The following is a 144,179-nucleotide window of genomic DNA, read 5'->3' on the forward strand; positions in this document are numbered from 1 at the left end:
CAATGCATCCCACTCTGTGGTGCCATGGCAGAGCTTTGTTTCCAGATACCAAGTCATGGGAATTGTATCCAATGTATGGAAAAATATGTGTACCCACACTGGCTATGGCCAAGTTGTTAAAAGATGGGTAAGGTGATCCCCACTTCATAATTTACATGGGAACTTAACCTTCTTCTTAGATTCCTTTTTTCCCTCACTAATGTTATCACTGGATTTATTGGAATTTCCCTTCCCTTCCTTATCTTTCTTCTTTCCACATTCTTTCTTCTTCCCATCAGATTGTTGATTTCCTTTAGGATTTGAAGATTGGACAACGGTAATTGCTAAAGGTTGAGAATGATCAGACATAGACAACATAGTTTGTGTTGCAGAAGTAGATTATAGAGACAACTATTATAATTAATTCAACAAACTAGAGGCATTGGAATCGATTGACTTTATAACACCATTGGCATGGGGTCTCACTTTTGGTTTGGCAAGGTAGATTTTTTACTTAGGAGTATTAGGCAAAATCTTATAAAGAACCCCTGACTGGGAGTAAATGATTTTTAATTATTGGGCTTTGAAGATATCCTGCTCTTCATTGAACACCCCAGAAAGTGACAGATTCATAGAGATCTTAGGTTTCAATTATTTCAAAAACCATTCAAGAAGAAATTCATTAGTGATGTCAGCCTCGATCATTCTCTTCATTATGCACGACTCCTAGATGTGGTCAGAAATGTGTGTAGGCTTATCCTAGTCAAAATTGGCCAGAAACTGAGTTTCGATGTCATAATGGATAGGAAACTAAAAATGGTTTAGAAACATTGTGGCTAAATCACCAAGCATGGAAATTGTGCCCCCGCTTAATCAGGGAGTTAGAGAAGCACCATAGATGGAAGGTGGTTATATGGTCAGCCAGATCTTGACCAAACTTCCCTTCAAATTTAGGAATATGAGACGGATTAGAGGCCAATCTGAGTTATAATGGATCAGATCATTTGTTAATTTCGAAAGATCTAAACAATTAAGGGTTTCTAGGAATGGTAAGCGAGGAGGAACATGAGAATTATAAGTGGAAATTCCAACGTTCGAAAAAGAGTAACTTGGATTTGGAGTGGTACAACGTTTCCAAAGATTACTCATAGAAATACCTAAACTATAAGGAAAACCTTGTATTCCAAGAGTATACGAAAGGTATCCTCCCCCTACTACAGGGTTTCTTTCCATATGAAGACTTCCTCCTAGTGGAACATTATATGAAGGGGAAAGCCCCTAATAAGGATTCCATGCACTAGATAGAGGAGGAAATATTTGAGAAGAGTGATCATTAGGGAAGGGCATACTCCCCTATTGACCAAATAAATGGGAAAAGTTCCCTGCGTGAAAACCACTCACAGAAGGATTTACCAAGCCCTGGTTCCCTTGAAAGGGATTAAAGTTTTGAGTATGACTAGGGAAAGGCATTGATCCTATGTTCAACGATGGATAGGAAGGAGGAACATGTCCACTTCCAAATTGAAAAGGTACATAACTAGTTGCCATCTAAGTCATAGATTTAGAAGCATCAGAGGGTAAAGTAGAAGATACATAGGTAATGCCACTAGATGGAATCCTGAAATAATAAGCTCTTGTTTCAGGAGCTAAAGGTTGGGTGCCCCTACCTGAAATCAAGATGGAGGTAGTGCCAACAACTACCATACTAGGTGTAATAGTAGATATTGGAATAGATTCTCCTCCTACAACCAAGGGAGGAGTATGTACAACAATAGTATCGAAAAATCCACTAAGATTGGCCATTAAGAAGAAAGAAGGAGAGTGAATAGTGTTATCCAACTTATGATTCAGAGTAACTACGTATGAAACAATGTAAGGAAGATGAGAAGGAAGAGATTCCATAGGAGTCACATGTGGCTCTAAAGCATCTTCGATTTCCACTTCTTCTTCCGACTAAAAGAGTACTCTAGCAAGCACTGAAGCGTTACTGTATGGACTATGGAGTATAGTAGGTTCATCTTGAGAAATGAGAGCCCTCAAAGAAGGATATATCTTCATTGTGTTCACTAACACTGGTTGAAAAGCACCAACATAATTAATCCTACGCCTCCAAGGTGGAGTCTCAGCACACGCAGGTGAAAGTCCACAAAGCCTTCTAGATCGACGAACTAATCGGTCAACCAATTTTATATATTAAAATAAATTTAAGACTCAAAATTCCTATGGCAAGGAAGTATCTCAAAGCACTAACTAAAAACATCCTAAAGATACAACCAAAGAAACACCTTTCAGGTATTTCTGCTTTGGCTGATTAGGACCAGACACCAAAATAAAATAAAGTGAAGATAAGGATCTCTTGAAGGTAGTTTTGGATGATGAGGACCCAAGCCTACCAATAAACATATCAGAAATAGTTACATTCGCCTCAAAACAATAGCCTTTGTTGGTGCAAATACTGAAGATTCACAAGGGCACCCTCTAGAAGTACTATGAAATTGATGCAACATCTGTCTCAGGTACCACAGGAATTCCCCCCCACAGTCACTTGTGTGGTCCCTAGGAAAGGCAACTAAGGTCACTTGTTTGTAATAGTAAGTCAGACAGAATAGTGGTGGGTGCATGATCCAACAAGTAGGAGAGGGGACATCTCTCTTTCCTTATCTTCACACGTTCGTGTTAACTCATGCTATATAATAACTTTCCTGGACAACTTAACAAGACTAGATTTCCACTGTTTAGTAAACTTCTATACTTTCAGTTCAAGTGGCCTTAGAGAGTTTACTCTCCGCACACTTATTCCAAGGACCTAATGTCCTAGACTAGTTGATGTATCTATGACAAAAATAAAAGTCTATTTTATTTTAATTAAGCACTTATTTTAAGTGGTTTCTATTTAGTTCAAAAGGTAATGGAAGTGCAACTGATGGTGTTATGATGCAAAACAAATCAATATAAAACTAGGCTACATGCAAGTGCAACTTATTTTTCTTCAATGAAAGTGATTTCTACATAGCTTCTACGGGAAAACTAAGAAATCAAAACTCGATTGATTTTCTTTTTATGCACTAACACATTCAATCATCTAATAAAAAACTAAATGATGTCTACAATGCAACTTACCCTAATGCACACTAAATGTAAATACAAGATTCAAGTAAATCTCACAAAAAAAGTAAAAGGTGAATTCAAAAGGAAATGTCCATTAATCAAGCAACAAGAAGAAAATCCCAAGAAAGAAACACTTCTAATGAAAAAAGAAAAAATTAGCCCTAAAACAAGAATTCACACCTTCGTAAAAGATTCAAAGTAAAAAAATCAAAGAAAAGAAACTCAAAACAAATGTTTTTCTTTTTCTTCAAAGCACTTAAGGACTACAAGTTTTATAAAGCGAATGTGAGTATTAGATTCAAAACCAACAACAAGAAAGAGACTCAAATCTCACTAGTCATCAATAATCCCAAAAATTGAAAGACTGATGTGAATAAGAGACAAAAAGAACTCAAGTGATTTGGTCAAGAAGATACAGGAAATTCTAGAAATGAGAAATATTTCAGAGAACTAAATCCTCTCATTAACTCAAGAATTGCAAATAGCTTTCTAAGACAACTAATGAAAAGAAAAAACAAACCAAATTCAAGAATGTAAAAGAATTAATCAAGAAAATTGGATTATAAGCAAGCTACAAGAGAAACCAACTATCCTAATAGCATAGAATAGTCAAACACTTCCTAAAGGAAGTCTAAAACCCAATTCTAATTATAAAAAGCTTCAAAAACAACAAACCCTAGGTTGACATAGGGTGTTCACCAAAGAGATGGAAAGAATCGACAACAGATGCTAAGAAATGATTTCAAGCCTTATTCAAACATGAAAAGCACAAGTAAACATGGCCAAACCCTTAGAAAGAAACAAAAATGAAAAAAATTCAATTTTTTCAATTTGTACTCGACTTTGTAGTTCCCAAAACACGTATATATGTCACTCTTTCTAAAGAAACTAGCGTATATGCGAGTTTATTTGGAATAAAAAGTGTATGTATGCCTCGGTATATAAAAAGAGTTTGTATAAATGGAAAACTAGGGAAAAAATAAAATATAGTCCTTATCCAAAAGATCAAGCTAATTGACCACACTGCCTAGAAGTCAACAAGGCTAGAAACAACAAGAAACGGTAAACCAAAAGCCCATATAAAATAATTACAACCCTTCTTGTAAATTCTTGATGGTATTCCCCAACGGAGTCACCAATTCCGTTGGCGAGAAAAGTTCCCTAGGGTAAGGGTTGACAACCTCAACAATGTACAACAAGAAAATCAACAAGAGGTAGTCAAGCAAGAATGCTAAACATTTGAATTATTAAATGTGGACATGGAGACTTACCTAGAGGTCCTACGTATGAAAAGGTTCTCGGAGGGTCTAAACCCTTTGCTTCTTCCAGAATTAAGTAGGCCTGCAAATCAACTCAGAGAAGCATATACATGATATATAATTCAATGTGCATACATATAATATATGTTAGATCATCATATATAAACATAGAAATTTTTATTCATATGACAATAACATATCAGGAACAAGACACAAGCTTTTTTATTGATAATCAACAATAGATAAAGGAAACGTACAACCTAATCTAAGCCAAAGCACTGACGAAGCTTTCCTCTGGACCCGTCTAGCCCGAGTCATGAAGACAACATCTCTAATAAGTGTAAGGAGATACTACAAGGGCGATCAATATCTCTGCAAAGGAAACAAGGGTTTCGATAGGGATTGTGTTGGGTTGTGTTATATTCTTTCCACGACTAGCCCATATATTAGGTGGGCATACCTACTTATGGTTTTGTGCATGTATTTCACACATGGTTTTGGGTGCGATGGTTTTCAATCCATGGTCTTTTGTAGATCTGGTCAAGGGAACTACGGTTATGTTCTAATCTAGGGTTAATGGATTGGGGTTTATGGATGCTTCGGCATGTATATATATGTATTGTAACATTGAAAGGAACATAATGAAAAATCAATATGGTAGTCTCGATTTTGGGATCCAGAGGAAAAGCTTTGTGTATATTTGTTTTATGTGTTATGCTCTCACCATTATGTATTTTCTATTTTTAGAATTCGTATGCAGGTAATTTCTGTACAAGGTTAAAACCTACAAACTGGCAATGCAGGAGGCACAAGAAAATCAGGCCTAATCTTGGAGAAAAATGGGTATAATGTCAATATCCCTTTTCTTATATGTTTTAAGCCTACCCAAGGTGCGTATATATACTGCCTGAAATCAGTTAATTCAGTTGTGCTACGGGCTCCTATAGGTGGGCTCTCGGTAAAACCTGTGAACACCGACTGAAACATAGGATAATATTTTATTTTTTTCATACTTAAAAATGTATACATGGGTATGCAGATATAGAACACACATATGTACGCACTTTTGAATGGGCAGAGTCGCATATGGAATTTGAAATATTATTTTTTAATAAAGGATCAAGTATGCATGGAAAAATGTTGCCTAAGGCTATACAAGAGTGTCAAAATCTACAGGAGTGCTAAATGATGTTATAACATCAAGATGATGAAGTATACAAGAGAACTTCCAATAAGATCTTCTCTAGTGTAATAACCCTCCTTGTAGGTTAATAGGTCTTATTTTTCTTCCCTTGTGTTCTTCTACAAATGATTACCCTAGATAAGCAAACCCTTCTTTATGTCCTTCTAGTTGCCTTCTCTTGTTCACCTTAGCTCTGACACCCTGTTGGAGAATGCGATAGTGCAACTATTAATTCAATTTCTCCTTATTCCTTAATGCATTTTAATTATGTTGACAGATTCTCTATAGTCTATGAGGAGGGAGATATTATATAAAGTTATATTTAAAAATGATAAAATAATACTCATACCAACAATTAAAAAAATTATAATAAAAAAATAGATGTTTACCATAAATAAAATACTTCAATTTCCACCATAATATAAAGTAATTGAAAATAAAGAAAGAAAATAATATATTTTTTAATATTGAAAATATTAGTAGTTCCTTCACTACTTAATATGGACTTGACAAGCCCACGGGGCTTTGGATTGACGGTGAATGAGTGCGCTGTTAAGGCACTCCTTGCGATAGGTCACCGGTTCAAATCCCCTGTGGGTACTTAGGTTAGTCTTAACTAGAAAAAAAAAAAAAATATGGACTTGACAAGTGTCATGGAAAAATAATATAATTGATATTACATAATATGTACTATATTTTATTTTAGTTGGTATGTGATACTTAAAAATAAAATTATATTAATAAGAAAAAAATAGTTTAGTGTTAGTCATAAATAAAATATTTCCATGTTGATATTAAATAACATAATTTTATATCAAATTTATATAAAGAAAAACAAAGTAATTTAAATTAAAAAAATTATTATATTTTCACTTTCATGGTAAGAAATATGTATAGTTTATTGCATTCTTAACATAGAGTTGATATATAACATTTTAAAAATATTAATAACAAAAAAAAAAATATTGTTTATAGAGAAGATTTTCAGTGAAAATCACATCGTAATTCATTTGTTGATGCGTTTCGAACCAACCAGTGTGGTTCATCGTTAGGACAAGTTGAAGAACCAGATTATGGCTATAGGTTAAATAGAGAGCAGATCATTCAACAACTATATTTGACAAGGAAACGACTATATTTGACCGCCAATGTGGTTCATCGTGAGGACAAGTTGAAGAACCAGATTATGTTGAAGAACCAGATTATGACTACAGGTTAAATAGGGAGCAGATCGTTCAACGGCTATATTTGACCAAGAAACCACTATATTGGACTGGGTAACTGCACTGGGCTAGGGGATGGGAAAATAATTAGTTAAATATAAGTTATTTTTATTATATTTATTTCCATTTGTGATTCTTTGTATAAATCAATAGACCTTTTTATTATTATTAAAACTATGTAAACTACTATATTGGACTTGGACTCGATGAGGGGATGGGAAAATAATTAGTTAAATAATTAATAAGTTATTTTTGTTATATTTATTTCCATTTGTAATTGTTTGTATAAATCAATAGACATTTTTTATTATTATTAAAACTATGTAAACTAAGTGATTTATACAAATGATTACAAATAAAATTAAATATAACAAAAGTAACTTATTAATTATTTAACTAATTAGTTTAAATTTATATAAATTATAAATTTAATGATATAAATTGTAAAAAAACACTGTAGTAAAAGCTCTGTTTGTTATCTAGTTTTCCCTGTTTTAAATCAGATTAATGTCACCACTACTTGGGCTAAGAGCACTGAGAATCACCTTTCAACAATGGCAAGCAAGAGGAGCAGCCATTCGGAGATTCTCAATATCATTGCACAGTAATGTGCTGATCATTAATCGAGAGAACAATGAGAATGGACGCATATTCTTCAAAGACTATTGGCAGGAGACCCAGGTTTTGTCCCTCCTGTAACAGAGGGTTTGTAGATAATGCAAACAATGGCGTTTCCACGCTCAAACAACCCCATCTGAGGGATTTGAACTGGCTGTTTGAGAGAGGCTCAGCCCAAAATTATTTAAAAGTACCTTACAAACCCAACCTTAATTACTTCCAGCGGAGGACCAAACCATTCCAAACCCATTACGGACTTGTAATATCTCTGTCACGTAAGTATCCGGAGTTGGAACTGAAGAGAAACCTAGTAAGCCATTTGGCTGAGGAGCCTCAAGGGTTTTGCCTCAGTTTGATTTTTTAAATTATTTATTAGATTTTAAAAATATTTTAGAATTAGTTTAATTATGTAAATTAAATTAAGTGATGTGTAAATGTCATAAGTATCAATTCATAAATTACATCAAAATATTTAATAATAAAAATTATAAAAACAAATTATTATTATTAAGGAAGGAGGTAAAGGACTGTATACTAATAAAAACTGGCTTAGAGTGAAGAAAGTCTAAACAAGTTTGATTTTTGATAATATTAAATCTCTCAAAAAAAAAAGTTATTAGTTGATCTAGGTTGTAAATCATTCTAAAACTAAAATAAAAAGTAAAAACATAACATTTTAATCTCTACAAAATGACCCAAGCATATAGAAAAATTTACATAATAACATATGATAATAAGGCTACAACTTGAACCTCAGTGCAGTAGCCCCCACGAAGCTAAGGCTTCTTTTTCCTTCCATAGAGGAACTAGTACTAGTGCTTCCTGGAACTTGCTACACATTTCTTAGTCTTGGAGACCTCCAATACAAACACACTAGTAAAAAGTGAATGAACCTCGTCAGGCATACTTTCCCACAATTGCTCCATATCCATGTGATGCCTTAGAAATTTTGCCGCCAGAAAAAGCTGAAAGAAACAGCTCTTCCTTTCAGCCATATCCTTCACTTTCTGGATAGATGCCAAAAGAGGCAGAGCAACATCTAGAAGCCTATAGAGCACCATGTTGCTCTTCCTATAGAGCACCATGATGTTGTTAACGTCCTCCTAAGGTAATAAAAAATCTGCCATCTCTATCTAGAGACCCAACATCCAACGAAATAACATGCTGATAAGAGTTCTCCCTGCTTCTGACCACGATGGATTGAAGACACTTGAATAAAATTCAAAATGAGGGGAGAGATTTAATATATAGACGGATTGAAGACACTTGAATAAACGGGGGGAGAGATTTTATATATAGAAAGGATTGGAACCTTCCCATTAGCAAGACTACAATAAAAATTCAAGATCCATTGCCAAAGTCTCAATAGGACATAGACATTTGGCGATTATCAAATAACATTTAAATTAATTTTATTTATGTGTATAGATTTACTATACATCTTATATGGGGTTTCATTTAATGAACCTTTCACATAGCACCGTGTGTTTTTGATCTATTAAATAATACTCTTAATTTGACTATATATTGAAATATATTTTTAAAAATTGTTTTATTTAACAACCGAATAATACGAACCTAATACACCTTCCCAATTTAAAAAAGCCAACTCTTATTTTCACTAGATATTGTAGGTGTCCATTTTTTTATTGACATTATTTATACTCCTGTATATTTTTTTAATTAACTTTGACCTCCATCCTTTATACACAAAATATAAAAAATATTTACCCCTTATTATATGTTCAATATATTACATTATATTTTTCTCAACGTATATCCCATAATATCAACTCATGTATTACTTCCCTAGTGAAATCCCATGATATCCCAGTATCCAACCACGAACAAATTAAATAGACAAAACAGCCAATATTTAAAATAGTTAAAATACCATTCCACTTGTAGATCGAATTAAGAAAACAAGAACGAGCCTTGAGGATCCATGGCCAAGAAAAACAAGTAGTCTGATCCCTAGGCCCTCCTGTTTGTGGAGGGGAGCCAAGGAACAAGAATTGTGGAGAGGAGCCAAAGAACAAGAATTACTAAAGGAAGTTGACCACGTATTAGTTCGATAAACTTTTCCTTTGACGACCGAATTAATTAAAGAATGATTGCTTCTTGGCATTCTAAACATCACTAAGGAGGGGAAAAATGAGGATCACTCCCCAATTATCGTGATTGTATCTTAAGAAAAGAAGCATCGCTAGGATATTGGGAAAATGCTAACTCTATCCATTTCGAGGCTGCCTTGTCTCATGGTGGAGCCATTTTTAGCCAAAACATCAACCACTGAGTTCCAATTGTTCAAACCTAAAGGCGGAGACGAGGACCCTCTGATTCAAGTGAAGAGAATGAGAGCATATCACCTTTTTGGTCTTGGTTGTTAAGAATGATTAGTATTGAATTTTTAAAAATTAATAGGATAGAAATTTTCTTTTCAATAGCTATTTTCAAGTCTTTCAATAATGTGAGATACTCAGCTTGGTTGTTGGTAGTTAAGTCAAGTCCCCATGCATATTGCTATACAATTTCAATAGTAGTTCCGCTTGTCTTTTTCTTTTTTCAAACATCTGACAATGTTAATCCCTTTTAAATGAATCAAAGGTCAAACAAATCATACTCTATTACCCGCAACTTTCGAAATCTGGTCAGAAAAGCGATAACCATCGTTATCCGATTTTAGAAAAATAAAACTTTGAATCGATGTAGAATTGACTCTGCTATTCATATTTGGAAACTCTATTCCGAAAGTTTTCTTTTTTCTGCATTTCTTGGGACTCGAGCTGTCACATTCCGCAGGGTGAAGAGTCCAGAAACGTAACTGCTTTCCAATTTCCATGGAAGATTTTGTGAAACATCTAGGTCTAGAAATTTTTATTTAATAAGAAATTTTATCGTTCACATTAAAGGTTGATTGAGATGGAGCGTGAGAATAGCTATTTGCCATTCTGAATTCAAATGAATAGCTCAAATATAATAAATAATTTATTTAAACAAAAGATTTCCAAATGCAACAGAATGGTAGGTAAGAAAAGTTGTTGTGTATGGGATGGATTATGTTTTATTTTTTTTTCAACATTAAAGGTATTTGGCCGCAGTGAAAGTTTTTGGTCTTACAAATACTAATAAGTAATTCAAGCTAGTGTAATTTTTCTTGAATAACAATGATAAATCAAGATATATTCGTGGATAGCATCAAGTGATGATTGTTCCACTATTAATTTGATAGCTAAATTATGATTGATTTTCTCACTATTAAAACAAATAATAATTGTCCAACAACTAAGTTGACAACTCATTTATAATATATTTTTTACTATTAAAAATTATGTATATATACTCTATACAAATCCACCCTACAAGTTTCAAGTAGCTTAGATTAGATGTATACTTTCAAAGGTTCAATTATTCAATATTCGAAAGTCAAGAGTTGGGTGTATACTTCCGCTGATAAATTATTCAATAGGTTAGGGTTAGATGTATATGTTCAAAGGGTCAATTATTCAATATTCGAAAGTCAAGAGTTGGGTGTATACCTTCCAATTATAAATTATTCAATATGCTAGGGTTAGGTGTATACGTTCAAAGGGTCAATTATTCAATATTCGATAGTCAAGCGTTGGGTGTATACCATCAACTAATAAATTATTCCAAAGTCAACCGTTGGGTGTATACCTTCAACAAATAAATTATTCAATATGCTAGGGTCAAGGGTCAATATAGGACAATTCGGTTGGCTGTACTTATATATATAAAAGAGTTAGTTATTTTTTTTTTTGAATTTTATAACTTATGTGATAGGGTCATAACATCATTATGAATAATTTGTGATAGGGTCATAACATCATTATGAATAATTTGTGATAGGTTCATAACATCATTATGAATAAATAATTTTTTTTGAAATTTTGAAAATTTTATTTATTTTATATAAAATTTAATTACATTTTTTTAATATTATATTATTACAATTTTATTGAAAATAATATTATTAAATCATTTTTTTCGGGGTGTGAGCAGGATAAAGTAGGTTCCGCTTTAGTTTGCTTGGTATTTAAGTTCGGCTAATCAAATAAGTATCTCAACTCACTATGATCACTTATCAATACAAACCCCCTACCAAGAAGTTATTGCCTCTACATTTTCAATGCATGAATGATCGTTTCCAGCTGAAGATTATGTGTTGGATAATTCTACTCGTGCTCATTCAGTTTTCGTGATTCATAGCATACCACGTATCCTTCTTGCATAAGAACTCCACCAAGTCTTCTGTTGCAGGCATCTGTACATACCACAAACTCCTTGTCTGTATCTGTTATCTTTAACACTAGAGCATTTGTCAACCACTGCCTCAACTCCTCAAAACTTGTTGCACATTCCTCCATCCATTCAAATTTATTATCTAACTTAGATTAGATGTATACTTTCAAAGGGTCAATTATGCAATATTTGAAATTCAAGAGTTGAGTGTATACCTTCAACTCATAAATTATTCAATATGTTAGGGTCAAGGATCAAGATTTACAGTTGATTTTTTTAAGTTTGTAAAGATTTTTTTATCTTATTTTAAAGTCCACAAGATATGACAATTGGGTTGGTTGTACTTTCATATTTAAATATATAAGTTAGGTAATTGTACTTTGAATTTTGAATTTATAACTTATGTGATAGGTCATAACATAATTATGAATAAATAAATTATTTTGAAAAATTCAAAATTTTATTTATTTTATTTTATTTTTAATAACAATTTGTTTTTAATGTTATATTATCACAATTTTATTAAAAATATTATTACTAAAAAAAAATCCTGATCGGGGTGTGAGCGGGAAAAAATAGACCCTGCCCTAGTTTGGCATTCAAGTTCGGTTGATCGAATATGTATCTCAACCCATTGTGACACTCATCAATACAAACCTTTTGCAAAGAAGTTAATGCCTCCACATTTTCAACGCATGAATGATCGTTGCCACCTCAAGATCATGTGTTGGATGATTCTACTCGTGCTCATTCAATTTTCGTGATTCATAGCATACCACCTGTCCTTCTTGCATAAGAACTCCACCAAGTGCTCTCTTGCAGACATCTATACATACCACAAACTCCTTGTATGTATCTATTATCTTTAACACTAGAGCATTTGTCAACCACTGCCTTAACAGCTCAAAAATTGTTACACAGTCCTCTGTCCATTCAAATTTATTACCTTGCCTTTGCAATGATGTAATAGGATATGCAATCTAAGATAATTTCCTTATGAACCTCCTATAGTAACCTATTAGCCCCATAAATGATCTTACCTCTTCCACATTTCTAGGAGCTACCCACTCCATGATAGCCCTTATCTTCTCCAGATCCACCGTTATACCTTCCTTGTAGACCACATGCCGCAAGTAATGTACCTTTGTGTGAAAGAAGTTGTGTTTGTTAAGCTTAGCATACGACTGATGCTCTTTCAGCAATCTCAAAATTGTTGCTAAAAGTTTGACATGCTCTTCCTCATTTTTAAAATATAGTAAGATGTCATCAATGAACACAATAACAAACTTGTCTAGGTAAGGATGCAACGCATTATTCATCAAGCACATAAAGGTAGTTGGAGCATTATTCAAACAAAATGGATGTAAAACAAACTCATAATACTCGTACCTGGTCCGACAAGTTGTCCTATATATTCCATCTTCCTTAATGTGTACCTGATGATATCCAGATCTCAAATCAATCCTTGAGAACATTGCTTCTCCCTTTATCTGGTTGAACAAGTCATCAATCCTCAGCAATGGATATCTGTTCTCTATGGTCACCTTTTTCAACTGCCTGTAATCAATGCATATCCTAAGAGTATCATCATTCTTCTTGATAAACAATACCGGTGCACCCCAAGGTGATACACTTGGCTTAATGTATCCCTTTTCAAGCATCTCCTTCAACTACAACTTCAAATCCACCAACTGTGGAGTGTTCATCCTATAGGGTGCCTTTGATGCTAGTGCTGCCCTTGGTACCAACTCAACAGAAAAGTCTACTTCCCCGTGGGACCGAAATTCTAAAATATCTACTGGAAACACATCCTGAAACTGTTGCAAGATCGGGTACCTGCTCAATACCTTTGCATCCTCAAAATCCTTACCTTTTTCACTAGAAATTTGCACTGCAAATAACACACACCATTTTATGTGAATGCGCTTTGCCTGCATAGTTGTAACCATTCTAAGTGATGTTGCCTTCTTCTTACCCTATAAGATTCTCTGTTCTCCATTATCATCCAAGCACTCAATGGATTTGTCATAACAATCCACTTTGGTCCTATGAAGATATAGCCAATCCATACCCAATAACATACTATATGACCCCAACGGAAATACATTCAAATGTGTTGATGTAGGCATACCATTCAAGTCGAATGCACAAGCTCTTACCCAGTGATATACTCTCTTATTTGTACTTGTAGCCAACTGCACTAACCAGGATTCTACATGGACTTATTTATTCAAACCACACTTATCCACCAGGTTAGGACTAACATAACTATAATTAGATCCAGGGTCAATCAAAATGGAGACAACTCGATCACAAAGTTACTACCCATCTCGATAACAATTGCCTAGTGCTCTACCTACTTGTTATCCAATGCTACATAGATATGAGGAATTCTTAGCCCAACATCTCCAAGAGTCTTCACCTCTTGTGCACTATATATCTTACGCCTACCACCTTGATTCTGTGGACAATATCTCTTAATATGTTCCTTACCACACGTCCAACACTTCAACCATCCTGTACCATCAAGTCTATTTTGATGTTGTGACCCATGCCTCTGTCTAGCTATGTTGAACTTCTTGTATGCTGCAACATTTTCTTTCTCTTCTGCATTCTGAGGCCTTGTTCTTTTCTGCTATCATTTACCTTTACCTTTATCTTTCCCTTTGCATGCTTGCTGAGATTTGTTCTTACTCTTTGATTGCTCATAGAAATGCTTCAATTTCCCAATAAATTCCTCAGGTGATCGACGCTCATTATACTCAATTAGATCTCTAAAAGCTAATGGAAATCCACTAACAAATCTCTGAACTTTAGCCATTTCATCCTTAAGATACAGTAAATACCTCAATATCTTTAGGAACTTAGTCATATACTCCTCATTTGCCATCGATCCCATCTTTATCTCGTAAAATTCTTTGGCCTTACCGTTGTGGTACCTTTTTGACAAGTACTTCTTCCTAAAAAGTATTTTGAATTCATGTCAACTCAACTCCTCTATCATAATGTCTCTAACGTGACTTACATCTTCCCACGAGATATTTTCTTTACCTTTAAGACTAAATTTCGCTATTTTAGCCTTCATGTTCTCTAAGTAATCATGTAGTTGAAAAAAATTCTTCACTCTAAGTAACCAAGCCTCTACATCCTCCAGCTTTTTCAAATGTCCATCAAAATTATGTGACTTAGCTTTCTTAAACTCAACCGATAAATATCCCCTGCCACTCCTCCTGTAAGGATGATAATGATGATGATTATAGTGCATGTTGGAACCGGAACTACAATAGTACCTATGTCCATCACTTCTTAGATCTGCAGCCTCCAAGAACCTATCATCTCTAATCGTGTCATCCCTATCCAACCTGTTCCCACCATCAGATCCACTGCCATATGCCCCATTCGTTATGTCCTCTTCTCCATGGCTATTTTGAAGTGGTCCATGTTGCTGCAATTCTAACAAACTCTAAAGGATTATTGCATTGACTTATGCTTGTTTCTCCTATGCCTGCATGATTCTGTCATTATCTACCTTGCAACTTTGTAATTCTTCCTTCAATCTTCTCAATGTGTCTGCTAAGTCGTAAGAGTGCCCAACACTACACTGTTCATATGGTCCATAGGCAGAGTCTCATGAATTATAGTCTACCATCTTACTAGTCTTCTTGGTCTCTTTCCTACCAAACATACCATGCCATCTAAACAAAAATATAAACATAACCAACATATCTCAGTGTGGCTTAGGGAGGATATCTCGTCCACAAGATTAACCATATTAGAAAATACATGTATAAACATAATCATCACATCATATAGAGATCACCCTAACCATAGTACAATCATCAATGCATGAGGCTATCAACCACACATCATGACCTCATGCATGACAACTACAACCATGTCAATGTATGCATAATCAACATGCATGCACACACGATACATACAAACACTGACATGCATAACCAGTGCATAACCAACCTATACTCATGATAAGCACATCCAACAACAAACCATCAGCTTCCACATGGTGACACAAATGCAACCATGACCAACACCATGCATACACAACAAGTAGATAGACCACAAGTATAAGGAACACATATGAAACCAAAAATGAATGTGTGATCAACACACTGCTTGTCTAGTCCAAGGGGTGAACCATGCTCTGATTCCACTCTATATCATCCTCCTCCCACATTTACAAAAAGTTAACCAGTTCATTAGGGTAAACAAGTGACGAGAGGCTACTACAATTTGATTCAAATCCCCATGTACAGTTAAGGAAGTGGAACCAACACAACACAACCAGTCTAACATTTTTCACATGTCACAAAACCTACAAGATCCAACCAACCCTTCCAGGTGATCAAGCCTTGAGACAACTTGAAACTTCACTACCCTAGAGCCTTAGTCTCTCCCATGACATGGGCATTCAAGCGACTGGGATCTTTCTCAACTAGCTTTGACCTGTAGCCTTGAATTATGTGTCACCTTTTTAGGGCCAAGACTTGGGCCAATGCCCAAAATTCCATGAAACCTTTAGGAATGAAAAGTAAAATCAAGGCAATGATGCAAATGCAAATATTTGAAAAAATACTTGAGTAGATCCCTACTAGACATGACAGGCATTTCATCAAACATGTCACGAATATGCAATCTACAGGTCATAACAACATCTTAGCATAGGGGTATCATACTTATCTGAGAATCTCCAAGAAGAATAGATGCCTTATCACATGAGTTGTATTATCATCTATTAGGTCATATATTCATCCTTCATTCATTTACAAATCAAAACATGATGAAATCCATACATCATTACTATCATAAAACGTATAAACAACAGAAATAATAAGGAGACATTAGCCATAAATTTCACATATGAATTAATACATTTTCTCATAAAATACCATGGAAAAGGAACTCTTGTTAATGAATGAAAAATCCAACCGGGTATGGAAATTCCATGAACCAACTGACCATATTTTGGTTGAACCAAACGTTTCTTCAGCCAATCACCCTCGTGCCATATTTCAAGCATGAATGTGGGACTCATAACCAAACCTCAACCAGGGATTCCCGAAACTACACCACCTCACCCTCATCAACAGAACCAGTCTTTACCACAATCCTCACCAAATCACTAGGGCAGAACAAGCATGGATGCTACTATAGTTTCTCCACCTACACCGTGAGGAATTTTCTTATTTCCCACCTCGAGATTCCTAGTCGTGATGGAGAGCACCCACCTCTAGGATTTACCATATATCCTACCATTCATCGATCGAGGATTCTTAGGCTCACTGGGGTAACACAAAATCTGGATTTACCACAACCCACAGTCTAGTTTAGTGGTCGTTATGCCATTTGTTAGTTATTTCAAAGATCCACCTCACTCAGTTTTGAATCCATCCAGCAGTCCATGTCAACCAAAAATATGAGAACCCATCACACCATGGCTATATGAAAATAGAAAGGCAAGGCTGAAGAGCACTATCAAACCTGGCAAAACCTATGACCATGATAATATGAGAACCAAGAACACAAATGAATAATCATGCATGCCAAAATTAGAAAGGAAATCACACATGCAAATCGATACATGCAAATAATCTTGTTGTAGTTGCTTGATCCTACTCTTCCTTACTTGATCTTTGATTCCTCTTACCTTCTTTGCTTTCCTTGATCCAATGATGAAGTGCTACAATAAAACACTAAGTGTCCAAGAGTGTGAGAGGGAGAGCTCCAAAACTGAACTAACAAAAGGTACCAACTCATTCTCATAAGCCTTTTTATTAATGAGGCCTCAATTTTCTTCAATTTCCCATTATTTTTGTTCATTTTCCTCCTCACATGTAACCTATGACATTTCACTTTCTTTTTCTCCTCATTTCCTTTATTTTCATATATAAAATGCCAATTAATGCCTCATGCATTTCCAAAGCCTTTGTCATTTCCTTTGTTATTTTCCTTAGCCATAATAAACCAAATCAACACGCACACTAGGATGTTTTTTCCGAACATTCAACTTGGAATAAGTGTCCCAAAATCATGGCTATTATTTTTTCTTTATTAACTTTTATTACATGGAATTTTCACCAAGGTTGTTACAAAGTCAATTTCTCCTTATTCCCTAATATTTACTTGTGAAATTTATTTATATTCTTGGGTTCCTTTACTAGATCTTTTCATCAGGAAAATGTCAAGAGTAAAACAATAAAGACATAAAAGTTGGGCTCCAAGCCAGAGAAAAACCCCTTTTTTATCACAATAAACTTCATTTTTTTTAATTTTCAGGAAATGTTGACAATTTTAATGTTAGCATTTTAGTTGTAATTAAGAAGGAAACTATTGATAGTGGGGCCATCAGCGTTTTAGTGATCTGATATGGTTTGTCGAAGAAATTTGCTGATAGTGGGCTTATCAGCAATTTCAATTTGACTGGCAGTCCAACTATCAGTACCAAACTAGATTTTAAATTTAAAAATTGATGACTATACTGACCACCTCAGCATCAATGATATCATTGAAACATATATCTATCTATTTTGAAGGGGTAAAAAGTATTAGTTAATGATTTTTTCTTCGTTGCTATGAGTGAATGTCATTTAAAATTATTTTGCCAAATGATACTAACTCCATTCGTAATCATAAACTAAATCTCTGTTATTATTCACTTGCCAACTGTAATGTCCCATTTGCATGCCAAATTGTTTTACCATGTTTTGTCAATAGTTTGTTTTTGTTGGTTCGGAGTCAGTTAAATTTGGCATTGAAAATCATTTTTCTCACAAGGATTCATGATCGAATCTCGGGAATACCACACAACATGATGGAGAAAGGAGGCAAAGTGAATTGGTCTAAGCACAAAGCACCGGATTTTCTGGACATATACCGCGAAATTCATCAGTTGTTTCAGCAAGTCGATTGGATTTGATTCTTTCCATCGCTTTAATGACTACCATGATGCAGTGGCTCAGTATTTTTCTCAAGGGTTTGATGGAAATTGCGTGGAGATTGGAGGCCTATATTTTTTCGTTACAGAGCAGTCCATTGTTGAGGCCACGATGTTACCAACAGATGGAGAGAAGATTTTCCATAGTCACGTGTTGGCAGCTATCGATGTCCCTTTATTTTTCAAAGAATAATTCAAGGAGAAAAAATGGAGGATTGTAGTTTGAAATGAGTGGTTGCAAGAGAAATGGCATGTCCCTTTATTCCTTTATCAGTGATATTTCATCTGTGAAGAAAGGTTTAATCGGGTAGCCTCTACCACTTCTATTTCTTCGCACATCTTTCTTGTCAAATTAGAACTAATAAATGTTTTTATTTACTATAAAGCCTTAAAAATATGGTAGCTAGATTTAGGGCCCACACAAATCCCTCCTCCCATTTCATATACCACAAAGGCCTGATAAAATTGTTAATCAAAAACTAGCTAGCCAGGGCAGAAAGGACTTGGAGCCTTTTCAATTTTTGGGAAGGTTTTCAGCCTCAACCCCTTATAATACGAAGAGGTAGACTGAAGACTTCCAAAAAGGAGAAGAAAACTAAAGTTCAAGCCTCTAGTGAGCCACCTCTTAGCAAAGAAAACATAAAAATTCCATCCACATCCTCTAGCCCTAAGATTTTGAAAGTCTACTAGAGGAAAAATGTCAGACTCCATATATCAGACCCTGTATCGCCTATAAACCTACCTACTGATATCAGCTCTTCCCACGTTGTGACTCCACCTTTCGGACCCTCCCCTGCAAACACATATAAAACAGAGGTTTCTAAAGGAAAAGAAGCAGAGGTTGAGACCCAAGAGGAGGAGACACTGTTTGAAGTTTTCAAGAGTGGAAAGAGGCCCCATACAAGGCCAACAAACAAATTAGATACAAAATCAAAGTCATAAATAACCAAGAGTTGGCAAAAGAAGTGATTGATGTTGACAATATTCCACTAAAGGAACTTATCATCAATAGGAAGAAGGCTACATGCTTTAAGAAGAGCAGAGACAAAGGAACTGTGAAGAGAGATCTTATGGAGACAAGGAAAAGAAAAAAATAAAGACTAGAGAAGGTGGATGTACTTCTGAGGGTAGCTAGTACCCTCAGCTAAGAGGCTTGGGGGATTAAACTTGGAATTTTTCCTATCTATTTCATGAAGGTGTTTTCATTTTATTGCTGACAGTCGGCCTTATATTTTTTGCATTCAACAGAACAGTCAGGAAAGATGACATTCCCATCGTCAGTGTTTTCGATAAAACAGATAGACCCACTGTCAGCTATTTTGGGACAAAACTGTGTGCCCGTTTATAGAAAACGATACTGGGACAAAAGATGACAGTCAGTCTCTCAACAATTTGGGAGTGAACACGGAGCATTGACATCTCCGTTGTCAGTGAAATTCAGACTGGTGAAAATGTTGACCTTCCTATTGTCAGCGATTTTGAAATAGGCAAAAAAGAAAATGTTGACAGTCAACTTGTTAGCAAAAGCTACAAAACAGAAAACTAGTGAAATTGACGACAATAGTATCAACGTTCTTTCACCAGAAGGTCCGAATGAAAGAAAGGATGAACATAAAAGCAGTTTCATCGAAAGATACAAAATAGAAAACCAGTGAAGTTGATAGCAACATTATCAACATTTTTTCACGAGGAGGTCCCAATGAAAGAAAAGGTGAACATAAAAGCAGTTTTAGAGGAAAGTTGGACCTGTTTTCCAAAGGGACCTATTTAGCCAACTAGGATGTTGTGCTATCAGTTAGGGACCTGTTTTTATTTCCAAGGAAGAAATTTTGAGGAAATATTTCACTTGACCTATATATCAGCATATATTCCTGTAACTATTTTAGGAAAAACTGAATGTATTTAAGTTTTTATTTATATGCATTTATTTGAGATGTATGTTGTGATTATTTAGATTTTGTAATTAAATCTTTTCTAGAAACTGGTTTTCCAATTAGTTTGTCTTTTCTATAAATACGAAGACTGAAGAATGAGAAAGTGTTGGGGATTTTTAATCAAAACTTTAGTGTGCCCTGTGTATTTTCTCAAGGTTTAATAAAGGAAGACTAATTTTGTAGCAGTGATTCTTGTGTTGAGAGAGTTTGGATATGTGTTTTCCTATTTCTGTTTTCCTTCTATGTTGTCATATATGTATTCTTCTATGACTGATAAGAGTAAATAAATTGAAATCATGTTTACTATGATTTATTTATATGATTAGTCTATCACAAATTTCAGACTTATGGTTTAAAATATTTCATCCTTGTGGTGCTCTTATAAGCATACAATTGTCTTCTTATTCAACATTCCATCTCAACAAGTTTAAATTTCAGAGTATCTCAGTTACCCTACCTCTGTGAAGGTTTTATTTTTCCTCCTTGATAAGCCAATTATTTGACTCCATGCCCAATGGAAATCTATCAAACCCTACCACATTTTTGAACCCTATTACAACATATCTAGTCATTGTGTTACTTACCTAACTAGTCATTTTCACTAAGTTATAGAAGGGTTCCCCCTTCGAATTGAAAGGGCTATCTTTCAATTCAAGAGATTGGTTAGATGTTACCTCATTTATTTCCTTCCACAACTGAACACCCTCCAAGGGGAAAACATAGAAAAAATATTCTCTTCTTATATTAACTACTTCGAATGAGACAACCAAGACCCAAATGATAAAGACCAAAGCCTCCTCCTTGCACCAAGTCAACCCTCCAAAAATACCCTCCAATTAGGTCAAAGTTAAACGAAATCAAAAAGAGGCAAATCCTTCCAACATTGCACCAAACTTAGAATTTAGGCTCCCAACAACAAGATTTCGAACATGCAGTTGTTCTGCAACTTCATTCTCCTGTAGCAACACAACTATGTTGCAAGTGTGAGAGAAAACTAGGGAAAAACTTTGACTTTCCTCCTTTCCATCTCTTGCTTCCTTCTTCCTTGCTTTTCTTGACTTTCATCTCGATCTTCACACTTCAGATCAAGCTCCTTGATTGCAAATCGAATTGGTGAGAAAATTAGGTTGCTTCTATTTACACTCTTCTAAGTGGGTTGAATACCCCTCTTTGGGATGACTTGTCTGTACCTGGGATGACCTATGCTAGGAGGCTTATTTTGACTTCTTTGACTCAAAAAAAAATATTTTACAAGGTACAACTTGCCTATATGTGTCTTATAATGATGATGTTGACACTCTAAACCCATGACAATAAATTCCATGACTTAATGAACCCTAGAAGCATGAAGAACGTGATTTTACCTAGAAGACCATCAATAAGAAGCATGGAACCCATGCTCTAAAATAATATGTTTTCTTTCTTCTTTTGTTTATTACACAAGACATACATATTGACATGAGTACAATAACAATTATGGAGACAGAAACTAGTTATGTTTTCCAACACGGAGGGCCTTTGATGAATTCAAGGAGAAGACCAGTCAAGCACCAGTTATGGTTATCAACAAACTTGCAACAACCCTTTGAAGTGGAGACATATGAAGGTGTTTATGCTATGGGAGTTGTCTTCGTGCAAGAAATTATCCTTATATGGTACCATTTTGAAGTCTTTCATGGGGTAGCTCTTAACTAACCTACCTTAATGGCAAGGAGCTTTATGCCCTACTATAAGTTATTAAGAAGTGGAAACACTATTTGATGGGAAAGGAGACAAAAATCCACATTGATCACCCACAAATACAATAAGTGCACAACAAAATTAAGATACAATAGACCAAACTTTAAAAGTCGATGGGGTTTATATAATAGCTCCATTTAGTGATCAAGTACAAGAAGGGAAACCCAAACAATTTAGTTGACATGATTTCAAAGCCACCGTCATCAAATATCACAACTTTGGGAACTCTGATGCACATATATCCTTCCACCCATGATGCATATAGAGTGGCATATGCAGAGCATGAGGACTTGAAGGAGTTGCTTTGGTAGTTGAAGAGTTAGAGTAATGTGTATGATGGTGACAACACAGTTGAATACCATCTCTAGAATGGGTTTCTCCACATGCTGGATAGTTAGGTTTTTCTTGAATATGAATGTCTATAGATGATTAGAGAGGCTCACATTTGTAAGGTTGCAAGGAACTCTGGTGAAGGGCTTAATGGCTGCCCTGCCATCATGGCCACTTGAATGACAACTACTAAATTATTTTACAAATACTTAAATCATTCCCAATGACAAATAACTTAAATTTGTTTTAGATAAAACACCAGATATGAAAATGATACATAAAAATTTACAGTGATGCAGAACTAAAGGTGCATGGTCCATCAAGAAAACCCAACCTCAAATCTTTAAAATTAGTTAAAAATAAAAAATAAAGACAATGAATAACCCAATAATCAAACTTCGGCTCTTATGATAAATCACAACTAAACCAAAAACGATATGAATTATTTAGTGTGAATTTCCATTATATGGAACTTAACTAAAGGTGGAGAGCATGAATCTAGTGATTGAGAACCAAAACAAATCCAATGGTTGAAAACGAACACCAATCCATCTAATGCAAAGAATATCAAATGAATTTTGTTGTGTTCATGGATTTTTAATTGTCTATTTATATGATTATTTTTTTTTTTGCTTAAACGTACATTATTTATATGTTTTGTGTGGTTATTTAGATTTTTATTTTGGCCAGCTTTAGCCAAAATTTCAAGTAGAGAGAAAAACTTACACATCTCCTCCATATTGGGTTGTATAATGCACCACTTGGTGCAAAAATTTCATACATCCCTATATCATAATATAAATCAAATATAAATTAATAATATAAATTTAGATATAAATCAATAATATATATTTCAATATGAATTCATATGTATTAAATATAGAGGAGATTACATTTTTTAAAATTTAATAATGATATATATTTTGTTAATATTTTATTTCTAATTAAAATATTTATTACATTTATATATTATAATTATGTTGAGGAGTGTTCTAAATTTTAATAGGAGGGAGATATTATATAAAGTTACGTTTAAAAATAATGAAATAATACTTATCGTAACAACAAAAAATTAGTAAAATAATAAAAATCAATGTTGCTCATAGATAAAATAATTCAATTTCCACCATAATATAAAGTAATTGAAAATAAAGAAACAAAATAATTTATTTTTTAATATTAAAAAGATTAGTAATTCCTTCACTACTTAATTACTAAGAGGTCACATGTTCAAAACCGGAGTTGGGTAGAGTGTGTATATCTTCGTAGACTTAGTAGTCAAATCATTACGCAGAGGTGGGTCTCTTGTCCCACAAACAAAGGGGTCTCATACACCAAGGTGGTGTTTGCTTTGGCCGTGACCTTAGAATTGGATAATAACAATAATAATATGAGTTGACAAATACAATGGAAAATAATATAATTCATATTAGATAATATGCAATTTATTTTATTTTCAGTTGGTATGGTATACTTTAAAATAAAAATATATTAATAAGAAAAAAATAGCTTACAGTTAGTCATAAATAAAATATTTCCATGTCCATATTAAATAACATAGTTTTATATCAAATTTATATAAAGAAAAATAAAGTAATTTAAATTAAAAAAATTCTTATATTTTCACTTTCATTGTAAGAAATATGTATAGTTTATTGGATTCTTAATATGAAGTTGTGCTATAAAATTTAAAAAATATTAATAAAAAAAAAAAATTTAATATTGATTATATATGCATAGTGAGAAAATTCGTATTCCTCAAATAAGGTATTTTTTGAGGAGATTTGTAATTCATTCATTTTTTTTACTATGAATTTGACCTGTAACTTCCCCCGATGGGGGTGGGAAAACAAGTGGCCAGTGACCCTCAGGGATTTCCCCTTAAAGGACATGACAAGCATGCTCCTTGATAAACCAAGATTAATGTGATGGCACCTCAATCGTCTCAACTCTCCAGCAGCGGGTGAAGGATATATAATGATGCGTAGGTGTAATGGAAAGGCTTATGAGATGCAGGCGATGAGTGTTGGGTGTAGGGTGGTAAGGGACATCATTGAAGGCCATGCGAGCTCACCTTGGTGTTGCTTTAGTCGGTGAAGCACAGAGGAAACCAACCTTGCAACTGTTTGTTTTAGTTTCGACTCTCAAGTCTTCATTTGGGACCCTAGAGAAAAAATTATAGTAGTTCCAATTTTCTGATGTGGAGCTCACTCGGAATTTGGGAGCACTGACTTTAGCTTGTGGTGCGGTGACCCAGGTAGCCTTGACCCTTGTTCAGAGCAAGTAATCTGTTGTCACTCACTGCATTATGAGTTTTTAGTTGTTCAAAGTGCCAAAGAGCAGTGAAGTTTGAATCCATTTTCTAGCCCACAGAAGAACTCAAAGCCAAATAGGACCATCTCCATTGCATAGTGCTCGAAACAAGCTTTCCAACGATATATGGAAGTCTGAAAATGGAGTTATGGATTAGAAGATATGACTTGTTGAAGTTCAGCGGCTTTGTTGCCTTTGAAATGAAGGAGAAGAACTTATCGAAGCATCGGGAGCATATCACAAATCGCAATCATAATTTCCTAGTAGCAGTAGTGGGGGAGGATGTAGAAAACCTGCGATGGAGAAATCGCCAATCTCGGTGATCCAAAAAGTCAAAGGTCCAAGGCTCGGCATATCAGTGATTGACAAGATTTCAAAATGCAATACAAAGGGGCACAGCTCCGATATCAGAAAATAGGTGATCGAAGGGTTCGACAGACCATTGTTAAGGAGTTGCGGGGAAATACACTGATAGTATTAAGGTAGTAGGGGAGGGTCGATCCCAATTTAGAAAGGAAATTAATTGAAAAACCAAAGGAAGGCAAGCCTTTTCTCTCTCCTCGAAGGGGGCCACATGGAAAAATACCATTGGTCCAAATGAATACACATGGTAGCTAACGTCAGCATGACATGGCAGTACAGAGGACATGTGGCATGAAGATTCAGAATTTTATGTTGTGTGTGGATCCTGATTATCTTCTGTATTCAAAAGTATCGCCGCATTGGACCCCGGTTCGAAATGGGGCGGCAACGTCGCCCGTAAAATATTCGCTACAGGGGGGGTCTAGGGGGGGTGGCTGCGACCTTTGGGGAGCCCCCCCCTGGCAGGGGGTTTTGGGGGCAGTGCCCCCGAAGCTATGAATCGATGTAAAATTTCCTTATCAAATGTTGTAATTTCGTAGTCAATCTTGGCCGTTCATTAGGCAGAGATATGATGGTAGAAGTTATGTTTAGTTTAGGGTTTTTTGCCCTAGAAGGAAACCCCTCGCTATATGTGAGGGATCTGTATTCTGAGTGAGGAAGAGAGAGGAGATTGTGAGCGAAGAGAGAGTTACAGTGGATCTGTTGTAGGTTGTATCTCTTTAGTTTGTTAGATAATATAATAAAAGAAGGACTGGCTATTTCTCCGTGGACGTAGCCCAAACTGGGTGAACCACATATATTTGTGTCTCTCTTATTTTATGCATTTTCTGTGTTTATATTTCTGCAATATTTTATGTGTTCCATTGCTCTGTAATATATCATTTTCTAAGATTTTAAGGGTTCCTATGGGGGCATATCCGGTTGACACATGTCACCACTAAGGAGGTGCCACATGGCACCGATGAGATCATCAATCTAAGGGTCCCTCCTTTGCCATAAAATAACACCCCCCATCTCCGAACAGCCCAGATTGACTTCACCAGATTAATGTCTCCTAGGCCTTTTTGGCATCCCCGCCATGTTTCCCTTTATCAGCGAGGGGGAGTCCAAAAAAGAGGTTTCCCCGTCGGACCTTACTGACACATGTTCCCCTAATATCATTTCGCAATCCCCCCCCCCACCCCCACTTACCACTTACCGCTCATGCCCCCTCCGAAAACCACTTATCCTCACACTCTCTCTCGTATTGTGATTGCGATACTCTGGGTGGGCACAATATTGCAGATTGACGATTGCAAATTTTAAGGGAAGATATAAAAGTAAATGCATTGTAAATCACTGACGTGCGGCATTCTATGTAACGAAGGAAGAAGACCCTCGTAGGGGAGTCCAAAGGCCCTAGCACCCAAAAGACTAAGCACTTGGTTATAGTCTCTGGTCACATAAAGAAAAAGGGGCTAGAGTGGATCTGGAGGCCCCCTCCTGTAAAATCTTTTCAGTGAGAAATCCTGATACGAGAACTCCTCAACGATGCAGTACATAACTTTAAAGGCATGGTGGGTTGGAAGATGTGGAATTTAACAAGGAATATGGGGCATTTAGACCTGGCATGCGTTGATCCAGGAATTCTCTCTGTGACATGAAACCAAGGTCGACATTGACGAAAGTAAACAAGGACTTGGTAGCTCAGGAAGACTTGATGATCCAGTATGGTGCCCCCATATAGAGGGAAGATGAAGTACCACCCAGGGATCCTCTGCTTCAGTACAACGACATGAAACTGATGGTGACCACTCCTAGCTTTGAAGTATGAATGGTTCAAGCAGTAAAGGCAAAAATGACGGGAGTTGAATGAGCAACTCAGGAGGCCATACGATGAACAAACTACAACCTGAAGAAAAAGTGATCACAGGGATGGGCATGAAGATATTTTGTTAACATTATTCATTTGATTAATTGACTAATTTGTTATCCTGTAATGTGCCGCCCTTAAATGAGGCACTTAATATTTTGTAATGTTTTTGGGCCACATAGCCATCCCTCATCGAGATAGCTAGTCAACCTGACAGCTAAGACTCGGGGGGGAGAAGCACTTCACAAAGGTTCATAAATTATAAAGAAAGCATTGCATGCTATTTTCATTCGGTATGAATCTATAATACAAATATTTCAGAATATCAAGTAAATGATGGTGGTTCCCCTTTGAGTATTACAGTATGTTATCCCAATATTAAAACCCATTTTGTTCACATTGCTTCTCTGAATTCATGCAATCATAGCCGCAAGAAATATTTCATACCTCCTCACATATTCATTTGTATTGACTTATTAATGCATGTTCCTTTATGGATTATTGAAATTATATCTTTAAGTTTGCGCTACATGAATCATAGCATTCAGTCCATCTTTTATCCATTATTTCTACCCGTAACTCAAATAAGTATAGAAATCCTTAATGCTTCAAGATCAATGTGTTAAAGGTAGAATTCTTGATGCTTTAAGCTCTATGTGATGAGTTCCTCTTTCTTCTTATCCTCTCTCATTCCTCTTAAAAGCTTATTAAACTATAAGTCCTTGAGCTACTCGGGCTCCATTGTTTTATGCATATATCTATGTGATTTGTACATATGAAGAAGTACTAGGAATTCATGTCTTACTCCTTTAGATGAATGAACCAACCCATTCCATTTTATATGTACATATAGAATATATGTGATGTCTCCATTTTAATGAGAATCATTTGTGACACATAAAATCTAGATGTGCCCAGGCACTGGTCTTGTAAGAAATCCAAGGTTGTCTCTAGGAGTGACAACATAATCCTTTGAATTCGCTCTATCTTTGGTTTTCTCATGTGTTTCTTGCTTGGGTGGTGGTTGAATTCTGGGAAAATCTTTTCTTTTGGTATGCTATATGGAATTGGGCTCAGGATGGTGACAATGGGATTGCGCCTATTGGAGATATTTTATCTGAGATTGAGGGTTTATGTTGATCCGGATTTGAAGAAGAAAGAAAAAAATTGTAGATATAACCAGAAATACAAAGATGTAGCATAAATAAAACTTCATTTCATTAATATTGACTACTGAAATATGCTTTCAAACATAATGGAATTAATACTAGCTCGGGTGATGGTAGCTTATATTTGAGAAGAGATGTGGCGGCTACATGCCTTCGAACTATGTTACAATGAGGCTCGAAGGCCTATTTATTATTGAAAAACAATGGAAAACCATAAACATTCAAAAACCTAGACCTAGGAGATGAAATGACAAACTATGTCCCTCGTTTGGGTAAATTGGTACATCAACTTCCGGAGGTCGTAATTTTGGCATACGATCTCTGTTTGACAAGGACAACACCTCGTTAGAAATATATGTTCCAGGACTACAACTTTTGAGAGGCCAACATTTATTAATATACCATTTTGGCCCTCGTTTTCCCAAAAAACATCGTTTAGGGCTTCAAAACGGCTCCAGAAGTCCAGGACCCGAAAAACTGCCAAAAATAGTAGATTGTGATACAAATAAGGAAACTAAAAAACTGAAAGAAACAATGGTGAGGGTCCAAATAGAATAGATAAGTGGCCACCCATATTCACCTGAATCACTCCTGCCCCCTTAGGAAGCAATGGTCTGCATTGCATTGAGTTCCTCAATGAGATGAGGAAACTTCTGCTGAACTTGGTCCCTTGTGAGCCACTTCCCCTGGTGATGGAGTTTGTCAGCTTTGACTACTCGATATAGTTGGATACTTTGATGTCAGGTGTTCTTGGTCTACGTTTCCATGATCCGATCAATTGTGGCTTGTTCCATGCAATCTGGATTTAACTCTGAAGGTATGAGTTGTTATGCAATTTTTGATGGGTCCAGCAATGGTGGGAAGTATGGTCGAAGGTGGTCCACATTGAACACTAGGTGCAGGCCAAGGAATGGGGGAATGTTGTGCTATAAATCATTGTCCCCCATAGCCTTGGTAATGGTGTAAAGACCATATCAAAGTGGTTAGAGCTTCTGATGGGCTCTGGTAAGGCACTCTTTTGGCAAATGCAACCAAACTTTGTTGTCCACCTGAAACTTGTGTGGCACCCGATGTTGATCATTTTGCTGCTTGTACTTGGAATTTTCCATGCTGGAGTAGTGATATATCGGCCTATTGGGTAGATGTGCTCCGGAAGCCAGATTGAATGAATGCTTAACATGACAGTGAAACAGTACCCATGTGGGTGAGGAGAAGATGTCCCTATATTCTTTCATGATTGTATCCACATACTTCTGCTGTGTGGAGGAACCCTTCCTGGGGGCCATTGATGTGGCTATGATCTTCTCCTTACTTTGAGAGTGAACTAGAAAGAAGATAAATTTCCTAGTTAGGGAGATGATCTTACTGCATTTCTTAGCAGAGATCAAAGATGTGGTGGTAGGTGGGGCTACCTCCGGTATCCTGTATAATGTATTACCCGAATAAATAAAATAGATCGAGGTCTAGACTTGATCTGGTATTCACCCTATCAGTGACATCAGTTAAAGATTTATTTGTTTAAAGGTATTACAGAGTCATGTGCTAGTGTGTGTTATGTGTTATTGAAGCAACGGATCGATCAGATTGCCAATGCACAGATAATAAAATGGAAAGATAGCATAGAAATACAGTAAGCAACACGAAGACACAAGAAATTTAATAAGGAGTTCACCATATTCTCTAGGGCTATGTCTCCGGTCTAGCTTTCAGTGGTGGCCTTGTTTTATTGTGCCTTTAAGCAAAGAAATTACAATACATGGACTTAATGTGAGTTCTCCTAAAGCAGGTTTTTCTTGGCGGGGTGGTTCTTAGATTCCCCAAGCCACTGGAGTGCACAGACTCTTCTTCTTCTTCCAACTCTATGACATTCTGGTCTACAATGGCAAGAGCCCAATGTGGTGCTCAACCTGGACAGATCCTCTATGGGATGGCTTGAGTCTTCCAGATCCCTGGTGCTTGATGCTACCGCTGGTCAGCGCGGCCCTCTGTCTCATCTGCTTTGCTTTACTATTCTCTGTGTTCAGTCCTCCTCTCTGGGTTCACTGTTCCACTTCTTCATCTCTCGACTTCGACTAACTGTCTAACTTTCTCTTTTATTCGACTGTCTCTGTTCATGGCTTTTAGCCATTCATTCCAATGCCTGTTTGGTTCCTCTTCTGCCTCTGTTGATTCACCTTCTTCAGTGACCCTTGGAGTTCCCTGTTCGGCGTCATCATTAGTGTTTAGGGAGTGGCCACATGTCCTCCTCTAAATGATGCCAGCATGCTTCATCAGTTCGTTTCTTCAGTTACGTCGTGGATGCGTTCTTTCCCCACTGTGGCGGTAAAATGGATTCCATATCCCCCTAAAATGTGGTGTATTCCTTTGTCGATTCCGCTTCCCCCATTGGGCGCGATCTCAGTTGTCCGATCTGGGGCCTGCAGATCCTATGCCATAAGCACGTTTCACGCGGTTGACTTGCTCGACCGATAGCACGTGATCAATGGTGGTTTTCTCTCACCTCCACTTGCCACACATTGATTGGTGTATGAAATTGCTCCGCTCTTGTCCAAAATCTCTTACTCTTTAAGGGCACCCCGATCAATACCACTGATTTTCTAGAGCACGAGTCTCGCCTTGTACTTCAGCGCTTTTTCCTTTTTCTCCAACATTTCTCCCGCTCCCCCACCCGACCGAGTGCTCGGGCTTTTCCTTCACGGCCCTAGTCACCCAGCGATGCACAATTAGAGCTAATCACGCATCAAAAACCACCTCTGTTTCTCGATCCGAGGCTCCCAGGGGCTACTTTTACCTCCTGCATAGTCTCCATGGGCCTCGGTCAACATGCTTTGACCGAGGTCCTCGTCGTTCCACACTGGCTGCCATTGCCACTGGTTCAGGGTGTTTTTGATCGCTGTTTGGAATTCTTTAGAGATTTGCTCTGACCTGATACAGTCATGTTTCTTTGACAGTCTTCTATGGATCCAATTCAGATCACGACCTTCCCACTGAAAAAGCTTTTGGACCACCAAAAGTTGGTTTTCAAGCATCGACTAAGTGAGGATACTATTTTCTCACTTGTCCAATCTCAACCTTGGTTTTGAACCTTTGAGCCCAATCCTGGGGTACTCAAAATCTCCCTTGCGCGTTGTCCTCACTTTCCTATCCAGCATTGTGTCTTCCTGCAACTCATGGAGGTATTCAAGTAGTAGGTCATCAATAGAAGGCAATTGACTTTGCTCTTCAGGGTCCTCAATCATTGAAGGTTCAAACAATCTCAAGCAATCTTCATTTACGACTAAGTAGATGTGCATGTAAGCTGGTAAATCAAGGCGAAAATCATTTTCACCAATCTTCTCAAGTATCCTAAAAGGTCCATACCTTATAGGATTTAGCTTTTTACCTTCACCTTGCATCATGTCCTTGTTGATTTACAGCCAGAATTGGTCCCCAACTTGAAACTATGCTCCATCCGATGCTTATCATGCCTATCCTTGTACTTGGCTTGGCTCTTTTCCAGCTGTTCCTGTACTGCCTGATGGATCTCCTGGATTTGTTCAATGAACCTAGTTGCCTTGTCCACATCACTGTGTCCATCAACCATGGTATCTTTACCAAAGACAAAATCCAAAGGAGACCTTGGTGTGAAACCAAAATAGGTCTCAAAAGGAGATCTCTGTGTAGAACAGAGTTTGGCTCTATTGTAAGCATGTTGCACATAACACAAGTGTCCATCCCAAAGCTTAGGATGTTTGCCGCAATAACCTATCAGTAATTGGATCACTGTCCTGTTTACTACTTCTGTTTGGCCATCTGTTTGTGGATGAAAAGTTGTGCTTTTCTTCAACTTGGTGTCCATCAGTTCCCATAGACTCGACCAAAACTTCCCCACAAATCGGGTGTCTCGATCAGATACAATGGAAGTGGGTAATCCAAAATGAACCCATACATGTTCAAAGAACAATTTTTCAGTCTATTCAGCTGTGATCTGTTTCCTAAAAGGTATCAAAATACACATCTTGTTGAACCTATCCACAACAACATATAGATAATCATGACCTTTCCTAGGTTTAGGCAGTCCTCCAACAAAATCCATGGAAACACTTTCCCAAGGGTGAGAAGGAACTGGCAACGGAGTGTACAAGCCTAGTTTTCTATTGTTGGGCTTGCTTTTAGCACACATGGCACACCATCTTACATATCTAGAAACTGTCTCATTCATTTTTGGCCAATAGTAGAATATTTGCAACTGTGCAACTATTTTACTTACCCAAAAGTGACCTGATATCAGAGAAGTGTGTGCTTCCCTAATTATCTCTATCCTCTCGTTTTGTGGAATACATAGTTTCCCACAATGATAGAAGAGTCGGTCCTTTATATGATAGTCCAATTCTTCTACTCTTTTTCCTTGACTCAAAGTTGCATATACATCTTTAAAGTCCATATCCCGAGCATATTGTTCTATGTAGCTTTCATGTAGCACAGAATTATGCTCAAGTATGGTAGATGCATTTATAATAGGTCTAGATAACATGTCTGCAACCTTGTTATGTATGCCCTTTTTATATCTGATGACTAAATGAAACTATTGTAGAAATCCCATCCATCTGTAATGTCTTGATTGGTGCAACTTAGTTTGGGAGTGTAGATATTGAAGTGGTTGATGATCAATATGTATTACTATCTCTTTTCCCATTAAGTAATGTTTCCACTTTTCACACTCTGAACTAATGCATACAATTCTTTATCATATGTAGGATAGTTAACCACTGCAGGATTAAAAGTCTTAGAATGATAACATATGGGTTTACCATGTTGTGCAACACTACTCCCATGGCATAGTCGCTAGCATCAGTTTGGATCTCAAATGGTCTTTGTAGATTTGGCAGTGCTAGTACAGGTGCTGTACTAATTTTCTCTTTCAAGGTGTCAAAGGCTTTTTGATGTTTACCTCCCCACTGAAACACCTTATTCAATCCTGTTAAGGCATGTAAGGGAGCTGCAATCGAGGAGAAGTTAGAAATGACCTTCCTCCAATATTGTGCTACTCCTAAGAAGCTTCTCACTTCTATAGCAGACCTGGGTTTAGGCCAGTTCACAATGACTACCACTTTAGAGGGATCTATTTTCAATTCACCTCCCCCTACTATATGACCCAAGTAGTTTAGAGATGTTTTGCCAAATTCACATTTTGAGAGTTTAACATAAATTTTTTCTCTTTTCAAAACATCTAATGTCTGCTTAACATGTTTTAAATGTTCTTCCCACATTTTACTAAAAATCAGAATTTCATCCAGATACACAATAACAAAATCATCAAGAAAACGTATGAGTACATCATTCATTAATCTCATGTGTAGCAGGAGCATTAGTTAAGCCAAAAACCATAACCAACCATTCATACAATCCATGCTTTGTTTTGAAAGCAGTCTTCCATGCATCTGGCTCTGCAACTCTGACCTGATGGTATCCACTGTGCAAATCCAGCTTGGTGAAATAAACAGACTCCTTCAATTGATCTAAGAGATCATCTATGCAAGGAAGGGGATAATGACTTTTGATTGTTATCTTATTCAGTGCTCAATAATCAATGCACATTCTCCACGAGCCATCTTTCTTTCTCACCAAAACGATTGGTGACCCACATGGTGATGTGCTAGGCCTGATGAAGCCCTTCTCGAGCAACTCCTGCACTTGCTTCTTGATTTCAACATTCTCTAAAGTAAACAACTTGTACATCCCAATGTTAGGCAATGGAACATCTTGCTGCAAAATAATATCATGTAATATCATGACCCAAAAGAAAACTTGAGTTTGCACTGTCTAGTCACTTGTAGTTGTGCTTTATCATTCAACCATCCTAATGGGTATGGTTTCTTGTGAGGTGTAGTTGCTAATCCCAATTTCTTTACAATTGCTTCAGAAATCAAATTTACTTGTGAGCCACTATCAAACAAAGTATCAATATTTTGATTTTTGGAAATAACTCGAATATGGAAAAGCTCATGTCTTTTTATCTCATTCTCTTCATCAATAATAGATTGAGAAGAATTACTAGTAGATACTTCAGAATTCTTACCTTTTATACCTGTGGCTACTATAGTTGTTTCATCTCCTGAGTCTAACCCCAAATCTTTCTGAATAGCTGCAGTTGTCTTCTTCTTCTTGCCGTTGGACTTCTTAGGTCTCAGCTCTAGATGCAGAATCCAACAATGCTCATCATCATGCTCCTCCTTTCTACATTGAGTGCATGAAGCTTTGGTTTTTTGTGTAGTGTTAGCCTTCCTTGCTTTCCACTTCTGTTTTCTTTTCTCCTTGCTCTTGCTTATAGTGAGTTGGGATGGTCCCCCAACTTCTGGATTGCCATTCTTTCATCTAGCTTCTAGATGAGTATCTTGTACAGATACCTCATCTATACTAGTGGGATTAAACATGAGGATGGTATGCCTCATGTAGTTGTGTAGACCACCAATGTACTTCAAAAGAGTCTCTAGTGAGTCTAATGAGATACCCAACATCAATGCTCTCTTTCTGAATTCTTGAGTATACCCTTGCACACTTTTCCCTTTCAACTGTCGAAGAGTTTGCCAACTCATCATGGCTTGTTGCATGTAGGCCAATGGATAGAACTGCTTTTTTATTGCAGCAACAAATTCACTCCAGACAGAGATGGTCTTGCCATGTCTTTTCATATCAGCTTGGGTTCTACCTTCCCACAAAACCAAGGCAATGCCTCCTAGGTGTAGGCTTGCCAGCTAAATCTTACTCTTGTTTGAGTCTATGTTCTGTACTCTGCAATACACATCAATTTGTCTAATCCAATTGTCCAACTTTTTAGCATTTAGTTCTCCATCATATATAGGCAAATCAAATTTAATATCTAGCTTAATCAAATATGATTTTTTATTATGCACAGGGCTATTAGGAGGTGTCAGAAAGCTTTCCTCTTTCCCCTTTCCTTTGGAGTGGTCATGGAAGTGAGACTCATCTTCTTCCTTATCTTGTTTAGAGCCTGATGAATCTTCAACCTTTTGCTTTCTAAAGTCTCTATACCTTTCTTCAACCATAGACTTTATAGCTAGGAAACTCTCTATGAATTGTGGGTCTGGCCCTACAGAACCTTCCTCTAACATTGTCTTCCGAGAATAGACTCTCCAAATTTCAGGATTAGTTTCCACCAACTCTCCTTCTCCTAATTTGTGCTTTGATCTAGTGAGCATTCACAGCTAAACCAACACAAGCTTGTCTGACCTTACAGCCTACAGCTCTGATACCACTTGATCTGATATTCACCCTATGAGTAACATTAGTTAAAGATTTATTTGTTTAAAGGTATTATAGACTCATGTGTTGGTGTGTGTTCTGTGTTATTGAAGCAACGAATCGATCAAATTGCCAATACACAGACAATAAAATGGAAAGACAGTAGAGAAATACAGTAAGCAACACAAAGACACAAGAAGTTTAATAAGGAGTTCACCCTATTCTCCACGGCTACGTCTCCGGTCCAGCTTTCAGTGGTGGCCTTGTTTTATTGTGCCTTTAAGTAGAGAAATTACAATATAAGAACTCAATGTGAGTTCTCCTAAAGCAGGTTTTTCTTGGTAGGGTGGTTCTTGGATTCCCCAAACCACTGGAGTGCACAGACTCTTGTTCTTTTGCTAGCTCTGTGACCTTCTGGTCTACAATGGCAAGAGCCCAATGTGGTGCTCAACCTCGATAGATCCTCTATGGGATGGCTTGAGTCTTCAAGCTCTCTGGTGCCTAATGCTACCGCTGGTCAGCTTGGCCCTCTGTCTCGTCTACTTTGCTTTACTATTCTCTGTATTTAGTCCTCCTCTCTCTGTTCACTGTTCCACTTCTTCGTCTCTCGACTTCGACGAACTGTCTAACTTTCTCTCTAATTTTACTGTCTTTGTTCATGGCTTTTAGCCATTCATTCCAATACCTGTTCGCTTCCTCTTCCGCCTCTGTTGATTCACCTTCTGCAGCTGCGCTTGGAGTTCCCTGTTAGGCGTCATCATCAGCACTTAGGGAGTGGCCACATGTCCTACTCTAAACGACGCTAGCATGCTTCGTCAGTTCGTTTCTTCAGTTACGTCGTGGATGAGTTCTTCCTCCACCATGGTGGTCAAACGGATTCCAAATCCTCCTAAAACGCGGCGTATTCCTTTGTCGATTCCGCTTCCCCCATCGGGCGCGATCTCAGCCGTCCGATCTAGTGCCTACAGATCCGACACCATACGCACATTTCACGCGGTTGACTTGCTTGACCAATAGCGTGCGATCAACGATGGTTTTCTCTCACCTCCACTTGCCACACATTGATTGGTGTATGGAATCACTCCGCTCTTGTTCAAAACCTCTTACCATTTAAGGGCGCCCCGATCAATATCGTCAGTTTTCCAGAGCGCGGGTCTCGCCTTGTACTTTAGCACTTTTTCCTTTTTCGTCCATGGTTCTCTGGCTCCCTCATGCGACCGAGTGTTCGGGCTTTTCCTTCACGGCCCGGTTCGCCCAGTGATGCGCGATTAGCACTAATCGCGCATCAAAAAACCACCTCTGTTTCCTGATCTGGGGCTCCCAGGAGCTACTTTGACCTCCTGCGTGGTCTCCATGGGCCTCGGTTAGCGCGCTTTGACCGAGGTCCTTGTCGTTCTATGCTGGCTTGCATTTCCATTGGTTCAGGATGTTTTTGACCACTGTTTGGAATTATTTAGAGATTTTCTCCGACCTGATACAGTCATGGTTCTTTGACAGTCTTCTATGGATCCAATTCGGATCAAGACTCATATATAACATGTCACTTCCACAAGTATGGTTTTCCTAATAATACATCACAAACATCAAGAGGAGCAACATCACATAGTACCTCATCCATGAAGGGCTTGATGCTATATGGAAGACAACACTGTTGGCTAACGCGAAGATCCCGTCCTTGGTGAAGCCACCTGATGGTGTACGGTTGTGGGTGTGTTGTGGTCAGTAATCCTAGTTGCTTCATGACCTCTACTAAAATGAGGTTCTTTTGGCTCTCGCTGTCGACAATGAACTATAGCGGGGAACCCTTTACCCACATCTAGGAGTGGAAGAGGCACTCCTCCTCCTCTGGATCTTCGGGTTCCTCCTTCTGGATCTTCACGGTGGCAACAGTGGTGTTGGGCTCCACATAGATAATTATCTTCCCTTTTTCATTCCCCTTGTCGTGTTTTGACTCAGAGTCAGAACATGCATATGATTCAGAAGCCTTTAGCTCGGTCACCAATGATTGCCTGGCTTGACACTCACTTGTGCTGTGAATGGAGATCTTATGGAACTCGCACCACTTTCCTGTGTCCTTCTTCGGCTTCAGAGTGTTGTTCTTTCATTGCATCTTTGGTGGGTTTTCCTGGGTCACCCCGCCTTCGCTTTGTCCTTTGTTCTCCGATTTGGGGGCACCTTTCCCTTTCTTTGGATTCATAGATCCAAAGTCTCACTTCTTTTGTTTAAGCTTATGTTTAATCTTGACAGCATATCGATACGTCGTGTCGAGTGATGAGATAACCAGGAACTCCATATCATCCTAGATGTACCTGTGTAGGTAGTCGCGGTACTTAGATACCAAATGTTTCTCAGAGTCATTGATACCAAAATTCGTGTGAAGGGTATTAAAATCCTTGGTAAACTCTCACACATCTTGGTCCCTTCCCTACCGTAGTATGGTCCACTTTATGTATTTATCCTCATAGCTCATGACAGGTAGTACTACTCCTTGACGGCGTCCCAAAATGAATTCCAAGTGGGTGTGGCTGAAATCAGTGAGGGCGTACTTTCATCCTTCTTCTTACAGTCGGTTTCCCACCAATAATTGACATGGGGGGCAGCTTTGAGAAAAGAAAAAGTAATATTTTCCCATCTAGAAAAATCATGAACAAAAAAATATCCTTCTACCATATTTAACCCTTTATCTATGGCATCTGCATCTATTTTTCCCTCAAGTATGGGAATGTCAAAGTTTACTTGTACCTTAAAAGGAGTGGTGCCTCCAGAGTGATTGTTGGAAGTGGATGGGCCACCGGTGGGCAACCATTGAAGGATCTGGGCAAAGTTATCCATCATCACGTTCCTTTGTTACTCGAGCGCCCCCTTGAGCAATATTTTGATAGGGTTGCTTGCCCCCTCGTCTTTCTTTTCTTCTCCCATGGGTGTTTATCGGGATTTGTGAGGTTGGCCTTGCAAAGGTTTGACCAGTTCAAGCCCTAACTCCTTATATCTCGACCTCGTTGGGGACATACAAAGAAAAATAGAGAAAGAGCAGACCACTCTGATAGCACTGATCCAGATTTAAATACGAATGCAACAAATTATAGATATAACAAGAAATACAAAGATGCATAAGAAATAAAACTTCATTTCATTAATATCAACTATTGAAATACGCTTACAAACATAATGGAAATAAGACTAGCCGAGGTGATGGTTTCTTATCTCTAAGAAGAGATGTGGCAACTACATGTCTCTGAACTGTGTTACAATGAGGCTCGAAGACCTATTTATTATTGGGAATAATGGAAAACCAAAAACATCTAAAACCCTAACCCTAGGAGATGAAGCACCAAACTATGGGCCCTGTTTGGGTAAATTGGTACATCAACATCCCAGGATCATAACTTTGGCATATGATCTCCATTTGACATGCAAAATACCTCATTAGAAAGATATGTCTAAGGAATACAACTTTCAAGTGGCCAACATTGATCTATCACCCATGATGGCCCCTGTTTTCCCAAACAACGTCGTTTGGGCCCTCAAAACGGCTCCGGAAGTTCATGACCCGAAAAACTACTAAAAATAGTAAATTGTGCTACAAACAAGGAAACTGAAAAAATGAAAGAAAATGATGGTGGGGGTCCAAGTGGAATAGGGGGGTGGCCACCAATATCCACCTGGATCATATTATGGTGAAACTCTTGGGTAGTGATTTCTATTAATGTTGGGAACTGATTATTTTTCGACCCTCTAAACCTCTTCATTCTCTTCTAGTTTATTTATCCTCAATCCTACTTAGTTCTAGGCTTTGTCCCAAGATTACATCTTTCCTTTTCTGGTCCTAGCTAGGCATTCATTGTTGGGTCTCTTGGCCAAGTGGCTAGAGTGTTTTCATGTCTTAGAGTCAGTTTCTTCCTTTGTCGGTGCTGTAATTGTCATGGTGTTAGTCTCAAGTGTTGTAACCCCTAATCAGTTTGGGTATTGTCTTATCATTGGGTTTGGTGCTCAAAGGAGGGGTTCTCAGTTTGGCCCCAGATATTTTATTTCGGTGAGATAGCCGGGGTTCTCTCTAAGTTCTTTTTCTATAATTATGTTGCAAAGATGGTTATGTCGCATAAGAGAGGGCAACCTCATCGCGGTGGAGGGCAACATAACCTTGCAGGGCACCAAGCCAATATTCACAGTTCATCTATGAAATATTCATCAAGTGTGGAATGAGAAGGCGAAGTGGCTTATGCTCAAGGCTGCTCCCTGGGACATGTGGATGCCCCTACATCTCTGGAATCCATCGTTGATCTACTACGAGGTATCCATGCCAACCTTGACATCCTCAGGGATCATAGACATGAGGAAATAAACAAACTAGTAACCTACATGAACGACATCGAGTGCAACCAAAGTGTAATTCTAAAACAGTTTGACAACTTTCACCTGAGCTAACATCATACCAATGATCGCCTTCGTGAGGTGGAAGCTCATGTAGAAAATATTGACTTTCACATGCATGAAAGATTTCGAATTCTTCTAGCACCTCCTTTGCTTCCTCCTCAACCACCTCCATGAAATGTTTCTTTCAGTTTCTATGTTCATTTTGCCTCATTTTTTGCTTGTATGGCTAAACAACCTGTTGGAAATAATGGTTAAATGGAAACATCTTTTGTACACTCTTGCTCCCCTCACCAACAAATCTGGCTAGAATGAGGCCAAGAGAACCATAAAGAACATTTTGTACTATCTATTTTTATAAGAAAAAAAATGACAAATAACTTTTCAAATATATATATATATATAATAATACTACATTAAAATAATTTTATATATAGAGAGTTTGATGATATAGGTTTCTTACTTCTAAATATGATTGGAGCATGTAGTATCATTTCAATGTGTAAATATTTCAATGCCAACTATATAGTATTTATTAGTTAAAAAAGTTTAATATATATAAATAAAAATTACATACACAATAATAATTAAAAAAATATTTATAATAAAAATAATTTTAAATATAGAAAGTCTTATGATCATAGGTTTTCTATTTCTGAATATAATTAAATATATATTAACACTTTTATACATAAAAAGTCTTTATATATATATATATATATATATATATATTGTTTTTATCTAAAATTAAAATAAATTTATACATATAAATATATGTGTATGTATTAGATCTTGCAATGTAATTTTCAGTTATTTAATATAATAAGATGAATTTATAATAGAATTAAATAATAATAAAAAATTACACTTCAAAATATTTATAAAATAATTTACACCAATTTAAATTAATAAACTATATCAAATTATATTTTTCTGGAGATATCTACTGGAATAATTCAAAGGGAGCAGAATCCTATATACTCACCCAACCAAAAAAAATGAATGCAAAAAGATTTGATAAAATAAATTGAATGCGAAAAGATTTGAATTTGTAAAATTTAGGGAGAAATTCACTTGATAGAAAGCCACTAGGTTAATTTTTGAACCATTCGCCACTTGGTTAGTTAATTTAAATATTCGTTTTTATGATGTAGATATTTTAAAATTTAGGTAGAAATTTACTTAATAGAAACGGCTAGGTTAATTTATTACCTATTCTTTGTTCAAAACCTAGATTTGGCGGCCACTTGGTTGATTTATTTAAATATGTGTCGTTGAAGATGTGTTTGTATATTATGATAACTAAGATATATTGGTATTCCGGATTCCAAAAGATTATTAATATTTTTATAGCTATAATTTTATTAATACATTTCTGCTATTATTAATTGCATTTAACCCAAAGCAAAAATCCAATAAGTCACATATACTGGACTGTGAATTAATAGAATTATAAATTTAAAAATATTAGTGGTCATTCCAAAATGGTAGTTAAAAGAAACTTTATACTTGCTTTAGACTTAATCGCAATGACAGTGACAGATATGGCGATTCTGAGGTTAGAGTGTACGTTTTCCTGATTGGTGATTAGTTTTAATGAAATTGTTTTTTTCTTTTATGGAAATTTGGTTGGATTTTGGTAAATTTAAATAGAAATAGTCAAATCTCATAATTTTAACTGCGCATAAGTTTTTAAAAGGAATAAATCTATTTCCATCATTAAAAATATCATTCAAACACTATACAAAAAATTTTGAATTTCTTTTACCTCCTTAAAATACTCTCCTCTATTTAATGTAATGTAGAGAGTTGTTTCGCAACTGTAAGGCGTTGCTATTTAGTCATGTCAATGCCAAACCGTACCCTAATTAGATCTATAGAATCTGCCATATAACTTCCACTTTACTGAATAATGACTTGTTCAAATTTGACTGGATTGACCGTAGTGAGAATATATTTTTGTTTAAATTTTTATTTTTATGGTTTAAAATGGACAATTGAACATTTGGATTTAGGCTGAAAAAGACTAAAAATCATTTGAATTGTAGTGAGTTCATAATTTGTGACTCCAGTATATTTTTGTTATATTATCAATAAGATAAATAGTAAAATAGGTTAAAAAATCTTCCAAAACTTATAACAAATAAATTATATAAATTATAAATTTAATGACCTAAATTGTAAATAAACACTGTAGTAAAAGCTCTGTTTGTTATCTATTTTTCTCTTTTTTAAATCACATTAATGTCACCACTACTTGCGCTAAGAGCACTGAGAATCACCTTTCAACAATGGCAAGCAAGAGGAGCAGCCATTCGGAGATTCTCAATATCATTGCACAGTAATGTGGAGATCATTAATCGAGAGAACAATGAGAATGGACGCATATTCTTCAGAGACTATTGGCAGGAGACACAGGATTTGTCCCACCTGTGACAGGGTTTGTAGATAATGCAAGCAATGGCGTTTCCATGCTCAAACAAACCCATTTGAGGGATTACTGGCTGACTGAGAGAGGCTAAGCTCAAAATTATTTAACAGTATCTCACAAACCCAACCTTAATTACTTCCAGCGGAGGAGCAAACCATTCCAAACCCATTACTGACTTGTAATATCTTTGTCACGTAAGTATCCGAAGTTGGAACTGAAGAGAAACCTAGTAAGCCATTTGGCTGAGGAGCCTCAAAGGTTTTGCCTCCCCGTTTTTATCTTCATTTTTTTAAAATCTGATGATTTTTTAAATTATTTATTAGATTTTAAAAATATTTTAGAATTAGTTTAACTATATAAATTAAATTAAATGATTTGTAAATGATATAAGTATTAGTTCATAGATTACATCAAAATACTCGATAATAAAAATGGTAAAAATTAAATAAATTATTATTATTATTATTATTATTATTAAAGAAAGGGTAAAAGATTTTATACTAATAAAAATTGGTAATGAGTGGAAAATGGTTAAACAAGTGTAATTTCTGATAACATCAATCTTTTCAAAAAGGTTGTTAGTTGATCTAGGGTTGTAAATCATATTTAAGGTAAAATAAAAGATAAAAACATGACCATTTTAAGTTCTACAAAATGACCCAAGTATATAGCAAAATTTACATAATAACATATGATAATAGGGCTACAATAGGCACCACCCAATAACTCAAACCTTGAACCTCAATACAATAGACCCCCTTAAGTGACGATTCTTTTCCTTTCCATAGAGGAACTAGTACTAGCTCCTACTCTTGGAGACCTCCAACACAAACACATGAGAAAAAATTGAATGAACCTCCTTATGCATACTTTCCAACAATTGCTCCATATCTGTGTGATGCCTTAGCAATTTTGCCTCCAGAAAGAGCTAAAAGGAACACTTCTTCCTTTCAACCATAAGCTTCACTTTCAGGATAGATGCCAAAAGAGTCAAAGAAGCATCTAGGAGCCTATCGAGCAAAGACAAATTTAATATATAGAGAGGATTAGAACCTTGCCATGAGCCAAACTACAACAAAAACTCTAGATTCATTACCAAAGCCTCAACACGACATAGAATCAATAGTTAACGAATATCATAGAACGTCTAAATTAATCTCATTCATCTGCACAATAAACTCGACTTTGCAACCGAGACTATCCACCACATATCCCACATGGGGGCTTCAATTAGTGAACCTCTCACATAGCACATGTGTTCTTGACATACTAAACAATACCCTTAATTTGACTATATATTGAAAAATACCTCTAAAAATCACTTTATTTAACTGCATAAGAACCTAATACACCTTCCCAATTTCAAAATGTCAACCCTTATTGTCAACTCTTATTTTCACTAGATATTGTAGGTATCCATTTTTTCATTAACATTTTTTACACCCCTTATATTTTTTCATTAACTTTAAGCACCATTTTTTATACACAACATATAAAAACTCTTTACCCCTTATTATATGTTCAATATATAATGTCATGTTTTCCTCAATATATATCCCACATTATGAACTCACCACCAGCGAATTAAATAGACAAGACACCCAACATTTAAAATGGTTGAAATACCATGCCAATTGTACATTGAATTAAGACAACATGAATGATCCTTGAGGATCCATGGCCAAAAAATGGAAGGTCGTCAGATCCCGAGGTCCTTCTACTTCTCGAGACGATCCAAAGAACGAAAATTACTAAGGAAATGGACCACGTACCATTTCGATAATTTTTTCCTTTGATGACCAAATTAATTAAAGAATTATTGCTTCCTCGGATGCAAAACATGACTAAGGAGGAGGAAATGATGATCTCTCCCAATCTGTCATGATTGCATCTTAGGAAAACAAGCATAAATAAGGAATTGGGCAAATTCTAACACTCTTATCCATCTTGCCCTAAGGTGGGGACTTTTTTTAGGTAAAATATCAACAACCAAGTTCAAATGGCTCTTTATATGATAGAGATCCAATTGTTCAAATCGAAAGGCAGAGATGAGGACCCTTTGATTCAAGCAAGAAGAATAAGAGCATATAGCCTTTTGGCTTTAGCCACTGGACAAATGACTAGCACTGAATCTCCAAAAACTAGTAGGGTAGAATTTTTCTTTTCAATAGCTATTTAGTTAGATGGGTGAGTGTTAGATGTGAGATAATTTTTAAATTCAATTGTTTTTATATTGTAACTTTGTTTTTTATTATGGTAGATGTGAGATGTGAAATAATTTTTAAATTCAATTTTTTTTATATTGTAACTTTGTTTTTTATTAATAAAATTACCAACAATTTTTTAGATAAAAGAAAGTATAATATTCATATCACATTAAAATATATAACATGTAAATAGTACTTATAAATTAACATCCATTTTACCATATAAATTAAAATAATGATTGCATAACCATTTTTAAATTTAATTAATAAGCTGCTAAAAATGTAATAGTGACAATATAACAATATGTTTAATCATGTATATTTACCATGGATATTATTAACTTCTAAATAGGCATTTTTAGAATACCATGGGTAAAGATAGAGAGAGGGAGAGAGAGGACGGAAGAAAATCATAATACCATGGTTTATCAATATCATGGGCCATCTATGCTTTTTATTATTATGTTATGGATCGAGGGTTGTAATTATTTTGTCACAATACCATGGCCTATTAATACCACATGCCCAAAAACCATAACTTATTTCAAAATCAAAATATTTTACAAATACTTTATTTTAATTTAATTTTATAACATTTTTTAATTAAATCTAAAAACAAAAAGGTTATAATTACTTTTGAGCTAGATGCATTTTAACCAAGGATCCAAGCAAATAAAGAAAACAAAGTCACTAACAATGATAGAGGAAAGATAGTGCATGATTCTTTTAAGTTTTTTATTATTGTATTTTCTTTGACATGATTGATCCAAAATATATGTTTAATATTTTACAACCAATTATATTTTTTTAATTTAGTTACTTTCTTAAATACAATAAAATGGGTTAATATTTAAGAGATAGAGTGTTATGGAGGGGGAATAGAGTCAGAGAGAGAGAGACATAGAGTTGGGAGGGACAGGGAGACAGAGGAAGGAAAATAGAGAGGAGGGGGAGAGAGGAGGAGAGAAGGAGGGAGAGAGAGATGGATTTGGAGGGGGGAAGAGAGGGAGGGAAGAACAAAGACATTGAAAGATAGAGGTGGAGAGAGAGATAGGGAGTGATAAGGGAGAGATGAATATGGAATGAGGGAGAGAGGATGAGGGAAGGGAGATAAAAGGATAGAATAGAGGTAGCGAAAGAAAGGGAAGAGAGAGATAGGGAGACATAGATATGGATGGGGAGAGAGGGGGAGAGAGATGGAGATACTAATAGAGTTGGAGGGTGGAGAGAGAGAGTGTGTGATGGGGGGATAGACAGAGAGAGGTGTGAGAGAAAGGGAGAGAGAGGGGACTTGAGCGAGAGGAGAGAGAAAGAGAGGGAGAGAGATGGAGTCTGAAGGGGTGAAGAGTGGGAGGGAAGAACAAAGACATTGAGAGATAGAGGTGGAGAGAGAGAGAGAGAGAGAGAGAGAGAGAGAGTATGCAAGCTGATATAGAGAGATAAAGAAAGAGAGACAGAGGGATGGGGCAAGGGGGAAGAACAAAGAGACAAATAAAAGGAGGGATATATATATATCGAGAGAGAGAGAGAGAGATGTGTTTATAGGGTTGAGATAGAGATACCAATAAGGAGAGATGGAGGGAGGTATAGATATAAATGGCAGGGGGGAGAGGGAAGAAGAGAAAGATTGAGAAAGGGAGGGAGAGGTGGAGAGAGAGAGGCGAGGAAGAGAGGGAGGGGGAGAGAGAAGGATAGAGGGAGGGAGATAGACACATAATGGAAGGTGGAGAGAGGGGGAAGAAGAAAGAGATACACATAGACAAATACAGACATATAAGTTAGATCTAAGAAGTCATGAATATTTTGTTTTCTCACTAAAACAGATTTATTGATTTTAATGTAGTTGTTAATTTCCAATCATATTTGATCGCTTGCACTAGATGCATTAATTTCAGTGTAGATGTCAATTTCTAATCGTATTTAATACCTTACACTAGATGCAAGGATTTCAAGGTAGATGTTGATTTCTACTCCTATTTGATTGCTTGCACTAGATGCATTCGTTTCAATGTAGACATTGATTTCTAATCGTATTTGATCTCTTGCACTAGATGCATTAGTTTTAGTGTATGTGTTGATTTATAATCCTATTTAATACCTCATACTAGATACATTGATTTCATTGTAGATGTTGATTTCTACTCCTATTTTATTGTTTGCACTATATGCATTGTTTTTAGTGTAGATATTGATTTATAATTCTATATGATCACTTCACTAGATGCATTGATTTCAGTGCAGATGTCGATTTCTAATCTTATTTGATTGTTTGCACTAGATGCATTGATTTCAGTGTAGATGTTGATTTCTACTCCTATTTGATTGCTTGCACTTGATGCATTGGTTTATGTATAGATATTGATTTCTAATGATTGCTTGCACTAGATGTATTGATTTTAGTGTAGATATTGATTTCTAATCCTATTTGATTGTTTGCAGTAGATGCATTGATTTCAGTGTAGATGTTGATTTCTGATTTCATGCAACTAGATGTATGATGTATATTAATTTCAAAATAATTAGATTAATAGTGTGCATTGTTTTCAGTGTAACCACAACTCTACCCCCTTCATATATATCTCTATCTCCCATTGTCTCTCCTTCTTTATCTCTCTTTCTAATCCCCCAAACATACACACTCTCTCTCCATATATATCTATCTATCTCTCTCTCTAATCCTTCTCTATCCATATCTATATCTCTTCCTCCTTCGATGTCTTTGCCTCTATCTTCTTCCCTCTCCCCCCTTCATCTATATATCTATCTCACCCCCAAAACATACAAACTCTCTCTTAGAGTGTGCACATACACATTATTCATGTTGTGAATTGACTTCTTTGTTAAATTAATTCAACCATAAATATAATACTTTAATTTTCATCATAAATAAAATGTTTACTTACCTGAAACGTTTCTTCTTAGAAATGTAAATTATTTGTAATTGGCTACATTTTTATTATTCCCATTTTCCATCATTCAACATTGTTAATCACTTTTTATTCACATGGCGTAACAGAAATTAACTAATAGGCGTGACAACAAGAATAGTAGAACCAAATAGTTTAGGATTGATCATAATGAAGAATGTTTGTAATTCACTATATTTTTATTATTCACATTTTCTATAGTTCAGCATTCTTGCATTGTCATTTTGCACAAATTTTTATTTCATTATTTGTCATCATTCAAGTTACTAAGAGTCTCTCATCTCAACAAACTGAGGTAACTAAGCAAAGTTAAAGTAAATTTGACCAAATTAATATTAGACATATTTAACATATTTAAAATGATCAAAATAACTATATGTTCAACAAATCTTATATAACTCCACAACACTGAAACCAAATCCATGTTAACCCCTAAGACGGATCAAACCAGCCTAGATCCATCTTAACCCCCGAGACGGATCAAATCTCTCGAGGTGCAAACCTTTCCTCAAATTTTAGGCTCGAAAAAAAATTTGCACATCCAGAAATTTGATCCCTCTCCACTTTTGACCCAGAGTTAAATTACAATGCTTACCATTAAACTCAAAATTAATAATAATACACAAATCTCAACTCATCAAATTCTACAAAATAATCACTTATTATTAAGGATGCACAAATCTCAACGCATCAAATTCTACAAAATAATCACTTATTATTGGCTACATGGTGCTCTAGTCTTCACATAGCCTCTCATTCGTACATGAAGTGAAAAGGATTAAAAATGGAAAGTGAAAAGGATTAAAAATGTTTTTGAGTTTCCACGAATAGTTTCGTGTAAATGATGTAAATAAATTAATGGGCAATTTCAATTTCTTTTGGATTTTCTCAGATCTCAGTCTCTGGATTTTTAAACAACTTAGATTGTTGTAAAATGTATCCAAGTTTTTCTCAGGTAATTTCTGTAAGATTTAAAGAGATTCTCCACTGACAAAAATGTAAGTTTGCCCGTTCTTTGCTCTCACAACCGTTTAAAAAAGCGAGGCTAGTGACGTTCAAACGAATTTACAGTAGAATTGTATTTCCGCTTGTTTTTATCTTTTTTCAAATATCTGACGATGTTAATCCTTTTTAAATGAATCAAGGGTCAAACAAATCATACTTTGTTACCCGCAACTTTCGAAATCTGGTCAGAAAAGCGACAGCCATCGTTCTCAGATTTTAGAAAAATAAAGCTTTGAAACGATGCAGAATTGACTCTGCTATTCATATTTGGAAACTCTATTCCGAAAGTTTTCGTTTTTAAGCATTTCTGGGAACTCGAGCTGTCACATTCCGCAGGGTGAAGAGTCCACAAACGTAACTGCTTTCCAATTTCCATGCAAGATTTTGTCGTTCACATTAAAGGTTGATTGAGATGGAGCGTGAGCATAGCTATTAGCAATTCTGAATTCAAATGAATAGGTCAAATATAATAAATAATTTATTTAAACAAAAGATTTCCAAATAACAGAATGGTAGGTAAGAGAAGTTGTTGTGTATGGGTTCGATTATGCTTTAAATTTTTTTTTTTTTTTTTTTTTTTTAACCGTTTCAGACTAAAGGTATTTGGTAGTAGTGAAAACTTTTTTGTTGTGTATGGGTTGGATTATACTTAAATTTTTATTTTTTTAAATCGCCTAAGACCAAAGGTATTTGGCAGCAGTGAAATCCTTCTAGCTTACTGATACTAATGAGTAATTCAATCTGGTGTGGTTTTTCTAAAATAACAATGATGAATCAGGTTACATTTATGAACAACAGCAAGTGATGATTGTCCCACTGCTAATTTGACAACTAAATTATGATTAATTTTCTCACTATTAAAACAAATGATAATTGTCCAACTGATAATTTGACAATTCATTTATGATAAACTTTTTTAATATATATAGATACAAATCTACCTTACAATAACTTCACTTAGAGATTAGATGTATACTTTCAAAGGGTCAATTATTCAGTATTCGAAAGTCAAGAGTTAGGTGTATACCTTCCACTCATAAATTATTCAATATGCTAGGGTAAGATGTATACGTTCAAAGGGTCAATTATTCAATATTCGAGAGTCAAGCGTTGGGTGTATACCTTCAACTGATAAATTATTCAATATGATAGGTCAAGGGCCAATATATGGCAATTGGGTTGGCTGTACTTTCATATTTATATATATAAGTTAGTTAATTGTTTTTTTGAATCTTATAGATTATGTGATAGGTCATAACATAATTATGAATTAATAAATTATTTTAAAAATTTGAAAATTTTATTTAAAAATTTAATTATATTTTTTTAATATTATATTATTATAATTTTATTAAAAATAATATTATTAAATTATTTTTTATCCGGGTGTGAGGAGGATAAAGTAGGCCTTGCTTTAGCTTGTCTCGTATTCAAGTTTAGCTGATCGAATAAATATTTCAACCTACTGTGATCACTCATCAATACAAACCTCCTAAGAAGAAGTTAATGCCTCTACATTTTCAATGCATGAATGATCGTCGCCACCTCAAGATCATGTGTTGGATAATTCTACTCGTGCTCATTCAGTTTCCGTGATTCATAGCATACCACCTATTCTTCCTGCATAAGAACTCCACCAAGTCCTTTCTTGTAGACATCTGTACATACCACAAGCTCCTTCTCTATATCTGTGATCTTTAACACTAGAGCATTTGTCATCAACTCCCTTAACTCCTAAAAAATTGATACACATTCCTCTGTCCATTCAAATTTATTATCTAGCTTAGATTACATGTATATTTTCAAAGGGTCAATTATTCAATATTCGAAAGTCAAGAGTTCGGTGTATAGCTTCAACTAATAAATTATTCCATATGCTAGGGTGAAGGGTCAAGATTTATAGTTTAAGAACTGATTTTTAAAATTTTTAAAGATTTTTAATCTTATTTTAAAGCCTTCGAAAATTGACGCAGTCAATAGATCGATTTCATAAAGCAAAAGGTTGTCAAATTCCAGTTAAAAGAGCTTCGAAATGGATGCCGATAAGGAAAAAATAGCTAAGTTTTCATAGTTTCGAGGTTCCCTTGCCGACCACAGTTTTACGGAGACCTCTCTTTAGTTTGCATGTGCAAGGCCTGAATTTTTAATGTATATGGCATTCTTTAGTTCCTTTACACGGAAGTCGTTGTTCGAGCAGTGTGGTCAGCAGTGAGAGCAACGAGCAGTGAACAATGAGCAGTGTGAGAGCAGGGAGCTTTTACGTAGCAGAAGTATCGAGCAGCGAGCAAGGAGCAGCAATAACCTGAACAACACAGAGCAGTGCAAAGTAATATTGGCATTTTATAGACCTACATATTTCTCAAAACAAATTGGACGATAAATGCATTCAAGCATGACAAAAGAACAAGAAATTTCAGAACATCTGGAGACAAACAATTTAGGATAAGTGAAAATTGCCTCATCCACCAAAGCTGGGAAGTGGGTTTGGGTCGATGACAAACAATATCGGGGCATTTTAAAACGAAGAATAGCCCATATAAAATGGGAGCAAACAAGGAAGAAAATGTCTAAAAAGAAAAGTACTCGAGCACTTCGCAAAAATAACTCAAACAAGTCTTCTCTACAAGCACGTGGCAACAAGAAGTCTAGAGGAAAATTCATTGATGATTCTACCTTATATAGTCCCACATCCACACCTGTAACCTAGTCATCTGATCTTTATGTGAAAGAATTGTTAAATGCAAAACAAAGGTTGGAGGTTTTAGAAGCTAAAGTGAAGAAAAGAGATCATAAAATTCATATAATAACAACTGAGAACAAGGCTTTAGCAAAAAGCAATAAATTTTTAAAAGAACAAGTGGCATTACTATAGGAAGCTCTCCTGATAGGGAACACAGAATGGCAATGCATGAAGGTGGATGTGAAAAACATTAAGAAATCTGTAGTGGAAAGTACAGAGGTGGTGAATGTGAAATCATCCTAGGATAAAGGGAAAATGATTGCCCAAATAAACAACCATTAAGAGAACGCAAGAGAAGAAACGAAAGGAGATTCCACCAAAGTTTCCAAAACTTGTGCTCAAGTTATTAACAATGCTACTAATAATTAAGGAGAAACAAATATTCAGGTTGAAAACATGCAAGATAGTGAAGGCAAGGAAAGACAAAATAGGGCAACAAACATAATTATTAAAGGGGTGAAATACTATGGTAAAAATGAATGTACTCTTGACCTTGCAAGAGACTTCTTGAAAGACAAGTTGTTATGGCAAGGACAAATATGCCAAGCATGGAGGGTGGGTAAGTTTAACGGGGAGAGAGTCGGGCCCATAAAAGTCATTATGCCTAGCTTGCATGATAAATATATCATTATAAGAAAGAAGCATCTCTTGAGGGGTTCTCGTTTTTTCCTAGAAGAAGGTTTAACTGTAAAACAACAAGAGGAAAGAAGGGAGGAAATTTTAAAGGTTAGGGAAGCAAGAGATGAAGGCAAGAGAGCATGAATTTATAAAGGCAAAGCTGTGATAGCACGATTTGGAACTCATTCCAAAACATAGCAGCAAGATGGTAATAAAGAAGAGGCAACAAAATCTTCAATAGGAAATGATAAAGCAAGGTCAGTATGGGAAAGTAGGGACAAAGTCTCAAATATGAGTCTTGCATGTCAAAATAAATAACAATCAAGTCATACCCAGGTTTCCTTAAGATTAGTTTGTTGGAACTGCAGAGGTTAACCCATGTAGATGAGGACTTGGGTTAGGGCCTATTGCGGAAGATAGAGACATAATTTGCCTCATAGAAACACACGAGCATGAAGGGTGCAAGACACCTCTGTTTGAAGGATACTGGAAGATGGAAGTGTGGAATAAGGCAACAGGGAATGGCAACGGGCACGGGGGTATCATGGTTTTAGTAAGGGAGAAAGAAGGTTGTCTCACTCAGTTAGAAAAAGAAGACTCAAATAAGAAATTCATTTGGTTTAAAATATCAGGAAATGGAAACCACATGAGAATTGTAGCATGCTATTTTGCACCGCAGGTTTTAGAAAGCTACAAATGTAGAGGGCTTGACCACAAAGATCCATTTGCATCCTTAAAAGAAGATATTGCAACATATTCGCAACTAGTTGAAGTCCTTATAGTGGGTGATTTCAATGCTAGGACTGCAAGTGAGCAAGCTAGCATTCTTTGTTGTAAAGATGATTGTGACCCTATTTGGCTTACAAAAGAAAGTAGTCATCAGTGGGAAAGAATTTTATAGGACAAGGGCTGAAATCTCTTTGGTGAACAATTTCTTACTCTATGTGGGGCCTTTGATTTAGTCATTTGTAATGGCTTGACTAGATGGGCAAAGTCCAATAATTTCACTTACAATACTTACACTGGAGCAAGTGTGGTAGATTATGTAATTCACTTGCATGGTTTGTGTGAGAAAATGGAGGAAGTTTTGATTGGAGATCAGTTGTGGGACTTGAAATTAGATCACATGCCAATTTATTTATGTTTCTCTCGGATTGGAAAGAGTAAAAATCGAGCATGTCCAACAAAATCTCCCTCACGGCATAAATCTTTTGACCCCAAGAAATTGTAATACCTTCAAAATGATGCTAAAGAGGCTCTTCAAGAAGGAGAAAATTACAATTCACATCCTTAATGGTCATGAATTAACACATTTAATTCAATGTGCACTTGCAAAGTGCAAAAGAGCAAAAATTAAGAAGTCTGAAACAAATTTCTTTCCGATTAATGCTTGGTTTGATGAGGAATGCAAAAAGACAAGGAGAATGTGGAAATAGTCAAACAAGAATAACATAAAGCGCAAAGATTACAAGAAATTATTACGAAAGAAAAAGGTTGATTTCATGGTTTAAAGGAGGGAAGAACTAATCTTCCTTGGGAAAATAATCCCAAATTATTTTGGAAGGAGCTCCAATCGAAAAAGATACAAATTGGAAATAATATTACAACTTCTAAATGGTTTGACTATGAAAGACAACTCTATGAGCACACTCCCAAGGTTGACCCTCCCCCTTGGTCAACACTGAGACTGAACTCTTCATGGTAAAAGAGGTAAAGATTGGTATCAAGAAGTTGGGTGTTGGAAAAGCAAAAGACTTAGTTGAACTCCAAGAAGAATATCTAAAGTGGGGCTTAAAGATTCTTACACCTCACATTACAAAACTCTTCAACAACATCATATAACAAGGGCTCCCCACAGATTGGAAAACTAGTCTCGGAATACCTCTTTTCAAGAGTGGTGCCGTTAATAATCCCTCCAATTATAAGACCATCATGATAAACCCTTTGTTTGCAAAGCTATTTGGAAGCATTCTAGAAAACAAAACTAGCAAGTGGGCAGAAGAAGGAGATAAGGGTGCTAAAGGGCAAGCAGGATTTAGACCTAAACATTCCAAAGTTGATCATTGTATAACTTTAAGGCACATCATTGAAAAATTTTGGGAGAAAAAGGAAGAAGTATTTTGTTGCTTTATTGATTTCAGAAAAGTGTTTGACTCGGTTCCTAGGGATAAACTTTGGCACAGAATGGAGGAACTTGGGGTTCCTAAACATTTGAGAACAGTTTGCATAGGCTATATGAAGAGGTGAAATTCAAAATTAGAACTTCAACAAGCATTTCTGAAAGTTTTAGAAATGATATGAGGGTCAAGCAAGGTTGCCCACTATCTCCTACCCCTTTTGGTTTATATATTGACAAGCTTGAGGAGTGGTTAAATTCGCAAGGGGGTGATGGTATCTATTTGGGCAAGTTTGTTATAAGGCTTCTTTTGTATGAAGATGACCTTATTCTGATTGCTAAATCGGCTCTTGGTTTGCAAGATCACTTACTATCCCTTGAGCATTTTTCCAGAAGTGTGGGGATGCAAGTCAATATCAACAAAATGAAAATAGCTGTCTTCTCTAAGAAAAGAAAACATAACCAACATAAGTTCTACTTTGAAGGAAACATTCTGGAAGATGTTGTGGATTACAAATACCTTAGAATTGACTTCAACAAAAATCTAAGCTAGAATGGTTGTAAAATAAAAGAACTTTGGGGGGTTGGAAAACATTTTATGCTTTTCAAAATCAGTGTAGAGAGGCAGAGTTATGGGACTCGAAAACCACTCAAACTTTTTTTGGGCTTCTAGTGATTCCGGTGATTCTCTATTGTTGTGAACTATGGGCCAGTAGTACATCCGACATGCAATGGAGACAATTTGAGAAAATTCAGAAGCGTTTGATTACAAGAAAATTTAAGATTAAAAGTGCAGTTCCTTATGATATCTTGTTAAGTGAAATAGGGATTGCTCCTATTGAAGCAATTTCTATGGTTCGAGTCATAAGGAATTTCAAAAAAATTGAGCAATGGAAGAGGGTAGATGGCCTAAGGTTGTCTTTAATGATAGATTGTGCAAGAGCAAAATGACTTGGATGTAGAAAAATAAAAAATGGTTCAGTAAATGGGGTATTTGCTTGAACGTGTGTCCCTTAAACAACAAAGAGATAAAAGCTTTTATTATGGAAAAGTTACACAAGCGTACTTGGGATAAGGAACTAGGAAGAAGAAAAATTACTATATTGAAGTGTTTAATCCCACTCATAGTCATCAACCAAAAGCATACTTAGAGGCCAATATCTCTTGGAGAGCCAAAATTCTTATTGCTCAGTTAAGGACTAATTCTCATCAACTCTATTGTGAAACAAGGTGCTAGAAAAGTTCAAAGGAAGTGTGGGAGAAAATATTATGCATTTTTTGTTCTTCCAGAAAAGTGGAAACACAAAAACATTTCATTTTAGAATGTGAGGCCTTCAATGACAATAGGGAAAGTTATGCAAATATGCTGGTAGCTAGCTCTTGGGATAATCTATTTAGCGAGGGGTTTTATGAGATGCCAAGAGCATTTATTTTGAAGCTTCACAGAAAAAGGGCCGAATACATCAAGCAGATGAAGAAGAAATCTATCCCATAGGCTATCTCTAGGCTCATGGTGTTAAAATAATTTATTTATTTCTTCTCTCTCTCTCTCTCTCTCTCTATATATATATATATATAACTTAGTTAATTTTACTTTGAATTTTTAATTTTATAACTTATTTGATAGGTCATAACATAATTATGAATAAATACATTATTTTAAAAAAATGAAAATTTTATTTAAAATTTAACAACAATTTGTATTATCACAATTTTATTAAAATTAATATTACTATAAAAAATTGTGATCGAGGTGTGAGCAAGATAAAGTAGGCCCTGCCCTATCTTGCTTGGCATTCAAGTTCAACTAATCGAATAAGTATCTCAACCCACTGTGATCACTCGTCAATACAAACCTTCTGCCAAGAAGTTAACGCCTCTACATTTTCAATGCATGAATGATCGTTTCCACCTCAAGATCATGTGTTGGATAATTCTACTCATTCTCATTCAGTTTCTGTGATTCAAGCATACCACCTATTCTTCCTACATAAGAACTCCACCAAGTCCTTTCTTGCAGACATCTGTACATACCACAAGCTCCTTCTCTATATCTGTGATCTCTAACACTAGAGTATTTGTCATCAACTCCCTTAACTCCTCAAAAAGTGTTGCACATTCCTCTGTCCATCCAAAAAAATAATCTAGCTTAGATTACATGTATATTTTCAAAGGGTCAATTATTCAATATTCAAAAGTCAAGAGTTCAGTGTATAGCTTCAACTGATAAATTATTCCATATGTTAGGGTGAAGGGTCAAGATTTATAGTTTAAGAACTGATTTTTTAAATTTTTAAAGATTTTTAATCTTATTTTAAAGCCCTCAAACATCAGCGCAGTCAATAGATCGATTTCATAAAGCAAAAGGTTGTCAAATTACAGTAAAAAGAGATTCGAAAGGGATGATGATAAGGAAAAAATAGCTAAGTTTTCACAGTTTGGAGGTTCCCTTGCCGGTCGCGGTTTTACAGAGACCTCGTTTTAGTTTGCATGTGCAAGGCCTAAATTTTTAATGCATATGGCATTCTTTAGTTCTTTTACAAGGAAGTCGTTGTTCGAGCAGTGTGGTTAGCAGTGAGAGCAACAAGCAGTGAACAATGAGCATTTTGAGAGTAGGGAGCTTTTATGCAGCAGAAGTATTGAGCAGCGAGCAAGGGGCAGCAATAACCTGAACAACACAGAGTAGTGCAAAGTAATCTTGGCATTTTATAGACCGACATATTTCTCGAAATAGGTTGGACGAAAAATGCATTCAAACATGACAAAGGAACAAGAAATTTCAGAACATCTGGAGACAAATGATTTAGGATAAGTAAAAATAGCCTCATCCACCAAAGCTAGAATGTGGGTTTGGGTCAATGCCAAACAATATCGGGGAATTTTAAAACGAAGAATAGCCCATCTAAAATGGGAGCAAACAAGGAAGAAACTGTCTAAAAAGAAAATTACTCGAGCCCTTCGCAAAAAGAACTCAAACAAGTCTTCTCTACAAGCACGTGGCAACAAGAAGTCTAGAGGAAAAGTCATTAATTATTCTGCCTTATGTAGTCCCACATCCACACCTATAACCTAGTCATCTGATTTTTATGTGAAAGAATTGTTAAATGCAAAACAAAAGGTTGGAGGTTTTAGAAGCTAAAGTGCAGAAAAGAGATCATAAAATTCATATAATAACAACTGAGAACAAGGCTTTAGTAAAAAGCAATAAATTTTTAAAAGAACAAGTGGCATTGCTACAGGAAGCTCTCCTGATAGGGAAGACAGAATGGCAACGCATGAAGGTGGATGTGAAAAACATAAAGAAATCTGTAGTGGAAAGTACAGAGGTGGTGAATGTGAAATCATCCCAGGATAAAGGAAAAATGATTGCCCAAATAAACAACCATGAAGAGAACGTAAGAGAAGAAACGAAAGGAGATTCCACCAAAGTTTCCAAAACTTGTGCTCAAGTTATTAACAATTCTACTAATAAGGAAGGAGAAACAAATATTCAGGTTGACAACATGCAAGATAGTGAAGGCAAGGAAAGACAAAATAGGGCATCAAACATAATTATTAAAGGGGTGAAATACTATGGGAAAAATGAATGTACTCTTGACCTTGCAAGAGACTTCTTGAAAGACAAGTTGTTATGGCAAGGACAAATATGCCAAGCATGGATGGTGGGTAAGTTTAACGGGGAGAGAGTCGGGCCCATAAAATTCATTATGCCTAGCTTGCATGATAAAAATATCATTATAAGAAAGAAGCATCTCTTGAGGGGTTATCATTTTTTCCTAGAAGAAGGTTTAATTGTAAAACAACAAGAGGAAAGAAGGGAGGAAATTCTAAAGGTTAGTGAAGCAAGAGATGAAGGCAAGAGAGCATGGATTTATAAAGGAAAAGCTGTGATAGCATGATTTGGACCTCCTTCCAACACATAGCAGCAAGATGGTAATAAAGAAGAGGCAACAAAATATTCAATAGGAAATGAGAAAGCATGGTCAGTATGGGAAAGTATGGACAAAGTCTCAAATATGAGTCTTGCATGTCAAAATAAATAAAAATCAAGTCATACCCAGGTTTCCTTAAGATTAGTTTGTTGGAACTATAGAGGTTAACCCATGTAGACAAGGACTTGGGTTAGGGCCTATTGCGGAAGATAGAGACATAATTTGCCTCATAGAAACACATGAGCATGAAGGGTGCAAGACACCTTTGTTTGAAGGATATTGGAAGATGGAAGTGTGGAATAAGGCAATAGGGAATGGCAACGGGCATGAGGGTATCATGGTTTTAGTAAGGGAGAAAGAAGGTTTTCTCACTCAGTTAGAAGATGAAGACTCAAATAAGAAATTCGTTTGGTTTAAAATATCAGGAAATGGAAACCACATGAGAATTGTAGCATGCTATTTTGCACTGTAGGTTTTAGAAAGCTACAAAGGTAGAGGGCTTGACCACAAAGATCCATTTACATCCTTAAAAGAAGATATTGCAACATATTCATAACTAGTTGAAATCCTTATAGTGGGTGATTTCAATGCTAGGACGGCAAGTGAGCAAGCTAGCATTCTTTGTTGTAAAGATGATTGTGACCCTATTTGGCTTACAAAAGAAAGTAATCATCAGTGGGAAAGAATTTCATAGGACAAGGGTTGTAATCTCTTTGGTGAACAATTGCTTACTTTATGTGGGGCCTTTGATTTAGTCATTTGTAATGGCTTGACTAGATGGGAAAAGTCCAATCATTTCACTTACAATACTTACACTGGAGCAAGTGTGGTAGATTATGTAATTTGCTCGAATGGTTTGTGTGAGAAAATGGAGGAAGTTTTGATTGGAGATCAGTTGTGGGACTTGAAATTAGATCACATACCAATTTATTTATGTTTCTCTTTGATTGGAAAGAGTAAAAATCGAGCATGTCCAACAAAATCTACCTCACGTCATAAATATTTTGACCCCAAAAGATTGTAATACCTTCAAAATGATGCTAAAGAGGCTCTTCAAGAAGGAGAAAATTACAATTCACATCCTTAATGGTCATGAATTAACACATTTAATTCAATGTGCACTTGCAAAGTGCAAAAGAGAAAAAAGTAAGAAGTCTGAAACAAATTGCTTTCCGATTAATGCTTGGTTTGACGAGGAATGCAAAAAGGCAAGGAGAATGTGGAAAGAGTCAAACAAGGATAACATAAAGCTCAAATATTACAAGAAGTTATTACAAAAGAAAAGGGTTCATTTCATGGTTTCAAGGAGGGAAGAACTAATCTTTGTTGGGAAAAATAATCCCAAATTATTTTGGAAGGAGCTCCAATAAAAAAAGATACAAATTGGAAATAATATTACAGCATCTAAATGGTTTGACTATGAAAGACAACTCTATGAGCATCTCCCAAGTTTGACCTTCCCCCTTGGTCAAAACTGAGACTGAACTCTTCATGGTACAAGAGCTAGAGATTGGTATCAAGAAGTTGGGTGTTGGAAAAGCAAAAGACTTAGCTGAACTCCAAGAAGAATATCTAAAGTGGGGCTCAAAGATTCTTGCACCTTAGATAACAAAACTCTTCAACAACATCATACAACAAGGGCTCCTCACAGATTGGAAAACTAGTATGGGAATACCTCTTTTCGAGTGTGGTGACGTCAATAATCCCTCCAATTATAGGACCATCATGATAAACCCTTTGTTTGCAAGGCTATTTGGAACCATTCTAGAAAACAAAACTAGCAAGTGGGAAGAAGAAAGAGACAAGAGTGCTAGAGGGCAAGCATGATTTAGGCCTAAACATTCCAATGTTGATCATTGTATAACTTTAAGGCACATCATTGAAAAATTTTGGGAGAAAAAGGAAGAAGTATTTTGTTTCTTTGTTGATTTCAGAAAAGCGTTTGACTCAATTTCTAGGGATAAACTTTGGCACAGAATGGAGGAACTTTGGGTTTTTAAACATTTGAGAACAGTTTGCATAGGCTGTATGAAGAGATGAAATTCAAAATTAGAACTTCAGCACGCATTTTTGAAAGTTTTAGATGCAATATCAGGGTCAACCAAGGTTGCCCACTATCTCCTACCCTTTGTGGTTTATATACTGACAAGCTTGAGGAGTGGTTAAATTCACAAGGGGGTAATGGTATCTATTTGGGAAAGTTTGTTATAAGGCTTCTTTTGTATGAAGATGACCTTATTTTGATTGCTAAATTGGCTCTTGGTTTGCAAGATCACTTACTATCCCTTGAGCATTTTTCTAGAACTGTGGGGATGCAAGTCAATATCAACAAAATGAAAGTAGCGGTCTTCTCTAAGAAAAGAAAACATAACCAACATAAGTTCTACTTTGAAGGCAACATTCTGGAAGAAGTTGCAGATTACAAATACCTCGGAATTGACTTCAACAAAAATCTAAGCTAGAATGGTTGTAGAAATAAAATAACTTTGGGGGGTTGGAAAACATTTTATGCTTTTCAAAATCGGTGTAGAGAGGCAAAGTTATGGGATTCGAAAACCACTCAAACTTTTTTTGGGCTTATAGTGATTCCGGTGATTCTCTATTGTTGTGAAATATGGGCCAGTAGTACATCCGACATGTAGTGGAGACAATTTAAGAAAATTCAGAAGCTTTTGATTACAAGAAAATTTAAGATTAAAAGTGCAGTTCCTTTTGATATCTTGTTAAGTGAAACAAGGATTGCTCCTATTGAAGCAATTTCTATGGTGCGAGTCATAAGGAATTTCAAAAAAATTGAGCAAATGGAAGAGGGTAGATGACCTAAGGTTGTCTTTAATGATAGATTGTGCAAGAGCGAAAAGACTCATATGAAGCAAAATAAAAAATGGTTTAGTAAATGGGGTATTTGCTTGAATGTGTGTCCCATAAACAACAAAGAGATAAAAGATTTTGTTATGGAAAAGTTACACAAGCGTACTTGGGATAAGGAGCTAGGAAGAAAGAAAAATTACTATATTGAAGTGTTTAATCCCACTCATAGTCATCAACCAAAAGCATACTTAGAGGCCAATATCTCTTGGGGAGCCAAAATTTTTGTTGCTCAATTAAGGACTATTTCTCAACAACTCTATTGTGAAACAAGGCATTGGAAAAGTTCAAAGGAAGTGTGGGAGGAAAGATTATGCATTTTTTGTTCTTTCAGAAATGTGGAAACACAAAAACATTTCATTTTAGAATGTGAGGCCTTCAATGACAACAGGGAAAGTTATGCAAATAAGCTGGCAGCTAGCTCTTGGGATAATCTATTTAGTGAGGGGTTTTTCGAGATGCCAGGAGCATTTATTTTGAAGCTTCATAGAAAAAGGGCCAAATACATCAAGCAGATGAAGAAGCAATTTGTCCCATAGGCTATCTTTAGGCTCGTGGACGTTAAAATAATTTATTTCTTTCTTCTCTCTCTCTCTCTCTCTCTCTCTCTCTCTCTCTCTCTCTCTCTCTCTCTCTCTCTCTATATATATATATATATATATATATATATATATATATATATATATATATATATATATATATATATATATATATAATTTAGTTAATTTTACTTTGAATTTTGAATTTTATAACTTATTTGATAGGTCATAACATAATTACGAATAAATAAATTATTTTAAAAATTTGAAAATTTTATTTATTTTATTTAAAATTTAACAACAATTTGTTTTTAATATTATATTATTACAATTTTATTAAAATTAATATTACTATAAAGAGTTGTGATCAAGGTGTGAACAAGATAAAGTAGGCCCTGCCCTAGCTTTCCTGGCATTCAAGTTCAACTAATCGAATAAGTATCTCAACCCACTATAATCACTCGTCAATACAAATCTTATACCAAGAAGTTAACGCCTCTACATCTTCAACCCATGAATGACTGTTTCCACCTCAAGATCATGTGTTGGATAATTCTACTCATGCTCATTCAATTTCCGTGATTCATATCATACCACCTGTCCTTCCTACATAAGAAATCCACCAAGTCCTCTCTTGCAGACATCTGTACATACCACAAACTCCTTGTCTGTATCTGTTATCTTTAACACTAGAGCATTTGTCAACAACTGCTCAAAAATTGTTGCACATTCCTCTGTCCATTCAAATTTATTATCTTGCCTTTGCAATGATGTAATAGGATATGAAATCCGAGATAATTTCCTTATGAACCTCCTATAGTAACCTATTAGCCCCATAAATGATCTTACCTCTTCCACATTTCTAGGATCTACCCACTCCATGATAGCCCTTATCTTCTCTGGATCCATCGTTATACCTTCCTTAGATACCACATGCCCCAAGTAATGTACCCTTTTCTGAAATAAATTGCATTTGTTAAGCTTAACATACAACTGATGCTCTTTCACCAATCTCAACATTGTTTCTAAATGCTCGACATACTATTCCTCAATTTTAGAATATAGTAAGATGTCATCAATGAACATAATAAAAAACTTGTCCAGATAAGGACACAACACATTATTCATCAAGCACATAAAGGTAGTTGGATCATTAGTCAAACCAAATGGAACTAAAACAAACTCATAATCCTCGTACCTGGTCCGACAAGTTGTCATGTATATGTTATATTCCTTAATGTGTACCTGATGATATCCAGATCTCAAATCAATCCTTGAGAACATTGCTTCTCCCTTTAACTGATCAAACAAGTCATCAATCCTCAACAATGGATACCTATTCTTTATGGTCACCTTGTTAAACTGCCTGTAATCAATACATAACCTAAGAGTATCATCATTCTTCTTCACAAACAATACTGGTGCACCCCAAGGTGATACACTTGGCCTAATGTATCCCTTTCAAGCATCTCCTTCAACTACAACTTCAACTCCACCAACTCTGGAGTGCTCATCCTATAGGGTGCCTTTGATGTTGGTGGTACCCTTGGTACCAAGTCAATAGAAAAGTATACTTCCCTATGAGGCATAAACTCTGAAATATTTGCTGGAAACACATCCTGAAACTATTGCAAGATCGGGTACCTGCTCAATACCTCCACATCCTCAACATCCTTACCTTTTTCACTAAAAATATGCACTGCAAATAACACACATAATTTTCTACGACTGAGCTTTTCCTGCATATTTCTAACCATTCTAAGTTATGTTGCCTTCTTCTTGTCCTATAAGATTCTCTATTCTCCATTATCATCTAAGAACTCAATGGCTTTGTCATAACAATCCACTTTGGTCCTATGAATATATAGTCATTCCATACCCAATAACATACTATATGACCCCAATGAAAATACATTCAAATGTGCTAATGTAGGCATACCATCCAACTCGAATGCACAAGCTCTTACCCAGAGATATACTCTTGTCTTTGCACTTGTAGCCAACTACACTAACCAGGATTCTACATGGACTTATTTATTCAAATCACACTACTATAGTTATATCCAAGTTCAATCAAAATGGAAACAACTTGATCACAAAACTTACTTCCCATCTCGATAACAGTTGTGTAGTGCTCTACCTATTGGCATTATGATGTATGTGTTGTACTTGATGGCAACCCACTTGTAGCAGAACAACTCACTTGTGTATGGTAACTAGATGAATCTATAGAAGAGATATAAGATGTGACAGAATGCATGACAATAATGTTTACAGATGTGATGAAATGTAGGGTAACTTCTAGGAATTAGGTAAACAACAAAGAATTATAGAATGAAGAAAAGAGAAGTATGCGCAGGTTCACCATTGACCAAACTGCGTATACACGCAGGTTCACTGTATACAAGTCACGTATATGTACACACGCACTTTCATGGAAGGAAAAGCACGTATACCTTGGAAAACTAAATTTTTGGTCCGAAGTATTTGGTCCATGGTATTTTGATCCATGGTGTTGGTCCAAGGTATCCGGTCTGAGGTATTAACCCCAGGTATTGGGTCCAAGGTATTGGTCCTAAATGGTTTTGTTCAATGGTATTAAGAAAGGCCTAAAACTATAAAAGGAGGAGAAGATCATTAGGCCAAGGTGTGAAAGTATTGAATATCTGATGAAGTGTGAGTCTATTATGCAGGTTATTGGCTTATGGTGCTATGCTGATCTGAACCAAGGATGAACCTTAGCATTTGATGAAGGATAAGATCTAATGATGTATCAGGATCTTAAGGCTTGAAGTGAACTATCTTTATGTGGTTTAATGATATATCTGAATAATTGGTGCATGTTGTAGTCTGTAAATATGATGATCTTGGTATGAATGAAGTCTGGAATAGTTGTAATGTTTAAATCATCATTTACAGATCTGCACGTAGGTTCACTTTATAAAAGAAGCATATACACACTGGTTCTGCATATCAAAGTAGCGTATACATCATAAATTTGATTTGCAGAGCTGTATGCTGGTTCTCTTTGAGGAAATCATGTATGCACAAAGGTTTGACACATGGAAGTAGTGTATACCTTATAAAATATGTTTTAGTTGCTTCTATTTTCTATTGCAGTGTTCTGGGTTCTAGCTTGGGTTCTGGTTACTGTATTCTGGTGACAGCATTCTGAATGATCTTATTGATGGGTTGTTAAAATGATTGATTGATTCAGTTGTGGTTGGTTCAAAAGGAGATTGGTTGATGTTATTTGATGATTGAATGATGTTGTTGATGGATCCAATCTAAAAATTTATGAAACTTGGTCCCTGGAAGAAAAGAGAAGGTTGTAGCCTTTTGTAGGTCGGCGCCTACGTACTAGTAAACATATCAGCTAGTACAAGAGTTAGGGGGTTGTAGCTCCCTTCCAGTAGAAGCTAGAGAATGAGAGAGGGTTGTAGCCTTCTGCAGATAGAAGCCTGCATACTGGTATAAGTCTGCACCAGTACAAAAATTGTAAACAAAATTTTCTTATTATTAAAAGAAGACAGAAACGAAAGCAACTGGTGGTTTTCACCCACATTGGGTTTCCACCTTATATCTCAGTGTTCATGTTTGTTGCTTATGTTTGATGCTTTATTCTGCTTCTACTGCATTGTTTAATGAATTCCTTATATACTAGTTAAAGTTCAATGCATGATAATTTGGGTAAATCAAAAGATCTCTGCATATACGCTGGTTTCATTAAATACAATTGCATATACACGCTAGCTCACTAAGCTAAAGTAGCGTATACAAATACGTTTTGAAAATTAAATTATTGATCTGATAATACTGATTCACCCCCCCTCTCAGTATTATTTCCAACAATTGGTACCAGAGCAGGTCCTTCAGAAGAAGCTTGATCGCTTGAAGGAAGATCTAGCATCATGAGTAATCAAGAAAGTGGGGGATCCTTCAGACCGACAATATTTGATGGGAGAAACTTTGTTTATTGGAAGGTAAGAACCACAACGTATCTTTAATCTATTGGAACAGATGTCTGGGAAATCGTGGAAGGAGGATATACATTTCCATCAACAATTCCTACAAATACAATAGGCAAAAAGTAATATGAAACCAATGCTAAGGTTGTCAATACATTATTGTGAAGTTTGTCACAATCAGAGTTTGTCAAAGTTATGCAACTCAAATCATCCAAAGAAATATGGGACAAAATCGTTCTAATCTACGAAGGAGACTCTCAGGTAAAACGTGCTAAACCGCAAACTCTCAGAATTCAATATGAAACTCTCAAGATGCACAATGATGAAAGTATAGCTAGTTACTTCTTACGTATAGATGAGATTGTTAATTACATGAAGAATCTGGGTGAAGAGATAAAGGAAGTTACCTTAGTTGAATTTTTTTTAAGATTCTTATCTTCTAAATTTGAATTAAAAGTATCTACCATAGAAGAAAAGTAGGATCTACAGACTATTACTATGACACAGATTCACAAAATCTTAATTGCCTTTGAGATGAGAAAAGGAGGTCCACCAGATATGAGAGAATCCTCATTTAAAGCTTCAGCAAAAGGAAAAGAAGAACTCAATGAATTAGGATATATTTCAGAAGAAGAAGAGGAAGTAAACTTTGTCAAGAAGCTTCAACGGGGTTCCGGAAGATTCAGAGGTAAACTACCTTTCAAATGTTTTGCTTATGGTAGAGTCGGTCATTATGCTGCCAAATGTCCTCATAAAGATAAATATGATAAAGGGAAGGAATCTGAAAAATGGAATAGAAAACAAAGTGTAAGTAAAAAGAGCTATTATACTCATGAATATAGCGATGGTTTATCAAATAGTGATGAAGATGAAAATAGTAATGACTATAGACTTCTGATGGCTTATGAAGATGATGATTTTTTGGATGATTTAGATGAAGATGACCTTTATGAAGAAATATCTAAACTCAAAATCTGTTTATAAGAAAAGAATATGATTATAGATACCTTGACATACCAACTTGTTGAAAGAGAAAAACACAATGAAAAACTAGAATGTGAAATTGTGGTTCTAAGAAAGGATCTTGAGAAAACAAAAGCTCTCAATATTAGATTTGCTAAAGGATCAGAAACCTTAAATGAAATTATCAAAGTGCAACGCTCTCCTCTGATAAAGACAGGTCTTGGATATACTGAAGAAGCATCTCAATCATAGAAGTCGTCAACCTCCACTAAAATCTATCTTGATGCAACAAAGAGCAGTGAACAGTTTGACAATCGTCAGCAAAGGCATAAAACAAATCACCAGGTAAATCACACTCAATTTACATCAAGGATGAAAAGAAGCCACAATCAACCTCAGGTAAATCGTACTTAGTTTTCTTTAAAGATGAATATCAATATAAACTACAATCACCAGGTCAGTGGATTCGATAATAGCAGGAACTTCTTTAATGGTCAATGTTTCTCATGTCATAATTTTGGACACAAAGCTGCTCAATGTGTTGCTTACAAAACCATCATGACTGGAGAAGCACGAAATCAAAGGAATGTGACAGGGAGCATGAAAAGTTCCTATAATAACTTTTCTCTTCCTGAAAATGAAATAAAATGCTCAATCTGTAACAACTTTGGCCATGACGAATCTGAATGCATGAGTAAATTTCGGCAAATATATCAAAAGGACCAAACTCCATCAAATCCAAAAATATGGAGAAAAAAAGAACTGCAAATAGAAAGATGTGGTATAGCCTTGTATGCAGAAGGACAAGAAAACCAGTGGTACATCGACAGTGGATGCTCAAAACACATGACAGGTGACAAAGAAAAACTACACTCATATAATGCCTTAGAAAAGGAAAATAGTGTCTCATTTGGAAACGACACTCCTGCTGTCATAAAAGGTAAAGGCTCTATTTTCTTGAAAGAAAAATTTAAAGCTGGGAATGTTCTGTATGTTGATGGCTTAAAGCATAACCTAATGAGTGTGAGTCAAATGTGTGATCAAGGAAATGAAGTAGTGTTTCGATCAAAAGGATGTGTTGTTCGTGAGCTTGATATAGAAGAAACTGTGATCAAAGGCACAAGAACTCCAAACAACCTATACATACTCAAGGGAGGACAAAAACAATGCTATCTAAGCAAAAATGATGAAAACTGGCTATGGCACAAAAGATTGGGACATCTAAGCTTTTCTCAAATAAGAAAAGCATGCAGATTCCAAGTTGTTCGTGATATTCCAGATATCAACATTCCTGAAAATAATATATGCAAATCATGTCAATTCGGTAAGCAAACCAGATCTCACTTCATCGAAAATGAAGGGTCAGCTAGTAAGCCTCTTGAGCTTGTTCATATTGATTTATGTGGAACATTAAGGAAAAAGTCACCTCGTGGAGAAGAATACTTTATATTGTTTACTGATGATTTTTCCAGAATGTGTTGGATAGGTCTTCTAAAGCATAAAGATGAAGCATTTGAAAAGTTCAAAGCCTTCAAAGCTTTGATTGAAAATGAATCAGATCGCAAAATCAAATGCCTCAGATCTGATCGAGGAGGGGAATTTACCTCAGATGAATTATTTGACTTTTGTGAACAATATGGAATAAAAAGGCAATTCTCCACTGCAAGGACTCCTCAACAAAATGGAGTGGTAGAAAGGATGAACAGAACTGTTCAACAAATGGCTCGTGCTATGCTAGATGAATCTGGAACTCCTGCAACCTTCTAGGGAGAAGCTGCATTCGTCGCCGTCACTATTCTCAACCAAGCAAATGTTTGGGTAAATAGCACTCAAACTCCACATGAACTTTGGTATGGTAAGACTCCTATTGTAAAATACTTCAAGGCTTTTGGAAGCAAATGTTACCTCAAAAGGAATGATGAATAACTTGGTAAGTTTGAACCCAGAGCAGATGAAGGTATTCGTCTTGGCTACTCTTCTCGAAATAAAGGATATAAATGTTATAATAAAAGACGGGAAAATTATTGAAAGTATTGATGTTGTGGTTGATGAAGCATTCAAAAATCCAAAACATATAAAAACCAAAGATTATGACAATGAAGAAGATGAGGATCATTTTCCCACATCAAATCACACTAATTTTGAAGAAGAAACCAATGAAGCACCAGAAGAAGAGATAACAATAGAAGAAAATACTTCGTCGAGGTATGTTCAGAAAAATCATCCAGAAGCTCCAATATTAGGGGGAAAAGGGGCAGGTGTGCAGACAACAAGAACCATTGTCAAAGCCTCAAGCTATCTAGCATTACTCTCTTCCACCGAACCTCAAAATGTAAATGAAGTATTCAGAGATGAATGTTGGGTCAAGGCCATGAATGAAGAACTTGAGAAAATTGAAAAGAATAATACTTGGGAATTAGTTCCTAGACCTCATGATAAGAATATCATAGGAACTAATTGGATATTCAAAAACAAGCTGAATGAAAATGGAGAAGTTATTAGAAACAAGGCCAGACTTGTTTGTAAAGGATATGCTTAACAAGAAGGTATAGATTTTGAAGAAACTTTTGCACCTATTGCTAGACTTGAAGCCATAAGAATGTTTCTTTCTCTTTCTAGTTTTCAGAAATTCAAAATATACCAAATGGATGTAAAATCTTCCTTTCTTAATGGAGACTTAGAAGAATAAGTCTATATCGAACAACCAAAAGGATTCATTCTTGGAAATGATGCAAAACTTGTATGCAAACTCAGAAAAGCTCTCTATGGTCTAAAACAGGCTCCAAGGGCATGGTATTACCATCTTGACAAATATCTCCACCAATAGGGTTTTTCAAAGGGGTCAGTAGATAACAATCTATATACAAAGATGGAAACTGATAAATTTCTAATAATTGTTGTGTATGTTGATGATATCATTTTTGGTAGCAATGAAGAATCCATGAGTCAGAGTTTCGCTTCAGTAATGCAGCAAGAATTTGAAATGTCCTTGCTTGGTGAGCTTACCTATTTTCTTGGTCTACAAGTTCAACAAAATAAAGATGGTATGTTTCTATCGCAAACCAAATATTTCAAACAGGTCCTGAAAAAGTACGGCATGGGATATTGTAAACCAGTATGTACCCCAATGGTAACAGGATGCAGTCTTAGCTCAAATGATGAATTAACAGCAGTACATCAACCAACTTATAGATCCATGATTGGTAGTCTACTTTGTCTAACAGGTACCTGATCGGACATCATGCATGCAATGGGAATAGTTGGAAGATTCCAGGCAAATCCAAAGGAATCACACCTTCAGGCAGTCAAAAGGATTTTCAAATACCTTTAAGGAACACATAACTTTGGTTTATGGTATCCTAGAGATATAGATCTTACACTTCATGCATATGCAGATGCAAATTGGGCGGGAAGTGTTGATGACAGAAAAAGCACTACTGGTGGTGCATTCTATATGGGTTCCAGGTTAGTGTCTTGGTTCAGCAAGAAACAAAGTTCAATTGCATTATCTACAACTGAAGCAAAATACGTGGCTACTACATCTTGCTACACAGAACTACTTTGGATGATGCAAACCTTGCAAGACATTCAGATCACATGTACTCCACCCATCTCCATTCTATGTGATAATACAAGTGCCATCAGTATTTCAAAGAATCCAGTCATGCACTCCAAGACCAAGCACATACCCATCAAATATCATTTCCTACGTGAACAAGTGCTTGAACAAAAGGTCAAATTGGAGTATGTTCCCTCCAAAGAACAGGGTGTCGATATATTCACTAAACCACTGCCCAGAGAGACATTTGAATATCTCAGACAAAATCTGGGAGTAGTTTATGCATCATCCTACTGTTAAATCTTATTTTTCAGAGAAATGTGGTTATACACGAGTTTCATGAAGTGTAGTCGCGTACATACGTGAGTTTCTGTGGGCACAGTCGCATATATGTTGGTTTGAAGAAAAGCAGTGGGCCAGACTCAGAAAAGGGGTCTACTATGGTTCCATCAATTATCTGCTCTATTTGATGATGATTTCAATCTGTTGATAACATGTGGAAATATATTGGTCCTCATAAAGTTGGTGATAACTTGATGTATATCTGATTAATGATGATGCTTTGATATCTCTTACTAACATATGCAATGATCAGATCTGACAATGAAAAGGTGGAATAGGTTCAGGGGGAGAACATGGTTGATGATATTTTGGGAACTAATGATGGACATATATGGGTTGTTGGTCTGGATCTTGTTGACAGATGTTGCTGATGGTGCAGATCATATGATAGTTTCTAATGACTTTCATGGTCTTGTTTAAGATATTTGGTCTCTGTTATATATATGTCATGTATATCTTTTAAAGTAAAGGTCATGAAAAGACCTAATTTGTAACCCCACTATGCATGGGATGGATGATGTAATATTTCTAGTTTTTGACATGTACAAACAATTAGTATATCCCCATTTGGTTGGGTGGATGAGTCACATTTGGTATATCCCTACTTGGTTGGGAGATGGATGTATGTATGAGTCATTGGTGATAGGAAGGTCATTTGTGATGTATGTATAGAGTCATGTTCTTATTTTAGAACATCTTTTTGCAGACTTTGCTTATGCTTAGGGGGAGCATGAACTTGATCATGGAAGCTCAATCAACACACTTCAACATATCAGAGAATTCAGCACACACTAAGGGGGAGCATGATCCTTTGCCCTTGATGTCAAAGGGGGAGAGTGACTTGGTGTGGTTGTTGTTTCCATCAAGTCCAAAGGGGGAGATTGTTGGCATTATGATGTATGTGTTGTACTTGATGGCAACCCACTTGTAGAAGAACAACTCACTTGTATATGGTAACTAGATGAATCTACAGAAGAGATATCAGATGTGATAGAATGCATGATAGTAGTGTTTACAGATGTGATGAAATGCAGGCAACTTCCACGAATAAGGTAAACAACAAAGAATTACAGAATGAAGACAAGAGAAGTATACATAGCTTCACCATTGACTAAACTGTGTATACATGCAGGTTCACTATATACAAGTCGCGTATACGAACACACGCACTTTCATGGAAGGAAAAGCATGTATACCTTCGAAAACTAAATTTTTGGTCCGAAGTATTTGGTCCATGGTATTTTTATCCATGGTATTGGTCCAAGGTATCTGGTCCGAGGTATTGATCCCAGGTATTGGGTCCAAGGTATTGGTCCTAAATGGTTTTGGTCCATGGTATTGAGAAAGGCCTAAAACTATAAAGGGAGGAGAAGATCATTAGGCCAAGGTGTGCAAGTATCGAATATTTCATGAAGTGTGAGATCTATTATGTAGGTTATTGGCTTATGGTGATGTGTTGATCTGAACCAAGGATGAACCTTAGTGTTTGTTGAAGGATAAGATCTAATGATGTATCAGGATCTTAAGGCTTGAAGTGAACTATCTTTATGTGGTTTGATCATATATCTGAATAACTGGCGCATGTTGTAGTCTATAAATATGATGATCTGGGTATGACTGAAGTCTAGAATTGTTGTAATGCTTAAAGCATCATTTACAGATCTGTACGCAGGTTCACTTTAGAAAAGAAGCGTATACACGCTGGTTCTGCATATCAAAGTAGCGTATACATCAAAAATTTGATTTGCAAATCTGTACGTTGGTTCACTTTGAGGAAACCGTGTATACACGCAAGTTCGACACATGGAAGTAGTGTACACCTTATAAAATATGCTTTAGTTGCTTCTATTTTTTGTTGTAGTTTTCTGGGTTCTGTTTACTCTATTCAGGTGACAGCATTCTGAATGATTTGATTGATGGGTTGTCAAAATGATTGATTGATTCGGTTGTGGTTGGTTCAAAAGGAGATTGGTTGATGCAGATATATTTGATGATTGAATGATGTTGTTGATGGATCCAGTCTGAAAATTTATGAAACATGGTCCCTGGAAGAAAAGAGAAGGTTGTAGCCTTTTGTAGGTCAGCGCCTACGTACTAGTAAACATATCAGCTAGTACAAGAGCTAGTGGGTTGTAGCTCCCTTCCAGTGGAAGTTTGAGAATGAGAGAAGGTTATAGCCTTCTGCAGGTAGAAGCCTGTGTACTGGTATAAGTCTACACCAGTTGTTACACAACAATTTGTCACCATTTGTCACCGTCCCTGTTACCCCTTACCCGCACACTAGAGGACTCATTCCGGGACTTGTGAGAAGTGACATGACCTGAAACCACTTGCACCATATTCCTCTAAGTATGAGCTTCATATGCCCTGAAGACATCTCCTGCAAAATATCCATGAAAATAGCTCTTTTTGCATTAGCGCGGGTCCACAGTTCATTGCCCACGCTAATGAGGGAAATCCTCTAAAAAGGGTGCGCCATTGGCACTCTGTCTCAGAGTCGCACTCGCGCCAACCAAATTGAGTAAAGTTTTTAACCAACAAACTCCCGAAGGTTCTCTTCAACCCATTCACCAACTGAATCTATGTTGAGATAGGATGGTTTGGCTTCGAATCTCCATATAAGGGAAACTGGTTTGCCACCTTTCATGGAAGTTTCCAAGTGATAAAGCCAATCCCATGAATAATGTGGTTGATCCTATCTCTTTCTTCTCTATCTATAAAAGCTTGCCTCTATGCCTTGAGCAAGCTAGTCACAATAGTCAGAGTTACAATAGTTCCAGTTCTAGTATAGTGATAGAGAGTTTGAAGCTGCAAGAGCCTTCTTTGCACCCATAAGGCCAAATCGAAGTAAGGAGATTCTTGTCACCCAAAGAGAGAGAGGCTTGTTCCTATCCCAACAAGCTTTGCAAGACTTGTGTAGCTGACTACCCAGCCAAAGGAGGATTTGACGTCAGAACAATGGTTGTATTCTTTTTTGTTGTTTATTAATAATAGATGACTATCATTATGGTTCCACTCACATTGTCCTATGTTTGATGTTGAGTTATATCTTTTCTGACTGATATATAATTGCATCTACTAGATTTTATGCTTGTTTGCGTGTTGTTCTTTACATGTGCAGGTGTCCAATCACGGAGATCGTGGGGATCGTGACTAGCCAAGGCAAAGGAACGAGGGTGACATCTCTTCGACGAACACTAGCGTTGGAATCCAAGTAGGTTCTCGCCATCTACTTTTTATTTGCAATTAGGAACTTGCGTGATAGCATTGTGTGATTGTTGCTAGACCCGGTCTGGGCTAGTAGGGATCGTCTCTGTCCGCAGAGAGGATTTACCTCCACAACAATTTGGCGACTCCGCTGGGGAGTTAACTTGTTGTTTGATTTGTAAACTTTAGACGGAGCCTGAAGTATGGCCAGATAGCCTTCGAAACGCTATTGCTTTGTGCTTTGCATTAGCGAAGTAGATCAACGCCACTTCAGTCAATCTCCGGTTTGGTTTACGGACTAAACAACTTGGAGTTTGTCTTGCCTCTTTGGTTTCTCTCGTTTGATCGTTTAGATAGCTTTCTGGGTTGGATTTCTTGCTGCTTCTTGCTTCCTGGTTTTCCTAGATACTGTTCTCAAGCCCTGAGTTGCTTGCTTTTGTTTTTGATTTAGCAAACTTGATTAGCGCGCTTTTTAGCCTTACAGTCGCGCTATTGGCGCAAGTTTCTCAAAGACAACCCGTGCCAATCCTATAAAAGCGCGAGTTGCAGCCTGACAGTCGCGCCAGGCCTGTCAACTTTTCCAGTTCGCTTGTCTTCAAGCCCTCTGAGCTTGGATTTCTATCTTGCTGTGTCTTTTTCAATTACTGGAGTGTGTTTGATCCTTGTTTGACTGGTTGTAGACCTTCATCCTTCGGGTGTTTGCCTCTTTCTATCGATTTCACATTTTAGCCCTAGGGCATCTAGTGGCTTTGTGCATCGAGCCTTCCGTAGGTGTTTTGGGTTCTTTGATCGTCCAGTCAACTTTGTGATTATTCTTTTGCATTGGCTCGGTAGTTGTCAAAGCTTTTTCTTGATATTCAAGTGATTTGCTTATTTTTCGCTTGGGTTTCGCTTGGCTTCGTTTGGGCTTAGATCACATAGCTCATAGAGGTCTTTGTGCTTTCTTCTTGGTTTGAAGGACTGTTTTGGTGTTTTGGGGATTCGATTGTGTGCTCATTGAGTGAAATTGGTCTTTTTGCTCAGTGTTACTATCTCTCAAAATTTGTTTAGTGCACTTTGCCATTGAAAAGAAAACGAACAATCTCTTTTGCGTTGCATTAGTTAATTGAAATTAGAAGCTTTTCATTGATTAAGCGATTTAAAACAAAGAAAAGTTTCGTTTATTTGTCATTAGCTGCATTAGAGTAATTCCTGTTTGTTTGTGGTCATTTTGTTTGAAAAATCCTTAACTCTCTCATAGTTAGTATTCATCGAACGAAATGATATTCTTTGGCATATAGTTTGCATTTAGGGAATTGTGAGAGATTACATACGGTAGGACCTGGAAATTGAAACTTAATCAAAGATCAACCATAAAATGAATTGAATGAACTTAAAAACGCATTGGAACATAACGCTCACTGATTAGAGTTCTAGGCTAGAGACGTGCTCCGGCGTCGTTAAACCTAGTCACTGTTGTTTCACACTACGGTTGGGTGATTCCTCCTTTTGTGACTCGATAGTGGTCTACCACGGACATGAGCTCCCACGTACCATCGCGTATATAGGGGAGACCCCACTAGGTTATCATCCTTTATCCATAGGAAGCCGTGTCTGCCACCTTACAAGCCGTAACGCACCGAACACAGCATTCGGGAAGATTGACTGCCGTACGGGAAGTCCTTGGTTTTCATATGACTGCCAAGGTGTATATGCAGTTTTACGGATTTGTTTGGTAAACCCTTTTGCCTAGTTCTCTAGAGTAGTCACTTTTGATCCTTTTCAGACTCCTTAAAAGAAAAGGCTCACTTGAGCAGTTTGTCACTTCGGGCTCACAAAACATTCGAAGGCGACTAGAGTCACCTTTTTGTCCTTTTCTCGACTCTTAAAACATGAAAAGGTCAAGTTGTGTCCTTGCGTCTTAAAATTTATTTGGCCGCGATAAACATTACCTGGTTAGATCTTGTGTGCATTAGTTTGAGTAGGGTCCTTTAATCGTTAGATTCCCTTAGGTCTTGTTTGAAGTTTGTCATCCTGGCTGAACCGTCGACTCCTGTTCCAAGTGATCAAGGGTCTCCGTCTTCCGCTGCTCCTGAAGTACTGGTTGTAAGTGATACTCTTCCTGTTATCTCGAGTATCCAACCGATCAACTCTCGCGCTTTGGACGACGAAGGTTACGAAATTCATTGGAACCCCATCTGGGAACCTGAAGAGGACAATATTCCTTTTACCCCCCCTAGTGTTTCGTCTCCAATGTCTACCTCTCACATGGATGAGACATCTCCTAGAGTGAGTGAGACACCTGTTTTGTCGAATATCGACACTCCCATCCCAGCTACTTCTCTGCTCCCCCCACGCTACCAGTCGTTGAGGGATAGGGTAAGTGCCAGGATCCCTGCTTCGACTATGTGGGACCCCCATATCACTCCCACCACGGGATCTTTTGTTTCACAAGGCCACACTACACCTGTCACTTCAGTTCCAACAAACCCAACTGTTTGTGTAGCACATTCAACTCCGGTTGTTAGTTTCATTACAGCGTCTTCAGTCTTGAATACTGGTGCTGGTCTCCCTCACGGTCAAGTGAGTAGCGGCCAACCGGCACACTCACCTAAAGTTGTCCACCCTGCACAAAGTGCTCCACCCTCTTCTGGTCCCGTCCCAGGAGGGGGGCCATATGATGCCTATGGACAAGCTGTTCAGGATCCGAATGCGCAAGGTCCATTCTATTATTATGATTCTACTGGTCAATACCTTCAGCTTTCTCGACCCTTGCCTACTCAACCTATTGTTGAGGTTTCGGTACCATTATCCGTTGCTTGGAACGCCACCACTTTCCATGGGGGCCAAGCAATGCCTGCACAGCTTCAGGGACCGCCTAACCAAGGCCAGCCATCTTATGTGCAAACCCCCCAAGGGCAGCAATATTATGGCCAGTCTTACCCAGGACAACCTGGGGGCCTACAAGGACAACCCTATCAGGGACAACCTTCAGCCGCTGGTGGTCCATCTTTTACTTATCTGACTCAACCTTCTGGTTATCTAGGGCAACCTGGTACCCAGCAAGGTTACCCGTCTCGACAACCAGGACAACCTTACATCCAACAAGGCCAACCTGGTATCCAGCAGGGTTATCCCTCTGGACAAGCTGGAAAAACTTATATTCCACAAGGTCAACCGGCAGTCCAACAGGGGTATCCTTCTGGGCAAGGGGGGCAATCTTACGTACAGCAGGGCCAACCCACTGCTCAGCCTAGTCATCCTTCTAGGCAAGGGGGTCAGCCTTCTGCACAACAGGGCCAACCCACTGCCCAGCTTACTCATCCCTCTGGACAGGCTAGCCAACCTCAAGGTCAACCGGTCGTCCAGCCCGCTCAACCATCTGTTTCGCAAGGACAACCCTCGGTTGCTCAAGGACAACCTGGTACCGAGCAAGCTCATCTTTCTGGGCAAACGGGTTCGTCCCAAACCCAACCGGGCCAACCTTCCGACGAGATGGTCTAAGCTCAACCTGTTCAAGGACATCCTTCTGGGCCCCAGACTCAAATTGGTTATCAAATGCAAGGTGGGCCACGACCCCAACCTTCTTACCAAGCGCAACCTTCTTATCAGGCTCAGTATGGAGCTCAGCAAACGTATGGCTACCAGCAACCCCAGGGGCAAACTCAATTTACCCCTTATCAAAATTATCAACAAATGCAGGTCACTCCTTACCAGAATTATCAGCAACAATACGTTGCACCTGCAGGTCAAGTTGCTAATCCATGGGGTGCTGGGGGGCAGACCCAGGGTCAACTATCTGCTTATGGACAGAATCCTTATGGACGAAATCCATATGGACAGAACCCCTATGGGCAAAATCCCTATGGGCAGAACCCTTATGGGCCAGGCCCATCCGGACAAAGTCCATGGGGGCAACCACCACCTGGTTGGAACCCTGGTACTACCTCTCTTCCATAGCCACAAATGTCCTTTAATCCTCAGTTGCCTTTCTTAGCGACGTTGGAACTTCCAGATGTGTCCAAGTTGACAAATGATCCCATTCTTCATAATCCATATTCGCCACCAGTTCCAACTAAAATACCAGGTGATTGCCCAAAATTCGATGGCAAAGCTGGTGAAGATCCTCAAGCCCATGTCATGACCTATCACCTTTGGTGCTCATCCAACTCATGGCTTGATGACTCCATCCGGCTCCGCCTCTTCCAAACGTCTCTCACCGGCTCAGCTGTTAAGTGGTATATTGAGTTGAATCGCAGAACATTTCAAGATTTCAACTCGCTGGCTATGGCATTCCTAACTCATTTTCAGTTACCCATTCGGTATGAGACAGGGACACATCTCCTTACGTATCTCAAATAGGACACGGCCACGCATATATCTGATCATATACATGAATGGAGACGGCATCGTTGCTTGATCAAATTTTGGATTCCTGATCAGCTCCTGACCGATTGGTTCACGACTTCCTTTGTCCCTGCGATCACGCGAGACATCGCCATGGGAGCTTGTGTAACTGAAGAGCAAGCTATCGCGCGCGCTCAGTACCTCGACTTAGTATACTCTCAGTCAGGTACTTTATATGATTATTTGCCAGACGCCCCGAGACCTGGAACATCCAAAGCTCCGCCAAAACCATCTGTTGACGGAGTTATTGGCTCTGTAAACGCGTCTTCAAAAAAGTCACCCGCGAACCCTGGGAAGCAAAAACAGAATGCTTCTAATGGAAACACTTCTCAGGGTCAATCTAATTCTGTAAGTACCTCCGAGGTTAACGCCGTTCAGTCCACCACGGCGGATAAATCCTCGAAAGGGAAAAATAAAGGGAAAGCCAAGAATAAATCCGAACAGCCCAAACAGGACTCCCCTAAACCTCCACCCGAGGAAGGAGCCAAACGTAAACCTAAGTATCCTTGTCTTATCTGTGATGAGGATCACTACACTAAAGACTGCCCCAGGAGGTCCGAAGTTAGTCGATTGTTGAAAGGTGCTCCTGGGACTCCTGTTGTGCTTAAAGAAATTTTCCCTTCTCAGCAAACTCAAATGGTGGGAGATCCATCGCAACCCTCTTCTTCATTTGGCTCTTAAATATTTATGGCTGGGAAAATTCCCATCCATGTCACTACTCTAGCAAACGAATATCCATCTCACACCAGGAAAGAGCCGGAGGTTCCCTCCAGTGATCCTCCGTCCAGTTCTGGTCCTCTCCACATCGAAAGACCTAGCACTGAGACGACTATCCGACCCCCTCCAAAAGGTGTACTCCGGAAGTCTTCTTACAACCCTAATGCTCGTGCTGCCCAACACTACAGCATCGTTGAGGACTTAGCTCAGGCTCCGTCTGCTATGTCTGCTCTAGAAGTCCTCCAGAGCTACCCCTCCCAGAGGAAGTCCTTGCTATCGGCCATCGGTGGCATAGACCCGGCTGACTCGGATCTGATTTCTTTTGATCTTGAGGGATATACGCCGAGACTGCCTCACCAAATCGCTTTCCTTATACAGGTCATCATCAATGGTAAAACGATTCATCGTACAGTCATTGATGAAGGTGCCTCAACTTGCATCATGTCTGTTGCTTGCTGGAAAGCTATTGGTTCTCCAACATTGAGCCAGTCTCCTACGACGTTAGAAGCCTTTGATGGAAGAGAGTCCCGTCCTTACGGTATCCTCCAATGCTTGCCCATCTCCTTGGAAGGGAAGACGGTAGAAGTGGAGGTCGAAGTTGTCGACGCTAATCTTACCTACAACCTCCTCCTCGGATGTAGCTGGACATACGCCATGCAAGCCGTGGCCTCCTCCATTTTCCGTGTCATTCATTTCCCTCATCAGGGGAAGATTGTCACAGTGCACCAACTCTCCTTCTTCGCCTCTTCTTCTGAAGGTAATGTGCCTTTCGTGGAGCATACCTCCAAATCATTCGAGAGTGTGGGAGTGGGGCTCTTCAAGGATCCCGCCCTAATGGGTGTCTTTCCACTCCCACCTCCGAATCTCGCCCCTATTAACATGATTTCCATACGTTCTGATCCGTGGGACCTTCCTCCCGCTAATCAGATAGGATCCTGGGGTGATATGATGCCGGTCAAGCGCAATAACAGTAATGTCAACCTTCACTCCATTTTCAATGGACTGAAGCTTGGGGGGCATGTACCTCGAATTGAGACACCATGCTAGGGGGCATGCCCGTCCCTTTATTCTCAAGTTTAATGCGCTTCGATTTGTACATGCGTGTGTGTGTGTGTGAGTTTTCATGTTTTCGGTTTGGTGTGAAAGCGCGATTTCCCCTTATTGTGTCTTTTTGCTTCTTGTGCAGATGTTCGGTGCACCTTACATTGGTTTCGCCGATGGTGCCTGCCGCAACACTCGCAATTTGTCCTCTGCAACGTGGGTGATCTACGATCGTCACGGTGAGTTGATAGATCTTCAAGGTGTCTGTTTAGGCTGTACTACAAACAATGTTGCTGAATATAGTGATGTTATTGAATTATTAGCCGAGGCGATTAATCTCGGTATTCGTACATTGCTTGTTAACCTAGACTCTCAACTTATCGTCCATCAACTCAATGGGCGATATTCCGTCAGAGACCGTCACATTTTAAGGTTGTACTTACGTGTTAAATTGTTAGAAAGGAAGTTTGACTTTATTACATATCAACATATTCCAAGATGATTAAACACATTATCTAATGCATTGGCTAATCATGTATTAGATAGACATTTGCGTAATTTATAATCAAAACATTTTACAAGCAAGCACATAAAAGCACAATAATAAACCATAGGCATATGTATATATATGTGTGTGTCGCAAAGTTTTGCACCGCGTGCATTACATAAGTCCAAAAAATAATACATGTTCATCCTGATACATCCTCGGACAACATGTCCCTCAAAAAATATGCATGAAAGAAGCCTAGAAGTCTATTCGTGGTGGTGCTCATGATAGCACGTCACCGCGCGCACCAAGCGTCTCAACAGACGATGGATGTGGCTCGGCACCCCCACTGTGTGCCTCTGGTATGCAAAAGGCACGTCCGCCAATCGAGCATAACCCGGAATCCCTTGGGTCAGTCCCTCGAGATTCTACACCAGCTCTTCCCCCACGGCACCCCTTGCCTAAGGATCAGCTGCAGGTTGGCCCCTCCGCACTATAGGAGACAAGCCGGCTGGTCACTCTGGGCCCACATCTGCATATACATACAACTGTCATCAGAACATGCATGTATTGACAAAAAAAATGAAAATACATAAAACATCAAAAAGAGAAGATCATACCTAACTCCTCTTCCCACTCCTCTCCCTCTGGCAGTGGGAGGTCTGGGTCCCCCATGAAGTTGGTTCCCACATATGGCCAATCCTCTACCACAATCAGCTGACAGCGAAGCCATATGAAGAACTCAGGCCGCCAAGACATTTGCTGGCCCCCTCCTCCTCTGGGCATCAATGCTGCCCAGCGAGCCATCCTAGGCTCTCGTGGCAATGGGTCTGCCACTACAGCTCCCTGGTACTGGAAGAGGGGTAATCGTTCCAAGAAGAACGACACCATAATCGAGCCATACCCGAACTGTTTCACTCCCCCGCACTTACACTTTGTAAGCTACCTTTTGATATTTGTAGTCACCGCTGTAGCCCAGTCAAAAATGGTGGGGCTGAGACATTCTGTCGCTAGTAACTGATGATTCTTTCTTGCCTCATGGGGCGCCTGTACCCCAGCTGCACGCATGATGGTGAACAATATCACCTTAAGACCCAAATCATGGATGGTGGTGATATCCACCTTGGCACTGTTTTTCCCAAATTGTGCCTCTGGACACACACGAGCCTTCACTTCACCTATTTTCTCTCCGGAAGGCTTGCTTCCGATCAAAATGGGGCTCGCCCCTCTCTGTGACAGCCCAGTAATGAAGTACACATCAGATACATCCAACTCTAAGATTTGATCCCGTAGGCGAAATACTTGGTCATCAACATCCCAAGCATCCACTATGAACTGTAATAGCTCCTGTTGAGCTCGCAGATAAGAGGTGAGGAAGAACTTCTTGAGACCACAGTCTCTCAAAGCATTCATACATCCCTCATCCGCTATGGCCAAGGCATCTACGGCATCATGCTCCCGTTCTTTCCCTTCCACCACCATTTTTTCTTGTTTCTTGCACCCACAAGGACGAATAAATCATTAATGAAACCCGGGTAGGCTTACAAACCGGATAAATTTCAAAAACGATGGGAAAATTCAAGTAAAAAGTTAGGTCACGCGGTTGGCGCGACTTTTTCTAAAACAGTCGCGCCAATGGCGCGGCACCTTTGGGAAAATCACCCCATTGGCGCGGACCCGTGCCGGATACCCGCGCCAATGGGGCGCAACCCTAAATTTTGAAATCCCCCTTGCAGAGGCTCAATCAGGGAAAAAAATACATAAAAATAGTATGAAAAAGGAGCTAAGGGAAGTGCCTCTTACATGGAACTGGCGGAATCTCAAATGGTTGCACGGATTGGCGGTAATCACTGCTCGAAGTTTGCTCCCCAAATGGACCGCTACCACTATGCAAGAGGTAAAAAGTAAAAGTAATTCTATTTTTTACATTTTCACCATATTTATAGACTTTTTGACTTGTAATTAGGTTTAAAGAGTTGTTTTGTGAATATTTTAATGTATTTTTGGTCGAAAATGGATTTTACGCTTGCTTTTGGTGCTATGGCAGGTCCTTTTTTGCAACTTCGATGGTGAAACGAGTTGTATTTTATACTTTTTCGGACTCGGTAAATACACGAAAAAGTTACTGTGGAGTCATCTTTCAGCTCTTTTCTGACTCGCTAAAAATGAAAAGATCGCCGAGTTATCCCTCTTGACTCGTTAAAATATAAATAAGAGGCGGTCATCTTTAAACCCTTTTCCGACCGTGTAAAAATGAAAAGATCGTCGGACCCTTGTCGTTTCAAGTTCGTTAATGGTTACGAAATGACGTGACGTTGATCGCTTTTGTACTTTTTCAGGTCGATGTCACTAACATGAAAAGTACTCCTTGATCAAAATGGTCGGGCGGTTCTTTCGAGCATTGTTTATACTTTTTCGGGCTCGGGAGACACAACTTTACGAAAAAGGACCCCCCTGGAGTTTTCTTTTCTGCTGTCTTTTCAGACTCTCTAAACAAGAAAAGACGTCGAGTTCTTCCTTTGTCAGACTCGTTAAAACTTAATGACATTGGATTCTGTTGTAATGACGCCTCACAAGCATATGCTATCCCATCAAGCTTGTTAAAAATAACTGGGGTACTCACCAGAAATGGTGGGGAAAATGGACCTATAATTATTGTCGTGTCGGCAGTATGTCACTCTTGAACATGGCACTAGTCTGCATTCGTGTCTGGGTGGGGACCTCTCATCTTGTTTTACACTAGCCTCCGTGGGGTTGGGTTATCCTATTTGACCTCTCATCTGCTCATTGCCTTGTCACCATGACCTCTGCTCATTTGATGTCAAATACTGCCAAGTCCGCTGTCGTGCCGCCGATATGTTCAAGAGAAGTTGACCTCTGCAGAATTACAATCTCCCTTTGATGCCTCACATAATTCTGATTCACCACAACATTCTTCCTCTATCTCGTGTCACTGATGTGGGAAACACTATGGCCCACCTTTGATCAAGGTCACTTCCTGCCGACTTCAGTTCATTATCCAGGAAGCTGATCTAGAGACTCCCTTCCGGTGCCTTGGAGCCTGCATGCCTCAATGGCAGGTTCTTCGTGTTCGACGAGAGGTTTTCATCATTGGCCTCCGATCGAATGATTCTACGGGTGTTCGACACCAGCTCATTGATTCGCACGCCGTAGATTGTACCTATAGTACCTTGAGGACCATCGTCATTATTGGTGGTACCTCTCACGTCTGTTAACAACTTTCACTATTGGCTGGTAATCAGACGATGTTCATGCATGTTCGACTTCAACTCCTGTATTCACATGCTTGGACTTGTACTCTGTTCGGGTCGAGATGGAGCGCAAGACCCTGGATTTTGTCTGTTGGAATCCAGGCTGCGATTTGTGGATTATTATGATCATTACATGACTCATTCACTGGATGGCTGCGACCATGCCTGAGTCTATTTACCGATACTCTCTGGATGGCTGTGTCCATGCCTTGGATCTAGATTATTATGTACTCTGCTATGGGTGGCTGCACCCATACCACATATATCATGTACTTGAGATATCAGTTGTACTTCTTTACGTAGGTTCTCCGGCGGCCGTGTTTTCAGTCACGCATGTTCTTTCTTGTAAAGCATTTCACCCCTCTCTCTCTCGGGCCTCATGCTTTAGGGGGCATCTGTTACACAGCAATTTGTCACCGTTTTTCATCGTCCCTGTTACCCCTTACCCGCACACTGGAGGACTCATTCCGGGACCTATGAGAAGTGACATGACCTGAAACCACTTGCACCATATTTCTCTAAGTATGAGCTTCATATGCCCTGAAGACATCTCCTGCAAAATATCCATGAAAATAGCTCTTTTTGCATTAGCGCGGGTCCACAGTTCGCTGCCCGCGCCAATGAGGGAAATCCTCTAAAAAGGGCGTGCCATTGGCACTCTGTCTCAGATTCGCACTCGCGCCAACCGAATTGAGTAAAGTTTTTAACCAACAAACTCCCGAAGGTTCTCTTCAACCCATTCACCAACTGAATCTATGTTGAGCTAGGATGGTTTGGCTTCGAATCTCCATAGAAGGGAAAGTGGTTTGCCACCTTTCATGGAAGTTTCCAAGTGATAAAGCCAATCCCATGAATAATTTGGTTGATCCTATCTCTTTCTTCTCTATCTATAAAAGCTTGCCTCTATGCCTTGAGCAAGCTAGTCACAATAGTCAGAGTTACAATAGTTCCAGTTCTAGTATAGTGATAGAGAGTTTGAAGCTGCAAGAGCCTTCTTTGCACCCATAAGGCCAAATCTAAGTAAGGATATTCTTGTCACCCAAAGAGAGAGAGGCTTGTTCCTATCCCAACAAGCTTTGCAAGACTTGTGCAGCTGACTACCCAGCCAAAGGAGGATTTAACGTCAGAATAATGGTTGTATTCTTCTTTGTTGTTTATTAATAATAGATGACTATCATTATGGTTCCACTCACATTGTCCTATGTTTGATGTTGAGTTATATCTTTTCTGACTGATATATAATTGCATCTACTAGATTTTATGCTTGTTTTCATGTTGTTCTTTGCATGTGCAGGTGTCCAATCACAGAGATCGTGGGGATCGTGACTGGCCAAGGCAAAGGAATGAGGGCGACATCTCTTCGACGAACACTAGCGTTGGAATCCAAGTAGGTTCTCACCATCTACTTTTTATTTTCAATTAGGAACTTGCGTGATAGCATTGTGTGATTGTTGCTAGACCCGGTCTGGGCTAGTAGGGATCGTCTCTGTCCGCAGAGAGGATTTACCTCCACAACACCAGTACAAAAATTGTAAATAGAATTTTCTTATTATTAAAAGAAGACAGAGACGACAGTAGCAGGTGGTTTTCACCCACATTAGGTTTGCACCTTATATCTCGGTGTTCATGTGTGTTGCTTATGTGTGCTGATTTATTCTGCTTCTACTGCACTGTTTAATTAATTCCTTATATATTGGTTAAAGTTCAATGCATGATAATTTGGGTAAATCAAAAGATCTCTGCATATACGATGGTTTCATTAAGTACAGTTGCGTATACACACTAGTTCACTAAGCTAAAGTAGTGTATACAAATTATTTTTGAAAATTAAATTATTGATCTGATAACACTGATTCACCCCCCCTCTCAGTATTATTTCCAATACTACCTACTTGTTATCCAGTGCTACATAGATATGAGGAATTCTTAGCCCAACATCTCCAAGAGTCTTCGCCTCTTGTGCACTATAGATCTTAGGCCTACCACCTTGATTTTGTGGACAATCTGTCTTAATATGTTCCTTACCACACATCTAACACTTCAATCATCTTGTACCATCACATCTATTTTGTTGCTATGACCCATGCCCCTGTCTAGTTATGTTGACCTTCTTGTATGGTTTAACATTTTCTTTCTCTTTTGCATTCTGAGGCCTTGTTCTTTTCAGATATCACATACCTTTACCTTTATATTTCCCTTTCAATGCTTGTTGAGATTCATTCTTACTCTTTTATTTCTCATAGTAATGCTTCAATTTCCCAATAAATTCCTTGGGTGATCGAGGCTCATTATACTCAATCTGATCTCTAAAAGCTAATGGAAAGCCACTAAAATATCTCTAAACTTTAGCCTTTTCATCCTTAAGATACGGTAAATACCTCAATAGCTCCAGGAACTTAGTCGTATGTTATGCATCTTCCATCGATCCCATCTTTAGCTTGTAAACCTCTTTGGCCTTAATGTTGTGGTACTTTTATGACAAGTACTTCTTCGTGAAAAGCATTTTGAATTCATGTCAACTCAACTTCTCTGTTCTAATGTCTCTAATGTGACTTACATATTCCCCAAGATATCTTCTTTACCTTTAATACTGAATGCCGCCATTTTAGCCTTCATGTTTTTTGAGTAATCATGCAGTTGAAAAAACTTCTTCACTCTAAGTAACCAAGTCTCTGCATCCTCTGGCCTCTTCAAATATCCATCAAATGTATGTGTCTTAGCTTTCTTAAAATAATCCGATAAATATCCCCTATCACTCCTCCTATAAGGATGATAACGATGACGATTATAGTGCGTGTTGGAAACAGAACTAGAATAGTACCTGTGTCCATCGCTTCTCCTATCCGAAGCATCCAAGAACCTTCCATCTCTAATCGTGTCATCCCTATCCAACCTATTCCCACCATCAGATCTACTACCATATGCCCCATTCTTTATGTCCTCTTGTCTGTGGCTGATCTGAAATGGTCCCTGTTTATGTAGTTCTAACAAACTCTGAATGATGATTGCATTGACTTATGCTTGTTTCTCCCGTTCCTACATGATTTTTTCATTATCTTCCTTACAACTTCTTAATTATTCCTTCAAGCTTCTCAATGTGTCTATGATCAGGAGCTTAGGACCAAGTGTCGTAAAATGGTCAAAAATGAAAGTGCTCAGAACGAACCTGAACGATTGGATAGAGCTCGTCTTTCTGATTCCGGCGTCGCGAACAGTTCCGAAAACGGTCTAGAAGGAGTTTCATTTCAGGTTCTCTATCTCAAGGTTGTAAAGGTTGTATCCTTGAGGAATGCAATAGTTTGAAACATGCTTTGTAGGAAGAAGGTGTGCGTAAGCATGCACTTGAACAAGAAAGTGGTGAAAGCTCTAAAACCATTGAAGGGATTGATAGTGTTCTAAAGCGAGCTTCTTCATCTTTCAATTCACCTCCTTATGAAGGTAATGAAGGTGAAAGAGAAAGGTATAAATATGATTTCCATCACACTTCCTTTGATCATATAAAGCATGGAAAATTTCCACATAAGCATTGGAAAAGAATTGCATGTTCTTTTTGTGGTTTGGTTAAGCATAGTGTTTCTAGATGTTGGAAAAGAATGGCAACATACAGGAAAATTTTGAAGGGAAGGAGGCAAGAAGCCAAAGTTCCATTGAACAATGTAAATCATGTTGTCAAGAAGATGAACATGTGTTGCACTTATTGCCATAAGCATGGGCATACTGTTGAAAGGTGTTGGACTCTGAATCCAACAATGCTTCTGTTATCACTGAAAAGTCTGTTGTCAAAAACTTTTTAGCATAGCTTAAAGACAGGGTGTTTTCGCAGCGCATAAATCTGTTAGCAGTTTCGCAGCGCCATATGTTTTAGTGATTTCGTAGCGAAAACACTGACCTTGCAATGGCTGCGCTACGAAATTGGGAAATGACAGATATTTAGGGTGGTCTGATGGTCGGCTGGCTACCAAGGATGATGGTTCCCCTTCAGAAAGTAAAAAGGATGGAGTTTCCTATATCAAATATTGGAGATGCAATCAAAGCACGAGATGCCCTCTATTTCTGGCAAAATATGGTCTATGTTGAAGAATTGGAGGAGAACAGATCAAACACTGAGACTATATTTGATAATATGTCTGAGGCTAATTTACAAGTACAAACAGATGAGTCAATGGTGGAAATTTTAAAATGCACCGGAGATGAAATCAGATTCAATCCTGTTGAGCAGGCCACTGCGTGTTCAAGTTCGTTTGGAGACATCGAATTTGACAGTGATAATGATGGTCCAGGCTCTGGAATGTGTGATGCTTCTGAAGTAGAATCAGAGTTGCGTAATGATAATGGAGCTGTAACTTCTGTAGAAGTTGATGCAAGTGGATTAATGAAGAGGAAGAAGGCATTGACACCTGAAGTGGAAAGATTATAGACACCATATTGAATGGCGTTGCCAATGGCTTGAATTGCGGATTAGAGAACTTTTATGTTGGGCTTCCAAATACGACTACTTTCTTGAAGATATTCAAGCAAGAAAGCCATGGAAGGATGAGCAGCAAGCTGTGAAGGCATTTACAGCAAGATCTTCCCCTTTAATAGATAAAGTTCACAGGCACCGGATTTTGCAGCGCAGGTGAAGGAAGAAAGTTGAAAATGTCGCGAATCTTATCAAGCACGTTGGTTCATTATTAATGCACATATTGAAGACATGAAAGTGCTCTTATGAAATGCAGCGATTAAACGCCAAGTGTCAAGTAGTTTTTATAAGGATTTGATCGCCACAAGGCCGCCATTATTAGTGACACCGGGATAGAAATGTGGCACAAGAGCTGGAATTATGTTAACTGGTGTCATTAAAAGATGAGTGCGCATTGAATAAAAACAAAAGAAGGATGGCGCAATTCCTACGAAAGATACTATCAATTCAGGGTTTCTTGATCTGAACACTCCAAATAATCTCTGTTTGGCATTAATTTTTCAAATCATCTTCATAATCAAATGTCGATGACAGAGAGGAAAAATCGCTGTCGTAGAGACAAGGAAGCAAATGGCAGAGCTCGAAATAGACAAGTTTCCTCAGTCAAGGTGGACTGTATTATTTTGATGTTGTCTTCTACAAACGTGGTAACCGTGCCGGTTACATGCTCCAGCTGTTGGCTTAGAAAAGGAGGATTGTCATATAATTTTTGGCGCTTATTTAAAAGCCACGGTTCAAGAAAATAGCTTTGGCAGAAGATGTAAACACTGTTCCGCTTCATCCTTTTTCGACACCCACTTGTCTCCTTTCTATAGAATAGAACAGCTTAGCTTGGCCATTATTTCTTTTTCAGAAGACAATCCAGCTCCAAGTATGGTGGCAGGGGAGGTTGATAGTTACTGCTGTTGTAATGAGACTATATATCTATTTACAGCTACGCAGCAGTTCTTATCATATAAAACCCTGCATTTCTTCGTAGATAGTTTGGCAGCATGGCGCGCAAGCAGGCTTCATGTACACAGAAATTGATATTATACGCCATTAGAGCTGCCGTAAGTTGTCTGGTTCTTGTTATAGGGTTCAAGCATCTCGATCCTAACAAAGAAATCGTTTGGATAGTGTAAGCTCCTCAGCCCTCCAAATGGGAAAACATTACTTGCAAAGGCAATGGCAAGAAGATTAGGGGTTGTTTTCATCAACGTAAGGGTAGCCAATCTAAGGAGCAAATGTTTTGGGAATTCTCAGAAACTTGTGACTGTTGTGTTCATACTTGCGCAGAAGCTTTAATCTGCTATCATATTTCTTGATGAGGTCGATAGTTTTTGAGACAGCGTTTATTGAATTTGCAACAATAGAAGCAGCTGAAGCTGCTATATCTGTAGCTGAAATAAAACATGGTTTGGCAGATTCCGGGATAATAATGAAAGGCAGACCATTGACAATCTTTAGGGCCATGGACAAAACAATAGCTAATCAGAAGGCAAAAGAAAATACAGAAAAAGGCTATAAAACTTGGAAGTCCGAATTTTCATGTTTCAAAAACGAGGTTAGCTATGTACAATGTGCCAAAGTCCATGACTGAAAAGGAACTAACAACATCCAGGCTCTATTTATCAACATGTACCTTATCCAGAGAGCCAATATTGGCCTTTTCTTTCAGAGGTTCCTCCCACAGAGGCAATTATGTCAGTGTTAGAAGATTTGGGAATACATGGATCCTATGTCAATAGCATTCAGTTTGGAAACAACAATTTCTTTGATAACAGACCTGGTTTTAATTCTTATTTAATGCCCCCGAATGTTTTTTATGTCAGAGGCTTTATGCCTACTGCTGTAAACAACTCTGTTCTGGTGGATGCTGCCATTCATTAGGATAATATGAGACCAGCTATGGCGCAATGGATGGATCCAAGAAATATAGGGGACCCTTAGCATTTGAGCTCGTGTTCTTTTGTTAAGAACATTGGCTAGTCAACTTTTCAAGATGATGCCAGAAAACCAATTTTGCTTATACATCCAAGAGAGATGGACAATGACATCCATGTGCATGAAGCAAAATTTTCTATGATAAGCATATTTCTGTTTTCGATTTGTTTTGATAGTAATGTCTTCATTGTATTTAAGCACTAGCCAAAGGAAAATCTTGTCAATAATAGCCCTCCCTTTTGAAAGAAAGATGGAGATTACAAAGAACAGATCTATGAAGGCAAAAAATGAAGACAGTACAGAGTGTGGCTGTGAGACTGCACTAAAGGAAGAATAGATGAACCCTAAAGGTAGGGTAGCATGTGAAATGTTTTAAGCAGTACCATCATCATGACAGAGCAAATCAAGCAAAAAACTTCACCAGCTGCCCTTGCACTAACTGTAAATGTGTTAAACACTGTGCAGAAAGGTTGAGGCTATTAACCATACTCATTTCCAGGTTGTTCTCATAACCTTGTCCAAAGCATCAATTAGGCATGGTGAATTTTTAAAGGCAGGGAAGAAGACTGTGTTTTTGAAATTACACAGCAGTTTCTTAGCGCGCTACGAAACTGCTGTAGGTGATGTTTTTAAGCGCAGAGCAGCTATTGTGATACTGTGAGCGGGAGTTGAAACACCTGTTTATCAATACCACCTACAGCACATCAGAAACATGGCAGCATTCCATACCTGGGGTTATTAAAAGATTTGGGAACATACTGCTACACTTTCGAAGAATGTTGGGAGACAGAGACCGTTAAAATAGAGCATATCTTTTGGTCAATTAATGAGCCATCAGCGCTTTCAAGCATCCAAAGTCAGCATTCCTTGCATCTGTAGCTCAGCCATCTCAGCCTAACTGAAGGAGGACAGCTGTCAAGGATCCAAGAAGAATCAAGCATACGAGGAGAATGAAATTAGTGTTTTAGTTTGATTAGGATTTTGTGTAATTACAGCTCAGCATGTTTGTAATTAATGAATTAGTTTAATAGCATGTAGGAGTAGTTAATAGGGCCTTCGAGCCCATTCTAGAGAAGGAGGAATAGATTCCTATAAAGGGATCAGATTAGGATGTAATAGGGGTTGGAGATTTTATACAAAAACAGAGTTTATTTGGGCCAATGTAAAGACTTATTACAGTAATAGTAAAACAGTGGTTGTTTCTTCTCAAGATTCTCAATGGATTATATTGTTCAAATGTGATAGTGGTTTATTTTCTTAATGTCTTTTACAACCTTGTTATAGCACAATCACTCAGAATTCATATCTTATGCTCTGACTTCCTGTGTGTTTGGCAAGCTGTGGTTTTTGTGAAGTATGTTTGAACATCTAATGCAAAGAGCCTTGACTTCCATGAAATGACTGTGCTTTTGTTTACTAAAGGTGTGAGACTCCATAGCCCAATGAAGACTAATTTGATATGTGTCCAACCAGCTTTGTTTTCATGAATGTGTGAAGAGTTAGCCATCTGTTGTTGTGATTGATTTTTATCAAAAGTCTGTGAGAGAGCCCTCTCTGACCAAAGAGGCTAATCTTTGGTCTAAAGTCTGGTTGAAAGAGTTACATGAAATCTTGCTTGGTTACAGCCCTTAGTACTGATTTTGTGATAACATTTTGGTGCGTCTGCCGGGAGACTGAAGATTACTCACTCCCGTAATTTTAAGATTGAATTTCTGAAGGTAGCAGAAGTTCAAAGAAGTTTTTTTTTTTGAGGCTGCAAAACTACCTTGGCGACTCCATTGTTGAAGGATTCAAAGTTCATACATTCATGGTGATTCCACTGGAGTTATGAAGGACCCAGAAGCTGCCATTCTTAGTTCAAGGTATGCATGCATTGATTTTTCAGGAATTCATGGTTTCCCAAATCATTTTCCCAAGGATGCATATTTTCTAAGGAATGGTCCAAAATTCAATGGAGAAGACTTGAGTTTAACGTTGAAGCATATCTCAGATTTCTGTCATTTTGCTGAGCTTCTTAGAGTTAAACATGAGGATGTTTGCATAAGGTTATTCTATGATTCACTCCAAGGAAAATGCAAACAGTGGGTTGAATGCTTTCCTGTCAAATCCGTTAAGTCATTTCAAGACTTATGGCTTATGTTCTTGGAGGAATGGATAGATAGGTCAGAGGTGGAGGTAAACTCTCCTTCAGTTGAGGGTTTCAAACAATGGAATAATGATCGTAGTAGTGGAGAAACAGTTGAAGATTTTTCTTTGTCCTTGTCCTCGTATCTAAAATCCTTTGACTGCAAGTCAGAGGATAAGATGAAATTTTTTGATGAATTTTCCAAAGACATTGAGAAAGAAATTGAAGGTTTAGAAGGACAAATTCAGGCATACAGTTTCCATGATCATGATCATTATTCTCAGAAATTTTCTATGGCAGAACGCAAGGAGACAATGTTGGTTCCTTTCTCTTTCACGATTGAGGAACTAAACACTGTGGTTGAAGATCAGTTTGCACAGCTGGAAAGTTACAAGGAAAACCAAGCTGATCATGTATTCTGGGATCCTGTAGCTGATTACATGGAAGAGTTTTACTCTCCAGTATTTCAGTTTTTCAAAGAAGATCAGAGACAATTTCAGTGGCAGCGGTCATCACACTGTCAGATTGGCTCTGAACTCCAATGCGGTCAAAGAAATCAAATATCAGATAAAGCAGAGGATTGGCTACATTGGAAATTTCATATTGATTGAGCAGAAGGAAATTGAAATTGTTAGGGTAGGTAGGTAGAGGTAAATGCAAATAAGCTCAAGGTTAACTGAGCATTTCTTTTTTCAGTAGAAATAGCTTTCTTTCTCCTACAGTCATGCTGGTCAAGCAAATTTCTGTTTGTCAAATAAATTCTCTAGGGCACTGGAACTGCAGGTTCTTAGTGCACCACAAGGGCACACTATCCCAAGTGGAGCCGCTGTTATCACTGAAAAGTCTGTTGTCAAATTTTTTTTAGCATAGCTTAAAGACAGGGTGTTTTCGCAGCGCATAAATCTGTTAGCAGTTTCGCAGCGCCATATGTTTTAGTGATTTCGTAGCGAAAACACTGACCTTGCAATGGCTGCGCTACGAAATTGGGAAATGACAAATATTTAGGGTGGTCTGATGGTCGGCTGGCTACCAAGGATGATGGTTCCCCTTCAGAAAGTAAAAAGGATGGAGTTTCCTATATCAAATATTGGAGATGCAATCAAAGCACGAGATGCCCTCTATTTCTGGCAAAATATGGTCTATGTTGAAGAATTGGAGGAGAATAGATCAAACACTGAGACTATATTTGATAATATGTCTGAGGCTAATCTACAAGTACAAACAGATGAGTCAATGGTGGAAATTTTAAAATGCACCGGAGATGAAATCAGATTCAATCCTGTTGAGCAGGCCACTGCGTGTTCAAGTTCGTTTGGAGACATCGAATTTGACAGTGATAATGATGGTCCAGGCTCTGGAATGTGTGACGCTTCTGAAGTAGAATCAGAGTTGCGTAATGGTAATGGAGCTGTAACTTCTGTAGAAGTTGATGCAAGTGGATTAATGAAGAGGAAGAAGGCATTGACACCTGAAGTGGAAAGATTATAGACACCATATTGAATGGCATTGCCAATGGCTTGAATTGCGGATTAGAGAACTTTTATGTTGGGCTTCCAAATACGACTACTTTCTTGAAGATATTCAAGCAAGAAAGCCATGGAAGGATGAGCAACAAGCTGTGAAGGCATTTACAGCAAGATCTTCCCCTTTAATAGATAAAGTTCACAGGCACCGGATTTTGCAGCGCAGGCGAAGGAAGAAAGTTGAAAATGTCGCGAATCTTATCAAGCGCATTGGTTCATTATTAATGCACATATTGAAGACATGAAAGTGCTCTTATGGAATGCAATGATTAAACGCCAAGTGTCAAGTAGTTTTTATAAGGATTTGATCGCCACAAGGCCGCCATTATTAGTGACACCGGGATAGAAATGTGGCACAAGAGCTGGAATTATGTTAACTGGTGTCATTAAAAGATGAGTGCGCATTGAATAAAAACAAAAGAAGGATGGCGCAATTCCTACGAAAGATACTATCAATTCAGGGTTTCTTGATCTGAACACTCCAAATAATCTCTGTTTGGCATTAATTTTTCAAATCATCTTCATAATCAAATGTCGATGACAGAGAGGAAAAATCGCTGTCGTAGAGACAAGGAAGCAAATGGCAGAGCTCGAAATAGACAAGTTTCCTCAGTCAAGGTGGACTGTATTATTTTGATGTTGTCTTCTACAAACGTGGTAACCGTGCCGGTTACATGCTCCAGCTGTTGGCTTAGAAAAGGAGGATTGTCATATAATTTCTGGCGCTTATTTAAAAACCACGGTTCAAGAAAATAGCTTTGGCAGAAGATGTAAACACTGTTCCGCTTCATCCTTTTTCGACACCCACTTGTCTCCTTTCTATAGAATAGAACAGCTTAGCTTGGCCATTATTTCTTTTTCAGAAGACAATCTAGCTCCAAGTATGGTGGCAGGGGAGGTTGATAGTTACTGCTGTTGTAATGAGACTATATATCTATTTACAGCTACGCAGCAGTTCTTATCATATAAAACCCTGCATTTCTTCATAGATAGTTTGGCAGCATGGCGCACAAGTAGGCTTCATGTACACAGAAATTGATATTATACGCCATTAGAGCTGCCGTAAGTTGTCTGGTTCTTGTTATAGGGTTCAAGCATCTCGATCCTAACAAAGAAATCGTTTGGATAGTGTAAGCTCCTCAGCCCTCCAAATGGGAAAACATTACTTGCAAAGGCAATGGCAAGAAGATCAGGGGTTGTTTTCATCAACGTAAGGGTAGCCAATCTAAGGAGCAAATGTTTTGGGAATTCTCAGAAACTTGTGACTGCTGTGTTCATACTTGCGCAGAAGCTTTAATCTGCTATCATATTTCTTGATGAGGTCGATAGTTTTTGAGACAGCGTTTATTGAATTTGCAACAATAGAAGCAGCTGAAGCTGCTATATCTGCAGCTGAAATAAAACATGGTTTGGCAGATTCCGGGATAATAATGAACGGCAGACCATTGACAGTCTTTAGGGCCACGGACAAAACAACAGTTAATCAGAAGGCAAAAGAAAATACAGAAAAAGGCTATAAAACTTGGAAGTCCGAATTTTCATGTTTCAAAAACGAGGTTAGCTATGTACAATGTGCCAAAGTCCATGACTGAAAAGGAACTAACAACATCCAGGCTCTATTTATCAACATGTACCTTATCCAGAGAGCCAATATTGGCCTTTTCTTTCAGAGGTTCCTCCCATAGAGGCAATTATGTCAGTGTTAGAAGATTTGGGAATACATGGATCCTATGTCAATAGAATTCAGTTTGGAAACAACAATTTCTTTGATAACAGACCTGGTTTTAATTCTTATTTAATGCCCCCGAATGTTTTTTATGTCAGAGGCTTTATGCCTACTGCTGTAAACAACTCTGTTCTGGTGGATGCTGCCATTCATTAGGATAATATGAGACCAGCTATGGCGCAATGGATGGATCCAAGAAATATAGGGGACCCTTAGCATTTGAGCTCGTGTTCTGTTGTTAAGAACATTGGCTGGTAAACTTTTCAAGATGATGCCAGAAAACCAATTTTGCTTATACATCCAAGAGAGATGGACAATGACATCCATGTCCATGAAGCAGAATTTTCCATGATAAGCATATTTCTGTTTTCGATTTGTTTTGATAGTAATGTCTTCAATGTATTTAAGCACTAGCCAAAGGAAAATCTTGTCAATAATAGCCCTCCCTTTTGAAAGAAAGATGGAGATTACAAAGAACAGATCTATGAAGGCAAAAAATGAAGACAGTACAGAGTGTGGCTGTGAGACTGCACTAAAGGAAGAATAGATGAACCCTAAAGGTAGGGTAGCATGTGAAATGTTTTAAGCAGTACCATCATCATGACAGAGCAAATCAAGCAAAAAACTTCACCAGCTGCCCTTGCACTAACTGTAAATGTGTTAAACATTGTGCAGAAAGGTTGAGGCTATTAACCATACTCATTTACAGGTTGTTCTCATAACCTTGTCCAAAGCATCAATTAGGCATGGTGAATTTTTAAAGGCAGGGAAGAAGACTGTGTTTTTGAAATTACACAGCAGTTTCGTAGCGCGCTACGAAACTGCTGTAGGTGATGTTTTTAAGCGCAGAGCAGCTATTGTGATACTGTGAGCGGGAGTTGAAACACCTGTTTATCAATACCACCTACAGCACATCAGAAACATGGCAGCATTCCATACCTGGGGTTATTAAAAGATTTGGGAACATACTGCTACACTTTCGGAGAATGTTGGGAGATAGAGACCGTTAAAATAGAGCATATCTTTTGGTCAATTAATGAGCCATCAGCGCTTTCAAGCATCCAAAGTCAGCATTCCTTGCATCTGTAGCTCAGCCATCTCAGCCTAACTGAAGGAGGACAGCTGTCAAGGATCCAAGAAGAATCAAGCATACGAGGAGAATGAAATTAGTGTTTTAGTTTGATTAGGATTTTGTGTAATTACAGCTCAGCATGTTTGTAATTAATGAATTAGTTTAATAGCATGTAGGAGTAGTTAATAGGGCCTTCGAGCCCATTCTAGAGAAGGAGGAATAGATTCCTATAAAGGGATCAGATTAGGATGTAATAGGGGTTGGAGATTTTATACAAAAACAGAGTTTATTTGGGCCAATGTAAAGACTTATTACAGTAATAGTAAAACAGTGGTTGTTTCTTCTCAAGATTCTCAATGGATTATATTGTTAAAATGTGATAGTGGTTTATTTTCTTAATGTCTTTTACAACCTTGTTATAGCACAATCACTCAGAATTCATATCTTATGCTCTGACTTCCTGTGTGTTTGGCAAGCTGTGGTTTTTGTGAAGTATGTTTGAACATCTAATGCAAAGAGCCTTGACTTCCATGAAATGACTGTGCTTTTGTTTACTAAAGGTGTGAGACTCCATAGCCCAATGAAGACTAATTTGATATGTGTCCAACCAGCTTTGTTTTCATGAATGTGTGAAGAGTTAGCCATTTGTTGTTGTGATTGATTTTTATCAAAAGTCTGTGAGAGAGCCCTCTCTGACCAAAGAGGCTAATCTTTGGTCTAAAGTCTGGTTGAAAGAGTTACATGAAATCTTGCTTGGTTGCAACCCTTAGTACTGATTTTGTGATAACATTTTGGTGCGTCTGCCGGGAGACTGAAGATTACTCACTCCCGTAATTTTAAGATTGAATTTCTGAAGGTAGCAGGAGTTCAAAGAAGTTTTTTTTTTTGAGGCTGCAAAACTACCTTGGCGACTCCATTGTTGAAGGATTCAAAGTTCATACATTCATGGTGATTCCACTGGAGTTATAAAGGACCCAGAAGCTGCCATTCTTAGTTCAAGGTATGCATGCATTGATTTTTCAGGAATTCATGGTTTCCCAAATCATTTTCCCAAGGATGCATATTTTCTAAGGAATGGTCCAAAATTCAATGGAGAAGACTTGAGTTTAACGTTGAAGCATATCTCAGATTTCTGTCATTTTGCTGAGCTTCTTAGAGTTAAACATGAGGATGTTTGCATAAGGTTATTCTATGATTCACTCCAAGGAAAATGCAAACAGTGGGTTGAATGCTTTCCTGTCAAATCCGTTAAGTCATTTCAAGACTTATGGCTTATGTTCTTGGAGGAATGGATAGATAGGTCAGAGGTGGAGGTAAACTCTCCTTCAGTTGAGGGTTTCAAACAATGGAATAATGATCGTAGTAGTGGAGAAACAGTTGAAGATTATTCTTTGTCCTTGTCGTCATATCTAAAATCCTTTGACTGCAAGTCAGAGGATAAGATGAAATTTTTTGATGAATTTGCCAAAGACATTGAGAAAGAAATTGAAGGTTTAGAAGGACAAATTCAGGCATACAGTTTCCATGATCATGATCATTATTCTCAGAAATTTTCTATGGCAGAACGCAAGGAGACAATGTTGGTTCCTTTCTCTTTCACGATTGAGGAACTAAACACTGTGGTTGAAGATCAGTTTGCACAGCTGGAAAGTTACAAGGAAAACCAAGCTGATCATGTATTCTGGGATCCTGTAGCTGATTACATGGAAGAGTTTTACTCTCCAGTATTTCAGTTTTTCAAAGAAAATCAGAGACAATTTCAGTGGCAGCGGTCATCACACTGTCAGATTGGCTCTGAACTCCAATGTGGTCAAAGAAATCAAATATCAGATAAAGCAGAGGATTGGCTACATTGGAAATTTCATATTGATTGAGCAGAAGGAAATTGAAATTGTTAGGGTAGGTAGGTAGAGGTAAATGAAAATAAGCTCAAGGTTAACTGAGCATTTCTTTTTTCAGTAGAAATAGCTTTCTTTCTCCTACAGTCATGCTGGTCAAGCAAATTTCTGTTTGTCAAATAAATTCTCTAGGGCACTGGAACTGCAGGTTCTTAGTGCACCACAAGGGCACACTATCCCAAGTGGAGCCGCTGTTATCACTGAAAAGTCTGTTGTCAAAATTTTTTTAGCATAGCTTAAAGACAGGGTGTTTTCGCAGCGCATAAATCTGTTAGCAGTTTCGCAGCGCCATATGTTTTAGTGATTTCGTAGCGAAAACACTGACCTTGCAATGGCTGCGCTACGAAATTGGGAAATGACAGATATTTAGGGTGGTCTGATGGTCGGCTGGCTACCAAGGATGATGGTTCCCCTTCAGAAAGTAAAAAGGATGGAGTTTCCTATATCAAATATTGGAGATGCAATCAAAGCACGAGATGCCCTCTATTTCTGGCAAAATATGGTCTATGTTGAAGAACTGGAGGAGAACAGATCAAACACTGAGACTATATTTGATAATATGTCTGAGGCTAATCTACAAGTACAAACAGATGAGTCAATGGTGGAAATTTTAAAATGCACCGGAGATGAAATCAGATTCAATCCTGTTGAGCAGGCCACTGCGTGTTCAAGTTCGTTTGGAGACATCGAATTTGACAGTGATAATGATGGTCCAGGCTCTGGAATGTGTGATGCTTCTGAAGTAGAATCAGAGTTGCGTAATGGTAATGGAGCTGTAACTTCTGTAGAAGTTGATGCAAGTGGATTAATGAAGAGGAAGAAGGCATTGACACCTGAAGTGGAAAGATTATAGACACCATATTGAATGGCGTTGCCAATGGCTTGAATTGCGGATTAGAGAACTTTTATGTTGGGCTTCCAAATACGACTACTTACTTGAAGATATTCAAGCAAGAAAGCCATGGAAGGATGAGCAGCAAGCTGTGAAGGCATTTACAGCAAGATCTTCCCCTTTAATAGATAAAGTTCACAGGCACCGGATTTTGCAGCGCAGGCGAAGGAAGAAAGTTGAAAATGTCGTGAATCTTATCAAGCACGTTGGTTCATTATTAATGCACATATTGAAGACATGAAAGTGCTCTTATGGAATGCAGTGATTAAACGCCAAGTGTCAAGTAGTTTTTATAAGGATTTGATCGCCACAAGGCCGCCATTATTAGTGACACCGGGATAGAAATGTGGCACAAGAGCTGGAATTATGTTAACTGGTGTCATTAAAAGATGAGTGCGCATTGAATAAAAACAAAAGAAGGATGGCGCAATTCCTACGAAAGATACTATCAATTCAGGGTTTCTTGATCTGAACACTCCAAATAATCTCTGTTTGGCATTAATTTTTCAAATCATCTTCATAATCAAATGTCGATGACAGAGAGGAAAAATCGATGTCGTAGAGACAAGGAAGCAAATGGCAAAGCTCGAAATAGACAAGTTTCCTCAGTCAAGGTGGACTGTATTATTTTGATGTTGTCTTCTACAAACGTGGTAACCATGCCGGTTACATGCTCCAACTTATGGCTTAGAAAAGGAGGATTGTCATATAATTTCTGGCGCTTATTTAAAAGCCACGGTTCAAGAAAATAGCTTTGGCAGAAGATGTAAACACTGTTCCGCTTCATCCTTTTTCGACACCCACTTGTCTCCTTTCTATAGAATAGAACAGCTTAGCTTGGCCATTATTTCTTTTTCAGAAGACAATCCAGCTCCAAGTATGGTGGCAGGGGAGGTTGATAGTTACTGCTGTTGTAATGAGACTATATATCTATTTACAGCTACGCAGCAGTTCTTATCATATAAAACCCTGCATTTCTTCGTAGATAGTTTGGCAGCATGGCGCGCAAGTAGGCTTCATGTACATAGAAATTGATATTATACGCCATTAGAGCTGCCGTAATTTGTCTGGTTCTTATTATAGGGTTCAAGCATCTCGATCCTAACAAAGAAATCGTTTGGATAGTGTAAGCTCCTCAGCCCTCCAAATGGGAAAACATTACTTGCAAAGGCAATGGCAAGAAGATCAGGGGTTGTTTTCATCAACGTAAGGGTAGCCAATCTAAGGAGCAAATGTTTTGGGAATTCTCAGAAACTTGTGACTGCTGTGTTCATACTTGCGCAGAAGCTTTAATCTGCTATCATATTTCTTGATGAGGTCGATAGTTTTTGAGACAGCGTTTATTGAATTTGCAACAATAGAAGCAGCTGAAGCTGCTATATCTGCAGCTGAAATAAAACATGGTTTGGCAGATTCCGGGATAATAATGAAAGGCAGACCATTGACAGTCTTTAGGGCCATGGACAAAACAACAGCTAATCAGAAGGCAAAAGAAAATACAGAAAAAGGCTATAAAACTTGGAAGTCCGAATTTTCATGTTTCAAAAACGAGGTTAGCTATGTACAATGTGCCAAAGTCCATGACTGAAAAGGAACTAACAACATCCAGGCTCTATTTATCAACATGTACCTTATCCAGAGAGCCAATATTGGCCTTTTCTTTCAGAGGTTCCTCCCACAGAGGCAATTATGTCAGTGTTAGAAGATTTGGGAATACATGGATCCTATGTCAATAGCATTCAGTTTGGAAACAACAATTTCTTTGATAACAGACCTGGTTTTAATTCTTATTTAATGCCCCCGAATGTTTTTTATGTCAGAGGCTTTATGCCTACTGCTGTAAACAACTCTGTTCTGGTGGATGCTGCCATTCATTAGGATAATATGAGACCAGCTATGGCGCAATGGATGGATCCAAGAAATATAGGGGACCCTTAGCATTTGAGCTCGTGTTCTGTTGTTAAGAACATTGGCTGGTCAACTTTTCAAGATGATGCCAGAAAACCAATTTTGCTTATACATCCAAGAGAGATGGACAATGACATCCATGTGCATGAAGCAGAATTTTCTATGATAAGCATATTTCTGTTTTCGATTTGTTTTGATAGTAATGTCTTCATTGTATTTAAGCACTAGCCAAAGGAAAATCTTGTCAATAATAGCCCTCCCTTTTGAAAGAAAGATAGAGATTACAAAGAACAGATCTATGAAGGAAAAAAATGAAGACAGTACAGAGTGTGGCTGTGAGACTGCACTAAAGGAAGAATAGATGAACCCTAAAGGTAGGGTAGCATGTGAAATGTTTTAAGCAGTACCATCATCATGACAGAGCAAATCAAGCAAAAAACTTCACCAGCTGCCCTTGCACTAACTGTAAATGTGTTAAACACTGTGCAGAAAGGTTGAGGCTATTAACCATACTCATTTACAGGTTGTTCTCATAACCTTGTCCAAAGCATCAATTAGGCATGGTGAATTTTTAAAGGCAGGGAAGAAGACTGTGTTTTTGAAATTACATAGCAGTTTCGTAGCGCGCTACGAAACTGCTGTAGGTGATGTTTTTAAGCGCAGAGCAGCTATTGTGATACTGTGAGCGGGAGTTGAAACACCTGTTTATCAATACCACCTACAGCACATCAGAAACATGGCAGAATTCCATACCTGGGGTTATTAAAAGATTTGGGAACATAGTGCTACACTTTCGGAGAATGTTGGGAGACAGAGACCGTTAAAATAGAGCATATCTTTTGGTCAATTAATGAGCCATCAGCGCTTTCAAGCATCCAAAGTCAGCATTCCTTGCATCTGTAGCTCAGCCATCTCAGCCTAACTGAAGGAGGACAGCTGTCAAGGATCCAAGAAGAATCAAGCATACGAGGAGAATGAAATTAGTGTTTTAGTTTGATTAGGATTTTGTGTAATTACAGCTCAGCATGTTTGTAATTAATGAATTAGTTTAATAGCATGTAGGAGTAGTTAATAGGGCCTTCGAGCCCATTCTAGAGAAGGAGGAATAGATTCCTATAAAGGGATCAGATTAGGATGTAATAGGGGTTGGAGATTTTATACAAAAACAGAGTTTATTTGGGCCAATGTAAAGACTTATTACAGTAATAGTAAAACAGTGGTTGTTTCTTCTCAAGATTCTCAATGGATTATATTGTTCAAATGTGATAGTGGTTTATTTTCTTAATGTCTTTTACAGCCTTGTTATAGCACAATCACTCAGAATTCATATCTTATGCTCTGACTTCCTGTGTGTTTGGCAAGCTGTGGTTTTTGTGAAGTATGTTTGAACATCTAATGCAAAGAGCCTTGACTTCCATGAAATGACTGTGCTTTTGTTTACTAAAGGTGTGAGACTCCATAGCCCAATGAAGACTAATTTGATATGTGTCCAACCAGCTTTGTTTTCATGAATGTGTGAAGAGTTAGCCATCTGTTGTTGTGATTGATTTTTATCAAAAGTCTGTGAGAGAGCCCTCTCTGACCAAAGAGGCTAATCTTTGGTCTAAAGTCTGGTTGAAAGAGTTACATGAAATCTTGCTTGGTTGCAGCCCTTAGTACTGATTTTGTGATAACAGCTTCCACGAAAATTGAAGAAATTGGAGAAAGAGTATGGCAAGAATGGGAAGGAAGTTTCCATCATTGATACGTGTCAGGATGATACACATGTTGATATTGATGTGCAGTTAAAGGAAGCACCTTTAAAATGTATTGGTAAGAAATGGTTAGAGTTCTTATCCAATTAAAGTTGCATGTCTTTTGATTGAATGCATTTCTTTGTTAAGGGAATGCAAGTTGCAGGATGGAAAAGCTGAGTATGAGACTCACTCTATCACAGCGAAAGTTATATTCATTTCAAATTTGAAAGTACATGTACATGTGATCGAGGATATTGTACTTATGATTTTACTTAAGAGAGAGTTGAAGGATAAACTGCATGCATGAGAATGATAGGCATGAGCACAGGGATCATGATGATTTCCTTGTATTTTAAACATGTATGTGTGATTAACTTGAAGGGTTGATTACTTTGTTTTTAACCATGCATGTAATGTAATATTGACTTGGAAAAAGTTAATTTGATATCCAATGTTGTAAAGAGGAGAAATGATGAAGTGTTTAATCTTTATAAAAGCCTTCTCATTTGGGAGGCAACTCTTCTTCTGGAGTGGAGGTGCAATGGATGGGCATCGTGACAGTTGATAAGGCAGGACATTTTGGCATCAGTATGCTCTTTTGGCTGACCGGAAGAGGATATTTCTGCTCCTCAGGTGCTGTAAAGTTCAGTTCAGAGATGCAGTAAGCTTTTGGGGACCAAAAGCCTTCTCATTTGGGAGGTGTGATCACGAGCTCAGGACCAAGTGTCGTAAAATGGTCAAAAATGAAAGTGCTCAAAACTAGTTTGAACCTGAATGATCGGATAGAGTCCATCTTCCTAATTCCGACGCCATGAACGGTTCGAAAAACAGTCGTCGTATGAGAAAGTTATGCCAAAAAGAAGAATTGCCAAATAACATTGAAATTTTGAATTTTTTCAAAAAAAAAAATTAAAATAAAATATCCCATAGAATATTCTTTGGAATGTTATGTTTTGGGTAGCCAATCAAAAATTGCCACGTGGCAGGCCCAGAGGCCGCCACGTGGCCCGATGATGTTAGCAAGTATGATGGGGCGCATGTTTAAAATTTTTGGGAGTTCTGAGTATTGAACCTGCGACCTACAATTCACAACAACCATGCCTTAGCAAGGCACCACCGGGGTTACATTTGTTATATGGGTGGTGGAAATATTTTATAAAGTTTGGTTTGTATTAAGGTGGGGCCCGAAGGGGGCCAACCCCCACTCATGAGACCACAGCACAAGACCACGGGCCTATCTACTAAACCGCCAGCGCTAATAACATTCAACGGTTATAATACGTGGTGGTCACATGTCCGCAAAGTCCAGGTTAAACAACGGTTAGACTGCCCGTCAACCACAATTTTGGGCGCACAATCCAAGAAAGACTGTTATTGTTACAAATGCGTTCACATGCGCTTTAACACCAAACAGTTAAATCCGACGGTCCGGTTAGAGTTTGGTGGAGGATTTGGCGTAGCGCTCCAAAAATGGCGGAATTTCCTATTTTTCGGGGTTATCTGGCAGTTAGCCAGTTTTATCTGGAGTTCTTCTAGGCAGACTGGAGAAACTGTAATGAGCCATAACTTTGGCTAGAAAGTCCTTTTTGGACGATTTTTTTTTGATTTTGGGTCTCGTCGACCTTCTGAAGCCATTGGCGTAGGTTTCACAGCCATTTGAGGTTATTTTCAGGTGGTTACACTTCGTGGAAGTTCCAGGAGCCACTAGGGCCATATTAGTTTGGGAGCTGCATTGGGAAGTGTGCAGCCATTGAAAGTGGAACGAAGGTCCATTTTGAAGGAATTCAGTGTTCTGAATCCATTTCTACAGCTTTTTTTTCCTGTTGAGACATTCTTCTCACTGTTTAGCTTCAGGGAAGCTTTCAGGGCCACTAGGGCCATTTCAGTGATTGAGTTGTGTTGGGCTAGGTTCATCTGTTTGAGGTGAAACAAAAGCCTATTTCTGCTGTAAGGAACCTTATGAATCCAATGAAGGTGTTTTCAGAAGCATTTGGAGACTTCTAAAGGCTGAGATGCTAAAGAGAAGTTTCAGGTAGCCTAGAGCCATCCATGGGAGAAGGCCTAGATTGGGGATGCAATGCTCATTTTGAACAAATGAATAGTCATTTTTTTATTTTAGATATGTGATGGAGATAGTAGCAAAGGTTTCAGAAAAATTTGAAGCATTCTGAAGGAGTTTGTGCCATTAAGAAGCTCAGGGAAGCTTAGTGCACCTACTGAAGGAATCAAGTCCAAGGGAGCCTAGATCTACCTGCCCAAAGAGGACAACCATGATAGGGATGTATATGGTTTTTCTAAACCCATAGGTTTAGTTAGTAACCTTTTGGAGTTGAGTGTGGAAAGTGTAAAATAATTCAAGCCATAATCCCGAAGAGCCAAGTCTAGTTGACTAGAGCTCACAGGAGACGTAGCCCATGAGATTGGGGTGAACTCCTTATTAAATTTGCTGTTATGTATGATTTTTATTTGCTGCCTTATATGTCTGATATATATGTTTAATATCAGCTGAAACAAATCAAGTTAAAACACATAAACAGAAGAAAAGACATACACCTCTTCAAGCTAAGATTCTGCATAATGTCAAGTTCAAGCAAGGTCTTGTTTTTAATTGAATCTGAGTGTTTATTTTTTATTTCTTTAGGCAGAGTTTGTAGAGGGCCAGGTAGCTTCTGGATCTCATCCTCTCTTTAGAGGTGACATATTCGATAAATGCCCCTACAGTCAATCTTTGTATTAGAAATAAGAAGTGCACATATTTATAGATTTAAACTTGGAGTATTTATGCACTCATTTACATAAATGGAAATGGATACCTTGCACCCTTAAACAAGTACATTCCATTTTCAGATCAGTCTACTAAGTCAGAAGATGCCCAACACCACACTGCTCATCTGGTCCATAGGGATAGTCTCGTGAATTGTAGTACCATCTTCCTAGTCTTCTTGGTCTCTTTCCTACCAAACATACCATGTCAGCTAAACCAAAATATAAACATAATCAACATATCTCAGTGTGGCTCGGGGAGGATATCTCATCCAAAAGATGAACCATATTATAAAAATACATGTATAAACATAATCATAACAACATATAGATATCACCCTAACCATAGTACAATCATCAATGCATGACCCTATCAACCACAAATCATGACCTCATGCATAACAACTACAACCACGTCAATGTATGCATAATGAACATGCATGCACACACGATACATACAAACACTGACATGCATAAACAATGCATAATCGACCTATATTCATGATAAGCACATCCAACAACAAACCATCAAATTCCACATGGTGACACAAATGCAACCATGACCAACACCATGCATACACAACAAGTAGATAGACCACAAATATAAGGAAAAAATATGCAACCGACATTAATGCATGATCAACACACTGCCCGTCTAGTCCAAGGGGTGAACCATGCTCTGATTCCACTCAGTAACACCCTCCTCCCACATTTACCCAAGTTAACCAGTTCATTAGGGTATACAAGTGATGAGAGGCTACTACAATTTCATTCAAAACCCCATGTACAGTTAAGGAAGTGGAACCAACACAACACAGCCAGTCCAACCTTCTGCACATGTCACAGAACATATAAGATCCAACTAACCCTTCCAGGTGATCAAGCCTTGAGAGAAGTTGACACTTCACTACCCTAGAACCTCATTCACTCCCATGACATGGGCATTTAAGCGACTGGGGTATTTTTCAACTAGTTTTGAGCCTGTAGCCCTGAATTATGTGCCACCTTTTCAGAGCCAGGACTTAGGCCAATGCCTAAAATTTCATGAAACCTTTAGGAATGAAAAGTAACATAAAGACAACGATTGAAATGCAAATATTTGAAAAAAGACTTGACTAGATCCCTACTAGCCATGACAGACATTTCATCAAACATGTCACGAATATGAAATCTACAAGTCATAACAACATCTTAGCATAGGGGTCTCATACTTATCTAAAAATTGCCAAGAAGAATAGATATCTTATCACATTAGTTGCATTATCATCTATTAGGTCATATATTCATCGTTCATTCATTTACAAATCAAAACATGATGAAGTCCATACCTCATTACTATCATAAAACATACACATAACTAACATATAAACAACAAAAATAATAAGGATACATCAGCCATAAATTCCACATATGAAATAATACATTTTCTCATAAAATAATATGGAAAGGAACTCTTATTTATGAATCCAAAAGCCAATCGAGTATGGGAATTCCACGAACCACCCTACTATATTTTGGTTGAACGAAATGTTTCTTCAGCCAATCACCCCCATGCCATATTTCATGCATGAATGTGGGACTCGTAACCAAAAATCAACCAGGGATTCCCGGGGCTACACCACCTCACCCTCATCAATAGAACCAGGCTTTACCGCAATCCTCACCGAATCACTAGGCCAAGTCAAGCATGGATGCTACCAGAGTTTCTCCACCTACACCATGAGGAATTTTCCAGTTTTGTAGTTTCTAGGATTCACTGCAATCCACAACAGATCACTAGGCCCTAACCAAGACTCCAGTCTCTCACCTTTACTACAATTCACATCGGATCCCTAGGCCCTAATTGAGATTCCACTCTCTAGGATTTATCTTATATCCCATCCTTGGATTCCTAGGCCTGATGGAGAGCACCCACCTCTAGGATTTACCGTATATTCTACCATTCATCGGTCGAGGATTCTTAGGCCCATCGAGGTAACAAAAAATTTGGCTTTACCACAACCCACAGTTTGTTTCAGTGGTCATTAGCCCATGTGTTATTTCTTTCAAAGATCCATCTAGCAGTCCATCTCAACCAAAAGTATGAGAACCCATCACACCATGGCTATATGAAAATAGAAAGGTAAGGCTGAAGAACACTATCACACCTAGAAATACCCATGCCCATGAAAACAAGAAAACCAAGAACACACATGCATAATTATCCATGCCAAAATTAGAAACGAAATCACACATGCAAATCGATACTTACAAATAATCTCATTGTATTTTCTTGATCCTGCTCTTGCTTACTTGATCTTTGTTTCCTCTTACCTTCTCTGCTTTCCTTGATCCAATGCTGAAGTGCTCCAAGAAAACTCTATGTATCCAGGAGTGAGAGAGAGCTCCAAAACTGAACTAAAAAAAGGTACCAACTCATTCTTAGAAGCCTTTTTATTAATGAGGCCTCTATTTTCTTCAATTTCCCATTATTTTTGTTCATTTTCCTCCTCACATGTAAGCTATGACCTTTCACTTTATTTTTCTCCTCATTTCCTTTATTTTCATATATAAAATGCCAAAACCTCATGCCTTTCCAAATCCTTTGTCATTGCCTTTGTTATTTTCCTTAGCCATAATAAACCAAATGAACACCCACACTAGGATGTTTTTCTAAACATTCAACTTGGAATAACTGTCCCAAAACCATGGTTATTATTTTTTCTTTATTAACTTTTATTACATGGAAATTTTACTAGGGTTGTTATGAAGTCAATGTTTCCTTATTCCTTAATATTTACTTGTGAAATTTATTTATCTTCTTGGGTTTCCTTATTAGAACTTTTCATCAAAAAATATCAAGAGTAAAACAGTAAATATAATGGACACAAAAGTTGGGCTCCAAGCTAGGGAAAAACCCCTCTATTATCACAATAAACTTATTTTTTTAAATTTTCAGAAAATGCTGACAACTTTAATGTCAGCATTTTAGTTGTAATAGATAGGGAAATTACTGATAGTGGGGCTATCAGCATTTTAGTGATCTGATATGGTCTATCAAAGAAATTTGTCTGCAACAGGCTTATCAGCAATTTCAGTTTTACTAGTAGTCCAACTTTCAGCGCCAAAACTCGATTTTAAATTTAAAAAGTGACGACTATACTAACCATGTCAGCGTCAATGATATCATTGAAACATGTCTCTATCTTTTTTGAAGGTGTAAGAAGTACTAGTTTATGGTTTTTTCTCCACTGCTATGATTGAATGACATTTAAAATTATTTCACCATATGATACTAAATCCATTCGTAATCATAAACTAAAGCTTCGTGATTATTCACTTGCCAACTATAATATCCCATCTGCATGTCAAGTTGTTTTACCATGTCCCATCAATAGTTTGTTTTTGTTAGTTCGTAGCTAGTCACATTTGGCATTGAAAATCATTTTGATCATAGGGATTCATGATCGAATCTTGGGAATACCATACAACGTGGTGGAGAAAGGATGAAAAGTGAATTTGTCTGAGCCCAAAGCACCGGATGTGTTAGACATATACCCCGAAATTGATTAGTTGTTTCAACAAGCCAATTGGAGTTGAGTTTTTCCACTGCTTTAACAACTACCACGAGTGGCTCAGTCTTTTTCTCAGGTGTTTGATGGAAATTGTGTGGAGTTTGGAGGCCCATCATTTTCAATTACAGAGCATTCCATTTCTTAGGTAACGGACTTACCAACAAATGGAGAGAATATTTTCCACAGTCACGTGTTCGTAGGGATCGATGTCCCTTTCTTTCCAAAGAAGAATTCAAGGAGAAAAATTGCAGGGTTGGAGTTTGAAAGGAGTGGTTGCAAGACAAATGGCATGTCCCTTTATTCCTCCATTAGTGATATTTCTTCTGCAAAGAAAGGATTAATCGGGTAACCTCTACCACATTTATTTCCTTGCACATCTTGCTGGTCAAATCAGAAGTAATACATGCTTTTATTTATATAAAGCCTTAAACATATGGAATCTAGGTTTAGGGCCCACACAAATCCCTCCTCCCATTTCATATACCACAAAGCCCTAATAAAATTGTTAATCGAAAACCAGCTAGCCAGGGCAGAAAGGACTTGGAGCCATTTCAATTTTTGGGGAGGGTTTCAACCTCAACCACTTAAAATATGAAGAGGTAGTTCGAAGACTGCCAAAAAGGAGAAGAAAACTAAAGGTCAAGCCTTTATTGAGCCACCTCCTAGCTAAGAAAACATAAAAATTCTATCCACATCCTCTGGCCCTAATATTACTAATGTCTACTAGAGGAAAAGTGTGAGGCTCCATATACCAAACCCTGTATCCCCTGTAAACCTACCTTCTGACATCGACTCTTCCCATGTTATGACTCCACCTTTCGAACCCTCCCCTATAGACACATCTAAAACAAAGGTTTCTAAATGAAAATAAGTAGAGGTTGAGACCTAAGAGGAGGAGACACTGTTTGAATTTTTCAAGAGTGGAAAGAGACTCAATACAAGGCCAACAAACAAATTAAGATACAAAATCAAACTCAGAAATAATCCAGAGTTGGCCAAAGAAGTGATTTATCTTGACAATATGCCACTAACGGACCTTATCATCAACATGAAGAAGGTTACCGGCTTTAAGAAGAGCAGAGACAAAGGAACTATGAAAAGCGATCTTATGGAGACAAGGCAAAGAAAAAAATAAAGGCTAGAGAAGGTGGATGTACTTTTGAGGGCTGCTAGTACCCTTAGCTAAGAGGCTTCGGGGATTAAACTTGGAATTTTTCTTATCTATTTAATGAAATAGGTTTTCATTTTATCACTGACAGTCAGCCTTATAGTTTTTGCATTCAACGAAATAGTCAGGAAAGATGACATTCCCATCGTCAGTGTTTTTGATAAAATTGACAGACCCACTGTCATCTATTTTTGAATGAAACGGTCTGCCCATTGATAGAAAATGATAAAGGGACGAAAGATGGCAGTCACTCTGTGAGCAATTTTGGAGAAAACAGGGAAATCTGACATCTCCATTGTCAGTTAAATTTAGACTAGCGAAAATGTTGACCTTCCTATTGTCAACAATTTTGAAATAGGCATAAAAGAAAATGTTAACAATTAGCATGTCAGCAAAAGCTACAAAAGAGAAAACCAGTGAAGCTGGCAACAATAGTATCAACGTTTTTCCACTAGGAGTTCTGAATGAAAGAAAGGATGAACATAAAAGCGGTTTCAGTGAAAGATGCAAAATAGAAAACCAGTGAAGCTGACAACAACAGTATCAACGTTTTTTCCCCAAGAGGTCCCAATGAAAGAAAGGATGAACATAAAAGCAGTTTTGGAGGAAACTTGGACCTGTTTTGCAAAGGGACCTATTTAGCCAACTAGGATGTTATGCTATCAGTTAGGGACCTACTTTTATTTCCAAGGAAGAAATTTTGAGAAAATATTTCACTTGACCTATATATCAACATATATTCATGTAGCTATTTTAGGAAAAACTGAATGTATTTAAGTTTTTATTTATATGTATGTATTTGAAATGTATGTTCTTACTATTTATATTTTGTAATTAAATATTTTCTAGAAACTGGTTTTTTAATTAGTTTGTCCTTTCTATAAATACAAAGACTAAAGAATGAGAAAGGGTTGGGGATTTTTTTATCAAACCCTTATTGTGCCCTGTGTATTTTCTCCATGTTTAATAAAGGAAGACTAAATTTGCAGCAACGATTCTTATGTTGATAGAGTTTGAATATGTGTTTTCCCATTTCTGTTTTCCATCTATGTTGTCATATGTGTATTCTTCTATGACTGATAAGAGTAAATAAATTGAAATCAGGTTTACTATGCTTTGTTTATATGATCAGTATGTCACAAATTCCAGACTTATGCTTTAAAAGATTTCATCCTTGTGGTTCTCTTATAAGCATACCTTTGTCTTCTTATTCAACATTTGTTGGGAACGGGCTTCCCCAAGAGCCATTTTTGGGGCTAAAAGCCCATGTTTTGGGAAGAAGGCCCAAATTTTGTAATAAATATGTAAAGTCTTTGCATTTTGTCATCGTGGAGTGCGAAGAGGTCAAAGGGTTTTCAACCCTTGTTTTGTGAAGTATCATGTCAGCTATAAATATCTACCCATGGTCCGCGAACCATGGGATTGTATAAAAAGGGAGTCTTAGAAGAGTCTAAGAGGGGAGTAGGAAAAAGGATAAATTCTAAGAAGGATTTTGGGTAGGAAGTTCTAAGTGTTCTTGAGTCTTAGCGTAGGTAGAGGCTCTGCAACTGAGTGTGCAGAGGCCTAGGGTGGAAGTCCGCAGTTGAGTGCGCAGACCCCTATAACTATGTGAGCAGGGCATATAGAGTCTATACTGAACTTGAGATATCAATAAAGAGAAGTATTTTGCAACCACTATGTATTTTGTCTCTGCTTAATGCATCTAATTATATTATGTTATGATTTGGGTTTACATTATAATTCTTATTTGGTGCATGAATGTATTTGATTATATATGTTAATTGAACGCAAGCAAGAGTAAAGGTTTATGTGAAGGTAACTGTAAATGCATGGTAGATTAGGGAAACACTTAAGGTAACTTGGGAACTTATACAATAATGCAGTCACAGAGGTGTGTAACTTCCTGGACCTTAGGTTAGTACTGCACAAAGATCAGTCGAATACCTTCGTGGAGGTACTGAAGGACGAAAGAGGAGGAACATCAATAAGCCCTAAAGGCTTGTCAATCTACACGAAGGCAGGATCAAGAAGTATAGATCGACATCACGACCATCTCAGGGTGTGGAAACTTGGTTCCTACATCCCCCCATACTGCCTCGGGTGAGACTTCAATCTGCGCTCCGCGGGCTGATGTCAAAAGGGCCAGTAGTGTATGGATTTGCTTGGCTGACTAACGCTGAACCTGGATCAGGGCCCATCAAGCCAAAAGATGGTTCCGTTGCAAAACTCACCGCAGAGGATTGCGTCAATGATGGTGGTTCGTTGTCATTGATGTCGTGAGAAGTTCATTAAACCTTATCATTTATGGAAGTGAAGGAAAGTTTTGTTGAGGCCTCTACATCTGGAAGTTAGGAGAAGCCAGTTGAATAAATGGACCCGTCCATGCTTACCACGTTCTTGGAGACCTGCATGAAGCTGCTCCGTGACAGTAAGGCTGTGAAGGTCTTGCAGGAGTTGATCAATCAGTGCGCTGGTAAGGATGGTGCTATTGGTGAACCGCGCATGGTCAGGAAGCTTGGCAAGAACAAGGTAAGGACCAGATGGGAGATGAGACTCACCACATAGATAGGGGAATACGAGATGGACCAAGTTATCCTGGATCTAGGGTTTGATGTGAATGTTTTGCCAAAATAGACCTAGGAGAGAATGGTAAGGCATGCACTCGAGTGGTCCTCGATATAGTTAAGGATGGTGAATCAACAAAAAATTATCCTAATGGCGAGGCTGCAAGGGGTCACAGTTGATATTGAGGGTGCAAGTGTGTTGGTGGATTTCGATGTAATAGAGATTGTGGATGATAGCAATCCCTACCCTGCACTCCTTGGAATCGATTGGGCCACTGACATGAATGGGGTAATCAACCTGAAGAAGTGGAAGATGATATTTGAAAACAAGTCACTCCGCATAGTGGTGCCACTGGATCCCGTGGAGGGACCGCACTATACAGAACTAGTCTGAGATTACGAAAGTGATGACGATTTAGACCAAATTTACAAGATAACGGTGCAAGACCAGGATTGGGTGAATCTGACAGCGACCAGACGCATTACATGGGATTGTGAAAGTTCTTGCATGTCAGATTCAGATGAAGAATTGGAGCATTGGTAGAGAACTCTCGACACTATGTTGTAATATGATGACCAAATCGTTGCGCTATGTGTCATCTGAGGTCAGGAATCTGCCTCATTACAATGGGCTAACTAATGTTGATTGCTTTTTGGACGCATTTGAAGCAGAAGCACCCGAGAAATATCATTTCCTGGCCTTGGATTGGGTACTGCGCATTACACCTGCAAGATGGTGGGGCACACACAAGGATAGTTTTAGTGATTGGCATGACTATAGGAGCATGATGAGAATACATTTTGGGCAGCCAAAAGTGCGGATGATAGATAAATATGACGGACGAGATGACCCACGTGATCACCTAACTAAATGGAATAAGGCTTATGGCGCGGATCCCTAGCCTGAATGGGTGCATCTATTTTGTCATACCCTGGGCGTCATACCAACGAATTGGTACTTGGAAACTGAGCTCTATAGGGCACGAAGAAATGGGATATCCTGCCCCAGGGATTTTTAATGACGTTCAACTTTTAAGATGGGTTTGACTGTATTGACGCAACACTAGAAGAGGTAAAAGCAACGATATTTAGGATACCATAAGATCCTTTGGACCTGATCCAACTTGATTGGACTACCCAACTGAGTCATGCACTAGAATGCTATAATGTGACCATTGAAGAAGAAGACGAGGATTCCCGAAAAGTTAATATTCCAGAAACTGAGGGTCACCATGAGTTTTAAGGTCTGCAGATAGAGGATCCTAACATAATCACGCTACTGAAAACTAGGCAAGTCAATATTCACACAAAGGTGAAACCAAAATTTGCAAAAATTGGGGACTATTGGGATGATGCGACAGTAGACAAGGTCACTGAGCTCCTCTGCGAATATCAGGATTTGTTCCCCACAAAGTTCTTTGATCTAAAAGGGATAATAGGAGACCTGGGTGTCATGAAGATCACCCTAAAAATGGATGCAAAGCCTATAAAACAAAGGCCTTACCGCCTTAATCCTAAGTATAAGGAAATGGTTCGCGTTGAATTAGATAAGATGCTCGTGGTAGGAATTATTGAACTAGTCGAAGAGTCTGATTGGGTAAGCCCGATAGTGGTTCAGGAAAATAAACAGAAGGAAGAGATAAGTATATGCATGGATCTTTAGAAGTAGAAGCTGAATGATGCTTGCGTGCATGACCCCTTCCCAAACCCATTCACTAATGAAGTCTTGTATAATGTAGGCGACCAAGAAGCATACTTTTTCATGGATGGGTTCTCTGGGTATCATCAAATCAAAATCTCGCCTGAAGATAGAAGCAAGACAACCTTTGTGATGGAATGGGGATGCTTTCAGTATACTGTAATGCCTTTTGGGCTAAAGAATGTGCCATCCATCCTTTCATGTGTAGTCATTATGACATTCAAACACTTCATTCATAATTTCCTGGAAGTGTGCTTTGACAATTAGACAGTGTTTGGATTGTTCAAGCATCATGTGGCAAGTTTGCGCTTAATGTTAGATACGAGTCAAAGGTACCATATCACGCTCAATTTGAAGAAGTGTCTGTTTTGTGTCCCTTTTGGGATCCTGCTAGCACATGTGGTGTGCATACGAGGATTGATGGTAGAACCCACGAATATCATAGTGATAATCAACTTGGAGGTGCCAAGGAATGTGAAACAGCTACACATGACCCTGGTGAATACTAGATACTATAGGAAGTTCATCAAGAGCTATGCCTAGATCACCGCGCCCATGGAGAAGTTGTTGAAAAAGGATGCTACATTCTGTTGGAGTGATGAATGCCAGAAGAGCTTGGACGTGTTGAAAGAGAAAATGGTCATTGTGCCGATCCTAGTCTCTCTGGACTGGAAGAAGGAATTTCATGTGCACGTGGACACCTCATGGATTGTCTTAGGGGAAGTGCTGACACAAGTGGGCGAGGGGGAATTGGACCATCCTATAACATTCACGAGTAGGAAGTTGTCCAAGGCTAAGAAGAACTATTCCACTACAGAGCGCGAAGGACTAGCCATGGTATATGTGCTCCAAAAGTTCAGGCACTATTTTCTAGGTGGACATTTTAAGATGTATATATATCATTCTGTGTTAAAATACCTGGTTAATAAGCCTATGATGAGGGGGAAGATATGCAGGTGGTTGTTATTATTTCAGGGGTATGGTTTTGAAGTTATTGTGAAGCCTGGATGATTGAACGCAGGACCAAATCACCTGTCACGCATCGAAATGGGAGAGGAGCCCACTAATTTGGAGGAAGGACTACCTGACACTTAGCTCTTTGTAGTAGGCGTCGCCAACAGTCACTTTGAGGATATCATACAATTCTTGACAATGAGGATTGCTCCAAAAGGGTATACAAGCCAGTGAAGAAGGAGCTAGTAGTGTGCGCAGCAAAATTTCCTGTCGTTGCAGGACATCTATACAAAATGGGGTTTGATGAAATATTGTGACGCTATGTACCTAACTTTGAGCAGAGAAACATCATCATAGAGGCTTACGGAGGAGCTGCAGGAGGACATTATGCAAGAAAAGCGATAGCACAGAAGGTTCTGTGTGCTGGATTGTGGTGGCCAAATCTGCATAAGGACGCAAAAGCATATTGTAGGGCCTGTGATGCATGTCAGAGGACTAGCAGGCCAACGTGAAGGGATAAACTGCCATTGACACCACAGGTGACATTACAACCATTCAAGAAATGGGCGATTGACTTTGTGGGACAAATTCAGCCTTCGGGGAAGAAAATAGGTGCATAGTACATCATCATCATGACAGAGTACTTGACCATATGGGTAGAGGCACAACCTGTGAAGGATTGTACTGATGCGACAACAATGAAGTTTCCTTTTGAATATGTGTTGACAAGGTTTGGTTGTCCAAAAATCTTGATGAGTGATCACGGTATGCACTTTCTTAACGAAACAATCAGCGCGTTGACAGAATAATTTCAAGTGTATCATTAGAAAAGTATGCCTTATCATCCATAGGCTAATGGGATGGTGGAAACATTCAATAAGATACTAGAGAGCGCACTGATGAAGGTCTGCAATGCTCATAGAAATGACTGGGTTGTGCGCCTACCCACGGTGCTATGGGTCTACAGAACAACTTGCAAGAAGCTGACTGGGCAAATGCCTTTCAGACTCGTGTATGGTGTAGAAGCTGTGATGCCAATGGAATAAATTGTACCTAGTATGTGCATAGCGGCACTCACTAGAATGGTGGACCGTGGAGCCTTGGAAAAGAGGCTCGAGTAGCTAGCAGAGCTTGAAGAGGACCAACTTCTACTAGATTTCATCAACAAGTTCAAAAGGAGCTCAAAAAGGAATGGCATGATCGACACATTAAACTATATACCTTCCAGGAAAATGATCTGGTTTTGCTGTATGAAAACAAGTTTGATAAATTTCCAGGAAAATTTAGGATGCATTGGCTGGGGCCCTATGTCATCAAGGATATTACCAATGGTGGAGCAGTTTAGTTAGTTAAGTTAAATGGGGAGCCCTTCCCAAGAAAAGTGAATGGTAGCTAATTAAAGTCATACACTGGTGATCCAGCTAGATGATTATATGAAGGAAGCATAGTCTTAGTGCTCAAGGTAGCTGAAAGGAGGCACGGGACTATAAACTACATTGCCTAGGTCGGGGAATTGCGCGATGAAGGAATTGCATGAAATGAGGGGATGTCACAGATACCACGCGAGCACGCAGAAGGTTGCACTACCCAGGATGAAACCATGCAGGTCAGCTAAAAAGTGACCCTTAAAGTCACTGTTCATGATTTGATGGCGAAAAAACGAGCAAATGGAGCAGGGGGTGGCATTTACGATGAAATTTATGGGAGAGATCCTTCAAAATCTGTCGCCAATCTAGCATTAATGAACCAATTTTGGGGGGAACAGTCTGATTTGAATTCAAAATGGTTTATAAATTACATGTGGCTTCCAAACTAAGAACACTTGGCATTTTGAGCATTGAGTTGTTGAGCTCTCAAACGCGTATGAACCATGAATTCTTTGAAGCTATGATAGTGAGTTCAGTGTTTGAGAAATTACCAAAGGAGACCCAAGAATTGTTGGATAACATCATGTCAACACTGGCAGAAACCGTAGATATTAGGGAAGCAATGACAGCCGAAGGGGTTGTTCCAGAGGTTGCTATGGAAGCTGAAGGAACTACTCCAGAGGTTGTAGAGATAGCCAAGTTGCCATGGTCACCTAGACCAAGGCCTACCCAAACCTAGGAAGGTGTGAAAGGAAAGAAAGGAAAGTAGGCCACGACACAACTAGTGTGTGCGTCACCTAGGAGAAACCCACCGAAGAAAAAGCCCATCGCTTAGGAAAAGGGAAAAAACATTAACCTGGAACCGGAGGAGGAAGAATTTGGGGATATTCCATTGGATTATGAGGATCTTGGGATCGACACGGAGGACGTTGAAGTTGAGGGGTCTGACCCTATTACTAAATTGCCTGAGTGCATCCCTGTGCGTAGAGGCAAGGCCAAGGTGCATAAGGAAATTGATGAGAGAAAGTCACCTTGTACACACCTCTGTTGCTGGACAAGATTTGCGGATTCCAATGTTGAATTTGGAGGACTGGGACTTAGCGTTTACTGAGTGATTCCCTCACTTGGCGATAGACCAGTTGATGCACCACATCCTCCATAAGAACACTGGGGTGACTACGTTGGAACCACAGAAGTGGCTCAAAGGAGTGGATAAGGCAGGCCTACTCAACCTGCTATGGGTGTCGCACTACAATCACACACCCATTACCTTGCTGGTAATCAAGCAACTGTTGTGCTTAGTACATGATGGGTGTCTGTGGCTGGAGGAGCCAATACCCATCACTGATAAACTAATCCACAGAATCACGAGACTGCCATATTTAGGGGAGAATCTGGCTATGATGTTTAGTGGAAAGACAGGTGAACTGGCCCTCGCAGAAGCCATGAAGAAGAAGCTCAGACTAGTAAATAAGCCACGCGGCTATGCGATTACAAGTATTTCTAACCCTGCAGTCAAAGCGGCCACACAAATATTAGTAGGGAAGGTCATGCGAAAGTATTGCTCCGATGAAGTACCGGTGCCCATCGTAGCTCTAGCGGCCTAATGTGCGGAGGGGGTTCAACTTAATTGGGCACGCTACCTTTGTGGTGAGTTCCTAGTGAACTTCCATGAGGCATAGGATCTTAGTAAGACCTTCCACTATGCATGGTTCTTGTTTTCCATGATGCTGGTAGCTTGGGAGCTACACGAAGATAGCCAATTTCCCTCGGTCATGCCGGACCTACCTGAGGGTGAAAAGTATGCTTCGCTATGGGTGACTAGGGATCCCCAGTGGATCAAGGACAATAATATCTTTTGGATCTTGATGTAGATGAATGTGCACATGGGCATCAACCAGAAACTGTGGTTTTCGCCTACTGTATTTGATAAATTACAGTTGTATGCGGAGTTTAAGGCTGATTTTTACCATGTATCCATTAGGGCACGAAAGGACCCGGAGAAGAAGTGGCATGACTTGCCCTACTTAGCTACGGATGATGCAATTCAAGAAGTTATTGATCTGGCCGACAGAATGGCACACTGCCTCAGATTTAATGACGGGATCCAACAAGACAGACACACAACAGAAGAAGGATGAAGCCAAGCTCTAGATGGATCACCTGGCTGAGAAAAGGATGAAGGAGGCTGAGGATAAGGCTAGGGCAGACCGCGGTGCCACATAGGAGACAAGTGGAAAGATAGGAGGAGAGGAGTGTGACTCCGACAAAGAGAAGTTGCCCTCCCCAAAAGAAGAGTAAGAAGAGGATGATCCGATAGAACAAGGAGGAGCAGACCCACAGACACCTCCATTTCGTATGAAGCGTCTAAGGTGACAGGAAAATGTAGAGCCATGGAAGAAGTCCAAGGCCAGAAAGACGTCCATGGACCCTATCACCCTAACAGAGGGGGATCTTAACAACATTGGGGATATAGCGGGGGATGCCATCGCGGAACTACTATAGCAGTTTGAGCAGCAACAGCAGGAGGCGTTGGGGGCCATTCAAGAGAATTTGTGAGAGTTGCAGATTCGGGCAACACAGACCGGTGTGACACCAACCAGTTTGGCCTTTGGTACATCAGAAGCTGCACTATACTGCGTGTGAAGAACTCCCAAGCCATAGTGCTCCCATATGGAGCATTGATGATAGAGACCGAAGTTAACATGCCCACTGTCAGCGCACTCAAGGGAGTAGGGCTGAACTTGGTAGCGCTCCCTAGCGAGGCACTCCACCTACTATAGGATGGGGTGATCACGAAGCTGAGGGCCCGCAAACAATGCGCTTTGCAAGTGATCAACGAGCAGAAGATCAACAATACTTAGATGGGCATGCAATGGGACTCTGCCGTCACATCCATGATGGAACTCACTGACATGAACCAACACATGATTAAGGGCATGGAGGAAGCATGTCGAATGGTCCCAGAGTTGGCCATTCCTATGGATGAGGCAGTAGATATTCACATTCGCAAACTCACTACAGGGGCGCATGACGCGGGCATAGAATTTGCAAAGGTTCAGTTAGAGCTGAACCTCCAAATTATAGAATTGCAGTTGAGGGCCCAACCTTTGACTCCATCAGAAGTCAAGGAGCAGTGTGCGAATGCTATCACAAAGAAAATAGCAGCAGTAGAAAGTGTTGTGGCGAACTATACAATGCTTTTTGAATAGTCATTCAAAGTACTAACCAGCCTATAAGAAGACCCTACTGTGCAGAGGCTGGAAATATAGGTGAGAGAGTTGTAGCAACGCTACGATGAGGTAAAAAGGACAACGCGTACTGTTGCTCTCACACAGAGACTCACGAAGCTACAAGAGGCCAAGGCATTGAACGAGCAGGTAGATGCAGCTCAACATAAAGAGGTAGTGCTAAAGGCACACTTGAAGCCTTGGTTGGACAAGGCCCACTTGATCATAGCCTCCATTGAAGCTAAGTTGGCTAGTGTGTAGGAGACTCAGCATAAGCTTTAGGCTGACAGTACAGAGCCAACAACAGAGCAATTGGTTGAGGAAATAAAGCAGGCAGCTGCATAGTGCATCACCGAGGTACCAGTCGTACAGGTCAAGATGGAGGGTCTTCATGCTAAGATCTTCATGCCCGCAGATTGACTCGAAGGTGAGTCACCATGTTTGTGTTGGGGGCCTTTTGGGAACGAGTTCCCCCAAGAGCCAGTTTTGGGGCTAAAAGACCATGTTTGGGGAAAAAGGCCCAAATTTTGTAATAACTATGTAAAGTCTCCGCATTTTGTGGTCGCAGAGTGCGAAGAGGTCAAAGGGTTGTCTGCCCTTGTTTTTTGAAGTATCATGTCGATTGTAAAGATCTACCCATGGTCTGTGGACCACGGGATTGTATAAAAAGGGAGTCTTAGAAGAGTCTAAGAGGGGAGTAGAAAAAAGGAGAAAGGGTAAGAAGGATTTTGGGTAGGAAGTTCTAAGTGTTCTCGAGTCTTAGCATAGGTAAAGGCTTTGTAGCTAAGTATGAAGAGGCCTAGGGTGGAAGTCTGCAGCTGAGTGAACGGACCCCTGCAGCTGTGTGCATAGGGTGGATAAAGTCTATACTGAACTTGAGATATCAATAAAGAGAAGTATTTTGCAACAACTGTGTATTTTGTCTCTGTTTAATGCATCTGATTATATTATGTTACAATCTGGGTTTACATTATAATTCTTATTTGATGTGTGAATGTATTTGATTATATCCATTAATTGAACACAAGTAAGAGTAAAGGTTTACACGAAGGTAACTATTAATGCATGGTAGATTAGGGAAACACTTAAGATAACTTGGGAAGTCATATAGTAACGCAGTCACAAAGGTGCGTAAGTTCCTGGAACTTAGGTTAGGACTGCGTGGAGATCAGTCGAGTACCTTCACGGAGGTATTGAAGGATGGAAGAGGAGGAACATCGATAATCCCTAAAGGCTTGTCAATTTGTACGAAGGCAGGATCAGGAAGTATAGACCGACATCACAACCATCTGAGGGTGCAGAAACTTGGTTCCTGCATCCCCCCATATTGCTTCGGGTGAGACTTCAGTTCATACTCTGCAGGCTGATGCCGAAAGGGCCAGTAGTGTAGGGATTTTCTTGGCTGACTAACGCGAACCTGGGTTGGGGCCCATCAAGCCAAAAACATTCCATCTCAAAAAAATTAAATTTCAGAGTATCTTAGTTACCCTGCCTCTGTGAAGGTTTTAGTTTGACTCCTTGTGAAGCCAATTAGTTGAGTCCATGCCCAACGGAGATCTATCAAACCCTACCACATTTTTAAAACCCTATTACAACATATCTAGTCATTATGTTACCTACATAAGTAGTCATTTTGAGTAAGTTATAGAAGGGATCCCCCTTCAAATTGAAAGGGCTAGCTTTCGATTCAAGATAGTGGTTAGAGGTTACCTCATTTATTTCCTTCCACAACTGGGGAAATTTTTGAGTGATGACACCCTCTAAGGTGAAAACTTAGAAAAACTATTCTCTTCTTATAGTAACTACCTCAAATGAGATTACCAAGACCCAAATGACAAGACCAAAGCCTCCTCCTTGCACCAAGTCAGCCCTCCAAAAATACCCTCTAATTAGGTAAAACTTAAACCAAATAAACAAGAGGCAAATCCTTCCAAAACTGCACCAAACTTAGAATTTAGGCTCCCAACAACAAGATTTCAAACATGCAGTTGTTCTGCAACTTCATCCCCTGGAAACAACACAACTACTTTGCAAGTGTGAGAGAAAACTAGGGAAAAACATTGTTTTTCCTCCTTTCCATCTCTTGCTTCCTTCTTCCTTGATTTTCCTAACTTTCATCTCAATATTCACACTTCATATCGAGCTCCTTGATTGCAAATCGAGTTGGTGAGAAAAATAGGTTGCTTCTATTTATACTCTTCTAAGTGGGTTGAATACCCCTCTTTGTGACAACTTTTCTCTGCCAGGGACGACCTGTGCTAGGAGGCTTATATTGACTTCTTTGACTAATTTTTTTTTATTTTACAAGGTACATCTTGCCTATATGTGTCTTATAATGATGATGTTGACACTTTAAACTCATGACAATAAATCCTCTGACTTAATGAACCCTAGAAGCATGAAGAACATGATTTTACCTAGAAGACCATCAATAAGAAGCATGCAAACCATGCTCTAAGATAATAAGTTTTCTTTCTTCTTTTGTTTATTACACAAGACATACATATTGACATGAGTACAATAACAATTATGAAGACTGGAACTAGTTATGTTTTCCAACACAAAGGGCCTTTGAGGAATTCAAGGGGAAGACCAGTCAAGAACCAATTACGGTATCAACAAACTTGCACCAACCCTTTGAAGTGGAGACATATGAAAGTCGGTATGTTATGGGAGTAGTCTTCATGCAAGAAAGAATCCTTATATGCTACCATTTTGAATTCTTCCATGGGGTAGTTCTTAACTAACCTACCTTAATGGAAAGGAGCTTTATGACCTAGTATAAGTTACTAATAAGTGGAAACACTACTTAATGGGAAAGGAGACAAGAATCCACATTGATCACTAGCCAATATAATACGTGCACACCAAAATTAAGATACAATAGGCTAGACATTAAAAGTGGATGGGGTTTATATAATAGTTCCATTTAGTGATCAAGTACAAGAATGGAAACCCAAACAATTTAGTTGACATGATTTCAAAGCCACCAACATCAAAGATCACAACTTTGGGAACTCTGATGCACATGTATCCTTCCACCCATGATGCATATAGAGTGGCATACACAGAGCATGAGGACTAGAAGGAGTTGCTTTAGTAGTTGAATAGTTAGAGTAATGTGTATGATGGTGACAACACAATTGAATACCATCTCCAGAATGGGTTTCTCTACATGCTGGATAGTTAGGTTTTTCTTGAATATGAATGATTGTAACTGATTAGAGAGGCTCACATTTGTAAGGTTGCAAGGCACTCTGGTGAAGGGCTTAATGGTTGCCCTGCCATCATGGTCACTTGACCAACAACTATTAAATTATTTTACAAATACTTAAATCATTCCCAATGACAAATAACTTAAATTTGTTTCAGATAAAACGCCAGATATGAAAATGATACATAACAATTTACAGTGATGCAAAACTAAAGGTGCATGGTCCATCAAGAAAACCCAACGTCAAATCTTTAAAATTAGTTATAAAAAGAATTAAAGACAGTGAATACCCTGATAATCAAACTTCGGTTGTTATGTTAAATCAAAACTCAACCAAAAATGATATACATTATTTAGTGTGAATTTCCATTATATGGAACTTACCTAAAGGTGGAGAGAACAAATCTAGCGATTGAGAACCAAAACAAATTCGATGATTGAAAACGAACACCAATCCATCTAGTGCGAAGAATACCAAATGAATTTTGTTGTGTTCATGGATTTTTGATTGTTTATTAATATGGTTATTTAAGCTTTTGTTTAAGGCTAAATTATTTATATGTTTTGTGTGGTTATTTATCTTTTTATTTTGGCGAACTTTCACCAAAACTTTAGCTAGACAGACAAACTTACACATCTCCTCCATACTGGATTGTAGAATGTGCCACTTGGTGCAAAAACTTAATACATCCCTATATCATAATATAAATTCAAATATAAATTTAGATATAAATCGATAATATATATTAAAATATGAATTCATTCGTATTAAATCTAGAGGAGATTACATTTTTAAAAATGTAATAATGATATATATTTTGTTAATATTTTATTTCTAATTAAAAGATTTATTACATTTATGTATTATAATTATGTCGAGGAGTGCTCTAAATTCTAACAGGAGGGAGATATTATATAAAGTTACATTTAAAAATGATGAAATAATACTTATAGTAACAACAACAACAAAAATAGTAAAATAATAAAAAAGCGATGTTGTTCATAAATAAAATAATTCAATTTCCACCCTAATATAAAGTAATTGAAAATCAAGAAAGAAAATAAGTTATTTTTTTAATATCAAAAAGATTAGTAATTCCTTCACTACTTAATTCCTAAGAGTTCGCATGTTCAAAATGAGACGACAGTAGAGTGTGTATGCCTTCGCAGACTTAGTAGTCAAATCATTGCACAGAGGTGGGTCCCTTGTCCCACAAACAAAGGGGTCTCATACACCAATGTGCTGTTTGGTCTCGCCGTGACCTTAGAATTGGACAATAACAATAATAATATGGAGTTGACAAATACCATGGGAAAATAATATACTTAAAAATAAAAATATATTAATAAGAAAAAAATAACTTAGTCATAAATAAAATATTTCCATGTCCATATTAAATAACATAGCTTTATATCAAATTTATATAAAGAAAAATAAAGTAATTTAAATTAAAAAAAAAAATCTTATATTTTCACTTTCATTGTAAGAAATATGTATAGTTTATTGCATTCTTAATATGAAGTTGTTATATAACATTTAAAAAATATTATGAACAAAAAATAATAATATTGATTATATATGCATAGTGAGAAAATTCTTATTCCGCGAATAAGGTATTTTTTGAGGAGATTTGTAATTCATTCATTTTGTTACTATGAAGTTGACCGTTAACTTCCCCTGATGGGGGTGGGCAAACAAGTGGCCAATGGCTCTCAAGGATTTCCCCTCAAAGCACATGAAAAACATGCTCCTTGATAAATAAATATTAATGCGATGGTACCTCAATTGTTTGAACTCTCCAGTAACAAGTGAAGGATATATAATGATGCGTAGGTGTAATGGAAAGGCTTATGAGATGCAGGCGATGAGTGTTGGGTGTAGGGTGGTAAGGGAGGTCGTTGAAGGCCATGCGAGCTCACCTTGGTGTTGTTTTACCCAGTGAAGCACGAAGAAAACCCACCTTGCATCTATTTGTTTCAGTTTCGGCTCTCAGGTCTTCATTTGGTACCCTAGAGAAACATTTAGTGTAGTTCCAGTTTTCTTATGTGGGTTTCGCTCGTAATTTGGGAGCACTGACTTTAGCTTGTGGTGCAGTGACTTAGCAAGCCTTGACCCTTGTTCAGAGAAAGTAATATGTTGTCACTCACTGCATTATGAGTTTTCAGTTGTTCAAAGTGCCACAGATAAGTGAAGTTTGAATCCATATTCCAAGCCACAAAATCACTCAAAGCTAAATCATACCCTCTCCATTGCATACTACTCCGAACAAGCTTTCCAACGATATATGAAAGTCTAAAAATGGACTTCCAGATCAAAAGATATGACCTATTGAAGTTCAGGGGTTTTGTTGCCTTTGAAATGAAGGAGAAGAGCTTATTGGAGGTTCGAGAGCATATCGCAAATCGCAATCACAGTTTTCTAGCAGTAGCAGTGAGGGATGACATAGCAAACCTGCGATGGCGCGATCACCGCTATTGGTGATCCCAAATGTCAAAGATACAAGGCTCAACATATCAGAAATCGACGGGATTTCAAAATGCAGTACAAAGGGGTAGAGCTCCGATATTGACAAATCGGTGATCAGTGGATCCAACAGACCATTCTTAAGGAATTGCATGGAAATATGGCGATAGTGTTAAGGTAGCAAGGGAGGGTCGATACCGATTTACAAAGGAAATCAGTTGCAAAACTAGAGGAAGTCGCGCCTTTTCTCTCTCCTCCAAGGGGGCCATGGGGCAGAACACCATTGGTCCAAATGAATACACATGGTGGCTAACATCAGCATGACGTGGCAATACAGAGGAAACGTGGCACACAGATTCAACATTTTCAGGGGTCCTATGGGGCTGTATCTGGTTGACACGTGTCACCACTCAGGAGGTGCCACATGGCACCGATGACATCATCAATCCTGGGGTCCCTCCTCTACCATAAAATAAACACCTCCCATCCCAGGAAAACCTAGATGACTTTGCGAGATCAATGGTTCCTAGGCCTTTTCACCCTAATCTCCCCACCCTCCCCTGCCATGTTTCCCTTTATTAGTGGGGGGGGGAGGGAGGGTGGGGGGGGGGGGGGCTTCCGAGAAAGAAGTTTTCTTACAAGGCCCCACTCACATGTGTTCCTCTCATATCATTTCACACCCCCCCACTCACTTACCACTTACCACTCATGACCCCTCCAAAAACCAATCATCCTTACACTCTCTTCCGCATTGCGATTGCGATAATCCAGGTGCTCCCAATACTATAGATCGTCGATCACAAAGGTCAAGGGGAGATATCAAAGGTAAAGCATTGTAAATCACTGGTGTGCAGGATTCTATGTAATAAAGGAAGAAGAACCCCAGAGGGGATTCCAAAGGCCCTAGCACCCAAAAGACTAAGCACTTGGTTATAGCCCTTGGTTACATAAAGAAAAAGGGGCTACAATGGATCTGGAGGCCCCGAACTGTATAAGATTTTCAGTGAGAAATCCCAATATGAGAACTCCGCAACCACGTAGTACAAAACTTTAAAGGCGCAATGGGTCGGTAGTTGTGGAGTTTAACAAGGAATATGGAGCATTCAAACCCATCGTCCGCTAATCCAGAAAGGTCCTCTATGACATGAAACCAAGGTCAAATTTGACAGAAGCAAACAAGGACTTGGTAGCTCAGGAAGACTTGATCATCTAGCATGGTGCCCCCATATAGAGGGAAGACGAAGTACCGCTCACAGGTCCTATGCTTTAGTACTGCGGCATGGAATTGATGATGTCTACTCCCAGCTTTGAAGGATGAATGGTTCAAGCAGTAAAGGCAGAAATGACAGGAGTCGACCGAGCAACACAGGAGGCCATACCGTGAGCAAACTACAGCATGAAGCAGAAGTGATCACAACGATGGGCATGAAGATATTTTTTAACATTATTCATATAATTGATTGACTGATTTTTTATCCTACAATGTGTCGCCCTTAAATGAGGAAATTAATGTTTTGTATTGTTTTCGGGCCAAAGAGCCATACCTGGATGAGACAGCCAGTCAACCTGACAGTTGAGACTTAGTCAAAGATATTTTGATGTAATGAATGTTCAATGCTCCCCCTCTCAAGATAAATAGGGGGAAGCAACACTTCATAAAGGTTCAGAAATTCTAAAGAAAATGTTGCATGTTATTTTCATACGGTATTAATACAAATATTTAAGAATATGAAGTAAATGGTGGTGATTCACCCTTCGAGTATTGCAGAATGTTATCCCTCTGCTAAAGCCCATTTTGTTCACATTCCTTCTCTGAATTCATGCAATCATAGCTGCTATAAATATTTCATACCTCCTCACAGATTCATTTGTATTGACTTATTAATGCACGTTCCTTTATGGATTATTGAAATAATATCTTTAAGTTTGTGCTACATGAATCATAGCATTCAGTCCCTCTTTCATCCATTATTTCTACCTGCAACTCAAATAAGGGTAGAAATCCTTAATACTTCAAGCTCAATGTGTTAAAGGTAGAATTATTGATGCTTTAAGCTCTATGTGATGAGTTCCTCTTTCTTCTTCTCCTCTCTCATTGCTCTTAAAAACTTATTAAACTTTAAGTCCTTGAACTACTCAGCCTCCACTGTTTTATGCATATATTTATGTGATTTGTACATATGAAGAAGTAGCAGAAATTCATGTCTTAATCGGTTAGATGAATGAACCAACCCATTCCATTTTATATATACATATAGAATATAAGTGATGTCTCCATTTTACTGAGAATCATTTGAGACACACAAAATCTAGATGTGCCCAGGCACTGGTCTTGTAAGCAATCCAAGGATGTCTCTGGGAGTGACAACATAACACTTCCGCTCTGTCTTTGGTTTTTTCATGCATTTCTTGCTCAAGTGGTGGTTGAATTCTTGGAAAAGCTTTGCTTTTGGTATGTTGTATTGAATTGGGCTAAGGATTGGGGCAATGGGATTGCACCTATTGGAGATATTTTTTTTGAGATGGAGGGTTTATGGTGCTCCGGATTTAAATAGGAACATAAAAAATTATAGATATAACAAGAAATACAAAGATGCAGCATAAATAACACTTCATTTCATTAATATCAACTACTGAAATATGCTTTCAAAGAGAATGGAAATAATACTAGCTCGGGTGATGGTAGCTTATCTCTCAGAAGAGATGTGGTTGCTAAATGAATTTGAACTATGTTACAATGAGGATCAAAGACCTATTTATTATTTAGAAACAATGGAAAACCCTAAACATCGAAAAACCTAACCCTGGGAGATGAAATACCAAACTATGGGCCTCGTCTGGATAAATTGGTACATCAACTTCCTGGCGTCGTAACTTTGTCATACGATCTTTGTTTCACGTGAACAATACATCGTCAGAAATATTTGTCCGAGGACTACAAATTTCAAGTGGAAAAAATAGAATAATGTCCCATGTTGGCCATTGTTTTCCCCAAAAAAGTTGTCTAGGGCCTCAAAACGGCTCTGGAAGCGCAGGACCCAAAAAACTGCCAAAAATAGTAGATTGTGCTACAAATAAGGAAACTAAAAAACTGAAAGAAACAATGGTGGTAGTCCAAGTAGAATAGGTGGGTGGCCACTAATGTTCACCTGGATCATTCCTCCCCCCTTAGGAAGCAATGGTCCCCATTGCATTGAATTCCTCCATGAGATGAGGAAACTTCTGTTGACCTTGGTCCTTGGTGAGCCACTTGCCCTGGTGATGGAGTTTGTCGGCTTTAACAACTCGATATAGTTGGATCCTTTGATGTTGAGTGTTCTTGATCTGCGTTTCAATGATCTGATCAATTGTGGCTTGTTCCATGCATTATGGATTTAACTCTGAAGGTGTGTGTTGTAATGCAATGTCTAATGTGTCTAGCAATGGTGGGAAGTATGGTCGAAGGCGGTCCACATTGAACACTGGGTGCGGGCTAAGGAATGGGGGAATGTTGCACTCCAAATCATTATCTCCCACAACCTTGGTAAAGGTGTAAGGACCATATCAGAGTGGTATAAGATTCTGATGGGCTCTGGTAAAGCGCTCTTTTGGCAAATGCAATGAAACTTTGTTGTCCACCTGAAACTTGTGTGGTACGCGATGTTGATCATTTCGCTGCTTGTACATGGAATTTTCCACACTAGAGCGGTGATATATTTTCTCGTTGGGTAAAGTTGATTTGGGAGTTAGATCGAATGAATGCTTGACCTGACAATGAAATGGTACCCTTGTGGGTCAAGAGAATATGTCCCTATATTCTTTCATGGGCGTATCCACCTACTTCTGCTGTGTGGAGGAACCCTTCCTGGGGGCCATGGATGTGGCTATGATATTCTCCTTACTTTGAGAGTGAAGCATAAAGAAGATAAATTTCTTAGTTTGGGAGATGATCTTACTGCATTGCTTAGCAGAGATCAAAGAGGTGGCAGTAGTTGGGGCTAGCCCTGGTATCCTGTATAATCTATTACCCAAAGAAATGATAACAGAGTGAGGTTTAGACTCATAGACAACATGTCGCTTCCACAAGTATGGTTGTCCTAATAATACATCACAAACATCAAGAGGAGTAACATCACATAATACCTCATCTGTGAAGGGCTTGATGTTGTATGGAAGACAACACTACTGGCTGACGCGAGGATCTCATCCTTGGTGAAGCCACCCACTGGTGTACAGTTGTGGGTGTGGTGTGGTTGGTAATCCTAGCCACTTCACGACCTCTACAAAAATGAGGTTCTTTTGGCTCCCATTATTGAGAATGAACTATAGCAGGGAACCCTTTACCCACATCTGGGAGTGGAAGAGGCGCTCCTCCTCCTTTGGATATTCGGGTTCCTCCTTCTGGATCTTCATGGTGGCAATGATGGTGTTGGGCTCCGTATAGATATTTTTCTTCCCTTTGTCATTCCCCTTGTCGGATTCTGACTTAGAGTCAAAACATGCATCTGATTGTAGAAGCCTTTAGCTCGGTCACCAGTGACTAGTTGGCCCAACACTCACTAGTGTTCTGAGTGGAGCTCTTATGGAACTAGCATCACTTTCCCATGTCCTTCTTTAGCTTCACAGTGTTGTTCTTTGCTTGCAGCTTTGTTGGGTTGTCTTGGGTCTTCCCGCCTGGTCTTTGTCCTTTTTTTTACGGTTTGGGGGCACCTTTCTCTTGCTTTGGATTCATAGATCCAAAGTCTTTCTTCTTCTATTTAAGCTTCTGTTTGATCTGGACAACATATCGATAAGCCATGCCAAGCAATGAGATGACTAGGAACTCCATCTCATCCTGGATGTACTTGTGTAGGTAGTCGCGATACTTAGGTACCAAATTTTTCTTAGAGTGATACCCAAATTCGTGCGAAGGGTATGAAAAAGATTGACAAACTCCGACACATCTTGGTCCCTTCCCTTCCACAGCATGGTCCACTTTATGTATTTATCCTCATAGCTCTCGAGTGGGTAGTACTGCTCCTTGATGGCAACCTAAAATGAATTGCAAGTGGGTGCGGCTGAAAACAGTGAGGGCTTACTTTCATCCTTCTTCTCACGGTAGGTTTCCCACCAATCCTTGATGTGGGGGGCAGCTTTGAGAAGAGAAAAAGTAATATTTTCCCAGCTGGAAAAATCATTAACAAAAAAATATCCTTCTAGCAGATTTAACCATTTATCTATGGCATCTGCATCTATTTGGCCCTCAAATATCGGAATGTCAAAGTTTTATTCTACCTTAAAAGGAGTGGCACCTCTAGAGTGGTTGTTGGAAGTGGATGCACCATCGATGATCAACCGTTGAAGGATTTGGGCAAAGTTATCCATCATCGCGTTCCTTTGTTTCTCGAGGGCCTCATTGAGCAATATTTTGATAGGATTTCTTACCCCCTCATCTTTATTTTCTTTCCCAATGGGAGGTCATCAGGATTTGTGAGGCTGGACTTGCAAAGGTTTGACCAATTCAAGCCCTAACTTCTTATATCTCGACCTTGTTGGGGACATACAAGAAAAAAAGAGAAAGAGCAGATCGCTCTGATACCATTGATCCAAATTTAAACAAGAATGCAAAAAATAATAGATACAACCAGAAATACAAAGATGCAGTAGAAATAACACTTCATTTCATTAATATCAACTACTGAAATACGCTTACAAAGAGAATAGAAATAAGACTAGCTCGGGTGATTGTTTCTTGTCTCTGAGAAGAGATGTGGCAGCTACATGTCTCTGAATTGTGTTACAATGAGGCTCAAAGGCCTATTTATTATTGAGAGGTAACAGAAAACCCAAAACATCTAAAACCTTACCCTAGGAAATGAAGCGCCAAACAATAGGCCCCGTTAGGGTAAATTGGCACATCAACTTCCCGGGGTCATAACTTTCGCATACGATCTCCATTTGACGTGCACAATACCTCATTAGAAAGATCTGTTTGAGGACTACAACTTTCAAGTGGCAAACATTACTCTATAACCCATGATGGTCCCAGTTTTCTCAAAAAAACATCATTTGGGGCCTCAAAATGGCTCTAGAAGTTCAAGACTCGAAAAACTGCCAAAAATAGTAAAATGTGCTACAAATAAGGAAACTAAAAAACTGAGAGAAACAATGGCGGGGTCCAAGTGGAATATGCGAGTGGCCACCAATATCCACCTGGATGATATGGTGAAACTCTTGGGTGGTGATTTCTATTAATGTTGGGAACTAATTATTTTTCGACCCTCTAAACCTCTTCATTCTCTTATAGGTTATTTATCCTCAACCCTGCTTAGTTCTAGCCTTTGTCCCAAGATTACATCTTTCCTTTTCTGGTCCTAGCTAGGCATTTCGTTGTTGGGTCTCTTGGGCGAGTGGGTGGAGTGTTTGCATGTCTTAGAGTCAATTTCTTCCTTTTTGGGTGTTGTAATTGTCAGGGGGTTAGTCTCAAGTGTTGTCACCCCTACTCAGTTTGGGTATTATCTTATCATTGGGTTTGGTTCCCAAATGAGGGGCTAAGTTTCTTTGTTGTCAGTTTGGCCCCCGATATTTTTCTTCGGCGAGATAGTTGGTGTTTTCTTTGAGTTCTCGTTCTAGAATTATGTTGCATAGATGGTCATGCCTTGTGAGAGACGACATCCTTGTCGGGGTGGAGGGCACCACAACCTTGCAGGGCACTAAACCAATATTCACAGTTCATCTACGAAATATTTGGCAAGTGTGGAACGAGAAGGCGAAGTGGCTTATCCTCAAGGATGCTCCCCGGGACATGTGGACGCCCTGACATCTCTGGAATCCATCAATGATCTGCTATGAGCTATTCATGCCAACCTTGGCATCCTCAAGGATCATAGGTATGAGGACATAAACAAACTGATAACCTACATGAATGACATCCAGTTCAACCAAAGTGTAATTCTATAATAGTTTGACAACATTTGTCAGAGCCAACGTTGTACTAATGATTGCCTTCGTGATGTGGAAGCTCATGTAGAACATATTGTCTTTCACACGCATGAAAGATTTGGAATTCTTGCAGCACCTCCTTTGCTTCCTCCTCAACAACCTCCATGATATGTTGCTTTCAGTTTCTATGTTCATTTTGCCTCATTTTTTGCTTGTATGGCTAAACAACCTACTGGAAATAATGGTTAAATGGAAATATCTTTTGTACACTCTTGCTTCCCTCACGAACAAATCTGGTCGGAATGAGGCCAAGGGAATCATAAAAACACATTTTATATTATCTATTTTTATAAGAAAACAAAACGACGTATAACTTTTCAAATATTGATAACCAGAACTATATATCCATATATATATATATATATATATAAGACATTAACATAATTTTATATAGAGAGTTTTATGGATATAAGTTTCTTATTTCTAAATATGATTGGAGCATGTAGTATTATTTTAATATGTAAAATATAAATTAGAAATAAAATATTTCAATGGAAACTATATGTATATTATTTATTAGTTAAATTTTTTTATAATATATATAAAATTATTATTCCTTAAAGTTTTTAAGAGAGATTTATAATTTATTTATTTATTAATATGAAATTGACACGTAACATTTTAAATATTAATAATAAAAATTACATACATAGTCATAATTAAAAAATATTTATAATAAAAATAGTTTTAGATATAAAAAGTCTTATGATCATATGTTTTCTATTTCAAGATATAATTAAATATGTATTAACCTTTTTATGCATAAAATGTCTCTTTTATTTATATATATTATCTTTGTTTAAAATTAAAATAAATTTATATGTATATAATATAAATATAAATGTGTATGCATTATATCTTGCGACGTAAAAAAATGAAATTAAGTTATTTAATATAAAAAAATAAATTTATAATAGAATTAAATAATAATAAAAATTAAGCTTTAAAATTTTATAAAATAATTTACACCAATTTTAGTTAATAAACTATATCAAATTATATTTTTTTTTGGGGAGATATCTACCGAAATAATTCAAAGGGATCAGAATCCTACATACTCACCCAACCAAAAAAATTGAATGCAAAAAGATTTGATAAAAGAAATTGAACGCAAAAAGATTTGATCTTCTAAAATTTAGGGAGAAATTCATTTGATAGAAAGCCACTCGGTTAATTTACGAACCATTGGCCACTAGGTTAGTTTATTTTAATATTCGTTGTTTATGATGTAGATTCTTAAAAGTTAGGTAGAAATTTACTTAATAGAAACGGCTAGGTTAATTTATTACCTATGAGTTGTTCAAAACTTTGATTTGACGTCCACTTGGTTGATTTATTTAAATATTCGTTGTTGAAGATGTGTTTGTATATTATGATAATTAAGATATATTAGTATTCCAAATTCCAAAAGGTTATTAATATTTTTATAGCCATAATTTCATTAATATACTGCTGCTATAGTATATATTATTAATTGTATTTAACGAAAAACAAAAATCCAATAAGTCACATATACTTGACTGTGAATTAATCGAATTATAACTTTAAAAATATTAGTGGTCATTCCATAATGGTAGTTAAAAAAACCTTTATACTTGCTTCAGGCTTAATCGCAATGACAGTGACAGATATGGCGATTCTGAGAGTGCACGTTGTGGTGATTGGTTTAAGCTTTACTTTAATTAGTAAGTTATGGAAATTGGGGTCATATTTTGAAAAAATTTGGTAGAGATTTTTATATTTTTATAAATTTAATTAAAAATTGTAAATTTTGTAATTTTAAGTGTCTCAAAATTTTTTAATAGTATTGATTTTTATCATAAAAATATGATTCAAACACTGTTTCTACAAAATTTTTAATTTCTTTTACTAAATTCCAATCACTTTTAACAATCCAGACAATTCTTCAGCGTCCATAAAAGACTCCTCTAATATAGACAATCGGAATAATGTAGAGCTTTGTTTCCCCACTGTAAAGCGTTGCTATTTAGTCATGTCAATGCCAAATCGTACCCTTATAAGATCTGTAGAATCTGCCATATAACTTCCAACCCACTGAATAACGACTTGTTCAAATTTGATTGGATTGACCGTATGCATTTAGTGAAAATATATTTTTGTTTAAATTTTTATTTTTCTGGTTGAAAATGGACAATTGAATATATGCATTTAGGCTTTAAAAAAACCTAAAAATCATTTGAATTGTAGTGAGTTCATAACTTGCAGAGAGTTTGGTACATTTTTGTTATATTATCAATAAGATAAGCAGTAAACCTAAAAATCATTTGAATTGTAGTGAGTTCATAACTTGCAGAGAGTTTAGTACATTTTTGTTATATTATCAATAAGATAGGCAGTAAACATATGTTAGAAAATCTTATAAAACCTGTAACAAATAAACTATATAAACTTACAATTTAATGATGTAAATTGTCAAGAAACACTGTAGTAAGGACTCTGTTGGTCAACTAGTTTTCTCCCTTTTTAAATCACAGTCATGTCACCACTACTTAGCGCTGAGAGCACTGAGAATCACCTTTCAACAATGGCAACTAAGAGGAGCGGCAATTCGGAGATTCTCAATATAATTGCACAGGAATGTCCATATGATTAATCGAGAGAACAATGAGAATGGACGCATATTCTTCAAAGACCATTGGCAGGAGACACAGGATTTGTCCCACCTGTGACAGGGTTTCTAGATAATGCAAGCAATGCCGTTTCCATGCTCAAACAAACCCATTTGAGGGATCACTGGCTACTGAGAGAGGCTAAGCTCAAAATTATTTAACAGTATCTCACAAAACCAACCTTAATTACTTCCAGCGGAGGAGCAAACCATTCCAAACCCATTACTGACTTGTAATATCTTTGTCACGTAAGTATCCGAAGTTGGAACTGAAGAGAAACCCAGTAAGCCATTTGGCTGAGGAGCCTCAAGAGTTTTGCCTCCCGTTTTTATCTTCATTTTTTTCGGAATTTGATGATTTTTTAAATTATTTATAAGATTTTAAAAATATTTTAGAATTAGTTTAACTATATAAATTAAATTAAATGATTTATTAATTAAATTATTATTATTATTATTATTATTATTATTATTATTATTATTAAAGAGAGGGGTAAACGATTTTATACTAATAAAAATTGGTAATGAGTGGAAAATCGTTCAACAATTGTAATTCTTGATAACATTAATCTTTTAAAAAAGGTTGTTAGTTGATCTAGGGTTGTAAATCATTTTTAAACTAAAATAAAAGATAAAAACATGAACATTTTAAGTTTTACAAAATCACCAAAGTATATAGCAAAAGTTACATAATAACATATAGGGCTACAACAGGCATCACCCAATAACTCGAACCTTGAACCTCAGTACATTAGACCCCCTTAAGCGATGATTCTATTCCTTTTCATAGAGGAATTAATACTATCTCCTCCTCTTGGAGACCTCCAACACAAACACACAAGCAAAAATTGAATGAACCTCCTCATGCAAACTTTCCAACGATTGCTCCATATCTGTGTGATGCCTTAGCTATTTTGCCTCTAGAAAAAGCTAAAAGGAACACCTCTTCCTTTCAACCATAACCTTCACTTTCGGAATAAATGTCAAAGAGTCAAAGAAGCATCTAGGAGCCTATCGAGCAAAGACAAATTTAATATATAGATAGGATTAGAACCTTGCCACGATCCAAACTACAACAAAAATTCTAGATCCATTGCCAAAGCCTCAACACAACAGAGAATCAACATTTGACGAATATCATAGAACATCTAAATTAATGTCATTCATCTACATAGTGAAATCGACTTCGCAGCCAAGAAGATCCACCACATATCCCACATGGGGGCTTCAATTAATGAACCTCTCGCATAGCACGTGTGTTCTTGACATACTAAACAATACCCTTAATTTGACTACATATTTGAAAAATACTTACAAATATCACTTTATTTAAGTGCATATGAACTTAATACATCTTCCCAATTTAAAAATGTCAACTCTTATTGTCACTCTTATATTCACTAGATATTGTAGGCATCCATTTTTTCATTAACATTTTTTACAACCCTTATATTTTTTTCATTAACTTTGAGCACCATTTTTTATACACAACATATAAAAACTCTTTACACCTTATTATACGATCAATATATAATGTCATGTTTTCCTCAATATATATCCCACAATATGAACTCACGTGGTATGGTATTGCTCCCCTAGTGAAGTCCCCGTGATATCCCACCACGAGCAAATTAAATAGACAATAGGCCCAACATTTAAATTGGTTGAAATACCATGACACTTATACATCTAATTAAGACAACATGAATGATCCTTAAGGATCCATGGCCAAAAAATGAAAGGCCATGAGATCTCGAGGCCCTTCTACTTCTGGAGACGAGCCAAAGAACGAAAATTACTAAGGCAATGGACCATGTACCATTTTGATCATTTTTTCCTTTGATGACTGAATTAATTAAAGAATTATTGCTTCACGGGATTCCAAACATGAATAAGGAGGGGGAAAATGATGATCACTCCCCATCTGTTTGCATCATAGGAAAACAAGCATAAATAAGGAATTGGGTAAATGCTAACACTCTTATCCATCTTTTCGTAGGGTGGAGACCTTTTTTAGCCAAAACATCAACAACCAAGTTCAAATGGCTCTTTATATGATAGAGATCCAATTGTTCAAATCAAAAGGTGGAGATGAGGACCCTCTGATTCAAGCAAGAAATATACGAGCATATCGCCTTTTGGCCTTGGTCACTTGACAAATGACTAGCATTGAATCTCCAAAAACTAGTAGGGTAGAATTTTTCTTTTCAATAGCTATTTAGTTAGATGGGTGAGTGTTAGATGTCACATGTTAGATGTGAGATAATTTTTAAATTCAATTTTTTTTATATTGTAACTTTATTTTTTAGTAATAAAATTACCAACAATTTTTTAGATAAACGAAAGTATAATATTCATATGACATTAATATATATAACGTATAAATAGTAATTATAAATTAACATCCATTTTACCATATAAATTAAAATAATGATTGCATAACCATCTATATATTTAATTAATAAGCTGATAAAAATGTAATATTGACAATATAACAATATTTTTAATCATGAATATTTACCATGGATATTATTAACTTCTAAAGAGGCATTTTTAGAATACCATGGGTCTATCCTGAGAAGAGAAAGATAGAGAGAGTGAGAGAGAGGATGGGCTAATACCATGGTTTATCAATATCATGGGCCACCTATGCTTTTAATTATTATGTTATGGATCTAGGCTTGTAATTATTCTGTCACAATACCATGGCTTATTAATACCACATGCCCAAAAACCATAACTTATTGCAAAATCAAAATATTTTACAAATACTTTATTTTAATTTAATTTTATAACATTTTTTAATTAAATCTAAAAACAAAAAGGTTATAATTACTTTTGAGGTAGATGCACTTTAACCAAGGATCCAAGCAAACAAAGAAAACAAAGTCACTAACAATGATAGAGGAAAGATAGTGCATGATTCTTTTAAGTTTCTTATTATTGTATTTTCTTTGACATGATTGATCCAAAATATAGGTTTAATATTTTACAACCAATTACATTTTTTTTTAATTTAGATACTTTCTTAAATACAATAAAATGGGATAATATTTAAGAGACAGAGTGAGATGGAGGGGGAATAGAGTGGGAGAGAGAGACATACAGTTGGGAGGGACGAGAGAGGAAGGAAAATAGAGAGGAGGGGGGAGAGAGAGATGGATTTGGAGGGGGGGAGAGAGGGAGGGAAGAACAAAGACATTGAAAGATATAGGTGGATAGAGAGATAGGGAGTACAAAGGGAGAGATGAAGATGGAATGAGGGAGAGAGGATGAGGGAAGGGAGAGAAGAGGATAGGATAGAGATAGGGAAAGAAAGGGAAGAGAGAGATAGGGAGACATAGATATGGATGGGGAGAGAGGGGGAGAGAGATGGAGATATTGACAGAGTTGGAGGGTGGAGAGAGAGTGTGTGTGACGGGGGGAGAGACAAAGAGAGGTGGGAGAGAAAGGGAGAGAGAGAAAGGGAGAGAGAGGAAGGAAGCGAGAGGGGACTTGAGAGAGAGGGGGAGAGAGAGATGGTGTTTGAAGGGGTAAAGATTGGGAGGGAAGAACAAAGACATTGAAAGATAGAGGTGGAGAGAGAGGGAGGGAGTATGTTTTGGGGGTGAGAAGGAGAGACAGGGGAGAGAGAGATGTAGATGGAGGGGGAAAGAGGGAAGAACAGAGAGACAAATAAGGAGAAATGGAGGGAGGTATAGATATAGATATAGATGGCAGGGGGGAGAGGGAAGAAGAGAAAGATAGAGAAATGGAGGGAGAGGTGGAGAGAGAGAGGCAAGGGAGAGAGGGAGGGAGATAGACACATAATGGAAGGTGGAGATAGGGGCAAGAAGAAAGAGACACATAGAGACAAATACAGACATATAGTTTAGATCTAAAAAGTCGTGAATATTTTGTTTTCTCACTAAAATAGATTTATTGATTTTAATGTAGTTGTTGATTTCTAATCATACTTGAATGCTTGCACCAGATGCATTAATTTCAGTATAGATGTCAATTTCTAATCGTATTTAATACCTTACACTAGATGCATTGATTTCAATGTAGATGTTGATTTCTACTCCTATTTTATTTCTTGCACTAGATGCATTTGTTTCAATGTAGATATTTATTTCTAATCATATTTCATCTCTTGCACTAAATGCATTAGTTTTAGTGTATATGTTGATTTCTAATCATGTTTCATACCTTATACTAGATACATTGATTTCAGTGTAGATGTTGATTTCTACTCCTATTTTATTGTTTGCACCAGATGCATTGTTTTAGTGTAGATATTGATTTATAATCCTATATGAACACTTGCACTAGATGCATTGATTTCAGTGTAGATGTTGATTTCTAATCCTATTTGATTGTTTGCACTAGATGCATTGATTTTAGTGTAGATGCTGATTTGTACTCCTATTTGATTTCTTGCAGTGGATGCATTGGTTTCTGTGTAGATATTGATTTCTATTCCTATTTGATTGCTTGCACTAGATGTATTGATTTTAGTGTAGATGTTGATTTCTAATCCTATTCGATTGTTTGCACTAGATGTATTGATTTCAGTGTAGATGTTGATTTCTGATTTCATGTAACTAGATGTATGATGTATATTAATTTCAAAGTAATTAGATTAATAGTGTGCATTGATTTCAGTGTAACCAAAACTCTGCCCCCTCCATCTATATCTCTGTCTCCCATTGTTCTCTCCTTCTCTATCTCTCTATCTAATCCCCCAAACATACACTCTCTCTCTCCATATCTATCTATCTATCTATCTATCCCTCTCTCTCTCTCTTACCCTTATCTCTCTCTCTAACCCTTCTCTATCCATATCTATATATCTTCCTCCATCAATGTCTTTACCTATATCTTCTTCCCTCTCTCCCCCCTTAATCTATACCTCTATCTCACCCCCAAAACATACAAACTCTCTCTCAGTGTGTGCACACACATTATTCGTGATGTGAGTTGACTTCTTTGTTAAAGTAATTCAACCATAAATATAATACTTTAATTTTCATCATAAATAAAATGTTTACTTACCCGAAATGTCTTTTTCTTAAAAATGTAAATTATTTGTAATTGACTACATTTTTATTATTCTCATTTTCCGTCATTCAACATTGTTAATCACTTTTTATTCACACCCCGTAATAGAAATTAACTAATAGGTGTGACAACAAGAATAGTAGAAGGAAATAGTTTAAGATTGATCATATTGAAGATTGTTTGTAATTCACTATATTCTTATTATTCACATTTTCTATAGTTCACCATTCTTACATTGTCATTTTGCACTTAAATTTTTATTTCATTATTTTTCATCATTCAAGTTACTAAGAGTCTCTCTCATCTCAACAAACTGAGGTAACTAAGCAAAGTTAAAGTTAAATTGACCAAATTAATATTAGACATATTTAACATATTTAAAATGATCAAAATAACTATATGTTCAACAAATTTTGTATAACTCCACACTATTGAAACAAGCCTAGATCCATTTTAACCGATCAAATCTCTCTAGGTGCAAACCTTTCCTCAAATTTTGCACTAAAAAAAGAGGTTTGCACATCCAAAAATTTGATCCTCTCAGCTTTTGATCAAGGGTTAAATTAGACTGATTACAATATTTAAACTCAAAATAATGGATGTACAAATCTCAACCCATCAAATTCTACAAAATAATCCCTTATTATGGGCTACATGGTGCTGTAGTCTTCACATAGCCTCTCACGCCTACATGAATTGAAAAGGATTAAAAATGTTTTTGAGTTTCCATCAATAGTTTCGTGTAAATGATGTGAATAAGTTAATGGACAATTTCAATTTCCTTCGGATTTTCTCACATCTGTCTTTAGTTTGTCAAAAAGTTTTTCCTGAAATTTTATTTAGTGAACAAACTTAATCTTGTTAGAACAATCAGTCTTTCGATTTTTAAACAATTTAGATTGTTGTAAAATGTATCCAAGTTTTTTTGAGGTAATTTCTGTAAGATTTGAAGAGATTCTCTACTCACAAAAATGTGAGTTTGTCCGTTCTCTGCTCTCACAACCGTTTAAAAAAGCGAGCCTAGCAACGTTCAAACGAATTAACAGTAGAATTGTAGTTCCGCTTGTTTTTATCTTTTTGCAAATATCTGACAATATTAATCTTTTTAAATGAATCAAAGGTCAAACAAATCATACTATGTTACCCGCAACTTTCGAAATCTGGTGAAAAAAGCGACAGCAATCGTTATCAGATTTTAGGAAAATAAAACTTTGAATCGATGCAGAATTGACTCTGCTATACATAATTGAAACCCTTTTCCCAAAGTTTTCGTTTTCCCGCATTTCTTGGGGCTCGATCTGTCACATTCCGTAGGGTGAAGAGTCCAGAAACGTAACTGCTTTCCAATTTCCATGCAAGATTTTGTGAAACATCTACGTCTAGAATTTTTTTATTTAATAAGCAATTTTATCGTATTCATTTGCATGTTGACCTTAAGGGTTGTCTGAGATGGAGGCTGAGCATAACTATTAGACATTGTGAATTCAAATGAATGGGTCAGATATACTAAATAGTTTATTTGAACAAAAGAATTCCAAATGCAGCAGAATTGTATTGTAGGTAAGAGAAACTGTGGTATATGGGCTGGAATAAGCCTTAAAATTATTTTTTGGTTGATTTTGTTTTTATGTATATAAAGTTAATATGGGCTCATCAGGATCCTTTTATCCATATAACTCCAAGACTGCGGTCTTCAAAATTGTATTCAAGATCCATATATTTCTCTCAATATATAATTCTCTCAATATATAACATGCCGATTTTTTCTTACTGAAAAAAAAGTATATAAAGTTAATAGCTTAAGACTAGTGATATTTGGTCATAGTGAAAAGTTCATTTACAAATAAGTAATGACTAATTTAAGTTAATGTTGTTTTTTAGAATAATAATGTTGAATTAATTTATATTTATATGTAACAACAAATAATATTGGTCAGTTATCATAATTTTTCCACTATTAAAATAAAAAATAATATACTAAAAACAAACTCACCTACAAATAACTTAAATGCGATGTATACCTTCAAAAGCTCAATCTTACAATATTCAAAAATCAAGCGTTGGATGTATACCTTCAAGTCATAAATTATTCAATATGCTAGGTTCCAGGGTCAAGATTTGCGGTTCAACAACTGATTTTTTTAGTTTTTAAAGATTTTTTTTAATCGCTAAACAAAAATATATGACGAGATATGACAATTGGGTTGGTTGTACTTTCATATATAAAAGTTAGTTATGAATTTTAAATTTTATAATTTATTTGAGAGGTCATTACATCATTATGAATGAATAAACTATTTTGAAATTTTGAAAAATTTATTAGTTTTATTTAAGATTTAATTATAATTTTTATTTATTTTTAATTTTTTTAAAATATTATATTATCATAATCTTATTAAAAATAACATTATTAAACATAAGCATAATCTGCATTATTATTATTTAGTATGTGTTTTTATAATACTAATTATATATATAATATATTTTAATATAATTTTAAATTAATATAATATTAAAAACTAATATAAAATTTTATCATAATATTAATTTCTTTATTTATGGGATTATAATTCTTATCTATATTCTGATTAAGAGTTTATATATAACAAATATTTTATTTATAAAAATGTTATAAAATAAAATATTTTGATTTTGAATTTTGATTTTGAAATGTGATGTATTTATTAGTACAATCACGTTAAAAATATTAATGTGGTTTATATAGTCTAAGGTTTCATAAATATAACAAAAAAATTATTGCAACATGAAGAATTCCTTACTAATGCACACATGTATAAAAACTTATGGGTCAACTTTAACTTGAGAAAAAAAAGGAATTACACATCTTATTGTAAAATGGTCCATTTTGCTAAATACAATTTGCTTATATATAAATGAATTTTATAAATAATAATGATGAACTTATCATGGAGGAACTTATTAGAATTAGAATAATCTCAAATCTCTAGGAAATTGGTGGGAGTGGAGCTACTTGGCACTAATCAAATTTTTTAAATTTATTAAAAGTAATGGACCATTTTGCTAAATAAAATTTGCTTATACATAAATGAATATTATAAATAATAATGATAAACTTTTCAAGGAAGAATTTATTAGAATTGGAATAATCTCAAATCCCTAGCAAATTGGTAGGTGGGGAAAGCTACTTGTTGCCAATCAAATTTTTTAAATTTATTAAAAATCAATGCAATGGAACAATATAAATAATATTGACGAACTTATCATGGATGAACTTATTAGAATTGGAATAATCTCAAATCTCTAGGAAATTGGTGGGTGTGGGGCCACTTTGCACTAATCTAGTTTTTAAATTTATTAAAAGCAATGAACCATTTTGCTAAATAAAATTTTCTTATATATAAATAAATACTATAAATAATAATGATAACCTTTTCATAGAAGAATTTATTAGAATTAGAATAATCTCAAATCCCTACGAAATTGGTGGGTGGGGAAAGCTACTTGTCACGAATCTAATTTTTCAAATTTATTAAAGGTCCATGAATCCTACGCAGAATGAAATAAGACGCAAGTGAACCCAACCTAACAAACTATGTAACACACTACAACCCTTAATAAACATTCAAACTAAGCATACGCTAAGCATATTCCCTTAGGAATCAATCTAGGTTGTCAATTAAAAAAGTGAAAAAAATCAACAGATCCTCATCCACCTTGAGTTGAAATAAGATCCTCATCCACCTTGAGTTGAAATAGGAAACCTTCGTCAACAAGTTAATATTATTCATGGTTAAGAATCTAGTTATATTGTATAAAACTAAATTAAAATAAAATATTTATAAAATATTTCGATTTTGAAATGAGTTATGGTTTTTCCTCATGTGATATTGATAAGCTATATATTATCCCATGATATTATAAAAAAGTCTAAATTATTATAACACTTGAATAATAAAAAAATTTAGATTTTTTATTTTTTAATAATTTTTTATATATTACTATTCCATTTAAAACATAATAATAACCATCATCAACTAATTAAAAAGCCACAATTTATATTTAAAAAAATAAAAATAAAAAAATTCAAATTTTATTT

The sequence above is a fragment of the Pinus tabuliformis genome, chromosome 5_2, assembly GCF_031772625.1.
Source record: "Pinus tabuliformis cultivar Carrire ecotype Pingquan chromosome 5_2, CPIR1, whole genome shotgun sequence".
NCBI classification, from domain to species: Eukaryota; Viridiplantae; Streptophyta; class Pinopsida; order Pinales; family Pinaceae; genus Pinus; species Pinus tabuliformis.